Raw genomic sequence first — 141747 nt, forward strand, 5'->3', positions numbered from 1 at the left:
ATATATAGTAATATAATAAGACTAATAATAATATTGTTCTACGAATGTTATAACAAAAATATTAGTATATTAGTACAAATAGAAAGAGTAAAAAATTGAAAAACTCATCTCTACCAATTTGAGAAGAGATTACGCATGAAAGAATTCCAATGTAGAAATGTAAAAAGTTAAAGAACTCACATTCATGTTTGATGGTAGATGTATCAAAATAAAGTTGTCTGCAAACAAAAAAAAATAAAGAACTCACGTTTAATGGTGACAATATTTTTTTAGAGCCAAATCAGTACGTCCGCTATTTATATATATATATACATATCTATTTAATAAATATATATATATAATTTGATTTGCTTTTTGAAAATCAAAGATGATCTTATGTGATTTGGTTCATCGAGATCTTCTCATAAATATTTCTAATTTATGAAATAAAAAATTAAAAAATAATGATTGTTCCTATATATCTATATCTATATGTTTTAAAAAATTTTAAAAACATTCTTCTAAAAAAGTTCAAAACATCAAGAAAATAAGGACGGTCCCACAAATATATATTTATATGTTTTAAAAAATAAAAATTGAAAAATTCGTTTTATAAAAAAGCTGAAAAATCGATGATAATAACTAATTCCATGGATCTATTTATAAATTTTTTAAAATTTAAATTTTAAACTTGAAAAAATAAAAAAAAATAAAAATAAAAAAAAGAAATAATGGTTGGTCCAATAAATTTACATCTATATATACTATAAAAAATTAAGAACTTTGTTTTTGAAAGAAATAACTCAAAAATTTCATTCAGCAATCCAAACATTGTAAGGCCATATGGCAAAAAGCACCACAACTTCGCTTCATATTATACGTAGATAGATATCATAACACTAGAATTGTTATTATTGGAAGAAAATATTTTCGTACTTTCCTATGCACATTTTTCAATAGATAAGTTTAACCTTTTTCTTTTCAATAATTTTTTGCCGCAATCGGCTGCCTAATTTGGCTATCTCTTCTCTACTATTATAAAGCCCGTTTCACTTTCACATGCCCAAAATATCCATACCATACATAACTCACCCACTTCTGTTATTCCTTTTCATCACTCCCCTCTTCCCCCCTATCTATACGTGCGTGCTCTTTTTTCTTTCGAAGAATATTTTTGCTATTATTTGAGGATAATAATAATTATAGTACTACGATGTATCTCATAGATGAATTTTCTCGAGAACATTTTCGTTACAAGAAAAAGATAAATTTTCTATCAATCTAATAAACTCCATGGGTAGCACGGGCATGCCCACCAAAAAAAAGAAAAAAAGAAAAAAGAAAAAAGAAAAAAGAAAAAAAAGGATCTTTTAACACAAAACCAGAAGGATGGGCCAGAGGAATCATCGGAAGCCGAGAAGTAATGAGCCTTAGCTTTGAATATGTTAAATTAAATAATGGGCCTAATAAAACCGGACATCTTATCTTAGAGGGCTAAGGCCACTCATTAACTGGGCCTCATCTTCGCTCCCATGGTAAGTTCCACTCGTCAACGCGACGTGACATGGCGTGTCCAATAATAAGCCACAACATGGTGTAGGAAGGAACGAGCGCACCTCGTACTATACCTTATTATATAATACGCAGAGGTCAACACAATGGAATGGAGTTGGAATGGACGGCTCGGATTTTCTCATAAGAAAATATTTTCTCAGAACTGAACTGAACTTATGCCTAATACGATACGCGCCATAGCCAACTAGCCCAGCCAGGAGCTCAGCTCCTATAACTAATTTTTGCTTATTAAGAAAAAAGAAAAAAAAAAGAAAAAAGAAGAGAAAAATGTTGGCTCGGAAAGAAAGATTGGAAGAAAACGAGTTATATATATATATATATATATATATATTTTTTTTTTTTATCTCTGCTCTAGCTGGCTGCGTTTCCTCTCTTCTTTGGTTTCTGTCTCGGGATCAAGACAAGAACCGGATGTTGTTATGCGCTCCACACAACACACACACAGACTCACAGACACACACACAAACATATGAGAACCAGCACCGCTCCCCGACGTAACGTAGATATTTGATATTCTTCCTTCCTCCCTGTTGTGTTGTTTTGTGTGTCCGTCTTTTAGGGTTTGGTTCATTAGTAATGGCTTCGATTGAGTCTCTGCGGCCTGCTGTTCATCGGAAAATTTACTCGAATTCCCGCTCTAATCTCCACTACTCCCGCGGGTCGAGCTTGTTCTGGCGCCAATCCAGAGTCTTTCATCCGAATTGGAACCGGGTCGCTATGAGCAGTACCAGTTCACTCCCCGTGAGGTTGATTGGTTCTAAGGAGCCCAGCAGCTCGAGGAGGTTCAACCTCTGGGGAGGCTTCCTTCAGAATCACGGCCTCAGGGATAGCAAGATTCTTGCCAACTCTCAGGACGGCGATTCCCCGGCCAGCCCCACCCCCACCCCCACCGAGAAGAGCGAAGCTAAGTCTGGTGAGACTCAGGGCGTTAATGTGAACCAGAGCTCCCCAACTTCGGGGTCCAATAGGCGCAGGGAGAAGCAAGGCAAGCGGAGTTGGCTCTGGCCCAAAGGCGGCAAGTGGCATTGGCAGCCCATAATTCAAGCTCAGGAGATTGGTATCTTGCTATTGCAGCTGGGGATTGTTATGTTTGTCATGCGATTGCTCCGCCCTGGAATTCCCTTGCCCGGCTCCGACCCCAAAGCTCCAGTCACTTACATTAGCGTGCCGTACAGCGACTTCCTCAGTAAGATCAACAGTAATCAGGTGAAGAAAGTCGAGGTTGATGGGGTCCATATCATGTTTAAGTTAAAATCCAAGCCGGGCAAAGGGGTAAGCCAGGCGGGGAGTCCGAGCAGCCCGTTGCAGGATTCAGAGTCCTTGATGAGGAGCGTTTCCCGACTAAGAGAATCATTTACACGACCACAAGGCCAAACGACATCAAAACCCCTTACGAGAAGATGCTTGAGAACCAGGTGGAGTTTGGCTCACCAGACAAGCGATCGGGAGGATTCTTGAATTCTGCTTTGGTAATTCCTTGGCATTACAAGTTCAAATATGCGCGTTTTTTGTGTGTGAAGTAGGATTAGTGACAAGGGCAGCCATCTCAGTAATTTTCACTTTGGCGGCACCGACTTTTAGTTATTATTATGATAGTTAAGATTCAGTTTTAGCAGCAGCGTTGATCAATCAAAAACTGAGAAAGCTTCAGCAGTAATTATATACATTAGCCCCTTTTTTTCCTCTTCCTTAAAATTCTTTTATTTGCCTATGCAGATCGCTATGTTCTATGTAACCGTGCTTGCAGGGCTTTTACATCGATTCCCTGTAAGCTTCTCCCAGGTAAAAATCCGCACGATTGCTTGAATTCTTCTCAGAGTTAGTGTTTTGACATTCCGATTTACGGAAATTTTCTCGCAGCACACAGCTGGTCAGCTTAGGAATCGGAAGTCGGCAGGTGCTGGTGGGGCCAAAGCTTCTGATCACGGGGAAACAATAACATTCGCTGATGTTGCAGGTGTTGATGAAGCTAAAGAGGAGCTAGAGGAAATTGTGGTATGTTACTCATTCTTCAAAATTACATTAGGCCTCCATTGGCTCCATTAACGATCTGTTGCTTATTCTAGTGTTAAGTCATTTTTCAAAAATGCAGGAATTCCTAAGAAGCCCAGACAGGTATGTACGTCTTGGAGCCCGGCCTCCACGAGGTGTTCTTCTGGTAAGTTTATAGCAGCAAGTTATCAGTCAAGTTAAATATAAGCTGCAATGAATGCCTGTAGGTCTCTCTCTCTCTCTTTTTTTTTTTTAAGCTCAGAATAGTGGTGCTGGCGCTCTTATTAAACTTCTTAGAATACTCCAATGACAAAGAGCCCACTAGAGCTCCGGAAAGAGGTCGCAATGAGAAACCCCTCATACAAGACTTTAAAGCCAAGCAGTTACAGACTCAAAAACACATACAAAAGCCTGTAGGCCTTTTTAGGCTGTTCACTTGGACATGTTCATCTTATTTGTGGATACAATGAAGGATGAGCACATAGGTATACATTGCTTATAAAGATTATACTAAATGATTGTTATTGGTCTTTTTATCTCTCAGGTAGGTCTTCCTGGGACAGGCAAGACGCTTCTAGCTAAAGCTGTAGCAGGGGAGGCTGAAGTTCCATTCATAAGCTGTTCGGCCAGTGAGTTTGTAGAATTATATGTTGGTATGGGTGCCTCACGAGTGAGAGATCTTTTCGCAAGGGCAAAGAAGGAGGCTCCATCTATTATATTTATTGATGAGGTTTGTGTGAATGTATACTTACTAACAAAAATGTAACCTCCAGATCTCAGATCTTTTTTTCATCTCATATTTTCTACTTTGCAGATAGATGCTGTAGCAAAAGGTCGAGATGGTAAATTTCGCATAGTCAGCAATGATGAGCGAGAGCAGACCTTGAACCAACTTCTAACTGTAAGCTCCCATTAAAGTTTCCCCCTTTGCTTCTTTGGCACATCGGCTATACTTCCCCAAAGGATGATATCGTGAAACTTTATTGCAGGAGATGGATGGATTTGATAGCAGCTCCGCTGTTATTGTCCTTGGTGCTACTAATCGCTCTGACGTCCTTGATCCTGCTCTTCGCAGGCCAGGAAGATTTGATCGTATAGTTACGGTTTGTATCTTCATTATCAGCCTCTCTAAAGGTTAAAACTTTTGCTTCTGAGCAAGATTCTTTCCAGCAGAATTCTGTTGCAACAGTGACTCCTCTCTGAATATTTAGGTGGAAGCACCTGACAGGACTGGAAGAGAGGCCATCCTGAAAGTACATGTTACGAAGAAAGAACTCCCACTTGCAGAGGACGTTGAGCTAAGTGACATTGCTTCAATGACTACCGGTTTCACAGGGTATTCAACTACTAACCCTGCTCATTCTTGTCAAGTCGCTATTTACTATATGGTCCATAGCGCTGCTAATGTATTATGAATGGCTTATCGAGTATTTTTCAGGGCAGACCTTGCCAACTTGGTAAATGAAGCAGCCTTGCTGGCTGGAAGACAGAACAAACTTGTCGTCGAGAAGATTGATTTCATTCAGGCTGTAGAACGCTCAATTGCTGTAAGAATCTTCCTAGCTAGTATTGGCCCTGTTATCAGTTTTCTTTCTGCATTTCTACCTAATAGTGAGGTCTGTTGCTTGCTTATATGCATGTGAAATCTTGTACTTGGTACTGATCTTTATGCAATTTATAATTGATGTGTCTTTCGTTGCCTGGTTTCCTTGAACTCAATATATATAGATATGAACTTATATTTTCATTCTCTATGATTTTGTTCAGGGCATAGAGAAGAAAACTGCAAAACTGAAGGGAAGTGAGAGAGCTGTGGTTGCACGCCATGAAGCTGGCCATGCTGTGGTAGGTACTGCTGTTGCACATCTTCTTCCAGGACAGCCAAGAGTTGAGGTAAGAGTCGGAACGTTTGGCTGAAAAGATGTTGCCTTCTTTGTTCTCGTTGCAATGTTTGGGGGAAGGTTCAATATCAGAAGATGGTGAGAAACTTTAGGAGAGTGTAACTGTGTACACGGTATACAAGACTGACCATGTTTTGCTCCTTCATGTTTTCAGAAGTTGAGCATATTACCAAGATCAGGAGGGGCACTAGGATATACGTATATACCCCCAACAAGTGAAGATCGGTATCTTCTCTTTGTGGACGAGTTACGCGGTCGCCTAGTCACTCTTCTCGGCGGACGGGCAGCAGAAGAAGTAATTTATTCTGGTCGTGTATCAACGGGTGCCCTCGATGACATTCGAAGAGCAACTGATATGGCATACAAGGCGATAGCTGAATATGGCCTCAGTCAGACTATTGGCCCCCTGTCTTTAGCGACACTTTCTGGTGGCGGCATGGATGACTCTGGGGGCCTTCCCTGGGGAAGAGATCAGGTTTCTTGTGTTGCATTCCATGTTTCTTGTTTACCCTTTTATCTTTCTGTAGAAACTGATGCCAAGGTAAAATTTTAATAACAGGGGCATCTTGTCGATCTTGTCCAACGAGAGGTAAAAGCATTGCTGCAATCAGCCCTGGATGTGGCACTCTCTGTTATCCGTGCCAACCCTGATGTTTTGGAGGGACTTGGTGCCCAGTTAGAAGGTATAGCAGGCTGTGTTCCTAATATAACTTTAATTGCTGTGTTCAGCTCCTTCTGTTGTGTATCCCCCAAGGTTTTATGAACTTAAATGCAAAGTGATGTATGTGGTCCTTAAACAACCGAGTTTGTCTATTCCCATCACGATTCTGTCTGTTTACTTATTTTTTATGTTCTTAAAACATCAAAAGGTCCGAGTCGCTCCACTGCCGTTGCTCTGATGTTCTGACAATTTGAGTTTTCTTATCAGAAAAGGAAAAGGTGGAAGGAGAAGAGCTGCAACGATGGTTAAACTCAGTTGTTGCACCCTCGGAGCTTCAATTTTTCATCAGAGGCTCACAAGAGACCCTTCTGCCTCTGCAGACAGGTTTTAGATAACCACTACCCTTTTCATCGGAACATTCATTTTTCTTACTTTTACTGGTATATAACATGGTGGAAAGATATACAGTGGAGCTTACCCTCCCTGTTTTTTTCTCTTACTATCGTTGTAGCAATGGAGATATCCCAGTGATATTGGCAATCAAAACAGCCTGAGAGTTCTATATATTTTGAGGAGGAAGTTTTGGGCTCCAGTATGACATTGACCAGCTTGTTCTTTGATTAACGACCTACCAACATGTAACCTGGAGTGGCTCTTAAGGGATCGAAGAACGAAGTCATATTTTCTCCATGCTGGTCAGTTTCCAAAGCCTTGTTATCGTGAGATAGTGGTTTGGTACTTGCTGGTCAGTTCCCAATATACGGTGTACATTTTGGTCATTAATTGTACAACTCAAAAGTTGCAACAATTGTAATTGTTTCTCATCATGGGTACATTACTGTCTTTGAGGTTAACAGCATGCCACACAAGTACATATTGAATGCAGATGGCGTGTACATATTGTACCAGTCCATAGTTTCTACATTAATCTTACATCTTGTTTGTGTTTCTATCGCTGTCCGCTTAAATTCAAATTCATTGTGCTTACCCAAATATTCAATTTATAACAGGAATTCTAGGGCATGCGTGAAGTAATAGAAGAAACTTGTTTTGATCCTCAAAGTTTTCGGGATGTAGGATGAATTCGTTCAGAACAAGAAGGTGAAGGTAACCAAATCAACATTCAAGAATTGATAGGATAGAACTACCATTCAAATTTACATCGACAAACGTCTAAATGATAGAATAGCCTCAGATTAGAGAACAGATATCTGGAAAAAAAAAAAAAAAAAAAGAAAGAAAGAAAATTGACGAAGAAAAAATCAACTCTGGTCGCTGCAGTTACATCATACGATGTAACATGTACATTTGCCGATGCGCACATCCGTTCTTCTAGTCACGGTATGATGATGCTAATCCTTCTTGATTGCTCCCTTTCATCATCAGTTCTCATCAGATTCAGCTCCTGTATTCACCAGCAAACAGAAACTGGAGTGATCAATTCTAAAGGAATGAGAACAGTTGATGCAAACATAGAGGAACAGATCACGCAAAGGTTTTGATCTTAGAATGAAGAGCAAGAACAGTTCATGGTTTTCGTCAAACATAGAGGGGCAGATCACGCAAAAGCTTTGATCATTTTAGCGATGAAAGCTTCTGATAACGACATTATCATTTGACAATACGATCTACAGCATATACAACTGTCGTGAATGCTCAACACTTGAAGAAGAACAACTAACCTTCTTGCGCTGCTTCTTCTCCGTCTTCTTCTCCTCCTTCACCCTCTTCAAACTCTCCATCCTCCTCACTATCTCCATCGTAGTCCATCCCATACCTCGCATTCAAAAAATCCACCACCGCAGGGGTTAGCACCAACCTTTCTGCATTCAATATATCAAACAGATTCAGCGTCCTCGGTGTCAGCATCCTCAAAGTCCCGATATTCCTGCTCGAAAGCTTCACATTGTCTGCAACCTGTGTCATCAAGAACATGGATTTCTCCTTCGGGTCGATTCCCCACCTCCTCATCGCCGCTGTGAACTCCTGCGTCTTCGGGACTGGAAACTTATCGCCAAAATCCTCCACGACAGTCATGCTCTCAACAGCGCTGCTGAGTGCAGTGGAAATGGCAAGTCTCTTTTCCTTGCGGTTGATTTTGATGGACCAATCTCGGGGCTTGGGGCCGAAAATTACCCCACCGCCCGGGCGGAGAGGGGTCCGCTGGGACCCGCGGCGGGCCTTTCCGGTCTTCTTCTGTGGGTAAGGTTTCCTGCCACCGCCGCGGACCTCGCCCCGGGTCCGGGTGGAGGCGGTGCCACGGCGGGCATTCTGCTGGTCGGTGATGATGGCGCGGTGGACGACGGCGCGGGCGGTCTCCGGAGGAGCCGACTTAAGGTCGAGGCAGGTCTCTCCGACCTTCTCACCGGTGAAGGAGAGGATAGGGAGGGTGGTGAGCTCGGAGCGGATGGTGAAAGGGTAAAGAGAGGACTTGGCGGGTCTCGAGAGTGAGAGCGAGTTTACGGTCTTGTGGGAAGAGGGAACGAAGAGGGAAGAGGAGAAGAAGGAGAGTGAAGTCGGAGAGGTGAAGGAAGCCATTGAAGTGTTATCTGCTTCCTCGCAATCCGCTTTGGCCGGGCTGCAGAGCAGATGATGATGACATCATGAAAGTGCGGAGGGGAGGGGAGGGAGGCCACTCCGCTACAACCAGTGCATGAAACGACGCCGTTTCCCCAAGAAAGGCTTCTCCTCAGCTGAGCCCGTCAAGAGTATATGGGCCGAGAATAGAAAGGCCCATCCATTTCGACCAATTTCCCAGGCGCCGACGTCTTCATTTCCTAAATTTCTTGTGGACGGAGGAGACCTTCGTTCGACCTTTACCTCTCTGCAAAATCCGGTGGAAGCGGGAGAAGTGATCTGCTGAAAGCAACAAATCAAATCTAAGCAGCTTTTTAAGGGAGGGTGTGGGTCAAATGGCGGCGAGTGAGAAGCCCAACATCTACCACGAGAAGCAGAGGTTGCAGTTCTGCCTCTTACACTCCCTCAACAATCTCTTTCAGGTCCGATCTCCCCCAATCTCCTCTTCTTCTTGGTTGTTTCATCTGAAGTTTTTTGTTCGGTTAAGTGCTCGCATAGGATCATATGTAGTTCTCTTCTCATATGGGGGTTCTCTCAACTTTTCCATCAGCAAGAGGACACCTTCACTAAGGAAAGCTTGAACTTGATTGCCGAGAGACTCGTGCTTGATGATCCCACCAAGGAAGCATGGACTCCTCTATCTGTGCTATTCAAGCCTCACCACAATACACTCACGGGAAACTACGACATAAACGTCTTGATCTCTGCCTTGGAAAGCAAGGGAAAGAGTGTGGTTTGGCACGATCGCCGCTATGGGGCTTCTTCTATCGGTCTAGACCACGAGAGATTGATGGGCATTGTGCTCAATGTGCCAGTGAGGAGGTATGCAGGGCTATGGAGGACTAGGCATTGGATCACGGTCCGTAAGATTGATGGAGTCTGGTACAACCTGGACAGTGATCTCAGATCACCTCAAGCTTTTGAGAATGCAGAAGAAGCGAAGAGTTTTCTGGATCATGCAATTGGTAGTGGCGGGGAGGTCTTGCTTGTCATGAATGATATTCATGATGAGCAACGGTGAGGCTCTTCTAGTTGTAGTTTTGTTGATGCGTGCATAGTTCAAAAGCTTCTGCTATGTTGTCTCGTGTTCATTACTCGTAATTAATTGTGCATAAGCTTGCGAAATAGAATTGCAACTCTTTTTGCTGAACTCCCATTTATCATGAATGTGGGCAGATCGGATATTTGCTCCATCAGCGGGATGGGTGTGGTTTGATTTAAATTTGATGTAGTACCCGTGGAACCTCACAGTTTTCAGTTTTGGATTGGATTGGATTGGATTGGCAACATACCTTTTTTTTTTTTTTTTTTTAAACTTGGTAGTAATGACTCTTTGGCGGCTCTTCTATGTCCTACACCAACTTCGTTGTCACCTGGCTCAGCATTAGCCGATCTCCCTGTTACTGATTTCGAAACGTTGTGCTTTGGGACCTTCTGAAATGCATGTCCTTGAAACTCTTTCCTACCAAATCTTTTTGCTCTCCACTTTGTAGCTGAATGAACAGAGAGATCCAATCAACAGATTCTTAAGGTTGAGGCTCTCTCTCTTTGGAGTTAGGCCCTTTGGTAAAGAAAAGACCAAAAGGCAAAAGTTGCAAACTTGCAGTGCAGTGAGTGAGTGCTTATTGAGGTTTTCGAGTGTCGAAGCTTTTAGATTTTAATATGTTGGAATGATGCAAACCAGTGGTCTCCATAACCGAAAGGTTGATTCGAATTGGGATCCTTCTGTTGAAAGAAAAGGCTAGAGGACTATAAAGGTGGCAAGAGAAAAAACCCCGCCCCCTTTTTTTTTTTTTTTTTTCCCAAGCCACCACACCAGCCTTTTTAGCAATTTTCCCACTATTCACACCCGGCTTCCCCGCCAGTGCCTGGGCTGTGTACTTGGAATCTGAAAATTTCCTCTCCTCTCTTCATTTTACCCCCATATGAAGGGCCACTTTTCTAGTTCCGTTCTTTCATCTTGAAAATGACCATAATAAGCAGTGAAAATTGTTCTTCTAACTCAATCATGCAAAACACACCCGTGCGAGTGTCGCAATTTATAGCCATTTGGAATGCACCCATATAATTGCCACTCCCTTACAAATTAATGGGACCCTAGATATCACGTCAGTTGTCGATCGCCTGTAGTTTTTTCTTCTTCTTTTTTTTTTTTTCCTTTCAGAGGGAAATCTTGCCCCGTTTGTTTGGACATATATATTATATATGGCGAGATGTGTAAAACCTGTGTGCAAAAATGATAGGGTGAAAAGTTGCTTTTGATACAATCAATCCGGGGAAAGAAAGTCTTTCTTCTGCATTATTCATTTGCATCCCGTTATGGCGTTATATAACTCGTGTCTTTCCTCTCTTCCATCTCCATCTTCATCTCTCTCTTTCTATATCCCTTGAAAAACAGTTCTTTAGGATGTCGGCTGGAGGGAGTAACCGAGCCGAGATGAAGAAGACGGTCATCTGCTACAGGGGAAAGTCAGGAACCAAGAATACAGTTCCGAGAAACAAGTGCTGGTCGGAAAATTGCTGTTTCAGAGTACCCAAGAGAAGAAGATGGGAGCCTTCACCCGTCACCATCAGATTCCTCAAGGATCTCAGAGACAGAGCCATAAGAGCTCTGTGTATGGTGTCACTCAGAAAGAAGGCCTCGCCAAAGATCTCTTCCTTAGAAAAATCACAACCAGCACCATTTGCAGCATCTGCTGATTCACATAGAAGCGAATCAGTTGAAGCCTGCATTCAGTACATCAACTCCTCCTCCTCCTCCTCCTCCTCCTCTGCTCAGTCAGAATCAAATCCCAATCCCAATCCTAATCCCGATAAGGCAGTCTCCAAGTCCAAATAGACTTGCTTGATAGTGGATTGAACTTATTTGTGTCAGATTTACTGCTTTCTATCACTTTGATGGAATACTTGGAAGTCGACTTTCTTTCGTACGGAAAGCACTTGTTTTAAATAATAAACCACGAGTAATTGATGTTTTCAATTGCTTTGGGAGTTAAAGCAGTTTGGTGCTTCCATAAGTTGGGGTCTTATAATTGGTGATGTACCCATCAATCTCATTAAACGATGGAAATGAATGCTGCAGTTTAGAATATCTGTGCAGAATGGGAAATCGACTTATCGATCAAATGCATGCAGAAAGATCTCCCCTTGTACAGTGTATTATCATCGGTCAACTCTGAAGTGAATCCTCAACTTAGTTTAGAGGCTTTTGTGCTGTCGACGTGTTTGGAAAAGATGATGCATTTCATTAGTTAGGAGCAGGAAATTTCCTCCGACTGGCTGTATATATTCATGCACCATCGATGTTGGAATGCTGCCTCTGCACAGCATACGGAGATTAATAAAGATTATGGTTGGTTGCCCCTTCATACTGGGTCAGTATTAATGTTGTTATGTACTGTTTGCTTCATGGAGTTGTCCCCATTTTTACCAAACTATGCGTTCCCTACAAATTTTTTTTTCCCTTTCGGGGCCGATGGTTTACTTACATCATAAGCGAAGCTGGGAAGGGGGGTATTGGACCATCCTCTTGTTATAAACTTATTGTGCTCAAACAAATATTGAGTAAGTATTGCGTATTCACTTTGATAAGTAAATCTAATAATTAAAATGTTTGTAAGTGAAAAGATAGTCTCACAATTTCTGGCTGTGTTTTTCACTTACAGATGTTCTAACTGGTAGTTACTCATTTACACTAAATAAAATACTCACTGGATATTTCTTTACCCAAGAAATTAGTGAACTTTATTTTTTTTTTTTGGGTAGAGGGGGAGGCAAGGCCTTGGTGAAGTTCATTGAAAAACTTTTAAAATAATATTCGCTGAATATTTAGTTCATTGGGCAATTGTTTTTCGGCCCATGATCTTGACAGAGCCCATCCATAGGCCCATTAAAAGTTAACTGTATGCACTCAAACTTCCAAGAACTTTACTTTTATCATGCATGTAGACATACATAATCTCGTATAACTAACTATGGGTGCTGATTTCACTCATCTAAAAATTACTTGTATTTACGAAAATTATGATCTCTATGATTTGTCAATTTTTTGTTCAGGGCAACACTAGTTTCACCCTACTGCTAGTGCAGGCATTACTACACACACACGCACACACACATACATGGTGCCTTTCTAATTGACAACCTCGACATACGTATAGAGTTTCATGTTTCGTCAGCCAATAGCAAAATGAATGACACCTCTGCCACTTTAATTTCACTACAACGTGTTTTTTTTTATAGGTCAAAAAAAGAAGAAGAAGCACGATGTATATTGTGTTGTGATATCTCAATAGTTGTGGACGTACATGTATAAAGAGAATTATGCACGGTATCTATGTGCATATATATATATATATATATAAAAATCTGTGTAAAGTATATATTAGAATATTCTGTCCCACGCCTTGCTGATATTTATGTTTGATGATCGATGAAGACCACAGGGAAAGACGAGGGAATCATCAGCTTAGAAAACAAACCGGAAGCAAAGAGAAAGAGTTAAGAAGTAGATAGGGGCGTGAAAGTAAAAGAAAGATATTTGGTGGGTAATCCGAATGCTGACTTGCCTGATCGAAAAGGGCATTAAATTGTAAAGGATGGCGTCTTATAATGGTTCACATATTGTACGTACGTACAGCTAGCTGGCTCGATGACTTCCATTTTCATTAATTTCATTTCTACTAAACCTTGCATGATCTTCTGGGCAAGAGCTTCCTTGAGGGTATTGCTATCTACTGCTGTTGATTAATTATTCTTGTTTAATAATTATATATGACATTAATTTCATCAAATATCAATTCGACCCAAAATTGAGTCATTAATCCCTCCTGTTGGTTATTTATGACATATGTCCATGGCTTGGAATTTGCTTTTGTCTTGGCTTTACTCAGTGCTAATTTAAGTAAGTTTCGTCTTTTACTAACAAAGCATTGGTTAAATAATAAGTAGTTCCGACCTCATAAGGAGGATAATACAAGTTCGAATATGGAAAAACGTACTTTTATTGAGAGAAAGAATAACCTTTAATACTCGATCTTCCATAATTGCGAAACCATAATTTTTCTATGGAAAAAAAAGTAATTAAAGTTTTTAATTTTCGAAAAAAAATAATTAAAGTTTGATACGAAAATTAATTGCGCAATATAAGATTAGATATATATATATATATATATATATATAGCGTACAAATATTTAAATGCACACGCTGCCCTTTACGCGAGAATAATTAGCTGAATAAAGCATCTTTGGTATAATTAAAATATCATTATAAAACATAAGACGTCTATTTACCAAATTAATGGACCGCGACCATAATCAACCATACGGGCAGGAACTCGGGTTGATTTATCTGCACACAATTATATATTGCTAGCAAATGCGCTCTAAACTTTCAAAGATTTTGAACTTTAATAAATCGATCCTCTTTTTTATTGGCCGTTCACAGTGTAAACGGTAGATATGTATTATTTTCTTTATCAACTACGTGCATGGCTGCAGGTGGGTCAAGTTTGATCACAATATGATGTATAATTTAATTATATACGTTCATACGGGGGGGGGGGGATTTGGGGGGAGAGAGAGAGACAGTGAGAGAAGTGATATGAAATACTGTGTGCTTCATCTTCTTAATTATGGCTAGTGGCGGGGTACGTGCCCCCTGATTGATCTGAAGGAGAAGAGAGAAGAGAAGAGAAGAGAGGAGAAGAGGCGGTGAAGTTTCATTCTCTCTGTCTCTCTCTGTTTTTTTTTTTTCTTTTTTCTGTGGGAGACAAAGTCTTCTTCTTAAAGCTTCTTTTATGCGTACAGGTTAGTCCTTTTCCTTCGTCGATGATGATTCTTCTCTTTTCTTATCTTTGTCTGTTTCTTGTCTGACCTAATTCCCATAATACTCCACAAAGTCAAATGTTAGTCTCTTCTTCCATATTTCGGTCGTCGCGATCGGCCTCACTAGCTAATTTCCATGTAATATAATAATACTAATGAAAATAATATATGTGTATATATATGTATGAAAGATTAAAACCAGCTCTTAATTATTTCCCAAGATATGGAACAACTCCCTCATTTTTTCTCATTATGGGTAAACCTCTCTTAACAACTCTCTCTCTCTCTCTCTCTCTCTCTCTCTATGTTGCATGTCCAAGAATGCCACGAAAACTATAGTAGCTAGTCTGCAGCTTGAGTTTCAAGTAATATATATATATATATGGACAAACCTTCAGTTTGAAATATATATATATATATGTATCTTTTATAGGTGATATATGTTAGGTATGTGTATATATATATGTGTGTGTGTATAAATGTGTTTGTCTACGTGTAGGTGTATATCGTAGAATGTTTACAGCGTAAGTTCGTGTATCTAATGCTATGCATGCCCATAATTTATGCGCCGAATATGCAGCCTCCAAGTTAGCCAAGTTGGGATCAATTCCTCTTTAGTACTCAAAGGTAACTAAAGCAAGTATTCAACTTCTGGCTGAAAATGTGCTGGGAATTAGGTTTCTTTGCAAAAATGGCATCATGTACATACATATCAAAGAGTTTGCAATTAGAGGAACTTCACTTTCCCCTGCGAATTTAGGTTTTATTATATACACTCAGTGTGTGTGTGTATATATATATATATATATCATTCTACCATATTATATTATTATCCACAAGTTTAAGAAGAAGGGAAAAAAGGAAAAGATTAAAAGATAGCGGGCACCACAAGAATTCTCCAACCAAACTGAAATCATATGATCAGAATCCTAAAATCAAGATTAATGTGCGGGAACCATGCCTTGCACCCGACCTTGATCGATAAACACAAATAAAAAAATGCCTGGGTTTACGTTAGCTAGCTAGCTAGCTAAATATAGCCAAAGTTGCAGCTTCCTTCATTTATATTCCCCAATACTAAACATCAGTACATGGAGTTCAGTTCCTTTATTTCTTGTGGCATATAAATTCCAGTACTTCATTAACCTGGTTTTATGTACGAATATCGATATATGCGGCGTGTTCATTAAACTCACTTCATGATCATATATATATATATATATATATATAATACGTATAGTCAACCTTAATATAGGAGATTTACAAGGTGATCAGTCAGTCTTTTCATACAACTAACACAATTCTCTATTTGAAGTATTTTTTATATTCTAATTATAACATTAATTGGTAACAAAATAGAAAAAGAAATGTTATTCTTTCCCCAAAAGAAATGGATAATACTTCTCAGTTAATGGGAAAAAAAATAATATATAGATACACATGTATGCGTACCATAAGCCCCATTGACTAAAATAGTCAGACAAATATGACCTTCGTATATGGTATACCATATCATTTTTTCTCTTTGGAATATATCAAACATTCACATAATTAAAGCAATACCATGTTAATAACTCTTTTATATAATTTTTGGAAGGAAATCATAATATATGAAGTCATGAGGGCTTATCATAACATCTTAACATTTCAAAATTTTGAAGCACAATTATCGGAAAAAAAAATAGCACATGAGAATTATTTATTCTTACATGATAATGATAATATGATGTTTGTTAAAATTTGTATATATATAGACTAAAATTGATGTAATTATTCTAAGTGAAATAAAAGATACACTCACAATATTTATTTTAGAGGTCCTCCAAAGTAGAAATATTGAGTAGAGCATGTTTTTTAAATCTATATATTTTTCTTTTCTTTTTTGTGGGAGTAAGGTATATAAAAAAAGAAGCAATGTTTATGACATATAATATATATGTGTACTTGCGTGTTATGCACATGCACAATATGTATCCGATTGAATGAAAAATACACACACAAAAAAACGGATGATAAATAGTACTATCAGTTCTCAATATATTAATTTTACATTTATATGGTGCTTTATATATATATGCACGCGCACGCTTTAGTTTTACAAGAGACTAATTACAGAATCACTTTATTTAATAGCAGCAGAAAATTAAATAAGAAAAAGAGAAAGACGAGGGTTCTGAAATTAAATATGTAAGTTAATTAATGAGCAACACTCTTCTATCCTTACCTCAATTACAGGAACGTTTAATTTTCGTGCATGCAGGGAAACACTAACACCTTTTGTCTCAAATGTTTTCTCAACGATAGAAGTCGCACCAACTCCTCCTAAAACCTTCCCCAATAAATCATCATTTATGTTATATATATCTATATCTGTGTATGCGAGTATATATATGAAAGAGAGGAATGCATTGCATTGAAACTCAGCCCCAAAAGTAACTAAAACACACATATATCCCAATCCCACCTCCAACCCCGTCCAGCTCCAGCTGCTATTATCTCAATAAGAACTCTTCACTATCAAATCAAATCAAATCAGTCCGTCCAAAGCGATGGACCCCTTACTCCTCCTCTTTAGCCTATCTGCCGCTACTTGTGCATACCTCCTATGGTTCTACCTCCTAGCCCGGAATCTAACTGGACCGAAGGTCTGGCCAGTCTTCGGGAGCCTCCCTTACCTCTTCTTGAACAGGAAGAGGATGCACGACTGGATCGCCAGCAACCTCTGCTCCACCGGCGGTGCTGCCACCTACCAGACGTGCACCATCGCCTTGCCCTTCCTGGCCCGGAGGCAGGGGTTCTACACTGTTACGTGCCATCCCAAGAACATCGAGCATGTCCTGCGCACCCGCTTCGATAACTACCCCAAGGGGCCCACGTGGCAGACCGCCTTCCACGACCTACTCGGCCAAGGTATCTTCAACAGCGACGGCGACACATGGCTTATACAGCGAAAGACTGCGGCCCTCGAATTCACGACCCGGACCCTGAGACAGGCCATGGCCCGGTGGGTGAACCGGACCATCAGAACTCGCCTCTGGGTCATACTGGACAAGGCCGCTAGAGACCACACCCCAGTGGATCTCCAGGACCTGCTCCTCCGGCTCACGTTTGACAACATATGCGGGCTCACCTTCGGCAAGGACCCAGAGACGCTCTCCCCGGAAATGCCCGAGAACCCATTCGCCATAGCTTTTGACACCGCCACTGAGGCCACCCTCCAGCGGCTCATCTACCCAGGATTCTTGTGGCGGCTCAAGAAGGTACTCATGATAGGATCCGAGGACAGGCTGAAGAAGAGCCTTCAAATCGTCGAGAACTACATGAATGAGGCGATTGATGCCAGGAAGGAGAAGCCCTCCGACGACCTCCTCTCCCGGTTCCTGAAGAAGCGTGATATGGATGGGAACCTCTTCCCAATCTCCGTCCTCCAGCGGATAGCCCTCAACTTCGTCCTTGCCGGCCGTGATACGTCATCAGTCGCACTGAGCTGGTTCTTCTGGCTTGTCATGAACCATGCACGCGTGGAGGAGAAGATTCTGCGGGAACTGAAGACTGTTCTGACAGAATCACGAGGCGGTGAACCCAAAAGGTGGATGGAGGAGCCACTGACGTTTGACGAAGCTGAGAAGTTGACTTACCTCAAAGCCGCTCTAGCAGAGACCTTGAGGCTCTATCCATCAGTGCCTGAGGACTTCAAGTACGTCATAACTGATGATGTCCTTCCAGATGGCACCTTCGTTCCAGCAGGGTCCACTGTAACATACTCGATCTACTCAGTCGGGAGGATGAAGGCAATATGGGGGGAGGACTGCATGGAATTCCGGCCGGAGAGGTGGCTGACAGCAGGGGGAGACCGGTTTGAGCCTCCAAAGGATGGATACAAGTTTGTGGCATTCAATGCAGGGCCGAGGACGTGCCTGGGGAAGGACCTAGCATACCTGCAGATGAAGTCAGTGGCCTCAGCGGTGCTCCTGCGTTACCGCCTGTCGACCGTTCCCGGTCACCGGGTGGAGCAGAAGATGTCTCTCACCCTCTTCATGAAAAACGGGCTGCGAGTATACTTGCACCCCCGCACACTCGCCTAGAGCCCTGAAAAGACAACGGATACCGATTTTGCCACTCCAGTGTGGTGTGTCTCCCTGTGTCTTCAAATTCAGACTGTACACCTTTGTCAACCTTGGTTCCTCTGATCAAGCCATCCTACTTGCAGCATCCACGGGGTAATTCATCGAGCCTGAAAAGGATAAAATGGTATTTCACCAGATTTGGTTGTCCCATGTCCATATATCAATAGTAATATATACGCAATGTCCTTTGATTTGTTTCTAATTAAGTTGGCTTTGCGTTTTCCATTAGTTGTCGAAAGAGAAGTTTGTGGGAGAGGGTCCTGTTGGTTGGTTGGCTGGCTGGTTTGGCAAGGGCGGTTGTGTTTGCTATTTGTTTATTCTCCACTCTCGATGCCATTTGATATCCTCAAAACATTTGTATCAATAAAGCAGTATAACTATACATATATACATACTTGTTAAGTCGAATTCCTTGGTGGCTACATCTAGCCGAATGCCTCTTTTCTTTGAGTTGATCATACACATTTTGGACCCGAGTACATCAATTTATCTCCAGGGCCAATGGAATAGATCCTTTGAGGAATAATGCCAATTGCCATAGCTAGAGAGGTTAAGTATTCACCCACTGTACACAATAAATTTCGTATAAGACATTAAAATTGCTGCACACCCATGTATACACAATCAAGTAATTAATCGCATGATGTGGTGGTGTTCCCCCCCTTTTACTGGAATGGCATAAAATAGCCATCAATTTTCAAAGGACTGAAATAATCCTCCATCCTCCTGTATCTCCGTAAAGATGCCGTCAGATCCTTCTAGCCCATGCTCATCTCTTCAGCCTCCATTTCCAGGAATGGTACGGCATCAATAAATTCCGCGGTTCTCTGTCTTCTCTGTAGGTCATTCAGCAACGAAGCTTGTAAATCAGCTTAATCCAAAATTTTCTCCCCAGTCGAGAAAAGGTTCCAGACGACAGTTCCAACCAAGTATAGCCCGACTGACACCTTGAACACATCATCCCAAGACCCTGCAAGCAAACTCCCTGGATTAATAACCGTAAATCTAAGTGCATGAGTTTTACAGGTAGAAGGCGATGCCAAGGAATTGTTCCTCACCATGTTGCAAGATGTAGCCCGTTGCTGCAGTCCCAAACACACCGGCCAGAACACCGGCAGTATTTGACAGACCAAGCAACACTCCCTGAAACAAAAGCAATTTGTATTGAGCATCTATGAAGCCTACTAATGCATGTAATTCAAAGTCATTATAGGATATAGATCCTTACTGAATACCGAGGAGCAATATCTTGATGGTTTGAGTAAAGGCCAGATTGCGAGAATGCGTCAGTTCCCTGTTACAAACAAGTTTCATTCATATTATTACAAAATAGGTTGTAGTATATCAACTTAAAACCTTGACAATTGCATCGCATTTTGCTAGTCGAGTTGCATTGATCATCCAATGGACACCGAGATCCAAAGACAGATAACAAAGTCATGCCAGGAATATTCTTCGAGGCGATTACAAAGTGATTACCAAACTGCTAGATGCAGTAAATGGTTAAACGCTTAGTAGAAGTGGATAGTATGTCAAACAGGGGCGAGATGCACCTACATCATGATTTATTTCAGAGCAGTACATAGAAGGACAGGGTAAGAGGAATAGAGACCAGCCCAGTAGAGGAAAAATCATTGCTTGGGCAACAGATAATTCTGTTTCAGGGATATGATACTAGGAAATAGGAAGTGGACCTGACTGCATGCCATGCATAGAACAGCCATTGCGGGAGAATTAACGTGGCTCAACTGAGTGAGGAAGAAAGCTGGACCAAGGAACCCAACTGTCTGCATGATCTGCAAGGTGAATCAATAACTACCATTATATAGTACGTCAGCAGCTTCTCAGATAACCAACCAAAAGAGAAATGAAAGGAAAAGGCTGCGACTGATATGATGCTAATTTCATTCTGTAAGATCGGATTACTGTAGAAGATTGTAGCTTATCAACTGCAGGTCAATAAACAGTCGTAATTGTTTTGGTTAAAGGCACCAAACAGGATAGAACCAGAAGCAGCACAACATCAAATGGGATAAAATGCTGAATTGCTGAATTCGCAGTCGTTTACTTTCTGCTAAAACACGTGTAGCATTCTTTTTCCCTCGCATGCAGCATGTTTGGTTCCAGGTACAGTTGAGAGATTTCAGGTTGGAAGAGAAAGTACCTTGCGTACTGTTGTCACAGATAAACCTCTGCTGACAAGAGTGTCAGCGATCCACCCACCAAGGTTAGCAGAGAATGCCATCGTGAGCCAAGGCAAGACGCATAGAAGACCAGATTCAGTCAGATTGAACTTCAGGACCTGAGTGGAACAACAGCAGATGGAAAGGGAAGACATTATAATTAGTTTTATGATAAGACTGCAGAAGGAATGAAATCTAATTGAAGGAAAAATGAGTTACTTGGTTATAGTAAGTCGGCATCCAGGTGAGCAGAATAAAAGTCCCCCAGTTGTGGCAGAAGTGAGAGATTATCAAGGCCCACACAGGCTGTTTAGAGAGTATTAAACCCCAGGGAATGGTCTTCACAGGCTCCCTTGAAACACTCTTTGTTAGGATCAACTTCTTTTCCTCGGGCCGCAGATGGGGATCTTCTAGAGGTGAACTGTATGCCTATAAAACATATAATGAATAAATAAGCACAGATGAGAAAAGAATTTCAACAAGTCATTTTGAGTCTGATATCTCTGCTGGAAGAGAGATTACAGGGAAAGTAACTGCTCACCTTATTAAGCCAAATTGCAAACCATACTGTCCCTAACGAACCAAAAGAGTAGAAAACGGATGGCCACCCAAACTGGTGTATTAGAAACGGGGAAAAGGCCAAGCCCGTAACTGACCCCAAGTACATGCCACTGTAGACGAGTGCTAAGGATCGACTTCTCTCTGATACAGGTACCCATTTTGATAGTATATTATTCATGGCAGGCATAGCAACCCCCTGCAAAAGAGACAGAAAGTACTTAGAGACATATTCAAACAGATAAGCATCGGTGAAGATGGCCCGGCTTATCCTCAGGTTGAAGAACGCGGTGAAGAAAGGTACTGACCTCACCGATTCCCATGAAGACCCGAACAACTAGTAGAAAAGGCAACCCGACTTTAGCAGCGATCGGGGTGAGAACTGTAGCAACGGACCACCAGACAACCCCAAATCCCAAGACGAGCTTTCCACCCACAGTGTCAGCCCAAATGCCACCGGCAATCTGTTCCAAAGCTACTATAGGGTGAGGAGAAGAAGAGATAGCTGAAGCTGCAAGAATAAGTCGAGGCAACAGGAAAATATATGTTAAAGCAGGGCATTTTGGAGGATGAACCTGAGTGAGAAGATAGCCCCAGAAGAAAGAAGACTGGATCAGGCCAACGGTAGTCGGGTTCCAGTTGAACTCTGCAGACATGGGAAGTATGGCAATACTCATATTCACCTGTCAAGCACATTCTATATAAAGCTCACTCATAAAAGGGCGACAAAGATTCAAAATTTTCTCGGTCTTCATGTCAGAATTTGTACGCCCTCAGCTGATACACTTTTGTTGGGAAGGCAGCGATGAATTGTATTTGCCACAAACAAAAAATAAAAATGCCAGCTTTTCTCATTAAATTTGCCGGTGAGCAAATTACTTTTAACTCGTTGAAATTCCTTGCAGTAATTTACATGATTTCTTGGTTATATCCTTAGGCTATATAACTCTATAAAAATTCATGCTCACAATAATTAAAGCCTGACTTTTAATTCAGCTAAAGAGCAACTGAGTTCGAACTTACTCATAGATTTGTTCGTATAAAGAATAAGAAATGAAACCGCTTGTCATTGATATTGACCGACAACATAAAAGGAAAACAGAGCTTACTCTGTCCATGTTACATAGCAGGAAAGCGGAGAAGCACAAGACGACGATGACCCATCGTTTCGGGAACTCTTCCCACCACGCAACGCCATCCTCCTCGCCGGACACGACGACCTCGTTCAGCTCATCCTGGAACTTCACCGACTCCGTCGACACATCGCAGGGCTCCGACTTCACGCCCGGCTGTCGCGCCCTGACCAGGAAGACAAACCGATGCCCTTCGCGGTTCACGGAGAACCGGAAGTCGTGCCTGCGCTGGTTCGGGGGCCTGAGTTCAGAGACGGAGCATCTCCTCCGGTGCAAAGATTTGTCCGGTCGGGTTTTGTGCGGGTGAAGGTGATGGAAATGCGGGGAGAAGGAGTAGAGGAAAGCTTTGGCAGCGTTCATGGCGAAGGCATCAACCGGTCACCACTTCGCAGGGTTAGATATTTTTTCAGCTTATAATAACGGAAAGAGGGTCGCGGGAGGGACAGGAAGCGACATTCATGGCCACTGGTTAATGTCGCGACACGTGTCAATTTCGACCACAGGATTAGATATTTATAAATAAATAAATAAATAAATAAATTTCTTTTTTGGTTTGCACGAAAACCGTCCGACTATGCAGACCACTAATAAATTAGGCTCTTCAGATCACGGACTTTTGCATTTATAATATTCGAATTTGAGAGTTTATTTAAATAAAAGTAAAGTTGAACTGCATCAATCAACTCATATTGCGAATGACCTCCTTTTCTTCTTCTTTTTTTTTTTTTTTCTTTTTTGTTGGGGTGAGTAATAGATAGATTTAGGGGGGGTGGGGGGAAGAAGAAGGGAAGGGACTTTCCATTCCAATGGTCCTCTTCTTCGGGCCGGGGCCACTGACTTGTCTAGACCGGGAAGAAAGTAGTCCACAGTATTTTGGGCCAACATGAGATCCCAACTGAGAAAGCCCCATTCAATATTCTTTCAATTTTATGGCCCAAAAGAAATTCATTCAATTTAGGACCCATTGAGAGAACCTAATAATTGACAACGTCCCAGTCATTCATTCATTCAATTTAGGACCCCATAATATTAAGACAATCCCGATTGTTCATTCACTTCGACACCCATAGTATCAGGGGGCCTTCTTAACCCTCCTTTTGGATTGAGGGAAACGGAGGGAAATGGGAGGAGAAGAAGGAGAAAATTGAAACGAAATTTTTGTCCCTCTCATACAATTCTCCTCCTCCCCTTTTATTCGAAGACATCAAATACTCTATTCTAAGTTTTCATATCGATTTCATCAATTAAAATTTTTAACTAATAATATTCGTAAACTTTTGTTGAAAATGACTTATTACTTTATTAAATACTTATAAAGATCAAAAGATAATATATCACGCATAATGATGCGAATATAACTCTTGTGAATCTCTACTAGAATAAGCTCGAGACCTTTCTATCGCACTTTAAATTTCCATTTTTCCCATATTATTATAAATTTATTGATTATCTATCTTTAGATTGAGAATGTAATGATAAATCCAAGCAAATAACTACTATTCTCTACCTTTTCCTCCGTCATTCATTCCTCTCTTTTCCTTTTCTCCCACCTTTCCACTGGGGCGCCATCTCTTCTTTTACATTATCATTATTATTATAATAATAATAATATTTATAATCTTTTATTACTATATTTGTGCCAAATTAATTATTACTATTTTTTCAAATTTATTTTTTTTATATGTTTTATCTTCTAAAAAAAAAGATATATTCTTTTTTTTTATCATCTTTTAATGCGCTCTCAGGTAGCGCGAGTGTACTTGCTCTAATATAAAAAATGAAAGCAGTTTATATACTAAAAGAAAAGGCCATAACAAAACGATATATTTATATTAGGGTAATATGCATAAAAAGTCCCTGAAGGTTTCAAGATATAGCACTTAGCTCCATTTTGTTGGGAAAATAGACACTTAGCTTCAGTTGACCGTGCTGACCAAACAGAATTGGATGGACATTCACTTTTGCCACATTTTCTATTTTTTCTTTTCGTTTTTTACTCTGAAATTATTTAGGTTCTCACTTCTCTACCTATTCCAAAAGAGAAGGAAAAAAAAAAAAACAAACACATACACAGTAGAGAGAGAGACAATGGGAACGATCAATATCTGCTTCTTCTTTCTTCCAAACACCTTGAATGAGTAGAAATTAGGGCAGCAAGGGCCTGTAGAGTCTCATTCTCCATGATAACGAGTTTGTGGTTCGGCTCTTTTGCAGCTATGGTCGTTATAAGTTTGAAGAACAAGTGGCCTCTCCGAAGAACAGGTCTCAGTTGGGATTTCCTAGTGAGAGCTAGCCTCTTATTATCAGCTGCCGAAGTTTGATGTCTCAATAAACAAGTTTGTTTGCCCGTCCGTGCCATTCGTGTTCTCCATTCACTCAATTTAGTACCTCGACATATGGGGAACGCAGGGCCACATAAATGCTCTTGGGTGACATGTCCTGCAATTTTGAGCTCTCCAATCTCGTAACTGGGACTTGCCCAAATTGTCTCCTTTCTGAACAAATGGGGAAGGTTGACAGGTGGTGTTGTATGCTAAAAACTGTGTGTCCACAGAAAATCAAGAACAATAAGTATCAAGCAGCTTCTGCCACGACGAGTCTTTGCAGTTACAATTTTGCCTATCGTGGAGGAACACAACGGATCTGATTATAAAAACAGGTATTGCATTCGGTGTACCAGGAGGAATCCTCGAGTTAATTGCTTCTTCGGCGATTATGTCTTCGATGAACAACTCCATAATCTCGTTGCTCTGATTTTACTTGATTGAAATAACTTGTAACATCAGCTTTTTCCCTCCTTTATTGGCTCCTTATCGAACGTTCATTTGAATGCATCCATATGGAAATAAATCTAATGTAATAAAGAGCAATTTATTTCCCTCTTTTTTGTATAGAAATAAATTTGTCTACATTATTCCCTTTTTTAAGCTAATTATGATTTTCTTTATGGAAATAAAGACATTGCAATAAAGAGTAACTCATTTCCCCATTTCCATATGGAATTTAATTAGTCTACATTACTCCATTTTTAAACTAATTATTATTTCCCTAATGAATTAGTCTATATTGTTCCTTCTTATTTGGGTCGTTACATTCTCATTTGACCTTAGAGTACGAGAGGAGGATGAGAATTATGGGCGACCATAGCTGATTTACCAAGGCCGCGACATGCATTCTGTGCCAGACTCTTAATTGTCAAAGCCCAACAGGCTGCTTTGGCGGACCCGCCTGTTCCATTACATGCTCCGAGTAGCGCCTACTCTGCGTCGTGGTTGGCATTGTCATCACTATCGCGTTCTACTTTGCTATCCCGTCCAAGCCAACCATGATGGCCGCCGGACAATTTGGATCCATCCGCCTGTCAAGCTGGTCATCTTATCGTTTTGTAAATTTATTGGATTTGATAAAAATTCGTTCGGTTTTCATCTTTTTTTATTGACTTAGATTAATTGATTTACTTTGAAATAGGGACTGCAGGCTGTTCCTCAATTTGTTTGATGTTACTAGACTAATATGGTTGCAGCTCTCAACACGCTAGGGCTGGCGAAGTGGGTCCAGGCCAGTATCCTGCTCACGAGCACTACTGAGGTCTATGGTGATAACTTGCAGCCCGTCAAGCTGGCTATCATATGTTTTTCTAAGTCGATTGGATTTGATAAACTTTGTCTGGTTTTCATTTTTTTTATTGAATTAAATTAATTGATTTGCTTTAAAATAGGGACTGTGAGGTTGTTCCTCAATTTCAGAAAAATAAAATAAAATTGGTAGACAATTAATTTAGAGACAATCTTGAGGAGATGATGGTTGCGACGTTGTACTACAAGTTAGTATTGTGAGTGAAGCCCCATTCTTAATGATTTGCGACGTTGTACTACAAGTTAGTATTGTGAGTGAAGCTCTAATCTTAATGACTATGTGAGGAGTTTGCTGTATTTGAATTAAGTATATGACTGAATATGAAATATTTGGATAATGTGGATTTTGTGAATTGTCTCAATTTATTTGCAATCCGAAGATATCCCCTACACAAAGTTGCGAGGCTAAAAGAATTTTCAGTTTTTTTTTTTGATGTTTTGGATTGTAATCTTAATGGTTCAATTAATATAATTGCATGTGCATTCTTGCTAATTATTGGAGAGTACATCTCACGGACATTATCCTACTTTTATTCCCTTTCTATCTCTTCTATCAGTTTGTAATTCCTGAAGTTCTTGATATAGAATAATGTTTCAGAAAAAATCAAATATATAGATAAATTTTAATTATTAGTGCAAATATATTTGAAAAATAGACAACAAGATATAATTGGAGGACCAAATCCCAATGCATGTCTTCTCTAATTATTTAAAAACCTATCATAATAAAAGCACATATAATTTCTTAGTCTATCTTTATATCTACTATTGCGCAGGCTAAATAACTAGTTTAATTAATTAAGAACCACTAAATTATGAGAAGTTAAAAGATATTTTAGTCAATTTCAACTTTTAATTACCAACCACCCCACTTTTCTTATTCTCTTCCCCCCTTTCCTCTCCTCCCCTTCTCCATGGTTGCCTCAGTTCTCTCTCTCAGCCTTTATTTTTTTATAATTTTATAATTTAATATTAAATTAATTGAACTTTCTTCTATTAATATGCATAAAACAATCAATATATATTAAATATTATGAAAATTATACTTTGTAAAAAAATTTAAAATGCTTACGAGAAAATGGACGTTACACACAAGCATGGATGCACGTCTTGTATATATTCCAAAAAACGAAGAAGAAAATTAATTTGCTTAACTTTATGTTTCTCAAAATATAAACTATTATGATTATTACAAGATAAATTTTTTTGCTTTAAAAGTTAATTTCACCAAAAATTGTATTTGCTCAAACTAATACATTTTATAGAAAAATATTATGCCGATTTTATATTAGTTCGACCCAACTATATTTTTTGCTCTAACTAATATGTTCTTTATATAATTAATACCATTGCTCTTCCGCTCCACGAGCATTTATTATTTTATATAATTGATTCTCTTAATTAAATAACTTGCAATTGGGATAAATATCTAAAATAAAGTTGAGAAAAAAATATTGTAATTAAAGTTAAAAATAAATAATTTTAAGTTATAAAATAAAAATAAATATGAGAATAGTTAGAATTTTTATAAAATAAATAAATAACTAAAACAAAAATATCTAAAATAAATTTATTTTTTAATAACATTAAAAATAAAATAAAGTAAAATAATAAAATTGATCTTTCTATAATATAAAAATACAAATACAAATAATATAATAAAATGACTAAAAACTAAAATTAATATTGTACAAGATTGTAAAATATTTTTTAAATTATTGTGAAACAAGTATTTTAATATTGCAAAATAAATATTGTTAAAAAATATTTATTTAAAAAGATATTGAAAAATAAAATATTAGCTCCAAATATTGTCAAATAAATATTACTTATTGTAAATAAATATTTATTGTAAAATGAATATTGCTTACTGTAAATAAATAATTGTAAAGTTGAAAGTGAAAACAGAATAAATTATTCAATTGTAAATTAAAGTTGGAAATAAAATAAATTGATAAATAAAGTAGAAAAATAATTATAAATTACAAAAAGGAAAAAAAGGAGACCTGAATCTACTTCAAAGAACAAGAGGAAAGAGAATAGGGGTGTTGGCAATGGTGGCTCCCTCCGACGCTGGCGACCACCCCCTCAGACTAGGTCGCTGGTAGTGTCAGAGGCCATCAACGACCGTGTTTGGGCAGTAGTGGTCGGCGCTGGAGCCATCCTCTAGTCTCTCGCATAGACGATGGCGGTCTGTGGGAGGGGTGGCAGGCGTCGGAGCCACCCACCCCCTCCTCATCTTCTCTGAAGCTGACCACTATTGTGTGCTTTTTTTTTTTTTATTTGCTGGTCTTTCGACTAACTAGACCGGTCTATTAAACTGGTCAAACTTTTGGGACACATGGCATCTCCTCCTAAGAACATGTCATCATACTCTTGTGACGCAACTGAAAGATTAGTGGGCTTAAATGATGTTTTCATATTCAAGGAACTTGTAGATGATTGAGAAAACTAGCATACTATCATAGTACACAAGCCAACACGCTATTTACCATTGTAGAGTTTGCCAGCTAACTTCAAAATCTTTAGGTTAGGCAAAGATCTATTTGAGAATGTTATTGCTGATGTGAAAGTGTTGAAATATAATTAATGAAAGATTAAATGCTCATATAAGAATAAATTAAAGTGTTTCAGAGGTAACAATTTGAAATCGCTGAAATTAAAATTAATACCGCAGAATCAATTTTCATTAGCACCTATGAATTAGCTGGAGGAAATCATGTTTTCAATTTTAAAAATTAACCAAATCATAGTTTAAATTAATTCACTAAATGCTGCTTTTACTTAAAAATCGGGAAAAAAATGTTGGCTCTCTTTCAATGGTCCTAAAGGATATACCAGAAATGAAAAACTAGCACCAATTAACAATTGCTTGAACAAAAGATGTTATGCGTCTCCTTTCAGGCCCGATGAAAGCCATGAATATATATGTATATGTGATAATATATGTGATTGTGAGGCTCCACTTGAATTTTGTAAGTATACACACGCCTACCTGTCCCCACCATAGTACCGAAAAACAATAATAAGAGATCTCATAATTTTATATGAAGAAATGCACGCTACTTAGATTAATCGGAAAAGCAAGACATATATATATATATATATATATAACATCATTTGTTTCTGCTTGCCACAATATGATATGAATAAGAAATTACATTCTTTTTGGGTCTATTGCCATCTCTTCTATCCCGCAGTCAGTTATTGTAAAGGAGGTGATGTCACCGGCAAACTATTGTTTCTTTGTAATGTCACCCTTCAAGGAAAAAAAGAAGAAGAAGAAATTGCATACGCTTTAATTTTTTTGGGGGAAAATTAATCCTTAATTAATTAATTAATTAATTAATTATTGTTATCATACAAAATGGAAAAACAGAATATATAAATAATTAATTAAACGAATGATGTGCTCTAAAATAAAAAGGCCATAGTATGTTTATAAGCTACAGCTAATCTTCTTTTCCCTTTACAACAAATTCTTACAGTAATATTAATTTTAAAAGACAAAGAAAGGATGTCCACATAAATATATACGAATATATAAAACCATATATAAAGAGACGGAAGGAAAAAAGAAAGGCAAACAGGCGACATGATTCAATGAAATGGGAGACAGGAAGGGCTCGTAAGAGATATCTATCGGGCCGAAGGGAAGATTACCGTGGCCTGCTCTCAAGGACTCATATAATATAATATCCTCGGCAGTCGGCATGCATGCATGGGAGATCATGGGGCCCGTCCAGATTACACAAGCACAAAATATATGCGATATATATATAATATATATGAATTGTAAATTCGCTACTTAATTAATTATCGTGAGATATAGTGCCGACAAAATATACATGCATAAAAGCCATGAAGAAATAATATATCGCTAAATAATATCTATTTCTCTTTCAATTCCAGCATTAATAATATTTACTTAATCTATCCCTTAAATTTAATGATGGGGCGCTTTGATAAGTAACAGACGGCATCGCAAATTCAAGTATGAAAATCAAATTCAAGTGTCTAGATAAGACCATTCTAGAGATCGTCACGTGAGTTCCTCCCCTTGCACGACGGTGGAGATTTGTCTTCAACCAAGTGGTAAAAGTTAAAAAGGGCCTTGTTTCTGCTTGCCAACTACTTAATATAATAGTACAAACTTTTAGCAGATAAAATTGTTCGATGAAGTTATGAAATTGTAAGTATAAAACAAAGTCATGTGTTTTCTGCTCATTTGATTCCAAACCAAGCAAAAAAATCTTGTAATTGCCAAGGAAACAGCAGGCCTTGGATTCCCTTGAGAAAAGGAATATGGATAATAAAATAAAATACTGATGCATAACCCAAAAAAAAAAAATACTGATGCAAGTTAATAAAAAATATAATTATTATTACAATAACAACATTTTTCAATTCGATTAATAAACGGAATTAAGCTTGAGGAATTTGCAAGCAGTAAATGGAATGCAGTTATAGATCGGAAGTCCCAACACACACACACACACATATATATATAGATAGGAGATTCTACCACGGTTTTTTGTAAAAAAAATCGCCGTGGTTGTTTCGTTTTTAGCCATTAGATCAAATTATGATTGATTCGGACCGTATACGTATCCAAATTTTTTTTACCTGAGATTCACCACTCAATCTTTAACTTTTGATATTTTCGACTATACATCTTCTCGATGACGCCTGGTCGTTCCCACGAACGACTTGATTCTGGTTCGATATTAAATCAGACGAAATATACAGATTCAATCAAATAAATTAAAATTTAATTTAATAGAAAAAAGAAAAGAAAATGAAATTATAAATTAAACAAATTTTGATATCTTCGTACGTACCCATCCCCTATGTCAATTGACAAAATTAAATCAACCCACCCATCGCTAAAATTCAATCAACAACCATTCCGTGTAAGAGTAATCCCTGTGCGTGCTCAAATTTGCAATGTTCCCGATGCAATTAGTGGGATATTTTCTTCAATTAAAGAATTGTAAGAATTGCTTTCATTCCAATTGAATTCATGCAATATCAATTTAAGAATTGCAAGCATTATCGAGAATTACTTCCAACAACCAAGGTTTTCATGCAATTGAATATGAAGCAATCATGAAATTCCTCCGAATTCAATTCCAATTCTTGAAATTTGTGGATATCCTGATATCCAATTCCAATTCTTCCAATTCAATTTTCCATTCTGAATTACTCTGTTATTCCTTCGAAAATGATATCCAATTTTCAGTTGGGAGCAATTCTTCACCTCCAGGAAATTGTTTTTGTCGATTTACGTAAGGTTAAAAAATATCAAGAAATCTCTTGATTCTAAGCAGTTCACCTCTGCCATTAGATTTTTGGTGCTCTTGGAATTACGTGAAGGAGCCGCCATGTTCGCCGTGGATATCAAGAATTTAGAATTGGATTGCGTGTTAATTTGGATTTTTGCTATGGAGGCTGCTAAGGGATCAAGCATCTCTTGCAGTCGGTTTGTTCTATGATCCCAAAGAAAAAAAAAAGAAAAAGAAAAAAAAGAAATCAACAATTAGCATTTATGGATTGAATTGTGGATTGAATTTTAGGGATTGGTATGTTCATTTGATTTTGTCCATTGAAATAGGGGATGGAAACATATGAAAATATATATATAAAAAAAGTAATTAATTTTCTTTTCTTTTTTAATAAATTAAATTGTTATTTATTTGATTGAATTGATAGATTTCATCCGGTTTAGTATCAAATTGGATTCGAGCCATTCACAGACATGACTTTGCGTCGTCGAGAAGATGCTAATCGAAAATATTGAAAGTCAAAGATTGAGGAGTAAATGTTCAGGTAAAAAGAATTTTGGCATGTGTATGGCCTGGATCAACCCTAATCCAATCTAACAGTTAAAAAGAAGATAATTACAGTGGTTATTTTTAATGCAGCCAACCATGGTCGCATCCCCATACATATATATATGGGTAAATTGCACTAGTAGTCCAAAAAATTTTACAAATGTTTCAATATGGTACAAATTTTTTTTTTTTGCTATTTGATGGTACAAAATGTTTCAAAGTTATTTTAGTATAGTACAAACCGTCATTTCGTTATCGACGCCGTCAAGCCGTCCTTTATAAAATCTGTAAATTTTGCACCATCATGTAACTTACGTAAAACATTTTGTACTATTAAGTTACAATTTCAAAACATTTTGCACCATCATGTAACGTCCCACAAAAACTGGTTTTGCACCATCAGCGTCGATTTGATGGCGTCAATAGCGAGATGATGGTTTGTACTATACTTAAACAATTTTGAAACATTTTGTATCATCAAGTAGCAAAAAAAACTTTATGTACCATATTGAAACATTTATAAAATTTTTTGGATAACCAATGCAATTTACCATATATATATATATATATAGGGAAAAGAATCCTGTTAAGTCGAAAGATGTATTTAAAGGAGGGACTTGGCATGTGTGCAGGTGCCACGTCCCTGTCGTATCTTGATTATGAAAAATAGCCAGACTGACCCAATTCCTCAAAATTCAGAAATTTTAATTCGAATCTTCCCTTCTTTATACGCACATTATACATTTATGACATGTATCATCATCAACCCGTTTGGTAAGGCAAATAGTGGGGGAAAAAGAGAACCTGTAAAATTACGGTTTAATAACAAAAAAACAAAAACAAAATTTTACATTTTAATAATTCTAGCACGAACTTTTGTCTTAACCTAAAAATGTACAAATTTTCGATTTGATAATAATTCTACCACAACGTCAAATTTTCTGTTAATTTGGATGGAATTGAAGCCACAGAGAACGTCGACAACCCCAATCGGGTGGAGGGTGCCGGCGACCCCAATCGAGGGGAGGGGGGAGGGTGCTGGTCAGAATCGAGGCTCCCACCCCTCGAAATCGAGAGATCCCTCAAATTGGGGATTCTCCCAATTCTGGAGGATGGAGTCATGATCCCGGTCATCACCCCAGATTGTAGTCGCCGACGCTCTCTGTGATCTCGATTCCGTCTAAATCAATGAAAAAATTGACACCGTGTTAGAATTATTATGAAATTGAAAATTTATACATAAAAAGTTCGTGTTAGAATTGTTAAAATGTGAAAGTTTGTATTTTTTTATTAATCCTAAAATTAATATTAATTAAGCAATGCGCCATTCGTTTGAAAAAAGAGGGAAATTAAAACAAAGAGCCATGATATCATGACATGTGTAGAAATTTAAGAAGATTCTCAATTTGATCATCATCATTTATTTATAATATATAAAAGCCGAGAAGTGATACAAAAATATGTCACCGACTCACTTTTTCGAAACTCAGCTTATGATTGATCGTTTCGACTACTCGAAGAATTTAGTCCTTTGCTAGCTAATATCCGCTTGTTGCGCAGTAATCTTTTCAATAGATATAAAAATAATAGGTGATCAACGCATATATGTATACGAATGGATAGATAGTTTCAAGTATGCAAAAACTGCATATTCTATCGGTTGGCTACAATAAATAATATAAATTTTAAGTGAGTGTCAAAGTAGTGAAAATTAAATTGATAAACAAATACTTACTCCCCTCATATGATGCGAATAACATATATATTAAGAGATAAGTTTAATTTGTATAATTGCACACCGAGAGCTTTAGATATAGCTTAGCGGTTAAGATGTAGCACAAATTATAATAAGTTAAAGGATAATTTACAAAATGAACTCACGTCTCCTATATATAGAACATTGAATTTGAAAAAAATCAGATATATATCAAGAAGCTTTTCAATTACCAATAAAACTTATAGCTTTTTAAAATTTTAATTATATATTAATATGTAAATAAAATATGAACATAAATACCAAAAATTCATTAAATACAACCCAAACAAAATATAGGGAAGATTCATCTAATTGAAATTGAAAGGTCAATTCACTGAGAGCCGATGATCGACAAATTTAACTCATGTGGTGAGATCACATCGTGGTTCATCGGCTTTTATATATTATAATTGATTGAGAGTAAATACTAAAAATATATTCTCTGAAAAATGAAAAAAAACCTACCATTCATGGATAAATATTAAATATTTTTTTGAAAAATAAAAAAAGTTTCTCAATATATTAAATGATGCGTATAAATTGCATAAAATGTGGACCTGCATCTAATTATGACAATTAATTGTTATATAAAATAAATATTAGAGTTATTCGTGAAAAGCAAAAAAAATAAAAATTCTTAGTTGTGAATAAATCTCGACTTTTTTTAAGTTAGTTTTCTCTATAAAATAAATAATATTTTGAGATATTAATTTTTATACACCCGCATAAAGCGCTAACTTGTACCTAGTTAATTGTAATTGTATCGTACCTAGATATTCTGTTGCAAGGCTCACGATGCTCCATCAAATAATTTGCATAGATGGTGCACCCAAAAAGATAATTTGCATATATATATATATATATAATATGTATATGTAGATGTTTATGCCAATGTATGTATTGACTTCCCGTCAAACAATTAAAAGTTTGCGCTCGGGGTTAGATTATATAATGTAATATAGCTTTCTGATATATAGATCATCCTTTAGAATCATTACTGAAGGGTCGAAACAAATCAAAGTAATGTATAAAGTCCTCAGATTGACATATCAAGCAATGACGACAATGTACTTGTGATGCCGGTGATTATTTATTTATTATTTTTTTTTTGGGGAGGGGATGCGTGGGTGAATTGATGCCCGTGATTTTAGTAATAAAGAGAAGGGAATAAATAACTCCCAAGAAAAGAAAAGGTAAGATATGAAGATAATTAAGAGGAATGGAATCTATTAAAGGGGAAACTGCTATATGAATAAAGGTACGTGGAATCTTTCTGAATAGTTTTGATATTCTTAATAATTTCAAATTACGGGCGAGGAAGGAGAAAATAAAGAAATTAGAGAGAGTGTGTGATATAATGACGCACGCCCTCACTCAATAATTTAATTTATGATATATATATTTTTTTTATTATTTTTGGATTTTTTTTACTAAACAAAAATTATTTTATTTTAAATTCATGTACTTCTTCTATAACCGAAAAAAAAAATAAAGATTTTGATGGAAGAAAAGACATGAAACAACAAATTTGAGGAGAAGTTTTTGGTTAAGATATTTTTACAAAAAAATGTTAAAACTGGATTTGGTTCTAGATCAAACTAATTGCACAAATGACCTTATATCATGGTTTGAAAACCACGGGCTTATAAATGCATGGAACCCAGGACAATTCCAAAAAACTTGTGTTATCATACAGTTAGTACATTTGTCTAATTTTTTATTTTTTGGTTGTATAAGTGAGGCTCATATGCTTAATGGAAACAATTCTCTAATGCTAATATCGCGTTAAAATAGAATTATGCTAATGCTATTCCTCAATTTAGGCTGAAAATGACTGATGATCAGTAAGTCCCAATAACATAGGTGAACTGACTGATTTTTTATTTTATTTTATTTTTGGACAGGAACTGACTAAGTTGTTTCAATCAACTAGCCTTTTTTGATGGTAATGATGCATATATATGTATATATATATATATATATATATCTATATGTACCACATAGACAGAAGCACAGAAATGATGGTGGCACTGTCGGAAGATCAATTTTTTTATAAGAAAGGAAGCCATGGTCATCCACCACTGGCCATAGAATTGATAGTATGGAGAGAGAGTGGGAGAAAGCAAAAAATATATAATGATATGATATTATGTGAAGTTGCGTTACACCTACTACTCCTGCTACCCTCTCCCTCCTTTATTCTTCCATGTCCCCACACTCGGCAGCATCACCTTTCCCGGCCCAACTATCCTTTCTCTCCTTTTTCCATCCTCTCACTCTCAGCTGCTGCTGCTTCTTCTTCTTCTTCTTCTTCTTCTTCTTCTTCTTCCATCATCATCATTCACACCACACACACTCTCTCTGTCTCTCCGTGTCATTGTGCTGATCTCTGGATGAGAGTTGAACCTGATCACTAACTCATCACTGCTCTTTTCTGTTTTTTTGATCGATCGATCAGTTCATCAATCAATCCAACAATGGTCAGGACGGTGAGAGTCGGGTCATTCTTCAACAAGTTCTTCTCCCTCTTCCTCCTCCTCCTACTCGGCTGCTTCTCCTCCTCCTCCGCCGCCTCTGCCGACGGCCACCGCGAGCCGCCCAGGCCCAACAAGAAGAAGCGCAAACTCCTGGCTGCTGCCTCGTCCTCTGCTTCTGCAGTAGCAGCTATTTCTTCTCGCTTCAAAGCCACCAAAGCCCTTTCCTCCTCCTGGGCCTCCATCAAGCGTGCTTTCACCAGAATGCCCTCCAGAATCGCCGCCGCCGCCCAGACCCAGCCCAGCCCCGGCCCCACCACCCCAACCCTCACCTCCGCCCGCTCCTCTCACCGCTCCCTCGTCTCCATGGTCCAACCCGAAACTCTCAACCTGCTGGAGCCCCATTCACTCGTACTCCCGTCCCAAGAATCCAACGTCTCCTCCGATGACAATCCCTTGTTCCTCCCCCTGAGGAACGACATCTTCCCCTGCACGGCCTGCGCCGAGATCTTCCCCAAGCCCCACCTACTGGAGCAGCACCAGTCTATGAAGCACGCCGTGTCAGAGCTCACCGGGGAAGACTCGGGTCAAAACATCGTCAAGATCATCTTCAAGATGGGCTGGACCAATAAGGACCGTAGCCCGAAGATCGACCGGATCCTAAAGATCCACAACAGCCCGAAGATCCTGACCCGCTTTGAGGAGTACAGGGAGTTGGTGAAGTCCAAGGCAGCGAGGAACGGCGCTGCAGGCAGGAGGCGGGATGAGAGGTGCATCGCTGATGGCAATGAGCTCCTGCGCTTCCACTGCTCAACCTTCATGTGCGAGCTGGGACAGGACGGTAACTCCGCCACCTGCAATCAGCAGTACTGCAGCGTATGCGGGATCATCCGGTCAGGGTTCTCTCCCAAGTTGGACGGAATCTCCACGCTGTCGACGAGCTGGAGGGCTCACATGGCTATCCCGGACGAGACCCTGGAGGAGTTCAGGTTCATGAACGTGAAGCGGGCGATGCTGATCTGCCGGGTTATCGCGGGTCGGGTCGGATGCGACCCTGTGGACGAGGATGGGGCGGAAAAGGGAGGTTGTGGGTTCGATTCGGTCGTTGGCCGGGGCGGGAGTGGAGCCCTAACCCTGTTGGACGAGGAGGAGCTGCTAGTGTTCAATCCGAGGGCAGTACTCCCTTGCTTTGTGATCGTGTTTACTGTTTGAGTGTGGGCTAGCTATACGCTGCTGCTGATCGATGCATGCGAAGTTTTACTCCCCACCTTCTCAAGAAATTAGCAGTACAATTATTACATGAGTGGTTACGTACGTACAATTATCACGTGAAGAATGATATGTTTATTTGTGTGTCAAAGACAAAAAACTGCATATATTAGTCATTTTCTAGCTCTTTGTACCATACATCCTTCTTTCTTAATTATGTTTCTTGATAAGTAATTTTGAGGATTTTATTAAGGGACTGTGTCTGTTTGTATATATAATTCACGATCTCTAGGGATTTACCTTCTTTTTTTTTTTTGCTGAATGGTAAATACTCTATGGATTTACCTTACTTGTGGTCATTTTCTTATGGTTTTGCGAACCCCTTGCTTTTTGCAATAAATCAAGGTTGATAGTCTACCAAATGCCAAACGAGTGAATGGGTCACTCTGGAAATGCAGGTAGGAATATCTTGAATCATATATATATATGATAACCTTTATTAGTATGACAAATAAGCTAGCTAGCTTCTTAATTATGCTTTATAATTAGTAATGTACTCTAATATTGCTTCTCAAAAGACGAACAAGATGTATGTATAATTTATCTCTCACTGTTAATTGGCGACAATGAGAAATTCCAAGTTTCTTGTTATATATATCGAATAGAATCGAGTCAAAGGTTATGGAACCTTTGACTCCATTGAGATCGTGATATTTTCACTCCTGCAGGAATGAATAATCATTGGGTTGGACCAAGCATATATATTAATATAAGTGCGTGGACCTTTTCCTGCCTTCTATTGGATCCTTTTATATATTATTACCATCTTTCTCAGCAAGTGTGAAAGTGGTTATAATTAGCAAGGAGTGATCTCATAATCGTGCTTCCCGTTGGATATATAGTGTAGACATATGTATGTATACACACACACATTATGACTGGCTAGTGTATGACCCTGCACTATCCACGTCAGACATTATATATAGTACCCAAAAAAAAGAAAAAGAAACGGGATTGATATCATATTATTTATAAATTTAGTCCATTTTGTTATGTAAAAGTCCAGATTTTGGTTCATGCTTTTCTTTTTGTTATAAGTAGTTGCTGTTTACTTCTGATAATTGATTAAAGAGCCCATCACTCGCACATTTCAATACCACAGATTGTATCGACTTGATCATTAAATTTTGGTCATACGCTAATTGTGCATATGAATGAATAAGCTAGGTGCAGAGTTTGGAAAGATTTTTTTTGTCTTTTCTTCGGTGGAAATCATATAAATTAGAAATAAGCAAATAATAAAGGCACTTTAATCAGAGACAGTCAAATATTGGGATAAAATCTATCGGCGAAACTATAAATTACAAACGTGCCTATTTGGGAGGTGTCGGTCTATTTAACAGATTCATTAAAACTTAAAAAGCAACATATATCACGTGATGAAGGAAAATAAAGGGAAGAGATGTATCTACAAATCCCACCTAATAAACCTCGGCCTCAACTCAATAGGGAGAAAAAGTAGAGCGGACCCATATGATTTCATTTTCAATTTTTGAAGGGATGGTATGAAGTCAATTTCAATATTGTCACGCTATTTATATATGTTTATGTTTAATATATATATATATATATATATTAATGCTAGTGTTGTTATATATCTTCCAAGAGTCTTTGTTAGGCGAAGCCTTGCTATATGACATTCCATTGGGTGCTGACGATGATGGTCGGCGTGGCAATGCTACTGCCTGCGGTGCGGTTTGAACCAAAGTCATCTGTTGTCGCTTCTATGGAATGACGCATGCATGTGGCAGTAATGGAATTAGCTAGACAATAATAATATATGCAAGGTTGAACGGCATATATGTTATAGATCGATCAATGAATCGGGGTCAGTTAGCTACTGCTAGCCCGCCCAATCACATCAGCAAGTAACAATGGAAACGCCTGAGTTTGGGTCGGGCTGAAGATAAGATACTCCCCCACATCGCGAACGTGAACTGCAAGCCAATCCGCATACTTAATTTTTTAGGTCCTCCAAGGACCGAGGGCCTTCAAAGAGTCAGAGTCCCCTGGTGGGTGGGGGCGGTAAAAGAAAAGAGTATTGGGTATGGGCCTCAAGCGACGAACGGCATGTGGGCCAATAATAGCCTATCCTGGGCCTGTTAAGGAAACGGGAAGCCCACCACCTTCTTTATATTATCTATTATCTCAACTTGCAATCCAAGAAAAGAAATGCGGGGACCAATAGGCATAAAAAGTTGGAAAGATTTGATTCGAGCGGTTCAACATTTATTTCCCTTTAATAAGGTATTGAGTTCGAGTATTGTGAATGGAAAAAATCGACGCTGGGAGAAATTTACCCGACTCGGCTAAACTAAATTAATCGGAACCCAATTGAGTTTCGGGATACCAAAATTCACACCAAAAAATAGAAAGTTGGGGGAGGGGCGGGGGTGTCCCACCTAACACATAAGATAGGAGAGGATCTGATATACCTGCGGTACGCTAGTATTCAATTTAAAAGCAAAAAAGAAAGGCTCTGCCGTTGGCATTAGAATGTGGATGGGATTCCTTCTGGCCTATACTTTCTGCTGCTTCGTCATAGGCATGTGGATTTACTTACTTCAATGCATCATCAGCCGACATTAAAACGATGGAGATTATTATTAGAAGTATAAGCCAGCCAAGAGGAAGAGATGGAGATGGAGAATCATTCATTAAAATAAAATAAAATGAAATATAATAAAATAATTAAGCAAAGCAACCGAGTTCAGTTGAGTTGAGACCTCGAAGCATGAGAGCAAGAGGCGCGGCCGCTGCGATGGGATCCATTCATTCGTGCGTTCGTTGATGAATGAATGAAGCCAAGCATTTGACTTTGGGAGCGTCGGCCTGGGGAAATGTTCCCTTCCTTCCTTCCTTCCTTCCTTCTTGTCTTTCCCAGATGAAATGAAATGATATTTTAAATTTGAAGGGAAATTAATAAAAATCAATGGAATGGCCATGGGATGGGGCGGTCCTCTTCTCTCTCCCATCCCATATTCCCATCCCAACAAGTTAGATCCTTCTTTTCTTGCCCCGCCTGCCTGCCTGCCATGTGAATCTTCCGGTGCTCGTTTCGTAACAAAGTAGAGTTGAGTTAGACCCTTCCTTCCTTCCTTCCTTCCTTCTTCATTTCTTCATCAAAGTGGTATGGGCACTTTGCTTGTTTGCTTTTCCCCCCAACTTTCTCAGAGTCAGAAGACAAGACTGACTGCCTCCTTTGCGTGATCACTAAAAAGGGCCCAATCAATAATCGCAGATTCGCATCTCATCATTTATCACATCATTCTCTGATTCTTCCGTTACTGCCCTCTGTGTCAACTGTCCTGTCCCGCGCTCTTCTGCTTCGGAGCTCTTCTTTCCTGGTCCATTTTCTCCTTTATTTTATTTTTATTTTTAAGGTCAGCTCAGCTATCCATCGATCGATCAAGAATAGCTCCTTATCATTTATTTACATTTACTCGTATTCGCTAGCTAGTAGGAGTGTTAGAGCTGCCAGAGGAGGGACGACAATCTTCGATCAGAGATATTGTCCTGCTGCAGTCGAAACATTCTATTTGTGGCTTCATTAGGTAAAAGCGCCTTGTGCTCTCTTGAGTTGGGACTTCTTTTAGCTTCGTATCGGTCTCAGCAGCAGAGCTGGTCATTCCTTTCCTCTAATTTATTTATTTTTTTCCTTGAACAAATTTGATTATCTCTTGATGATATGTATAGTTTTCGTTTCACACACTAGTTGCCCTGAGAAAGTTGGGTGGCCACAGTACGTACAAGTCGTCTGCACTGTAGTCCCAATTCCTCGCTCGCTGGCACATCACCAGGGAGTTTTTTCTCTCTTTTTTTTTTTTTTTCAGCGAGCCTGTTTTAATCGATTTAACTGCATTTGCATATTGTAACACTTGAATAGATCAGCTTGCAGGAGGTTCATACTTTGTACTCACAAAGTATTCGATTAGCTCGCAGAGGTGTTGACGTTATCTTATGGTCTTGCATTGCAGCTTTCTTGCCATGTCCTCCGATTTTAAGTCGAACGGCTTAGAAGCAAAATCATCTGGAAGAGACTGTTTAGCTTACGACATGCTTGATGACATTGAGGAGCAAGGGACTGGATCATCAACGAGCAGTATGTTAGGAAATAGAGAGGGCTGGTCCCTTACTGAGAGGTACAAAATTAGAAAGAAATTCCCCCCCTTGAAACTTTCATTTTCAGTCTCATCTATATCTCCCGGGAAAATGCTAGAAGATATCATCAGAAAATTTATTTTACTTTTACTGCACATTCAGAGTAAAACCTAATTAATTTATTTATTGGAGATCGATCAGGTTTCTGAGAGGGCATCGAGCATCTGCTGGCGATAGGAACGATCTTTTAGATGCAGATGAAAAGCGCGGGCAACTACTCAGAAGAAGATATGGACCTCTGATATCTGGAATTGCTTACTGCATTTCTTCGTGCAGTATGATATTGCTAAACAAAGTTGTACTAACGAGTTACAACTTCAACGCAGGAATATCCCTGATGTTCTATCAAGTACGTATATTAGTGGTCTTTTTCGGGCTTTATTTCTCAGAATTTCCTTTGTTTGAAGTGTTTGGTGCGAGCCAGGACCATTTTGTGTGGTTTGTTCATGTGGCAGTCGAGTCAGTTTGTCTGCTGCTGATTGCTTGATGATTTACATTTACCAATTTAGTCTTTTTTGTAGCAAAGCAGTAGCAGATAATTGTTCTGATTTTCGTTTTGTGCAGAACTTAATTTGTTCGGTGGTGGTCATTTTGTTGGGCGTTTCTGGAGCTGTTTCAGTGGAGAAGCTCAATTGGAAGCTCATTAGGGTATGGATCCCCGTCAATGTAATTTTTGTCGGGATGCTTGTGTCAGGCATGTATAGGTATGTCATGGATGATCAAAGGTAGAGATAGTGATTGTAACTCCCGAGTTTAATGCTAAGGTGAAGTCCAAGTGGACTCCAACAACAAGAAGGATATTTATGCTCAGGAAAAAGAGTTCTATGTAACCAGTTCTCTTTTTATTATGCAAGTCAAAATGTTCCAAGAATGTTCTGTTCACTGATTATACCCATTTTCTTCTGCACTTCTCTCTTCAGTTTGAAATACATAAACATTGCAATGGTGACGATTTTGAAGAATGTGACAAATATAATGACAGCAATTGGAGAATTTTATATATTCCGCAAACATCAGAATCAGAAGGTGTGGATGGCCTTGTTTTTAATGGTAAACAACAATATGCCTTGCTTCTTTCTTTATGTTACAAATTGATGGATAGATAATTTACTACAATGATGTAAATAGTATATGCTCGTTGGACTATGAATACATTAATATGATAATTCATTCATTATTTATTAAAACTACCATTTTATCCATCAAACCTAAACCGTGGAAGAGAACTCCATAATTCTTTTTTTTTTTTAATAAATTTACCTGCAGTATGCTACACATATCTGGTGAGTTTGATTGGTTGCCTTTGCTTATCTGTGTAAATGCAGATAATATCTGCCGTCAGTGGAGGAATCACTGACCTGTCCTTTGATGCTACCGGTTATACATGGCAGATACTAAATTGTGTTCTAACAGCGAGCTATTCGGTATGTCAAATATAACTCGGTTGCCTCTGCTCTACATCAATACATTGTCGGTGCCATTGGTGCAGCTTTAATTTCTACTCTATTTTTAAGATTGCACTTACCAGTGTTATGCCTTATACTTGTGACAGCTCACTCTGCGACGGGTCATGGACAAAGCAAAACCATTAACAAGATCAGGATCTCTCAGTGAATTCTCAATGGTGTTGCTGAACAATTTATTGTCCCTGCCTTTTGCCATCTTCCTAATCATCCTTTTTGGTGAATGGGACTATGTAATGACCGTGTAAGGCCTCTGGACTTTGTTCATTAATTTCAGAGTCCGTGGTTCACCATAGGTAATATGTCATCAAACAATCATGACTCTAGGCATCAAGTATCAGTGCGATAATTAAATCCCCTCTCCAAAAGCTTTCATGGAATTTTGAGGAGAGTGGAAGTTTGAGGAAAGAGGAAGTTTGTTGAAGGATGTAATGGAAGGATATAATGTCGTTAAGGTCAAATGGTTCATAGAGTTGGCCTATCTGCAGAGGCGAATCTGAGCATTTCCAACTTCTAAGTCTTGTTTTGCTCCCTCTGCCAACTTCTCGTTATGTTCTTATGTCCGTTTCTCGAATTTGCAGGGATGTGGTTAAACTACCAATGTTCTGGATTTTTGCTACAGCTAGTGGATTCCTTGGCCTTGCGATTAGCTTCACCTCTATGTGGTTCTTGCATCAAACTGGCCCTACCACTTATAGGTACCGCGCAACAGTTTGATTTTTTAATCAAAGACTAATCATGGAATACTTCCTTCATAGCCGCAATGCTTTTTGATATTTCTGTTTGTTGTGGAGCTTTGTCTGCCCTCAATAGAAGTGAAGAGTAGTATATGAATGCAAATGTTTCCACTCGTTATTTGGATGAAGTAATTAATTCACCCGTATTATAGTAATATATAATACTTCCTCTACTGATGTTGGCTTCACGTTTTGCAGCCTGGTGGGTTCTCTAAACAAGATTCCCATTTCCATTGCTGGTATCATTGTTTTCAAGGTTCCCCTCAGTCTACCGAATTCCTTCAGCATCCTATTCGGTAATAGAGAAAAAAAGATACGCCTTTGCGGACAGTTTGAGCTTGTCATTGTGAGTACATTTTCTGTCATCTCGGGTTAATGATGTGCACCTCTTTCCAGGTCTGTTTGCCGGAATATTCTTTGCCATGGCCAAGATGTCTTGATTAGAATAGACGTGGGAGGGACAGCTTGTTCGGATATTTTTTATGCAAATTGATGAAGAGGCTCCCCAACAACAGACCAAAGCAAAGGCAGGACTAGCTGCGGCATGAATGCACACAAATTAGCTTCTAAAGAGCTTGGATCTCTTCGACTGGAAACATGATGCAAGGGGAAGATCTTTGAACACTAAGACAGCGATACTTTTTTCTCGGGCTTTCGCCCCGTTTCTAACCCAAGAAACAAAAAGAATAATAATAATAATAACATACAGCCTACCTCCAGATTTATTGATTTATTGAGGTGCGCATTAATTTGAACTCTTTTGGATCTTAATTCTCCTCTTCCCATCATTTCCATTAGAAGTCCAATACAGATCCCATGGATTTGCATTTTGCGAGAGATGAAATAAGAGGTATACAGTTCATACGATCATTGAATCAAAAGCATCCATCTTCTTTTGCGTGAACCAAAGCACATTATATGAATGATTAAGCGAAAAGAAATTGAGGGTACGTTTACACACACTAGCTACCACATCATACGAATGATTAAGCTTTCAACTAGGAACCTATATGATGTTACAGCCCTGAGGGTGCTGGGAAGAGGAAACCATCTCCATTGGATCCATCTCTCTTTTCCTGGCACACGACACTGAAGCTTGACTGTCGTCATTAAGATTCATTAACCCTCTGTCCTCAGAGCCATAATATCGGATGGCAGGCACCTGCGACGCTTCATGTGCTGGCATGCACGGCACGAAAAATGTGATATGTAAGAAGGAAAATTCTTTGTACGAGCCTGAAACATGGGAGTTACTGCTTGGGGGTGTTTTGAGAGAATTATCATGAAGGGCCAGAAGCGGGAGCTGGGGCAGTTCGAGAGACGGTTGATGGAAATTGCAGAAGGAAAACTTCTGCATAAGCAACAGTTCCTCATCATAAGCAGTAATTCCTTATAATTCAGGGAGCTGGATAAACTGAGAGTTGGCTCTTCGCTGGATGAGGGCTCGTTGGAGAAGGTTGAGCCGCTCGAAGTGGTGGCAGCATTGGTGGTGCTGCCTTGGATCAGCAGAGTCTTAGGCTCAGCATTGGTGGGGGATTTGGAGTGGGCGCCTGACAGTTCTTCCATCGGATATAGTCCTCAAGAACAGAAGGATGAGGACTGAGGATGTTTTGGGAGTTGATGGCTTTGTTCTTTTGCCGAGAGTTCTGTAGACTTCTTTTGGTGGCATTCCGATGATTCTTGATTGTGTTTTCAGTTCTTCCGGGGATGTATTTGGTGATCTCAGCCCATTGGTTGCCTACTTTTTCATGAGCTTCCACTAACATCCTTTCCTCTTCCTCACTCCAGCTATATTTCTGCATGCAAACCATCATCCGCATGTAAGATATATGACTACATATATAACTTTATGAAGCCATTACGGTTGACTTTAGCCATTTATATGGATTCACCAGATGATTTTATCCTAAAAACATCCAACAAAATTAATCCTTGTTGAGATATCGGTACATATAGCAGTATATACCGACAGGCATATCTAGAGCATTGCAGCATGCATCTACTTCAACTTAACAAGTCAAATACGTGTATGGATTGCTTTCATAAAAGAGTTTCATATAGATGGCCAGTTTTGAAAACTAAGAGTCGAGGTGGAGATGCATGCATGCAATGAATTAAAATGCATGTCATAAAAAAATCTGTATATTTGAGAAAGAGGGTGTAACGCATTGGCTTACGTCATTATCTGTTGTTAATTAAGAGATTGCAATTCAGCCAAAAAAAGAGTAAGAGATAGCAAATTCGATTCTCGTGGTGGATTGCCCATGTCCCTTTTTTATCTATTAGAATTTTTATTTCATGATATTAAGGTAATGAACCTCTTTTATAATAAAAAAATCTAATTATTTTCACCGACGAGGAAAAAAACTACTATATATAATATAATATGGATAGAAGATGTATTACCGTTTCTCTATTGGCATGATATATATTGAGGAATTGTTACAACACAAGACATGGCCAAAATGGTTTACTCAAAGTGTAGAGATCACATGAAAATTGACCATTCAGACGGCAAACAGAAATGTGACTACTGGGGGAGCTAATTACCATGGAATTAACCTGTCATTTGCATGTCCAAGTCCAAGGCTGCTAAAATAAGACTAAGGGAGCAAACCCCGGAGGCATTGACTATGTATACGACTTGAAAAATCATGTGAGCAACTAATTAGGAGAGATAAGAAAATTAATTTTGTTAAATATTGAGCTTGATCACCATATATAATAGTGTGGCCAATTCATATGCATTTTGCACCCATTATAATGCAAATGATTAATTGAAGTTTACGTTTAATTAGAGAACCAAGCTCTCAGCTGAAAATCTTAGGAAGCAAAGATTCATTTAAGCAAGGAATATATATATATCTGCCAGTAGATTTTTGTATGATAAATCAAAAAGAAAGACACAATAAGAGAAAATACTAGCCATAAATATATATAGTAATATACACACATATATACATGTAAATATTACCTTGATATCAGGTCGCAAATGATTGTGCCGGCACCGTTTGCCTCTTCTTCCCGCCAATTTCTCTGCAATTTGCGCCCACTTCTTTTCTCCATATTCCTTCACCAAGCTCACAAGTTTTCTGCGACGAAGAAAAGTATTAGTCAGTATAAACTTTCCCTATATATATATATATATTGTTCAATCAGAGATCATATGAATTAAGCAATATTGATAATACCTAAGGTGATGTTATGAATCGCGTAAAAGAGAGCGTTTCATTGCATCTGGCCACGTGTGCCCCATGTAGGGACACGCATATATAGATCACAAATATTTGGTCATATATAACAAGAAAATAGGGAATTCAGAGAGTGCTTTCATCATATATATATATATATACATTGTCGATGTAGATATCAAACAGAATTGCGCCTTCAACATTAGTTTTTCTTTTCCCTTTTTTTCTCCTTGTTAAATCTGTTCGAACCTCCTAATACGAAAGCAAAGGGTAACAAGAATAATCCTCCATTGTTGTGCATCTACGAGATAAGCAATATTAATCATATATTATTGGTTCTATGAGCTAGGGCTCAGCCTTTGAAGATCAAATTAAGATCTTTTAAACCAGATCGAGGATAAGACATATGAGGAGGCTAAGTTAAGAGAACTTATGCATCTTTTCATAACGGCAGAATATCAATTTTTTCTTTTTAATCGTTATTTAGATTGAATCATTTTATCAAGAAAAAGACTCGTCAAACTGTAAAGGAATAAACATGCACGCACATATATACGAGGATTTACCTGTCTTCTTCGTGGGTCCACTGTGACCCTTTATCAAAGCTTTCGAGCTGCCTCTCTTCACAGCTGATCTCTTCCCTGTAGCTCCAAGAGAGTTCCTCTTATAAATATTCCCGATTGCTAGTTCTTTCCCTAGATTAGTCTTGTCACTCGCCCCACTTGATCAAGTTCTCATCATTTTCTCCAAGTTCCAAAAAGAGCAATCCGTCAAGGAAGCTCGACTCTTCTATCAGCTGATATGGATGATCACATGAATGATGCTCGCTGCCTTCTTGATAATAAAATGGAGGGAAATTGCTGATCTCTTGTCCATTGCTGACACGGGGGCTGCCGGTTCTTCTGTGAGCTGTGGACATTTGGCTGATGATGAGTAGCATGGTTCTCATGATGACAATCAAGAACCTGTCAATTGCAGTCAATGGCTGGTTATGATGAGGTTTTCTCCGTAATTTTCCATTAAGAGAGACTCCTCCTTCCTCAACGACTCGATGATCTCCTTCCATGAAAGGAATCCTTTGGAGAAAAAATATATGTTGAAAAGAGAAAGAAGTTCCCTTAATTTTGGGAAGGAGGCTAATTAGCTAAGGTAGTGTGTGTGTGTGTGTTGCGTGTTTCCAGCTGTTAATTGGCACACAAATGCTAAGCTAAATGGAGAAATTTTGAATGATCCTACCTCATAATGATGTGGTAAGAAAAAATCAATAAAATTGCTTCAATTAAGAAGACTTACTATAATTAATCGAGTGATTAGCACTTATTATTTAGTTTATTGTAATTTAATTGGTTCTTCCTCATGTCATGTGGCGAGATAGGATTACCCAATAATCTCTCATCTAAATGAGCTCTATGCATAAATTAACGACCGTTGTAGATCTAATTGGGGGATGAAACCAACGGTGGAGGCTTTTTATTACTGGGCTGTAGCTCCTGAGCTTCCCTTCTATCTCTTATCACTGCCTCGGACACAAAACTATTAATTAAAAACCCTATTAATTATTGGATTGATTTCAATTCAACTTTATTAATTTTTTTTTCATTTTTTACTTCAAAAGAATTTTGAAGAGAAGGTACGTTGTTAAATTTGGAAATTTTCACCCAATTAATTAACTATATAAGTGTAAGCTGTGAGCCATTGACGATTATTTTTAATTAATATTATTTATCGTATTAATGTTTATATAGTATAATAATATTTTTTATATTTTTTTATATATTAATATAAACTATAAATCAATATTAATAATTGTCTTAATATTAAACGTTTCATAACAAATTTTCTTCACAAAATCCGTGCAATGCACGAGTTCAATATCCTAATATATATCTTATACTATTATTTGGATAAGAATTTGATTTTATAACTATCTCATTATTTATAAGGTTCCTTATTTGTAGCATGGCTGAAAAATAAAAATAAAATATCCTTTCATTATTAGTTTAAATATCAAATAATTTGAAATGAAATAGTAGTTAAAAGACAATATTGTTCATTTGAATTTTTTTTCCCGTCTCTTTTCTCCCACTTATCAACCTCTCTTAATTTTACTATCTCCTCTCTCAACCTTCCAATCACATTTTCTATGATATTATTTACATTCTTTTTTTTCATATTTTATCTCCAACTCTTACTTTTTATTTTTTCTTACCATTATAGTAGCAACGTGGTACAGGTGGGTAGTGTTCTAGAATACGTTACTCGAATTTTATACAAACCAAGAAGATTATGAGATAACTAGGATGGAATCCTGCGCAATGATGCGGGTCTACAAAATTTTGTTCAATGATAGTTAATTATATTTGGTAATTAACATGTCGAAAATGTCATGTCATGTGTCTTTTTTGTAAACGAAAAGAGAAAGAAGAGACAAAAATAAGAAGATAATCCAAGTTCGTGAGAGAAACCAAAGACAAGACAAAAAATACTTTTGTTGATTGTATAGAGAATTATGACATGCTAATTTTGTTATTCTTTTGGAGGATGTACCAAGAAATTAAAAGAATGCAAGAGAGAAAAGAGACGTAACAGAGTAGTACATGTTCTTGCTTAGCCAAGAAGTTATGGTTTCGATCTCCTAATAAGACTTCTTGTATCTCCTTATTGAACTTTCTATTTTCCTATTAAATCCATGTGTCTTATTTGAACTGAAAGAAAAAGGGGTACAATAAAAAAAGATCTAAAGTTTGTAGGAGAAACCATAAACATTAGAAAAGAGAAGACAAAACTTAAAAAACGAAAAAAAAGACATTTATTTATAAGGACCTATTCTAAAACCATAAAATAACAGTTTTAGATATATAAGATAATATAATTAAATAGCCCACAGCACGTACAGGCAAAGAGTGGTGTGGCATCGTGGCAGTGCCGGAGTGTACCTGGGCTGAGGGAGGCTCATTAGTTTACGGCCCAATCCACAGATGGAAGTGTTGCTGTGGACCTATACAGTTTTATGGGCTGGTGTTCAGACCAGATGATGGAAGTAGAGGGGGACAAATGAATTATCCACACTGTGACAAGATAAAAAATAAAAAATAAAAAAACAGACGGGCTTATAGGTGGCAAGGCCTAAACTTTTGGATTTCAAATGAATCCGAGGCTGTATAAATCCAATCCAATATGTGGCATTAGAGCTAAAAAAAGGTAATCATTCCGGGGTGACACGCGTACTGTGTGGGCTCATATCACGCCCGACATGAGCCTAGGCTCGAGTGCCTCGAGGAGTGCGCCTCGAGTGTGCACCCGTGGCCAAGATGGGACCTCGAGGTAAGTCGAGGGTGGCCCAGGCTGGAACCTCAGTGTGAATGTCTGTGTACTGTTGCCTCAACTCAACCGTACACTGGTTTACGATCAATGGATCTTGTTAATTCGGAACAGTGCAGTCCGCTGCTTTCGCCCAACTTCCAGCCAAGAAAGAATTCTTTCTGCTGCATTTTGTTGCTCTTCTGTGCAATGCAATTCATTTATAGTAAGTATGTCCAAGCTCTCCCTTGACACTTGACTTTGTTCAGATTTTTTAAACAATTAATAAATGCATGTTGAAAAAAATTAATAGCTTGGGTGAGACACTGATGAGACTTCCATCTCTCAATAATATAATTATTATATAAATAATGACAAAGTATATTTTTCACATACTAACTGGTCCCTTACGGTGAGAGATGAAAATTTTACAACAAAGACAATTAATTGGATAAATGCAATAACCTTCACAAAATAAATTTGTTTTTGTAGGAGAGAAATTAAATCGAGATGGCTTCATATTAATTAACACAAAAGAGAGGGGAAAAGAGAGAGAGAGAAAAAAAGAGAGATTATTGTTTTCATGTAGAACCATGTAACGTGTCACCAAATTACACGTATGAATGAACCAAGCTGCATAAAATCAAAGGACAACACCACCCAAACCACCCCCCCAACACGGCCACGCCCACGCCCGCATTGGCCCATTTCCCAGAATACTATTATGATCAGCTTCCCGTTTGTTGCCACTTCCCTTCACACCCACCAAAGGCCACTCCAGTCCCCCTACCCTTCACTTCCCTTCCCTTCCCTTCCACCAAACATACATGCATATTACATACATTCTTTTTTTTTTTTTTGGCCCGAAATTATTTTCTTATCTAAACAAGGGGGAAAAAAAGGCATTTAACATCTCTCTCTCTCTCTCTTTCTTCCTTCCTTTGGTATATCCTTGTTTACCGCATAGCATGTGTTGTATTTCTCTCTCTCTTTGTCCCTTTTTTTGGCTAGGCTACGATGAGTTCATCTGGGCGAGTGAAATGAAATTTCTCCCAAGAAATAGGGGGGGAAAAAAAAAAGAAAGAAGAAAAAGAAATGGGAGAGCTGGTAGAGTAAATTAAATGAGAAATACAATATATAATTATAAAATCAGTCAATAATTATGTTTGTTGGGCGTTATCGTTGAGGGGGAAGCACGTGTCCTGGCCGCCGGTGTTCCAGAGGAAGTGAGCGTAGTTGGCGGCGTAGAAGGAGTTGGCGGGGTCGGCGGAGATGGCCCCGAGGAAGGTCTCCTCCGCCGCCCATAGGTCGTCCTGACTTTCCAAAGGAAGCTCGCGTACTTGTTGTGGGCCTCCGCATCCGGCGGCTCCACCGCCACCGCCTTCTTGAAGTACTCCTCCGCTCTACACGAATTTACAGAATAGATCCAACAGAGTCGGCTCAGACGAATGAATAAATAATACGAAAACAAACACAATAATTTAAAATCACCAAGTACGGTAATGAGACAAACAAATAAAACCAAAATGTGAACGGGGGAAATATAATATAATTGAAGTGGGAAAAAGAAAAAGAGATATTTCTAGAGGGTGAGGGCGCGTGCACTCAAGCGCCCCAACGTATAGAAGTGAAAGGAGAGAGTATTACTATTATATAGTTCTACATCTACTACTTCCAACACCAACACTAACACCACCACCACTCATTTACCTATCAAGACATCGAAACCCGCCCAAGGCCAAATTAAGCAAGACGACGAGTAGCCATCAAACAAACAAACAAACAAACAAACGCATATTTCACTTTCCCCTGCTATACCATTCAAATGCAAATTCAACCAATCCAATCCAATCTAAAGGAGCAAGAAGAAAATGGAAAATGTCCCTCCGAAACAAAAAAAAACCAAGAAGAAGAAATTAAAAAGGAAAATAATTTTTTTTTTAAAAAAAAATTGTACCTGTGACTTGTTGAATCTATCTTTCTATCTATGTATCACCTTAATTAAGCTACAAGAATATTTGGCGGGTCCGGGACCCCCATTGTCGTTTTGGTATACATAATATACCATATCTCTTTCGAGTTCATATGCTCTCTTCTTTTTTAAATCTCCCAAAAGCTGCATGCCAATAAGACTAATCCAGTTTGTGAAATTAAATAGAAGGTGAAACACACACCATTAACAGGCAAAAAGAGAGAATATATATGAATTAGGTACTTCAACGGAAGTTTCATATATGGACATATATCTATGTATATATTTTTACCTGTCATAGTCGTGGGCGACTGCGTAGAGGAACTGAGCATAGTTAGCGAGCAGCAGGGCATTGTTAGGATCAAGGGACAAGCTGGTCTGATACAGTAGCTCCGTCCTAAAGTACTCGGCATAGAGGTCGGCCTCAATCTTTGCTGTCACAGGCGAAACGAACTTCTGCATTGTCTCGTGATCCAGGGCCTTATCCCTCAGTTCTGACTGCATCTTCGCAGCCTCTTCCACCATAGAATTCCAAAGGGACACTTCCTCCTCCTGAGCCGCTTGCCCCGATATGGACTCTCCGTCTCTCGTTGCCCCAAACGATGACAATTGAGAGGCCCCGCCGCCATCAGGCATGATAGTCTGGTAATAATCAGACTGTCGGAACTGTCCATCACCGTCCGTCCCGCTCGCCACAGGTCGGATATTTCCCCCACCGTTGTTCCCCCCTATCGGAGTTGTCTTCCCGCTAGAAGATGATGAGATCGAGTAAGTCCGTATGGAAGAGGAGTCGAACTTCTGCACCTTACTGTCTTGAACCTCAACCACCGAGGCTGTTTCTGTGGCTGCTGCATAGGGCCCAAGGGATGACGGGGAGGCCATGATAGCTGCGTTGCTGCTCATTGAGTGGACGGTGAAATTTGCGAGCAGGATCATGACATAAACCATCAGGGTCGGCGTGTGGGAGAAGATCTGCTGGAACAGCCACACGAAGGACGCGTGCATCTCCTTCTGTACGCGGACCAAAATCCCCTGCAAATCCTCGTAGAAGAGAATCTCCCTCATCTGAAGGGCGAAACTCTGTAGCTCTCTGATTATGAACACCATCGAAGAGAAGGCCTTCTTCATTGAGCAGTAGGCAGACTCCCCTGCTTCTCGGAACCCATCCTGCCACTGCATCTTCCTCTGGATGATCCTAAGAGACAGGGGCAGATCAACTGAGCTGGCCTTCCGCTCGATGCTCGGTGGCACGATCTCCTCCTGCCACAGGGGGGCCTCCGAGGTCTCTTCAGCTACTCCGTCGTTATAACCATCTGCGACGCTGCCGCTGCAAACTCTGCGGTCGGGAACCGACTCCATGTCTTCTCCCGCTGCTGCTTTCTCTCTCGTGCTCGATTCGTCACCCTCGAGCTGGAACTTAAGAGTCAGCTCCTGGATTTTCTTGAAGAACTCTTCGTCGGAGAAGCTGCTGCTGCAGGAGGTTCGTCTGACATGGGGTCTAGATTTTGGGTAGTCAGAGGATCGGGAACGCTGGAGGCCCCTAGTGGCGGAGCCGAAGAGAGGGGAGCGGTCTAGTCTCGGTAGATGGCGGAAAACGAGTGGCGGCGAGTCATGAGCAGCACTACGGGTGGGGCTGCGTCGACAGGGGGAAGCAGGGGAAGAGATAGCAGAGGCTAGAGCTTGAGAGAAGGAGGGAGATTGAGGGACCACCGGCTGCGACCAATGCAAACAGGTCGTAGCAGCCACTTTCACTCCCATGTTTTTTTTTTTTTTTTTTTAAATTTAATTATGGGAATCGGAATGGAAAAGCAGAGATTGCAAAGGTAGGTATGTATATTATACCACTGATCGAAAATCAGTTAGCCAGAAAGAAAGAAATGGGATGGATCACTGATCAGAATAATCATGGAAAAGGGTATGAAAACTTTTAAGAGTTCAAATTTCTCTTCACTTCTCTCCATCCTGTCCTCTCCAACAGGACAGGATATTTGGCTGAATATATATGAGTTCCCAGATGAAATATCAGATCAGATCAAAGAAGCAGTCTTTCTATTTCCTTTTCTCGGCCTTCCTTATCCTTCCTTCCTTCCTGGGATTCTTCGCGCTAACCTGAAAATAAAACAGAAGCTGGTATAGGAAAAACACAGCATAATTATATTAATTAATTCGGGTAAATATAATATAAGAAATTTAAACAAAACAAAAAAAGAAGAAAAGAGGAAGAGGAAGAGGAAAGGTCAACATAATGATATGTAATAAGGAGGAAAGGAGGAAAATTCAATATTCACTAGATTCAATCATCACAGCCCAGTGTTCACCAGCGGAAATCACTCTCTCAATCCCCTGCCCCACTTTCCCGGAGAACCTCGAAAAGTAGAAACTCACGCTGATCGAACGGAAGAAACACACACACAAAAGAAAGAAAAGATCGAATTTACTTTTTCTCTCAATCTCAAAAGCTTCATCACTCACTTCCCCCACGAAAATCGGATCCCGAGAACCGCACCACCCACCCTCCCTCAATTCCTTTTGGCACAAGAACCATATAATATATATACAGAGAGAGAGAGAGAGAGAGAGAGAGAGAGAGAGAGAGGGAGAAAGGGAAGCATACGCGCGCGCGCACTCTCAGTCTCACGGTCTCCGTCCTCCGCAACAGTAATATATAATTAAGGAGAGAGTTGGCTCTAATTAATTAAAGAAAGACGTAAAGCTCACATTTCTGGAATGGATGGATCAGCCAGGGAGGAAGCTCGCTGCAGTGAGAGTCCCGGGCGGGATCTTGATCGGAAGCGGAAGTTGCAACACGGCCGTGGCTTAGCATTAGCTAGCTGGCTTAGCTTTATCAAGAAGAAGAAAGAAGAAGAAGAGAGAGGCTCTGGTAACTGGAAGCCCTTGATATATTACGTGCATACAATTAAAGGCGAGACAAGCTCTCTGTCTTTAGCTCTTCGCTCCTTCTTTGCTTCATTTAAAGAGAGAGAAAAAAAATTTCTTCCAACCACTTCACTCCACAGTCCCTCCTCAAAGGGTGGGCGAGTGGGTGGTAGAAAGAAAAAAGGATTTGCACAGTTCCTACGTACATATATACGCTGCACCTTTCCGTACGCTGTACTACCCACCGGGATTCCCGGTAACCGGTCACCATGCAGATGAATATATATATATATATATATATGCACTTCTTTTTCCCCTTTCTTTTTCGGTAATGGCAAAGGTAAAACTATGTTGGAGATGTGGATCAGCTACTGTTTAATTTATCGATGTATTAGTTTGTGTCTTTAAGACTTATGTTGTCTGTCTTGTGTTGTTGATTAACTGTAATTTAGCAGTTAAGTTAGACAGGTTATATTTTGAATTTCAAATATTCTCTAGTGGAAAACAGTTATCTTCAATCAGTTATGGCTTTATATGTAAGGGTCAATGATGTAAGTTATGGGTTAAAATGTTAATGAAGTTTTCTCTTCTTAACTTTTCTTCTGTCCATCTCTCTGCTGTTCTGTATGTGCGTGAGTGCAGTTTTGCAACAACTTGCAGACAAGAGTGCATATACTGAGTGAAAGTAAGAGTTTTGTTCTGCAATACTTGCAGACATTGAAGAAATAAAAGTATCAGTGGTATCAGAGCTGTGAAGAATCTTAAGGGATCTGTGGAGCAGGAGGAGAAACGCAAGAAGGAAATCAATTGAAGATGGAGGCTGCTACTTCAGCATCGAGATTCTCCACCATAACACCACCTGTGTTTGATGGAGAGAATTACCACGTGTGGGCTGTGAAGATGCAAACATACATGGAAGGGGCTGATCTGTGGGAAGCAGTAGAAGAAGATTATCAAGTGGCTGCTCTTCCAGACAACCCCACGGTGAATCAGATAAGATATCACAAGGAAAGAGTAACGAGGAAGGCTAAGGCAAAATCATGCCTTTATGCTGCTGTAACAGCCACTCTCTTCACCAGAATAATGAAGCTTCAGTCTGCTAAGGCAATCTGGGATTACTTGAAGACCGAGTATGAAGGAGATGAGAAGATCAGAGGTATGAAAGTTCTTAATTTGATGAGAGAGTTTGAACGGTTGCAGATGAATGAAGGGGAAACGGTGAAACAGTTTGCAGATAAACTTGTGGAAATTGCAAATAAGATAATGGTGTTGGGAACTGAGTTGAGTGATCAAAGGTTGGTGCAAAAAATGATTGTCTCAGTACCAGAAAGGTATGAAGCAACCATTGCTTCATTAGAGAATACGAAGGAACTATCAGAATTGAAGTTTGCTGAGGTTCTGAGTGCTTTACAAGCACCAGAACAGAGAAGAATGATGAGAAAAGAAGAACCTGTAGAAGCAGCTTTGCAGGCAAGGTTGAAGTTTAACAGTGAAGCAAAAGGGAAGAAGGCTTATCAGCCGAGAAAGCAAGGAGAAGTATCTTCAAAAACTGGAAACACCAGTACTGGTGGCCAGGAGAGAAAGTGGCAGAAGGTTCCTTGTCAGCATTGTGGGCGAAAAAGTCATCCACATTTCAAGTGTTGGAGGAGACCAGATGTTAAATGCAGAAGGTGTCACAAGATTGGTCATATGGAGGCAATTTGCAAAGAAAAAGGTCACCAACAGCCAGGAGAAGCACACAATGCTATAACAAATGAGGTAGAGCAGTTGTTTGTGGCTTCATGCTTTACTTCAAATGTGATAAAAGATGGTTGGTTAGTAGATAGTGGGTGCACAAATCATATGACAAGTAATGCAGACTTGTTTAGTGCCCTGGATAAATCAGTAAAGTCAAAGGTGAAGATAGGAAATGGTGAATACATTGTTGTTGAGGGAAAAGGAGATGTAATGCTTGAAGGTTCTAATGGTGTGAAGCTTATTCATGAAGTGTTGTTTGTTCCTGATATTGACCAAAATTTACTAAGTGTCGGTCAACTGGTTGAAAGGGGCTATAAGGTTGTATTTGAAGAATTTGAATGTGTGATCATGGACAGTGAAGGGCAGACACTGTTTAGGATACCAATGAAGGACAAGTGCTTCTCATTTAATCCCTTAGATAAGAAGCACATGGCTATGACAAACTTGCTGAAAGAAGAAGAAGAGCTGTGGCATAGAAGACTGGGACATTTTCACAGCAAAGGAGTAAACTTTCTGCAGAAAAATGATATGGTGGATGGGTTGCCTGCAATTCAGAAAGAAGTAACAGAGTGTAAAACTTGTTTGCTTGGAAAACAAGTCCGGCTTCCTTTTAAGAGATCAAGTTGGAGAGCTGTCTCGAAGCTTCAGCTAGTCCATACAGATGTATGTGGACCTATGCCCGAGGAGTCACTAAGTGGGAGTAAGTATTTTGTGATCTTCATTGATGATTTCAGTAGAATGTGTTGGATATACTTTATGAAAGCTAAGTCAGAAGTAGCTGAGATCTTCATGAAGTTTAAGAAGCTTGTAGAGAATGAAAGTGGGTGCAAGATGAAGGCTATAAGATCCGACAATGGCAGTGAATATACATCAGGGAGGTTCAAGGAAATTTGTGAAACATCCGGTATAATGCACCAGCTCACCGTGCCTTATTCACCCCAACAAAATGGGGTTAGTGAGAGGAAGAACAGAAGCATAATGGAGATGGCCAGATGTCTACTACAAGAGAAGGAGATGCCAAAAAAATTCTGGGCTGAGGCTGCAAATACCGCAGTCTTCCTGCTAAACAGATTGCCCACTAAGTCATTGGACAAGAGAACACCAGTTGAAGCTTGGTGTGGAAGAAAACCTTCAATAGCAAATTTGAAGGTGTTTGGTTGTATATGATATTCCTACATTCCTCAGGCGAAAAGGGACAAACTTGATAAAAAGGCTGAAGCTGGTATCTTCATCGGCTACAGCTTGGAGTCAAAAGCTTACAGAATATATCAGCCTTCAAGAAATAAGGTGATTGTAAGCAGGGATGTAAGATTTATGGAGAAAGAAAAATGGAAGTGGACTGATGAAGAGAAAGGAGAAATGGAAGTCGCACAAAATTGGGAGGCAGCACCTCAGAAGACTTCATCTGAGGTGGAGGAAATTGAAGCTTTGAATGATGAAGAACTGGTAGATAACATACCAGTAAGAGGAACCAGGTCATTAAATGAAGTGTATCAGAGGTGCAATGTAGCTGTCTTTGAACCTGGAAATTTCGAGGAAGCAAAAGAAGACAGGAGATGGGTATCTGCAATGGAGGAGGAGTTAAAAATGATTAAAAAAATCAGACATGGGATCTAGTGGAAAGACCTCAAGATAGAAAGGTCATTGGAGTTAAGTGGGTGTACAGGACCAAGCTAAACTCAGATGGTTCTGTTAATAAATACAAAGCCAGGTTAGTAGTGAAGGGATATGCTCAAATTTGGGGGGTTGATTACTCTGAAACCTTTGCTCCAGTAGCAAGGTTAGACACTATCAGGTTATTACTTGCTGTTGCAGCTCAGAAAAATTGGAAGGTTTACCAACTTGATGTGAAATCTACTTTTCTCAATGGTGTGCTCGAAGAGGAAATATATGTTGAGCAACCTGAAGGGTTCATTGCTAAAGGAGAAGAAAGCAAAGTCTACAAATTAAAGAAAGCGTTATATGGCTTAAAGCAGGCCCCTCGAGCCTGGTATGGTAAGATTGATCAGTATTTGCAGAATCTGGGATTTGAGAGAAGTCTAAGTGAATTCACACTTTATGTCAAGAAGGAGAAGGAAGACATGGTAATTCTATCCTTGTATGTTGATGATTTGCTGGTCACTGGAAACAATAAAGTACAGGTAGATGGATTGAAGTTGGATATGATGAAAATGTTTGAAATGACAGATTTGGGAGAGATGACTTTCTTTCTGGGCATTGAGATTCAACAGAAAGAAAATGAAGTGTTTGTTTGCCAGAGAAAGTATCTCAAAGAGATTTTGATGAGGTTTCAAATGGAAGAGTGCAAAAGTGTAAGCACACCAATGTATCAGAAGACAAAAATGCAGAAGGATGATGGATCAGGTCCAGTTGATGAAAGAACCTACAGAAGTCTTATAGGCTGTTTGATGTACTTAACAGCAACAAGGCCTGACATAATGTTTGTTGTGATTGTACTGTCGAGGTTTCTAAGTTGTGCAAGTGAAGCACATATGGTGGCTGCTAAGAGAGTCATCAGATATCTGAAAGGGACATCTTCCTATGGTTTGAAATTCTGCAGAAGCTCTACCTTCAAGCTGCATGGTTTCTCTGATAGTGACTGGGCAGGATCATTGGATGACATGAGGAGCACCTCTGGCTATTGTTTTTCTCTTGGTTCTGCTTGTTTTTCGTGGAGCTCTAAGAAGCAGGAAGTGGTGGCTCAGTCAACAGCAGAAGCTGAATTTATTGCAGCCACAGCAGCAACAAACCAGGCAATCTGGCTGAGAAAGTTGATGACTGACTTAGGGATGGGTTCTGACCATGAAACTGAGATATTTGTTGACAACCAAGCTGCTCTTGCCATCTCTCAAAATCCGGTTTTCCATGGGAAAACAAAGCACTTCAAGTTGAAGTTTTACTATCTCAGGGAAATACAGCAAAGTGGTGAAATCAAGCTTGTTTATTGCAGGACAGAAGATCAAATGGCTGATTTATTCACCAAGTCATTTCATGTGGAAAGATTTGAGCACCTGAGAAGGATGGTTGGAGTATGTATCAGTACCTAATCCAAGGAGGAGTGTTGGAGATGTGGATCAGCTACTGTTTAATTTATCGATGTATTAGTTTGTGTCTTTAAGACTTATGTTGTCTGTCTTGTGTTGTTGATTAACTGTAATTTAGCAGTTAAGTTAGACAGGTTATATTTTGAATTTCAAATATTCTCCAGTGGAAAACAGTTATCTTCAATCAGTTATGGCTTTATATGTAAGGGTCAATGATGTAAGTTATGGGTTAAAATGTTAATGAAGTTTTCTCTTCTTAACTTTTCTTCTGTCCATCTCTCTGCTGTTCTGTATGTGCGTGAGTGCAGTTTTGCAACAACTTGCAGACAAGAGTGCATATACTGAGTGAAAGTAAGAGTTTTGTTCTGCAATACTTGCAGACATTGAAGAAATAAAAGCATCAAACTATACTAAATTTGACCGGATGGAGAGGAAGCCATGTCCATGCACCTCCACATGCACATGCACGTGTGCGTACACGTGCACTGTAAGAAAGGGAAAAGAAAGGAAAGGAAAGCAAAGGAAGGGAAGGGAAGAATTTTTCAGTCCAACGCGGCTCCTTTCCTGGCGGGGGGTTCATTTCGCTTGGGATGGATCCAATGTGCATAATAACATGTGCCACATCGGCTCACCGACCCTCCAATAATAAAATCTTTAAGGGCTTTGGGACGACGATCTTTTGTTGCTTCTTTGACACGTGTAAGAATAGGTCAAGTAATTATCTCCCATTCATTCACTCACCCAAAAAGAAAAAATAAAATTCAAAAGAAAAAAAGAACCAAAAAGAACAAACAGAAACAGATTGTCTCTCTTATTCTTCTAACTAATTCATTTTTGCTTGTTTTGAAAGAGGGAAATCTCTGGTGAAGGTAAATCATCAATAACATGTATATATGGATAATAATTGTATATATTTCTCAAAGAAAAGATAACTAAACTAAACCTACAAGTTCCGTATTTCTGTTTTTCTCGATAGGTAATTAATGAAAATGCATTAAAGATCGATTAAGATATAATACAAAAGTTTGACCACTACTCATTCGGGCAAAACTCTACAAAAACTTTTTCCCCCACCGGCGTGACAAATTAAGAAAACAAAAAACTTAATAAATCCCCAAGGTCCTAGCTAGCTATCCTGGAACTATCTGCTTTGTGGTTCACCTTAGGAATGCACAAAAGTTTCAATCGCCCTAAATCTACAGTCTGCTTGACAATTTTAGCCACTGGAAAGACTTCACGTTTGAAAATTCGACCATTTGTTTCCAATCATATCTTGTACATGGACACATTCCATGCGAGTTTTTTGTCCAAATGACATCGAGTTTTTGTTCATTTTGCCAATCAACAACTAGCTAGGTGACAGCCAGCCTACAGAGCGTACGACGTTGTTCCATGTAGTTTGAGCAACCCTGCAAGTGAAAAAAAATAGGTGATCTCTCGAGTCTCCACTGCACAACGACAAAATTCACTGTCAAAGCTGGTTCACAGTGCTTGCTTCCTAAGCCGACAATATCCTTTCGGTGTTCAGCCTATCAAAGACGGCAAGTCAGCTGATGACAGAGGCTTTTGCGGTGTACCCTGGAAACCAGATTGCCTTCTTCCATGGTACCTCTGGATTTTTCCGTCTGAGACAGTCGAAACCACTACGGATGATATAACTTTCTGTCTCGTTGGGAGCCCATATAATAGCCTTGTCTTCATTGGTCAAATCAATCCACAAAGCGAGTCGTCTGACCTTTTCAGCTCAGCCTCTGTTGCAAGGTTGGATATATATGTGTGTATATATATATATATATATATATGCATATATATGACGAAATTAATTAACAAGATTGATATCGGCGTGGGATGGGAACTACTGAACTACTAATAATCTCATCTTAATTACACGAGCAAAAATTGGCTTTTTGTGCATACTGCGGCTGGCAAAGTTCTCTCAACCGGTACTGCGTCCATGCAGTCAAAAGAAAACAAAAATCGATCTTGACAATTCAGCCTAGCCGAAAAAGGAAAGGACTCTCTCTCAAATTATCAATTGCCTACTCGGAGTCAAACTTAGGCCTCTCGTTCTCTCCCTTCCATTCGGATATGGAATGGAATAGCAATACTGGTCTGATGGAAATATTATAAGTACATGAACTAAGACACCATCCCAACTAATTAAGTTTGATATTTACAGCGAGCTAATTTTCTTGTATTTTATTTCTTTTATATTATTTATGTAACTATGTTATTTCCCAATAACTAAGAAGGTGCCTTAAAAAATATCATGTTAATAATGTCAATAATTTTCTATCAACATGAGTTGGTTCAAGCAGTTTGTTCCCCTTAAATAAGGTCTCGGGTTTGAGATTTGTGGATGGAGAAAATTTACGTTGAAAGATCTTTACTTCTTAATGGACCGACTTGACTTGGCTGGATTAGTCGAGATTCATTGGACATTTGAATACCATGGTTCACATCAAAAAATAAAGTGAATAACTTTCTTTACCAAAAAAAATGTCAATAACTTAATTATCGTTTCGCTTATCAATTATTATCGGTGGAACTCTAACATGTGTTTTTTCAGGGTACTTTCTCAGCTAGACCAGTATTCCCCATAACCGTTTAATATATGAATGTTCACTCCTAACGGGCATATATACTAATTTTACTAGAGGAAAGTCTAAGATATTCCCAACTGCCAATATGATAATTCAAGCAGTGTGACATACGTATATATATATATTGGAGTAGTTATAATTTTAGTATCGCCCATTCACATAGCGTAAACTAAATGAAATTATCAGAGGTAATTTATCTAATAATAGACATATCACTACAAGAGAGACCTCAACTAGTGACAAATAATAAGAGGCAATTATAAAATTTGCCTCTGAAATCTTGTTTGGAGACAAATGTAATATATGTCTCTAATTTGAATTTTATTTGCCTATAAAACACCTTAAATTAATACATTAAAAAAAATTCATATTTACACCACAATTATTAGCAACACATAATAATCTTTCGCCTCTAAAACAAGAATTTTTAGAAACTAATCTTTCGAACAAATTTTCTTTTATAATTTTTTTACGATAGTGAGCTTCTATATCTTTTTGAATATTATAATATAATCACAATGAATTTTCTATTTTATTTATCATATGATAGTAAAACAAAAACCCCACATATAGGAAAAGTATTATAAAAAGATGACCAATGATTTTCGACTACTTATAAAAGGGCTCCCGTAAAAGATGTGAAATATGGCAAAATTTTCAAAAATATTGTGAAATATGACTTTGTGAGAAATCCTATTTAAATCTGTATCACATTAGTCTGTATATATGCGGGCTCCAACAAGATTTTTTTGAACCATATGAAAATTAACTTCCATATCGAATCGTTTACTCATAATTCACAAATAACTTGCTAGTGACGATTATTTTCAATTTTAAATTCACTAAAATAGTAAAAAAAAATTAACATATCAAATCATCATTACATTCATGTTTATATTTTTAGTTTGTGATGGATATTTTAGCAATATTTTATTTTCCGGTAATTGAAACAAATTTATCCAATCTTTTACACGTTAAAATAGTAAGATATTTAACAGATTATTAAATCTTCATGTACATATTTTTAGTTTGTGAATTCATTGGAATAAGTAGCGGGAATATTTTTAGATGTGTATTTTATTTTCCTTAAAAATGCATATTTTTACGAGAGGATTTTTCTTACCTATAAGAGGATTTTTTTTCCTATAATTGAGAAATTGGAAACAGAAGTCTCCCCAAACATTCTGCCGCCATCAAATCCTAGAGCGGGAGAGTGAAACTGTCAAACATTCTGCCGAAATCCAAGGCCTAGAGTGGGAGAGTGAAATTGTCAAATTCCAATTCTACAGCCCAGTAATCCCCATTAAATCCGACTCAAAATGCATTCCTTCGATTCCCAGCATATAGCTTGGGGCCGTTTGCTTGCTCCTTCATCGGCCTTCCTCGTCGAGAATGGTCTACTCTATTAGCAAAGATTGATTCTTCTCAATCTTCTTGTGCGTCCGTTGGAGATTCCAACTCGATCAGGTGAATCCTCGTCAAGAATGGAACTGAGTTATTGAGTTTATTGGTTAAGTGAGGCACATCATTAGAGGACAACTCTTTTATTTAGCTTCAGTACTCATAAATTTTAGAAAACTATATATGTGTGTGTATATTTTAATGTGCATCTTCACTGGTGTGTGACTGGACTTTTTTAAGTCTTTACATAGGCATATTTTTTGGTGTCATTGACACTTGTTTCGCTTTAATCTATGTACTCCAGAATCGAACAATGGTGCCCCGTAAACGTATGCCTCTTTCTCGAATTGGAACTCAAAATCAAGACACAAATACTATGATTAGAAGCGTGCCCATTTCATTATTACATGCCGAGGGGATCAATCCCGTCCTCAATCAAAGTCTACAGACAGTACCATTAACCATGGTAAAATCAGTTTATAGATATGGAATTAAATATTATATAATTTACTTCGACTTTTTTATGAGTTGAGTTGCAAAATTAATAAAGGTGTAAGTAAAACCCAAAAGAGAACTAGAAGACCGACGATGTGCAAAGATATATGGGGTCAACCTGATCATGTAAGAAAATTCTCTTTTATTTTTTATATAATATATTACGATTTTTATAACGTAATTGCAAGATCATTTCCTCTTGCTTACAAGATATTTGTACGTTTTAGGCGGATGATAATTGTAATATTTCAAGCACTTTATCACGTCAGTCCCCTGAGTTGCAAATTCCAATTCGTGGGTCCACCTCAACCATGTAAGACAAACTTCTTGGTTTACATGACAATAAATTCTTGAGCATATATATATATATATAGAGAGAGATGGAGCATATTGATGATTCCTGCGTAACCCAAGTTGATTTTACAGCAATATGCTGGAACTAGTTTGACCCAATTGTTATTGGCTCCTCTTGTAAATACCACGTCAACAAATGGACATCAATCCACCCGGAAAACAAGAGTTCAAGAGATTGATCCTATAAATCAAGTATTTGCAAGATTTATTTCTTTACAATTTTTTAATCAAGCATCTATATAAATAACATTTATATTTCGCAATTTTTTTTGGAGGAATCATCTTTGGTGTTGCTAGGTAGCGTCACCAAACCTGCAATTTATTTTGCAAAAGGAACAATTATTAGCAAGGATCCAACCATAGAAGTTGTAGGGCTTGAGTTAGATGAAGGGTATTATGAAGTATATGTTGACGTGGCCCTAAGAAGTGAAGAAATTCTACCATGACCTTATGGAATTTACAGAACTATTGGAGATACTATTGGAGTAACTGTTGCTTGGCCAAGATCTTTTGTAAGTTAATTATCAAATCTCAACTCAAAAGATTTATGAAATTTTAGAATATGTATTTTAGTAATTTAATAAATGTTAGTTTTATTGCCCAAATTATTAGCTAGCCATGACTTTTTGGTCATCTAACTAAAGATTTTCCCTTACAATTATGAGGCTGCCAAGAAGTTGGACTCGAACGATGACTCGAAGAGATGATTTGAAGAATTACTAGCTAGGAATAAGCTCATTGATCGAGTTTTGTTTATTTATTTATTTTCTTTTAGTGGATATTGAATATGCATGAGTTTAATGTTGAATATTTGAACATCTAGGTGGCATTTACTTGAATAAAAATTATCATTTCTTGTTTTATCTATTGTGCGTTGTAATAATAATAATAATAATAATAATAATAATAATTATTATTATTATTATTATTTATTATTATTATTATTTTAAGGTGACCATTTTAATAGTCTCAATCTTTAAGCATTAGAAGCAAATATTTTGGTTGCAGACGATATATAAGTGACATATATTATTGTCACAAATAGAAAAACTATAGTAGAAAAATTGTCTCGTAAAACAGACATTAGATACAAATTTTATGCTTTTGAAAACACTAAAAAGAGGCAGTTACAATTATCTCTATTTTAAACTTACGAAACAAAAAAAGTTTGTTGCTACATCTCTTTAATGGAGGCAATTCAATTGACACTTTTAATAATAATTGGTGGTTTATAATTATTTGTTGCTAATTTGCTTCTATAGATCTAAAACGACATAGGTAAATGAGGTAATTTACTTTTTTACCTCTAATACCTTTAGAGGAAAATAAATGACTTTAGAAGCAAATCTCAATGCCTTTTAAAGGAATTTTTCTTGTAGTGTATCATACGTCTAATCAAATCCGCATCTAAATATAACTTTTAATATCTACCGGAAAAATATAACTTTTAATTTCATAATAAGTTCCCATTCTTCGACTCCTAATTAAATTACCTCCTTCTTATTCTTCATATATAAATATATAAGACGTGTTTATATATATATATATATATACACACTAAATTCTATTTTCATACTACACCCAAGTGTCACATTTATTTCTAAATTTTTTCAAACATTTTCATCATAAAATAGTCTAGTAATTTATAATTTTTCATCTCATCAAACTAATTATTAAATGTTAAAAAACTGGAGATATTTTTTTTTCTAGTTTATATAGTCAGTTCAAAGGGATTATGTGCGGAGTATGATTTATTTTTCATATTTCTCATACGTTGCATACGTTGCGCTATTCATTTCGTTGGCAACATGATGCTAGCTAAGCATGAAACAAGAAGTTGGACCCATTGGTTGTGTCCCATTTCCGCAGGTTTAATAAAGAACGATATGATCTCTGATATATATATATATTTCCCCACTACAATTAAACAATATATATGGACACTGTTTCCCATTATTCCATTCTACAATGAGATAAATTCTTTCGATTATTTAATTGGAAATATTCATATAATTTTGTTGTTATTCTATTTAGTAATATCCCTTATATATATACATATATATTATATATAAGTGGACAAAGACTTCCGGAAATAAAATATCTGCTTTGAGTCGAGTATTGGACTAACTGGTGCTGATGGAGAGGGTGAGGAACCAACGGTTCATATTGAAGAGCAAAAGCTGGGTAACATCAATTCGGGCTGCCATCCATCAACTTGCATATACATATATGCCACTGATCATTACGCCAAATTGGCAGCCAGCCAGCCCATTTTGGACCAACGGCTCGTGTTCATCGATCCAGCAAAAGAGATTTTCTCTACGATGTCTCGCCTCAATTAGTTTGATCAAGCACAAAATTAATTACATTTAATCACATTAATTGTATTATTTGTAACTTGGAATCTACAATTAAGAAGAGTAATAACAACCAAACCAAAACCGTTTCGTATCCATGTTCCTTCAATATTTTCAAACTGAGATGCCAAAGATGTTTCCAGTATTCCGATATGTACTTTAATCATATGATAGATAGATAGTTTGATTCACTAAAATGTGTTATATATAACTAATTTTTAATATCGATTTTAAAATACAACGAATATAATTACATCGTATATACACGGACTGGATCTCATTGTAGAATAATTAAACTGCTCAGTCCCAACCAAAGGCATGGCTGGGACTGAGCAATTTATCTAATTATAACGGATTCATTCTGGCAATTAATCATAAACACTTTTTGTATTTAGGATTTGATTTTACAAATGAAATGGACAGGCTTTTGGGTTTAGTCACTTGTATCCGCTGATACTCTCAGCATTACAATTCACATGTTGAATGTGATTAAGAATAATAATATAACGAGGTTCCACTTCCTATGTTGATTTTACAAATGAAATGGACAGGCTTTTTGTATTCCTATGTTACGAGTTTATTTAGTAGGTTTTTGGTCTATGCTCCGGATATCTATCTATGATAATATATAAAAACTGACAAATACCGATGATAAATCTTAATGTGAAAACTCTTAACTTATAGTTGATTGTCTTCTGAAATTCTTGGAATATTTAATATCTTGTGATAAATTCATGAATTTTTTCATTTTTTCTTTTTACAATACTTCGTGAACAGACTATCTCTTACCACCACCAAATTAGACAGACCACTCACATCTCATTATCCATTCACTGAATATATATCAATATATATATATATATATCTATCAATTTATTATATAAAAGTCGATATATATGAGACGTGATTGCGCTACATAAAGTAAATTTTAAGGTTATCAGCTCTATATGAATTGACCATTCAGTTTCATTTAAATGGACCTTTACACTATATTTTGTTTGGGTTATATTCATTGAACTTTTGATACACATCTTATTATTTGAATGCGGTAACATACAATTAAAGAAAATTTTGAAAAATTAAAAGTTTTCTTCACAATTGAAACCAATTTCTCAATATATGTAATTCTTTTCAAGTTTATTGTACTAAACTTTCTATAAATTAAAGACTTGAAAAATTCATTCACACGCATCTTTCGACTCAGCTATGGATTTTTTGACACCCTAACCTCTAAATAATATATTCCACTCTTCATATGCAAATATACATAATACAAGATTATATCTCTGTTAATATATATATATTCACATATTTTTAAGACTCGAACAAGTAGTTGCTTTTCATCATAATTTTCACTTTATTTGATTGTTATTCATCTTGTTTATTATACCGGTTGAATATATATTGTTTTTTAGATATATATTTTTCTATCTATATTGATTGTATGTCATGTGTATTAATTACTTATTCTCTACTAGAAAAAAATTGACAAAAAATTACCGTACAATGCGTCGATATTAGCGAGGTTATGGTATAGGCTAGCCCCAGTGGTGTAGGAGGTTTTTCCATTTTTCCCTATTGGCCCCGGTGTCATTCTCTTGTTGGTCCAAAGTCCTTTATTATTTTTTTCGATTATAAGAGAAAGCTCATGAACTTAGTATAATAAATTAAATTCTTTCTTTTACTAATCCACATTATGAATAGTCATTAATTAATGATGCGATTAATATCTATGATTAATTATATGCAGCTGATTGTGTCCAAAATGCTCCTAAAGATTTCCACCGCAATATTATGAAAAAGAAACCCCTAAAAGCATTGACAACTAGTCATGTAACTCTTGCAATTCTTATTTTATATTGATATTCTTTTTTTTTGAAAATATTGATATTGTTGTATTTACAAATTTTATAATAAGAAAATATATGAAATAAATAATCTTCTCGAGAATATTCAATAAGTAAATATATTATAAAAATAAACCCCGAATTCATTCAAAATATATATTATTAAAATTTTAAAAAATATTAATGAAAATTTAAAAAATAGGTATATATTAATAGAGAGAGTCTCATCACACGAAAACAATAGAATTCATTACTATTCAAATTAATATATAACTAGGAAGCAAATCCACGCTTCGCAACGGGGCAATAGATCGATGTTATAAATATTATTATTATTTTTTATTTTTCATATATGTTTTATATTTTGCATAACCATTGATTTTTTCATACTATTAGCTCTGATTAAACTGGTTCATATATGGCTTATTATTTATTAGTTTCATTACTCATTAGCTTGTATAACACACATATTTTGGCAGTTTTGACATAACGAAAAATTGGCCGGTTCACTCTAAATATGTATAATATAGGCAAATTTATTCATTTATAACTCAAACTCAAATTTTAGCATACTCATAGAACTTCCGATCCAATTATCCATGGGTTAATGTTCTGAAAACTCACATGATCCTGGAAGTGTTTTTTACTACTACAAGAGAAAACTTAAAGTTTATTCTTTGTGCACCTTTTGATTAGCTGGCAATTTTATTACAAGTACATATACTAATTTATACAAATCCAATGTTCTTGATATGATAATATTCGTGAAAATCATATATTCTCAATTTACAATAATTTTTTAGATTTTATATAAAATATCATAAGATGATCCTCATGCCCCAAATCCCACGTCGGATGTACAAAGAGAAGATCTTGGACTCACATGTAAGGACTAGTAACCTTAATAACAACTGGTAATACGATTACTATTATTATTGTTGTTGTTGTTGTTGTTATTGTTATTATTATTATTACTATTATTATATAATAATTAATTTATCAAATAAAGCTAATTAATGCTTGCAGCATAGATAATAAGAAGAAAAGAATACAAAGATAATATATAATAGCGGCTTTAGCCCGCGCGTGCACGGGCATTTACTTAATTTACATATATTGGTTGGCATGTTGATATGTAATTTATTAGTAATGAGTGTTAATTATGAGAAAAAGAAGAGAAAATGTTGTCCATGAAATGCTTGATTTCAAGGAGACTTTGGGTCGGGCTGTCGTGCATTCATTCACCAAAAAAAAAGGACTTCTGGGTTCTCCATGGACAGAGCTTCTGCCCACCTAGCCCATGGTTCTCAATGAAGTGGGCCGATATGCAAAAAAGACAAAAACAGTAAAAGCCCAAAAAATTTACATGGGCCTGGCCCATGAATTTAAATAAATATTCAGACAGACTTCTTTACCGAAAAAAAGGATCTGTCTCTCAGATTTTTCAGAATCCCCGAAGATTCCGCTCTTCTTCATCTTTCCTTCGAGGATGAGATTATCGCAGAGGGCAATCACTGAAGGTTCCACATTTCGACCTTTGGTAAGCTCGCTCGCATGCATCTCCTTCCCTTATTTCTGCTCTTTCTGAGCCACGATTTTGAATTTGGGATGACGCTCTCATCTCTCCCTGTCTCAGGTGACGTAAAAACATCTGCGCAGACGCCGAATGTCAGGAGCTTCGTAAGCGCTGCCTATGCTTCTGTCGTTTTTATTCCTTCGTGGCTATCTTCACTGCTTTGAGCTGCTGGTGTACTCTACACACAGTGTCAGATTGTGGCAGCTCTTTAGAGAAAGAAGCCGACCCTAGTAAAAGTCCTGACCTTTATAGGGATATGTACATATCTGCTAGCTACTCTTTGTGTATGTATCTGTAGCCTTTCTGTCTTTTTCTGAGATGCTGCTGCTTCTGAGGACTGAGTATATCTTCCATGCATGTCTGCAGGTGCTTCATTTCGTCGTCATCGCTTAAAGAGGAGGCTCTTCAATTAGATTATTTATTTGTTGACTTGTTGATGTGAAGTGTAAATTACAAAACAGTGGTCATGCTTCTGATGGGTAGGTGCTTGGTTTGCATTTCCTTTTTGCTACTCAAGAATGAATGAGTATAATTTTAATCTACTGGAATGTGTTCTCTATACCATTGTAAGAAGGTGGGATATATTTACCCTTTGGTTGTTGATGAGTTTAGTTGGAAGCATCATGAAATTCTCCGAAAAGAAAATTTCTATTTTGTAGGATGATGCCCTTAATCTCTATCCATTAGGTTCGCCAATTTTGTCTCTGCATTTAATATCTTTCACAGAGTGGTCATTGCTCAATTTTCTGGAATATTAGATTGTCATATGCCTTTGCGCTGTCAAAGAGGCCTCTACAATTTTTCTTGTCATTTTTCTATCGTCTTTCATGATGTATCCCGCCTTTGTGTATTTACTGCCCCAATCGTTATATTTATGTAGATAGTTTATTAATTTACATGATAATTACTGCTGTATGTTTTACTTGTGCTGATGGCACACTCGAATGCAATATCCGTGGTGGTGGAAGTCCAACCCTCTCAGGTGAAAAAGAATTGTTGGTGAACTCAGTCACAACTCAATAATAATAGGTGCTTCGACTCTCTGTTGGGAGTTTAATTTTCTGTGATAGTGGAGGTTTAATAATTATTCCTGCATGGTATTTTGCAATAAATTCAGAGTATAAATAGTAGTATTGCCTAATTTCTTCCTCAAAATGGCAATGGGCAAAATTTGCAATAGAACACCTGTATTAGAATATTTGATGATAGAAGTGCATATATATCTCATAACAATGGTATGGTAGCTGCATTATAGAGCTTAAAACATATTTTGACACTCTAGATATGCACATGACAGTTTTTGTAATATGCATTGTTGAAATTCAAATATATTGTGCGAAAGATAATGACATGTTTCATAGCAGATAAACAAATTAACATTAAGGTTTAATTATATATAGGATAGGGGGAAAAGAATTTCACATCTAGCAGTTTAAAAAACTTGTTACATAGGCTTTATAGGTTGACCTCCTGGTTCAGAAAACCTCTTCTCAAGGTCTCTATGCTACTGTTGAGAGAACATAATAGTCAGAAGAACTGGAAGAAGAACACTGTGCTTATTATACAAAAGAAAATTTGTCAATTCCTTTTGCAGTGAGGGGTGGAAAGGACAAAGAGTTATTTGCATCTAGTAATATGACCAATTTGGAGATGTTTGAATCCATTAGAAGAGCTGGGAAAAAGAAACTGTAAATTAATACGCACACATGTTAAAGGTTGGAGTTTCATTTCTCTGCAACGGTCGAAACTCCTTAACTATATCAATAAATATTTTCTATATTACTTACATATCTCTGTTAGTACAGAAAATGTTAAAGATGGAGCCGGTGCTGCCTTTGGACTCTATGGGAGCAACAAACCAACATGCAAGTTCAGTGATGACTAAAGATTCTGCGGAGAAGTAAACAATAGTATGTAAGCCAACTGCTTAAATTTTTTTCTCATATAGCATTTGTGCCGAAAATAAATAAATGAAACTATGGAAGTGAAGAACTTCCTGAAAGATGTCTCAAGTTGTTGTCCTCTTATTATTTTTGCTTCTCCTGAATTTTGTATTTGCAGGTGAAGTCTGTATTCATTTAGTTTTAGTGTATATATATATATAGAAGGGGACGAGATTCTTATCGAAGTGAAGAACTTATTGGTAAGTCTCTCTCAGCCTTTATCTCTGCTCTGTTCCGATTCCGATAGAGCTCCAAATGTGTAAATATTCTGCAGATAAAAACAACATTGTACAGTTATATAGAGATATAGCGAGAGAGCTTCTATCAAAAGAAAATGATTAAAGATGAAAAGAAATTGTATGTTGCCGGTTGCCCTATCTACGCAAGGAGAGTTGAATATCTAAATGCCTGCGGTACATGTCGATCGATCAGATGAACCTTATAATAATACATTTGAAAAATCTTAGTCAGGAGTGCTTTATAATTGCTCTCCTGTTGAATTGTGGACATGAGTTTTGTTATTAGCCGTAGAAATGGTCAAGCATGTCAACCAATGTGAAATATATAAATTAAAATTTTGACAGAAGTCTAATTAATTATATATATATATATATATACGTATATAGCGTTATATGAATATATGTATGTATATTGTATTGAGCCTTTAGTTAGTTAGCGAGTAATAATAAGAACTATATATTAACAACGATATTCCCAGAATCAATCTATTAAAGTAGCCAGAGATTACATTAATGAAGTATAGAGTGTAGAAGATGAACCAAACACCATCACCTTAATTACTTTTTGGCATCTCACTTAACGAAGTAGCAGTTTAAGAATCTCCCGAAATTAAAGTACTGCTGCTCTCATCATGGTGAACCTTTTTTCTTTTTTCCATTCCTTTTAACCCCCCAAATTGAATAGGGTTTCTCATTAGTAGTTTGTGATAATTGAAACAGTAACATGTATGACTAGTGCGCCAAGCAACCTGAGCTCACAAGTCTGGCTCGAAGGCATATACAAAGAAGAATGATGCTTGGGTTCAGTTTATATATTTACTCTTAATATATAAAAAAAAATTTGTACAGAATCCAAAACTCTTATACATAAGAGTAAATGTTCTTATGTACTTAGGTAGTAGACTGAAAATTCGGTGATCGGTTCCAAGAATTTTCCATGCAAACAAATGCTAGAAACATCCATGGAAAATTTGTTTTAGGATTCTTTTTTGGATTTTAGGCAACGCTTTTAAGCATCGAGCGAAGTCTCCTGATACTCTTCCCGACGATTTTGAGAGGATCGCCAAATTTTTGAGTATACGACCACCGATGCAAAAAAGCATCGGCAAAAGTTCACCCCTGGCAGACCCTTCGATGCTGCTAAAACCAAGACTAGGCCAACACTTGAAATTAATAATTTAAAAAGCTAGTCAAATTAAAACAAAAAACAAAAAAAAAAAAGGAAGACAACACGTTGGCAGTCGATTGTCAGTGGTAATGAGTTGAAGCCCCTATCTCTGAGCACATAGCTCAGCTACCTACCATGCTAGTAGTCGTTTCCAAGTTCGTCCAGAAACCAACTACCATTGGAATTCTTGATTTGATCCCCTCCTCTAGAGGAATCCGAGTTACCTTACTAGGGTCGTCTGTGTTGAGTTTGAAGTAGTCCTCGGACCATCTCCAATATATGTCTCTATTTCAAGTCTCCAAAATAGGTCTTACGGCTGTCGCATATATGTCACATCAAACAGAGACATACTCTCGATTCCCCACTAAACATCGTCTCAGGAGAAGGAAACTATCCAACCTAACGTGAATCTGCTCGAATGTTTGGTAACTGTCACATGTGAATAGATAATAATAATAATAATAACTCGTCCAAGAAATAGCTTTAATGTGTGGATGCCGAAAGATTAAGTCAAGGAGCAAAGATGTGGTGGGTAAAGTGGCTGATGGTAGGGGTGTGAGAAAAATCTCGAAAAAACCAAAAAAATCGAACTTATCCTAACCGAAAAGGCCAAACCCGAAAAACATAAAATCCTTTATGCCTTGTTTTTAAAGGCATGAAAAATCCATCCGAAAATAATGGAGACCGACCAAAAATCATGACGGTACCCGTATTCACCTGAAAAATATACACATCTTTATATATATTTTTACTAAAATCATCGATAGATTGTTCAATTTTTTGAGAAATTATTAAGTTGTGATGTTATTATACGAATTAATTCATTTGTGTGGAAAAAAAAGAAGAATGTCACTCTTTTTTCTTTGTCATTCTTGATCATTTTAAAAATTTCCTCAATTTGTCTTACAATGTTTTTTCACTTTCAGTCCCCAAAATATTGAAATCATGGGCGAACGGTTTTTCATACTCCTAAATGGTTTGAGGGCAATTCTTATGTTCTAAAAAATCGATCCAACTAAACAGAGACCAAAATATTTTTAAAAAAAAAAAACCACTCAAATCTACCCATTTTCACATGTACCTGATGATGGAAAATTGGAAATATCCTATTTTGGGGTTGGAAGGGCCTTTACGGTCGTGCAAACGGTCGTTGTTGCATTGCCTGTCTGTCTGTCTGTCTGTCTGTTTGCCTGTGCCTGTTCGTTCTCATTCTCAATTTCCATAGATATGTTGGGAAATTTATCTGTTCCGTCCTGTATCATTCTAAAACGAACACATTCGACTATAAGATACAACACAATTGACTGGAGTTAAGGGCTTTAGAGTACAATTTATTGTGTGTACTTTAAATTGTGTTCATTTAGGCCTTCGGACGGGACCGAATAAGCTTCCGATATGTTGCCGTTGCCGTTGCCGTTGGGTGGGCTACGGCTAGTTCTATAAAATAATAATAGTTAAGCTTTCCCCGCCATACAAAGGCATTACGTACGAGTAGCCTTATAATTAAGCTAAAAATTGTATCGCCAGAAGCTTTGATAGCGTTGCGCGCGACCCACAGATTTGGGCCGCTTAGCTGCAGCCCAGTTTCTTGTGGGCCTTAGCCGATATCTATTATCTACACATCTTCTCCTTCATCATCATCATCATCATTAGAGTTATATATGTGACGTCTGCCCTTACTTCATCATCTCTCTTTCCTTTAGGTGATGTTCATGGACAGGGTCTGGGACGACTGATATTTTCCCAAACCCTCTAAAAAGGATCGGTCTCCAAACCTGTTAAGGATTTATAGGAAAATTTTCAAACCATTCCCACTAAGTTAACGAGTTTCCACCGAGAACCTATTATTGACCCATTAATATATTCATGACTATTATAAAAGGACTTGAATTAGCCGTAACAACAAAACGTATAATTAATTACACTAGTTACAGAAATAAAAATATCATCTAAATTAACATCAATTCCTAAATTGTTTCATGACTCGAGTTTCATTAATAGCATAAAAAAATGAAGTCGATGCTCCTCAATCCAACAAAAGAAGAATAAAAATTTATCTCTAACCTAACTTTTAGTAACTAGGAACAATTCACTAAAACCTAAACTGAAGAATGAGAAGAGAAGAGTTTTGAATTACAATAGATTATTTTGTAAATCTAATAAATGACTAAGGGTATTTTAGGATTTTAATATCTTCATGAGTTTGGGACGAGTTTTTAAGGTAATAAAGTATGACTTCCGAAGTGGGAGGCAGTTGTGGGTGGGGGCCTTTTACTACTAAACAAACTATGATTAAAGTTTTTCTTTCAATCAAAGCTCTCATTATCATCATATACATGACAGCTGGAAACCCATTCACCAAAAAAAAGAGAGCTCGAAATCCCAACCCAATGGGAATCTTAATCTTATCATGAGTTTCCCAAGAGGAAGGGATCGGCCGGCGCCATAAAAACTTCCCCATCTTAAAATATCATATGATATTATATGCGATTTAGCCAGTCCATTCAATACTATATACAATACTATCGTTTTGTTGGACTTACTACTAGTCTAGCAGTTCAAGGAAGATAATTTCCCAAGATCGAACGTGATGAAGAAGTTAGAGCTCATTTTCATCCCAGCACCCGGAATCGGTCACCTGGTCTCGACCCTCGAATTCACTGTCCGTTTGCTCGATCACGACGAGCGGCTCTTCATCACTGTCCTAGCCATTAAAGCACCCTTCGCAGCTCACCTCGATTCATACGCTAACTCCATACTCTCCTCTCAGCCCCGAATCACCCTCATCGACCTGCCTCACGTAGACCCTCCTCCGCCTGAACTGCTCAAGTCCGTGGAGCACTTCATCACGGCGTACATAGAAAGCCATGTACCCCATGTTCGAGGAGTTGTCGGAGAGATCGTTTCCAGCTCCAGCCGCTCCGATTCGGTCGCGGGCGTCGTCCTCGATTTCTTCTGCGAGTCCATGATCAGTGTGGCCAAAGAGTTCGGCCTTCCGTCCTACATTTACCTGACTTCCAACGCGGGGTTCCTTGGTCTCATGCTTGAGCTCCCAAATCATCACGAACGGTCCCAGAGAGAGTTCCTGAAGAGTTCAGATCCCGAGTTGCTGCTTCCAGGGTTTGTCAACCCTGTTCCGGTGTCTGTTCTCCCCGGGGCCTTATTCGACGGAGAGCACGGAGGTTACTCAGCTTATATCAAGCTTGCTCGAGGATTCAGAGAGTGTGATGGCATCCTTGTAAACACATTCGCGGAGCTGGAGCCGTCTGATTTCAGCTCGCTGCTTCGGGTCTACAACATCGGGCCAGTGCTCAATCTCAAGGGCTTTCCCCATCCTGCTTTAGACTGGATCCAGTGGGACGACATCTGGAAGTGGCTCGACGAGCAGCCTTCATCTTCCGTGGTGTTCTTGTGCTTTGGGAGCGCGGGGACTTTCGGAGAGGCCCAGGCAAGAGAGATTGCGGTCGCACTCGAGCAGAGTGGGAAGAGCTTCTTGTGGTCCCTGCGCCTCTCCTCGGACTCGGAGAAGGGCGCCAAGAATAATAATCCTGCCGATTCGGAAACTAGGATGATCCTCCCAGAAGGGTTCCTGGAGAGGACTAGAGGGAGAGGGGTCGTGTGCGGGTGGGCCCCACAGGTGGAGGTACTTGCCCATCCGGCCATCGGAGGCTTCGTGTCTCACTGCGGTTGGAACTCGATAGTGGAGAGCCTCTGGCATGGCGTCCCGACTGCAACCTGGCCCAAGTACGCGGAGCAGCAGTTAAATGCATTTAGGATGGTTAAGGAACTGGGATTAGCAGTGGAGCTGAGATTGGATTATCGGGATAGTGCGCCGGAGATTGTGGCGGCGGACGAGATAGAGAGAGCGGTGAGATGCTTGATGGATGGTGAGAAGGAGGTGGCGAAGAAGGTGAAGGCGATGAAGGATTTAGCTAGGAAGGCCGTGATGGAAGGCGGATCTTCGTTCGCTTCAATAGGACGATTCATTGAAGACCTTAGTCACGACACATTATTAGACAAAGATTAGTTAAGCTCATGCACGCTCTGATGGCATGGCATGCATCTTTTATAAAAATGTTGGGCAATGCATGCTTATCTGAAATTTCATCTAGCTACTCCGAGTAGACAGATCATTGATATGTGGAGATCAATAAGCTAAAGATCATGCCGGTCCTCCTATTAATTTCGTATTTAATTCTCTCGTTTGCTTCTGTGTCTGGTGTTTGCATTATTTCCCTCCCCTGCTACGCTACTTTTTGGGTTCCCATCTTCCCTGATTGGGAAGATGGGGGTTCTCAAGTTTGAGAGGTGGAAGAAAGAAAGAAAGAAACCAATATAACAGAGACTTGTGAGTATATTAATCAAGACCAGCTCAGCTGACTATAACATGTCATGGCCCAAAAAGGAAAGGGATTAATTAATAGTACATTCAGATTCAGAACGATTCTCAATTGTTTCATTTCATGTACAGAATGCAATGCAATGCAATGCAATACAGCTTAAGGATTTCGATCGCAGGTGGAATAAAAAAAAAGCCCATACAATATATGCAGAGAGCCTCGGGTGCAACGGTAATAGCACCTAAGATTATATTACAAGACACATAAATAAATATATTATTTTTTGATACAATGAATTATTTTAATGATTAACTCTTTGCTTACATACTAAAAATTAAAATATCAAACATCAAAAAAATTCTTATTAGCCTGTGAAATGGAACCATATCATAGAAAAGGACTTTCTCGTATATTTGGGTCCACCGCCCGCATGGGCTTAGGCACCTTCCTGTAATAAAATAATAGAGAGAAGGCCGCCTCATTGGGACTAAAAAGCCAGGCGAGAATCTCCTCAGAAACAGGAGGTGAAGAAGAAGAAGAAGAAGAAGAGAGATTGATACTTCGTTAGAGAGTAAGCTGGAAAAGCATATATATATATATATAGATTATTAACCCGAGGCAATCGAAACGAATAGGGTGATTTTGCAGTGATCCAGCGAACTCGAGACAATTGAAACGAATGAATAGCGGCATTTCATAATCTTCTTCCACAATCAAGGGTTGGGGGAGTGAGTGAGTGAGTGAGACAGTAAGAACCAGAGTTGACCTGACCAGCACGAGTTGCTGAATGAATTGGCTCCATACAAATTCATTCCAACCGGTAATGTAAAATGTTTTGCTCACCAGCTACCATTCAACGCAACACAACGCAAGGTAACCTTCCAGTCTCTCTCACACTCTCTCTCGCGCGCACACACGCAAAGAAAAGAAAAGAATCTGGTCTCAATCCAGACCTGAGCCCCACCATTCTTCCTATCCCCGACCTCTCTGCCTCTGTTTCTTTATCCAGATCCCCACACCACACGACCGGACAGGCTCCGCTCCGGAGGGACAGTGACGATCGATGGAGGTCTCGTGGGAGACGAGCGTGACCGACTCCATCAACACCATCTACCTCCTCTTCTCAGCATACCTGGTGTTCGTAATGCAGCTCGGCTTCGCCATGCTCTGCGCTGGCTCAGTCCGCGCCAAGAATGCCATGAACATCATGCTCACTAACGTCGTTGACGCTGTCGTCGGCAGCATCTCCTACTACCTCTTCGGCTTCGCCTTCGCCTTCGGAGACTCCAACCCCTTCATCGGCACCTTTTTCTTCGCCCTCAAGGACGTCCCCAACGCCACCTACGACTACAGCTACTTCCTCTACCAGTGGGCCTTCGCCATCGCCGTCGCCGGCATCACCAGCGGCTCCATCGCTGAGCGCACCCAGTTCAGCGCTTACCTTGTCTTCTCCTTCTTCCTCACGGGCTTCGTTTACCCCATTGTGGCCCACTGGGTCTGGTCCTCCAGCGGGTGGCTCAGCCCCAGCTCCACCAGCCCCTTCCTTGGGTCGGGCGCCATTGACTTTGCCGGCAGCGGGGTGGTCCATTTAGTGGGCGGGGTTGCTGGGCTCTGGGGCTCTTTGATCGAAGGCCCGAGAGTGGGCCGGTTCGATGCCTTTGGTAAGGCCGTGCCAATGAGGGGCCACAACGCTACCCTCGTCGTGCTCGGCACGTTCCTCCTGTGGTTCGGGTGGTTCGGGTTCAACCCTGGTTCGTACGACAAGATACTCGTGCCTTACCCAAGCACTACTGACCAAGGGAACTGGACCGGCGTGGGCCGGACTGCTGTCACCACCACCCTTGCCGGGTCCACGGCTGGGATCGTGACCCTATTTGGCAGGCGCCTGCTCGTGGGCCACTGGGACGCACTCGATGTGTGCAACGGCGTCCTAGGCGGGTTCGTCGCCATAACCTCCGGCTGCTCAGTGGTGGAGCCTTGGGCTGCCATTGTGTGCGGTTTTGTCTCAGCCTGGGTCCTAATTGGGCTCAACATCGTGGCCCTGAAGCTCAGGTTTGACGACCCACTGGAGGCGACCCAGCTCCACGGGGGATGCGGCACATGGGGCCTGATCTTCACGGGCCTGTTTGCGAAGGAGGAGTTCGTGGTTCAAGCGTACAACTCTGGGGAGAGTGGTGTGTCCCGGCCCTATGGACTGTTCATGGGCGGGGGATGGGGCCTTCTTGCAGCCCAAGTGGTGGAGGTTGTGGTGATCATCGGATGGGTGAGTGCAACCATGGGTCCTCTCTTCTTTGCACTTCACAAACTCAAGATTCTGCGGATTTCTGCCGAAGAGGAAATGGCGGGTCTAGACATCTCTAGCCATGGAGGATACGCCTATATGGGGCACCCGGATGAAAGTCACCCTCGATATTACGCCGAGTACATGCAGATCCGCAGACAATAATGCGATTCATGAAGTCAAAAATATCTGATCTGGCGTCCATCCATTTATATTTAGTAAATTCATTTCCATTGTATTCAAACGAATACGAAATTCTCAAATAAGGAACATAATAATGTCAATACTCCCAAATTTTATAATGATCTATTCTTAGTAAAGTTTCCACATATATTTGACCATTGATTTATATATATATATATATATAGAGAGAGAGAGAGAGAGAGAGCATTTTCTTGTCATCCAAGAACAATTCTTCCTCAAATCTCATGATCTACCGACTAGTGTGTGTGACGTGTTCTGTTTTATGAAATGAGTATGTCCTTGAATCTTTGCGACGGGAGCCTTAGTTTAGGGGACAAAGTTATGTCCCTTACCAACTCGCACGTTCATATATAGGATTATAAAAAAGGGAAGCTGCTTTGGTGGCCAACTTCAAGTCAAAAGTTGGGCGTATACTATACATGTTTTTCCATTGAAGACGTTGAAAGAGCGTTTCAACATCTCCAGCTGACGAGTCTTAATTAAATACAAGCTACCTCTGTACATATGCGTTTCTAAGAAGTATGCACATCACCTATAATGGGAAGCACCATACGGAACTAACACGGTATCTGGAACCACGAGTGGCAATTTATCAACGTACATGAACAGCCTCTGTCGATCCTCCTCCAAAATTGTAGGCAGATCCACCACGTCTTGCTCATCTGTGCAGATCCAAAGGTCATCTGAGTTTACTCTTTTGAGACTGTCCCGGCAGAACGGGCATGACTGAGATCGACTGTGCCTGAGAGAACCCGAATTAAAATATTGTCAATGTTGAAGCCAAAAGAGTGCTACAGCATTCCCCAACACTGCAGGACAGGTTAGCATCACAACCAGCCGGCTTTTTATTGACCTTGAATTGGAAAAACCATGATAAACGTGGGAACAGAGTTTCTCTGATGAGCAGGAAAAGGGAAAGAGAAACTGACCAGTTATGGTAGCACTTCAAACACAAAGAATGGCAGCAGTTTGGCAGCACAACTCTGAGAGTGGTCTCCAAGCAAATTCCACACTCTTCTTCCCTTTCTAAGTCAAGTTGAGAAAGTCTGTCCCGAGGAATGTCTTCCCTCTTTCTGTACCGACTAGAACAAACCTTTCTCTGCTTCCGTTCTTCCAAGTCTGTAATGCCTTTTTGAAGTTGCAATAGCGAAGGAAATATGACCGCTGATCATATGAACAGAATCTGTCAGTCCCACCGACTTGGATAAACAGAACATATTAGCATCACAGCAAGGCCGCTGATATTTAAGTTGCAAAGAGGTTTCTCACCATCAAAGTCTCTGATGGTTGCTTTCCTCTCATAAACAGACATGGTGGTCTTGCCATCTGCATAGGTCTGCACCAATCCCCACACGGTTAACCACTATGAATCACCCCACTCTCAAGTTACAGGATGCACAGATTATAGTATACCGAGTACAAAATGCAGGACTACATCTATACATAAAGAACAAAGAATGAATTCAAAGCGCACCATATATATAAGAATTCTTAGCAAACCAAGTGCACCAGCAAGGTGACAATCAGTCCACTGGACCAGAAAGAGAAACAAGTGAGCAACTGGACTGAAGGACAGTCTCATCTGAAGGCACGCTCCATTGTCTCTTGGATAGTCCAATGCCCTGGCAATAGAAGAACAAGAATGACAAACCCCGTCACAATTGTAAAAAGAATTGTTGGGATCAAGATATAAATATAGAATGATCTGCTCGATAGGAAATAGGACAGAAACTTGTGCCTTCCAAGTCGATGATGAAGATATTAAGGTCCAAGAATTCCCCCTTAAAAGAAGCCATTTTTGAAAAGAAAAGTTCCAAGGGCTAACCAACGGATATAACTGCTGAATCACAGCATGCACATACATACAAAGGGATTCCAGACCAAAATGGCTTCTTTCATGAAATGGTAATAGATTTTAGAAATGCCAAGGAAATCCCTAGACACAACCTGGTGAAAACAACTCCCACGCGTACAGCCGTGCCGTTATAACTCCAAGCAATGATACATCCACCTTACCAAACCAACAGTCAGTCAGCCTTCCTTAAGAGCTCCAAAAGTCGGAAAAACAAACAAAGGCATAGCATCTAAAGTGCTTCAGCTACACCACACCAACAGAGATGCCCCGGGAAAAATCAATTGGCCAATTTTGGCTACACAAACCAAGCCGTCAGTAAAATTTTATTTTATTTTTTAGCTCAAAATCACAGATTTTGTTTTAGGGGGAAGAAATTCCTCAACAAGCACCTGGGTAATCGAGAGTCAGAGAGACGATGAGCGAGTAAGTGAGGAGCAGAAAATCACAGGAGCACGGCCACAAACACATTGGACATCAGTCATCAGTGACCGGACATAATTAATAACGCTTCAGCTAAAATTCCAGAGAGAGAGTGTATGTGTGTACATACAGAGTATTGGCATGCTGGATATTAGCTTCGAGAGCTTTGAGGGAGTCCTTGAACGCGGATTTACTCATGGCAGGCAGGCAGGCAGGCAGGCAGATTACTTTCCTTTTCCTTGGAGAAGAAGATATTCTCATACACCCAACCGAACAGAACAGAACCAGAGAAGAAACCCAAACCCTACTCCTCTAGAGAATTTCCGTTATCGACGTCGACGACGTCTCTCAGATTTTCCACAGAACGCCCCCCGCGGCCCTGCCCCTGCCCCAGCCCCAGCCCCAGTAATAATACAATCATTATCATATCATATCATATGTGTGTGAGAGAGAGAGAGAGAGAGAGAGAGAGTGCGTGTGAGAGAGACAAAGATAAAAGCAACGCAAAGCAAGAAAAGAAGAACGTCTTTTGAGATTCAGTCGCACTGACTTCTCGCTCCGTCTTATATAAATTAGGGTGATGCCAATACTATGTACGATCATTAATGATATTATTATAAAAAAAATTATTATGACATTTAATCTAATATATAATAGTTGATGGAGAAAAATTAGGTGAGATTAATCATTTTTAACTATAATAGAATAATAATAATTATTTAGTCTGTGAAAATTAAATTGAATCAATTAATGAATTTAGTAATCATTCTCTTCGAATAATGTTAGAGTTAAGATGTACTTGATAAGCAGCAAGAAAATAACACATTTTGTAATTTATAAAAAATAATTTGAAATTTATACATTACTTAACTTTCAACTGAGTAAATATGACAAAATCAATTAATGTTTCTTATTTTTTCAGTAAAATATATAGAAAAAATGTAAGTATAGATAGTATAGAGTCCGTATGTACCCATACCATAAATACTAAAAGGCATAAATAATTCGAAAATTTTATCGGAAAGAGTAGAATGGGATACGTAGTATGCGAGAAAATCAGTCGCTTGATCGAGTATACTACTAATCAATTTTACAATGAAATTTATGAAATGTAATTTGTCGTAAAACTTATAGAAAAATAAACACGCATATTAATATTATTTACGTCATCGCTAATTACACGTATATATTAATATATTATTATTTACTCCAGAATTAAGTGAAGTATTTATTATTATATTACTTTATAACTTTATTATTTACTTTATCATTAAAATTTTATTTATTTAATATGACCAAATAGTAATATGAACACATTTATTATTTTCGTTTATTTATACATCGAAAGTATAATATAATATATTATAAGTAAAATTAATTTATTTAAAATATAATAAAAATAAACAAGAATGAATCACAATAGTAAAAATACGAAATTCAAATCATGTTTTCCCAAGAATATCCCGAAAACGGCCATGTTTTATATATACAGATAGCTATGTAAAACCCAAACCCCCTTCCCCCTCCTCTCTTCTGTCGTATGCTCTTGTATGAATATCTAACAAAAATTATTAATTTAATAATAACTTGGGATTTTATTTATTAAGCAAATAAATAGATTCTAAATCAATCAAATCAAATCAAATCAAACCTCAAACCAGAAAGAGAAAACAAACGCAGGGACAAACCCCGCCCACCCGTTCTCTTCCTTCCGTCCCCTCCACTCTGCTTTGCGCACTATTTTGATTAGCGTCATATTTTCTTATATTTTCTATTCATAAAAAAGAAAAGAAAAAAAAGATGATAATTTTTTTCTTTAAAAAAAAACGTGCTGAGTAATCTTCGTAATGCTTCTTAATTAAATTGAATTAAATGTTGTGTAAAAAATTACTAGAAATGATCTCCCACCAGCAACGCCAGTCCCTTAAATTAGCGAGTAGAGTGACAAGGATCAGGTGCTTCGCTTCGCTGACAGTAGAGGGAGGAGATTACATGCAATTGTACAGCGGCGCCATCTGACGAGTTCAAATGAATGACAGTGGCAGAAACGCACTGGACGACAGGGAGACAAATGGAATTCCCGTGGAGTAAATTAATGATTTGGTCCTCCAAAAATATATGTTATATCAAATATGATCTCAAAATTTTTTTTATATAAAATTAAACCTTGAGAGATTAAGTGTACAGTAAATCCGATTTTAAGAAATTTTTTACATCGAATTGAACCTTAAAAGATTAAGTGTACATCAAATTCGACCTCGAGATTTTTTTTTCATCAAATTGAATATTGAGAGATTGAATGTACATCAAATTTAACCTTAAGAAATTTTTTACATAAAATTGAACATTGAAAAGAAAGACGTAAATCCTCCCATAAATCCACATTTTGGGTAGAGAAAGCTAATCGGCAATGAAAGAGTGGCAATCAACGCGAAAATGGAGAGGATAAGATGGACCTCGAACATAGAGGTGTGGCAGAAAAGCTCGCATGGACGCACGATACAATCAGGCAGGGCAAAGCATAGAAAGCTAGAGGCAAGGAGAGAGAGAAGGTGATGGAGAGATTACGGCGGCAGAGATTGATGAGTCTACGCCGAGAGCACCAGCGATTGAGGAAGACGCGCCAGGAGGAGGAAGTTTTTTCCGCCTCAGACAGAAAAGTGAGTGAATGATAGGAAACAATTTTTATAAGCCAGACAGAAATGGAAAAAAAAATAGAAGAAAACAATCAAACAATGTTAAATTAGATTTTTTTTCATTTATTTTTTGACAGCATTATGACGGAATGTCGGATTTGATGTATATTTAATCTTTCAAGGTTCAATTTAATGTAGAAAATTTCTTGAGGTCAGATTTGATATAACATGCATTTTTGCATTTTTAAAGAACTAAATCATTAATTTACTCAATTCCTGAGGGATGGATTAATGGATGGCCCCAATGCCCAAAATAAAATAAAATAAAATAAAACCAGCAGGCGTTGAGTGGCCTTGCGTTGCATTGCGCAGCACAGCGTCTGGTTTTGGAAACTGGTGGCCTTGGTAAATGGTATTTGGGTCGGATTGATGTATTATCCACATCCCCTATCCATTAATTAATTAGATTGATTAATTAACTACGATGATTAACAATCGACAACACTAATTAGATCATCACGAGCTGGGCCCCGGGCACCTTTTCTATCGCAACCTCCTCCATGCTCTTTCAAGTTGAAAAATAAATTTGGCTGCTGTTTTAACTTAAAAACATATAAACGACTCAAGTGAGGATATTATTGATCCCATAATATGCAACAATCATTGAATAAGTCGGTGGAGACATGATACTTGGATGCACTCGGCGATTTGAAAAGCGAAACACCCTACGGTATTTTTCTTTTTCCTTTTTTTAGAGGGAAGAAAAGAATTTCACTTCAACAGGAGATAATATGAACTGCGGAATATAACATCCATCATGATACTATATATATAATAACCATATATAGCGTTGATATAATTAATAAAATTAATAATAACAATGAATGACTTATATATATTATATAGATATAGATGTAAGAAAATATTATTATTACTGTTACTATTACTAATATATAGTGTTTATATAATTAATAAAAATAATAATAATAATAATAATGAAGCCATTTGGATAAGGTTGTAAGGAATGCGTATGTATGTATGCATGTATGTATGATAAATCCATTCCAACCAAAGTCATTCATTAGTCATTAAATATACGCAGCACCTGGGGACCACCAGCTCCTCCTCCCTTGGTTAATTAATTAATTTGAGGATGGGACTGGGAATGGGCTTATCTGTTTCTTGTTTTGTATTCGGCACGAAAACAATGACCGGGCCCCCCACCCCCACCTTTAAAAAACCCTCCACTTGTTTCTTTTGAGAAGAAAAAAAGATCTTTCCACAATGCTATGCGTTTTCCGCATTGCATTATATCTTATCCATATCTACACACGCATCCACACACCCACACACACACACATATGTGTGTGTATATGTATGTCAATATACTCGAACCACTCCCACAAGTATCATACGGATATTTTGGTGAGTTCATTATCAAATTATTTGCCCGAGAACATTGTGGATTATATAATTTTAAAGAGGAGCTCCCGTGTATGTATCATGATTAGAAAGATTAACTTTCCAATAATGTGAATTGGTTCAAGCGATTTGGCGCTTACTTCGCTTAAGTAAAGTCTCGGATTCGAGTCCTTGTGAATGTTGAATATTCACGCTGGAAAAACTTTATCCCTTAGTGGGCCAATCATGTTCGACTGGATTAGTTGGCGCTCAACTGGACTTTCGGATGCTAAGGTTCACATAAAAAAAGAAAAATAAGGGCTCGTTTACCTTTAGAAAATTGATTTTCAATTTCTCTAATTTTCATCTCCTTTTTTAAATTTATTTCTCCACATAAAAAATATGAGAGTATGCTTACTAAAGTTCAATTAGAAAATTTTCTAATATGAAAATAATTGGAGTAATCACCATAAAAAGATGATATAAAATAAATTTATAAATATAAAAGCCAATTGAAAAGGAAAGCTATTAATTAGAATATAAAAAAGGGAAATAATGGACAAATGAAAAACTAGAGAGCTAAAAAAAAGCTTATCTAATTTATATACAATTGAGACCGATTGAGAAGAAAATTTTCTTTGGAAAATTAATAAATTAAATATAAGTAAACGCATTCATTGTAGTTTTCCTATTTTTAGAAAAAATTTCTTGAAAATTGAAGAATTCTCCATAAATAAACATGCCCTAAAAGTTTCAAGTTTATCAGAAATACTTTGATTTTCTTTTTTATTTTTAGAAATTTGATTTTTTTTTTAATTTTGATCCTTTCAAATAGTGCAATAAAAGATTGTTATGGATAGGATTTCGGGCTCCGACCCGATATGGCACGTGAGGTCTAGTGACTCGGGCGAGGCCCAACGAGGTCCAATCTAGTCATTCACGATGGTCCAGTCCTCCCAATAAGGCCTATTCGTGAGGGCCTATCAAGTAATAGTTATAATAAGGAATTTCCTACAATAACAAGATACATTTTCTAATATATCGAGATATGAGAAATGAAAATATATCGAATATCTCGTTATGGTGGTAACGTAATCTATCTCTAAATCCTCTATAAATATATGCACGTTACACATTTTTAGGGTTGATCAACAATTAATTATTTTCCCCATATTCACAGCTCATATTGACTTGAGCGTCGAAAAGGGAGATCAGGCACCATCCCCGATCTCCCCTTGTGCAGGTGTTCAAGGCTAAACGTGGGCTATGGATCAAAACAAAACTTGAAAAGAAGAAAAAAAAAAATTAAAAAACTGAAAATGACCTCCTAGGAAGCACCGTGGCCACTATCTCCAGCAGCCACCCTAACATTTTGTTGTGCGTCGCGAACGATTGGGCTTCCCATTTTGGTCTCAGTGTTCGATCTCCAATGGCTATCCCCAAAATCGCACCTCAATGTCGTTATCCTCACAATTATTGTGATTTTAATCTCATTAAATCCTTCTCAAGTTGAACTCGTAATCAAAAGGTTTTCCAGCAATTAGACAACCTGAGTCCTTAATTTTGTCAAACACAAAAGAGCTGGCTGATGTGTCGATAATGAGACCGCCCATGGTAGTCCATCTCATCAAACTTAACAACAAAGGAAACAGAGACAAAAACAAAAAAGTAACACAAAGTGCATGACTAAAATAAAATTAAAAATGGGACGAAAATAGAAAAAGTGAGTAAAGGTATAATACTAAGCGTATGATTTTTCCTATAATATAGTATACTATCAAGAAATTCCTCATCATGAGGCGACTGCAACTTTGCTATAGCTTCTGATTAAAAATGCATGGATCCTTACTTGAAGATTATCCGGGTTTTGTCAAATAAATATATTGTTCCAGCCCGGCCAGCTGACTTGGATTGGATCGGTTGGATGTAGGATGGGATTTACATGGCAGGTTGTTTTAGAAGAAGAATTATTTATTATCGAAAAGGGCGCTGCTGGATTTCTTCCTTCCGAATGCACATTTTCAAGGCCCAAGAAAACCAAGGTTTGGTTAATTTGGGTTCTGTTTTGCTTCTTCGGCTACGTTTGAGTTACGACCCAAAGTCCAGCTCAACCCAAACAGAAAATGTTGACCAGTTAATCAATTTGATGTAAACCAGCCCAGCATTAGCATTTTAGAGAAATTAAAAAAAGAAAAGAATTTTAATTCCACTGCCTTTTGTTAATTTTTTTTTTGCCGTTCTCTTCCTACGCCTTTCGCTTTTTCACCGCTCTAGTCCCGCCATTTATTTTTTCCGTTATAAAGCACGCTTTCCAGCCAAAAATAATTTTCAATAATGGGATGAGAGACATTATAATCCAATTAGAACTTAGAAGTATGAAGATGAATTATTTAAAGACAATGCTTATATGTTTTTGGGGGGGGGGGGGGGGGGGGGGGGGGGGGTATACAATGCTTAGACTCCTTAGACTCCTACGAAGCGATTTGATGGAGGCCCCTTATTATATACTCCGTTTAAGATTTTTATATTTATATTATTTTGATAAAATATTTATCAAAAAGCAATTATATAATTTTTTTAATATTCGAACATTCGCTAGCACAGCCGCAACTTAATATGTCAAAGCATTAATGATCCCTTAGGCGGCGAATGGCCGATGCCAAATTTTAACCCAAAAAAAAAAAGGCATGCAGATATTAAAACACCCTATAACAACAGAAATCTCTCATAGATTTAGATGTTTCGGCATATGGATAGATATACATGATCCTTGGCTTTCAGTTTAGGTTGTCATAGATACTGGTCTGTCACCCGCGCGATGTTACAGATTGAAAAAAATTTCTTCAATTTTTAATTTGATTTTTCAATAATTTAATTAGAACATCATGACTATAATATAAGAGGCCTTAAATAGTCCATTTATTTTAAAATTTATCCGTAACAGGGATAAAGTGGTAAAAGTTTGTCCACTGAAAGTTTGTGTCGTCGTTACAGCTAAATCAATAAAGTGAGAATTAGTCTCGGTCAGCAGATAGTGTTAACCGATATAGGGATATTTCTAAAATCTTAAATAAAAAGATTCCACTTAAATTGGTGGTACATAAAAATTAGCCTTTTACCTACGTTCGTTGGTTTTAGGTGATTTCATGTTGTGATAGGAGAGAGATTTATTCCGTAGTGGACGGATCCTACTTGAACCTATATTAATTAGATTGGTTCGACGTTCACATATTAGATGGTGTTGCTAAAAAAAGAATAGTTTGTATACTTACATTAAATGATAAATAAAAAATGAAATTAAAAAATTAATGGAATTCTCGTTGAACATAAATTAATCGAATTCGTAAGACTTTCGAATATCAAGTGGCGTACCAAATAAAAGTTTATATATTTATATTAAAAAACTTAAAATTTGAAAATAAAAAAAGTTTAAAATATAATTAAAAAAAAAAGACGAGGTGGATCCTGTGAGTAGGGAAATCCACCCCATCGCTCGGTGGTGGAGATGGACCCGTAATAATTTCTTTTATATAATAATAAAAATGTAATATAATTTTTCTCCTTTTTTACTTTAAATAAATATAAAAGTTATTCCATTTCCCCAAGCCAAATTTCTTCCAAAAATGCAATTGTCCAATCACCTCCCTTCCCAACAAACGGTTCCATCGGTTATATAGGCCCTTCAATGTAATGTGCATGGCATGTAATGCTCATATCGCTCAACCAATTACAAATTCCATTGCATCACGTAATATTGGCAATTCTTACATGTGATATATATAAATATATGTATTCTTTTATATATAACTAATTACTTCCCTGCCCCAAGCCAAACTTCTTCCATGCAATGCAATTGTCCAATCACTTCCCTTCCCAACAAAAATGAAACATTTCTGACGGTTCGATCGGATACATAGGCCCTTCAATTCAATGTGCATGGCATGTAATGCTCATATTGCTCAACCAAATACAAATTTCATTGCATCACGTAATATTGGCAATTCTTACACGTGATATATATATATATATATATATATCTTTTATATATAACTAATTATATAGGTTATATCGAGATGTGGGAGCATCTACATATACTGTTTATCTCTAATTATAGAGTCTTTTCAGTATAACAGGAAGTCATGGTAATTTTCCCTATATGAGTCGTAAGGATTGTATTTCATTATGTTGTCTATCTTTAGCTACCTGATTATATATATATATAACAGTCCAATCTTATAAATACTGTAATAATCCTTGGCAAGCATCTAGCTAGCTAGTCTTCTTTTTTCGATAAGAAGCTAGCTTGTCTTCTTATTTTCATTAGCTTTCCTGGCTGGCTAAATTTTCCCCCATATATATATGTATGTATGTATGTATGTATTCAAGTTTCGATCATTTGACACTCTTACTGGTATCAACAAGAATGCTATTCTATTTGACGTAGATCCAATAAGAAATAATCAAGTGTCAAATTAACGAACAAACTTTCTAGGAACTAATCAAAATGTAACACTCCGTTTCTTCCATTAGGAAGCACGATCGAATGACCAAACGAATAAAGTAATCCTTAAATGAGAGTTTGAAAAAAATGCTGTACTGATAAACATAAAAAAAAAAAGAGAAAAAGGAAAATCGGTTTCCTTTCCCGCCAAACTTTGGGCAGCCATATGCATATCTATAGATACCAGATGAATAGATCCAAAAATTCAGTTATTTGATTACGTGGACATAATCAATAATACACTTGCATGGTGGGAAAAGGAAGAAGAAAAAGAAAAGATGAGTTGTGATTTTCCTGCTTTTGGCGGCCGGTAGGGTTTTCTGTTACCAATTTGGGTGATTCGGATTACCAGTAACTCCGTGTTTTTGTTAAAAGAAATCCAACCGTCTATCCCTCTCTCTCCACCCCCATCTGCCCATCCCTCATGCCATTTCCTTAACCGTTGAGTTACGGGGCATTGTTTCTTGTCATTTCTTTGCACTTAATTATATTTGTATCACTTGTCTTTATATTTTCATTTAAAAAAAACTAATAACTTGTAATATTAGCATATTTGCATTGATAATATATACATTTTAATAATATATTCAACATTATTTATCTATATAATGCATGTTATATTTAATTAAAAATAATCACATTATTTATTTGACTGATCTAAATAGATTTTAATGTAACATAATCGAGAATTTTATAGACTTTCCTTTACGAGTTCAAACATGCTTTCCAACACTATTTATTTTGATATTTTATTTCTAATACTATTTATTTCGTTCATTCTTTTTTTAAACTTTTCATGTACAATATTAAAATGGTAAGTAACAATAAAATGCATCTATTTATGACTAGCGTTTCGAGTGTAAATATTATATTTATATACTTATATCTACACATATTTTTCAAAAACTCAAAGTTTCAAATATTCAAATTAATTAATTTCATATTAACTGTAAATATTTAAAACTTTCAATCCTAAATTAAATTAATTTTATATTTAACTTACAATACAATATCCTCTTCAAGAAATATAATTTATATGTGATATATATCTCTACAATTATTATTGTAAATAAAATATTAATTTTCTCATTTGATATTCTATTTTAAAACTTTTTATTAAAAATTCATACTTTTTAATTTACGGAGGGTTTTTTTTCTCGGTAAATTATTTAAAAAATATATTTTTTTAAATTTTACCAAGGGAAAAATCCCTCAATAATCCCTCGGTAATTATTTTATATTATTTTAGAAGTGTATACACATACGTTAGGGCATACACGATCTATGTATTCAACACATATGTACGTCGTATGATCTTATGTGCCGCGGTTTACTAAAAGCTAGCACAGCATTTATACTCATTAATATCAGCCATCCGCACCTGAGACTCCTTAATTAATTAATTTCCATCTTCCAGTCCAGCTGCAAGCCAACTATAAACAACATTATATATATATATATAGGTCGTATCACGTGTTAGCTAGTTTCAAGTGCAGTTAGTATATGTTCAACATATACATAAGGAAATCTAATTAGATTCTGAAATGGTTCGTTATAAGCATTTATATTACAATAAGGAACTGGACACTGGTGGTAGCAATGTTGAGGATATTAATCCTACATTGAAAAAATAAATGAATATCTATGAGTTTAATTGGATTTGAGTATTACCACTTATAAGCTTGAACTTTTAAGTGGAAATGAGTCCGAGCCCGTGTAAGCCCAATAAAAATTTAATATGGTATCAAAGCACATATTACACGTGTGCGCGCCCACACGCCTATGCGCATGCACTCACACCACTCTAGGCCCAATACATTTGAGTGCAGTCAAGAGTGCGCCTTATATTAGTCCCCCTCGCCCGAGCACGGAAGATGAGCCCAGCTCGATGTAAGTTGTTGAGGGCGGGTATTTAAGGACACGTGACAACGTGCAGGTAGAAATAGACAACACGTTGTATGTGAGGGTGAGTGTTGAGAATGTTACTCCCACATTAAAAAAATGAATGAATATCCATGGGTTTATATGAGATTTAAGTAGCACCATTTACAAGCTTGAGTTTTTAAGTGAAAATGAGTACGAGCCCGTATAAGTTTAACGAAAATTTAATATATATACCTTTAATTTGCATGGTTCGGCCGACCCTAATTTGCTTGGATATCCCTAGGGAAGGCCATCCTAGGTACGTATATTATATCCTCAGCTCAGTGCTTATTAATGACCCTTTGAATGATGGAGGTTGAGCTTTGCCTAGCAAGGTCGACCTGCGTTCTGCATAGTTTTGCGAATCTGGCACCCCAAGTTCAGGGGTTCATAGTAGCATGCAATATGTCATACCCCACCATTTTACGTGCTGACACAATTAGGAATTTGATCAGAGTGGCGACATTTACAAGCTAGAAACGCATGCATGCAAGCAAGGCAAATGCACGTATACAAGATGATGTTAAAATTTACCATTACCGGACTAAGATTTTTTTTTAAAAGGAGTTATTATACATTAAGAATTGGATAATAGCTTATATTTAGTTATCAAATTTATGAATTGTAATTTGCATAATACTTCACAATGTGAAAATTATCAATTAATGATCTGACAGATCCTTTTTTTTTTTTAAAATAAATCACGATTTTCAGAATTCCATATTCTTCGGCGTGCGGAATGTGGAAGCCCGGTCGACTCTAATTAATCTAAGATTGAGCTGAGTAGGTCCACGAAAAGGTAAATTTCTCCCAACGTAGGAAGACTTGAATCCGGGTCCTTGTTTGAGGGGAACGAGTGTCAAACCGCTTGAATCAACCCAATCGAAGAATTCCACATTCTTTAAAAAAAAAAAAGGTACTTATTTATCCACCGAAAGAAGTATTTATTTATTTCTTGCTGTGTATGATTAATCGATGGAACAAGAGGTGGTTTTAAAAATGGAAATGCTAGTATTATGCAAAGATTTATATAACAGAAATCTAAAAAATCTTGCGATTGGATCCACCGAAAAAAAAAAAAGAAAATCTTGCGGTTGGATGGATACACCGAAAAAAAAAATCACGCGATTGGATTTTTATTTTAAAATTTCTAGATTGTTTTTTTTTAGGGATCATTTCAAGATTTTGGAGTGGCTTTCAAATTTTAGAAATGCATTATTTTGAACCTTGAGAAGACATGGAGATAACCTATCATGTATATGATTAGGGATATAGGGGATTATTATATTTCCAAAGTATATATACGGTGCGACTGTCCATAACTGCCGCTTGTGCGAGATTGCACATAATAATAAATACAAAAAACAAAAAAGAAGAAGAAAGAAGAAGAAGAAGAAGAAGAAGAAGAAGAAGAGAATATTGGGGATCTTAGTCGTTAGAAGTGCATGCATGATTAAAGATATACATATATTTCGTGATCGTGATATGCGTGGTGGGTTTATATAGAGAGAATACCCGTGATGGAAATTATCAAAAAGGGCCTTTTGGGGGGGAACTGGTCCATTTGATTGGCTTACTTGCTTACAACACGTGTCAGCATGCAACACTCCTCATCGGAGGAAGAGGACAAAAAGCTTCTGGTAAAAGGGTAGTCGTATCGTATATAACGAACTGAACAGCTACAAACGAGAACGGAAGACGCAGAGCGAAAGTAGCAACTGATCGAGAGGGGTTGGCCTTCCAGAAGGGGTTGATCCGTCATTTCAATTCCTCTCCCCCCTCCTTCAAAAATTTCGCGCGACGTCCGCTGCCTGCTACCGATCCTATTAGTCTGTTCTGTTCTGTTCTGTTCTGTTTTTTCCTTTTTTTTTTTTTTTTTCCTTTCCATGGTACAAATATTAATGATATCTTCTAAATCTCACGTTCACGCAGAGAGATACAGCGAGAAGGCAAGAAAGATAGATTGAGCGAGCCCCGACGCAGACACACAGATAGAGAGAGTGAGGGGCGAGGCGGCTATGGCAGCTTCGAACGGGAGTGAGTACTTCGAGTACGAGATAGAGAGCGGAGCTGAATCTCTGGCACGGCCGTCTAACGCAGAGTCCGTGGCAGAGGATGAGAATGAGCTCTGGTGGGCGGCCATTGAGCGTTTGCCATCAGCAAAGCAGCTGAACATGGCGGTGATGAGGCGGGCCACATCGGAGCGAGCTGGAGGCAATGGAGCAGCTGACACAATCGATGTCAGGAAGCTCGACCGCTCCAACAGAGAGCTTGTCGTAAAGAAAGCCCTGGCCACGACCGATCAGGATAACTACAGGCTCCTCTCTGCAATCAAAGAGCGCCTTGATCGGTAAGTAATCTCATAGCAGATGTAGAGAACTCGTACAAAACGCCTTCTATTCTCTCGATTCCGGTCTCTACTGCATATGCACTTAAAAAGGAATGAATTTGCTTACAAGTTTGACATTGATTATGAAGTTGACTATCTGTGAAACTAAGGTGTTTAACAGATCTTGAATGCCTTCTTTCTCTCTTTTAATAGTTTACGGAATTCATGCACAAAGAATTTCATAAACCAATATATATATATATATAGTTTTTTCCTTCTCTAATTGCTGTTAACTTTCATCATTGAAAGAGTGGGACTGGATGTGCCAAAGGTTGAGATCAGATTCCAGAACTTGAACATCGTCGCCAATGTTCAAACTGGTTCAAGAGCCTTGCCAACGCTGTGGAATTATACCCGTGACCAGTTCGAAGTCAGTAGTCTCTCTTCCATTCCTATCCTGTTTGCCTTTATAAAGTTAGAATCTCACATTCGCTTTCGTTCTGCTTTGGATTGCTCCAGAACATTTTGACTGGCCTGAGGATATTTCGACCTAAAAGGCACTCTTTAACGATCCTAAACAATGTCAGTGGCGTTATCAAACCCGGAAGGTAAGTTAAGAGTGGTTCGCTCACTTGCAGATTATCACAGAGCTATTACACATGCATAACTAATCGCTGCACTGCTATCTCTCAGAATATTTACTTCGTTAGAAGTAATCAGGAGTTGGAAAGCAGAAAAGAAATTGTGAAATCATTCAACCAGCAATTTCTTCTTCTAAAACAATGGAATTAATGCATGGACAGTCTCAGTGCATTTTCAAACACAAAAACTTTTTACCCACTAGAAGATTGCTGCTGACCCATTCTCTTCATTAACTAAGGAAGGGATTTGCAATATTTATAGGAGAAGGAAGTGATTCATTAAGATGATAATTTGACATTCGTTCACGTTTATCTTTGGTTTGACGTGGGTTTAATGCCTCCAGCGCTTCATGGCCATTGACAACCTTGCATCATTCATCTACACTTTTTGCTTATCTCGTTGTTGAGTATGAAAACATTGCACGTCTGTCAATTTCTGCGACTAGGCTGAAAACCTGAAAGCACTGCACTCTTTGACTGCTTTTTTGGGCATGTGCAGGATGACATTACTTCTAGGACCCCCAGGATCTGGGAAATCTACCTTGCTTTTAGCTCTGGCAGGGAAACTTGATCACGGCTTAAAGGTATGGACCTGATGAGATAATCTGCCTCTGAAATTGGATCCAGTACGATCCCTCCAGGTTCTTCAATCTGGCATGATTAGAGGGCAGAATGAGCTTCCCCATACTCATTCCTGATTGTAAGAACCTCTGGTAGGGGCCATTTGCACTACAAGCATTTCCATTCTATTCTGTTTAAGCGATGTTATGTCCTCTTAGGAGAATCCTTCAACTCATGGAACACATCTCCTTGACACTGTCTTCACTTTTCGCTAGAAAACTGGAACCATAAAATACAACGGAGTTGAGCTTAATGATTTCTGCGTCCAAAGGACTTCTGCGTACATAAGCCAGACAGACAATCACATCGGGGAACTGACAGTTCGAGAAACCTTTGATTTTGCTGCTAGATGTCAAGGTGCAAGTGAAGGCTTTGCAGGTATGTCAGCTCCAATTTTCATTGAGAAAACGGATAACTCAAGCAAGGTGCTACTTGCATTTTTCCTACAGCAATTAATGAGTTATCTCTTATCAGAACATGGCTGTCTTAAGAGGTTGACGTTCCCAGCCCCGTTCGAACTTGGGGACCCGGACTCATCGTATTTTATTAAGTTTTCACGTTCCATTTTAATTGTAATTTCAGGATACATGAAGGATTTGACCCATTTGGAGAAACAGAAAAACATCCGTCCTAGCCCGGAGATTGATGCTTTTATGAAGGTAGATTCTCAAAACTCCAACATTTGTGTTGAGTTTATTGATGTGCAGCCTGTCTGCTTCAGTCCTCGTATCCTTCATGTTGTCTCAATGGCACAGGCATCATCCGTTGGTGGTAAAAAGCACAGCATTTCAACAGATTACATCTTGAAAGTGCTTGGCCTCGACATCTGCTCGGACACGATAGTTGGTAGTGACATGATGAGAGGTGTTTCTGGAGGCCAAAGAAAAAGAGTCACCACAGGTTTCCTCCTCCCCTTACTTGTCCTTTACTAATATAGGCATAGTATATGCCCTGGCATGAGATGTGTATCACAGATGGCTGTGACATAGGCTTATCATACTAGCCTGCAACATACGCTTGCACTTATAATGGTTGGCTTTGTTGTCATACAGGTGAAATGATTGTCGGGCCCAGAAAAACTCTTTTCATGGATGAAATATCGACAGGACTAGACAGCTCTACAACATATCAAATAGTAAAGTGTGTCCGGAACTTGGTTCACTTTATGGACGCAACTGTACTGATGGCTCTGCTTCAGCCTGCACCGGAGACATTTGAACTGTTTGATGACCTGGTGCTTTTGTCAGAAGGATATATCGTATACGAAGGCCCTCGGGAAGATGTACTAGAATTTTTTGAGTCATTGGGATTTCGTTTGCCCCCGCGGAAGGGAATTGCAGATTTTCTCCAAGAGGTAACCTTATAAATTAGTAATGCCACTTTCCTTATGGAATTTATCTAACTTGCTCTACTTCTAGGTTACCTCGAGAAAAGATCAAGCTCAGTACTGGGCAGATCAGTCCAAACCATATGAATTTATACCAGTCCCAAAAATCGCAGAAGCTTTCACAAATTCCAGGTTTGGAAAGTCTGTGCACTCCGCGCTCTCCGTTCCGTATGACAGGTCCAAGAGCCATCCTACAGCTCTGTCGAAGACAAATTATGCTGTCTCAAGATGGGAGCTTTTTAAAACATGCTTTGCACGAGAACTCCTGCTTATCGGCAGGCACCGTTTTCTTTATACGTTCCGCACCTGTCAGGTATTGCTTGGTCTACCATGTTTGCATTTCTTTGTGCATCGTAATGTAATGAGCTGTGAAGTAAAAGATCTCTGTCTGAGCAAGTAAAAAAGGAAAAAGGTGAAATCAGTTTCAGATTTCTTTCTTAGTTTCTTCGACAAGAAGAGTTCAATTAATGTGGCTGTTCAACTAGAAATTCTTGAGCATGCACTTTCTGGTCATATTTTGATAGGTTCTTATACATATTTTTGTACGTGAAAGGTTGCTTTTGTTGGATTTGTAACTTGCACGATTTTTTTACGGACAAGAATCCATCCTACTGACGAGATAAATGGCAACCTGTACCTCTCTTGCCTTTTCTTTGGGCTGGTGCACATGATGTTTAATGGATTTTCTGAGCTACCTATAATGATATCTCGGCTTCCGGTGTTCTACAAGCAAAGAGACAATCTATTCCATCCTGCATGGGCATGGTCTCTTTCCAGTTGGATTCTACGGATCCCATACTCAGTGGTTGAAGCTGTTGTATGGTCCTGCGTGGTGTACTATACAGTTGGTTTTGCCCCAGCCCCTGGCAGGTAATCTAAATTACTTGATTTTGTTTTAAAATATTCTCATTTTTTCCCCTCTCATAATAATATTTTAAATTTTACAGGTTCTTCCGCTTCATGCTTCTGCTCTTTGCAGTGCACCAGATGGCCTTGGGTCTCTTCAGGATGATGGCTGCAATAGCTCGAGATATGGTCATTGCAAATACATTTGGATCGGCCGCCCTACTAATTATATTCTTATTGGGTGGATTTATCCTTCCAAAGAGTAAGCTGCACTTATTCATTAATATGTTTTGCATTTTATTTGTCGCAGCGCTAACAATGGCAAATTCCTGTGCACAAATGTAGTTTCAGACACAAAATTTAGATATATTATCAGGATATGTTTAACTATCATGTTGAGGTCTAGGACAATATGGAGATAATCTAGTGTGCCAACTATGATAGTAAGGACTAAGGATGGTTCATGTTTCAATTGACCTCGGATATCAACCTCATTAAGCCCGGCTAAATGGTGTTAGAAGGTGTAGGGTTGAAATTCTGGTTTTGTGTCCAAACAGGGAAAAACTCCTTGTTTTAATTAACATCACTACTGGTTTATCACTGTTCTTTCAGATGTTATTAAACCATGGTGGGTTTGGGGATTTTGGGTGTCCCCCCTATCATATGCACAACGTGCAGTATCAGTCAATGAATTTACTGCAACAAGGTGGACGGAGGTATGCCGTATAGAAATCATAATACCATTTCTGTACCTCTACCGGGTTGTTTATGTAGTTGGAGACATCTACTCATCGTTATGTCTCATTATTGAAACTTTTTTGGTGCTTGAACCGTCAATTTTGCAGAAATCTGCAGTGGGAATAGTGCCATCGGGTACAATGTTCTCCAGTCACACGGTTTACCTTCTGGAGATTACTGGTACTGGCTTGGAGTTGGTGTATTGATAGCCTATGCTTTGCTATTCAATAACCTGGTGACCTTAGCCTTGGCTTACCTAATCGTAAGTCTTCGGAAAGTCATTTTCTTGATTTATATGCCTGGAAAGGACTTATGCACCCAGTACCTTTTAGTAGCTTCTGAGTAATGATTTCTCCATTTCAGCTCTCAGCAAGGCTCAAACTGTGATTCCAACAGATGCAACTGAAGAAGGTTCTGCAGCTAACGTTGGTTAGTCATTCTATATAAGCCAGCTTCTCAATACTTTAGTGCAATATCAAAACTTTCTTCTGGAATTGCCAGTATATACCCACTTTCCACAACAACTTTCTAAAAGAGCTTGGTGCTCCAGGGACTCGTCCAAACTCCAGATCAAGTCCAAGATCTGGGGAGGGCAACAAACAGAAGGGAATGATTCTCCCATTTCAACCATTGACAATGACTTTCTATAATGTCAACTACTTTGTTGACATGCCACCGGTATGTTCACCAGATTCCTTCGATTTTGTGCACATTGAGTGGTCCAGGACGTATACTGACAAGAAGTTTCAGGAGATGCGTGCTCAAGGAATAACGGAAAAGAAGCTACAGCTTTTATCTGATGTTAGTGGAGTGTTCTCTCCGGGTTGTACTTACTGCATTGGTTGGTTCAAGTGGAGCGGGGAAAGACCACTCTGATGGATGTCCTCGCGGGAAGAAAAACTGGTGGATATATAGAAGGGGACATCAAGATATCTGGTTACCCAAAAGAACAACATACTTTTGCGAGAATTTCTGGATATGTTGAGCAGAATGACATACACTCCCCGCAAGTTACAGTTGAGGAGGTCTCTCTGTTTCTTCAAGTCTACGGCTTCCAAAGGAAGTCAACAGGGAGAAACGACGTGTGAGTAGATGCTCAGCTTATCAGGCTCTACGTCTAGACTACATTAAACGCATATGCTGGTTGATATTTCCATACAGAAAACATCAGGAGATTTTAATGACCTTTGCAATGCAGGAATTCGTGGAAGAGGTCATGAAAGTAGTTGAGCTGGATACCTGAGGAATTCAGATGTTATTAAACCATGGTGGGTTTGGGGATTTTGGGTGTCCCCCCTATCATATGCACAACGTGCAGTATCAGTCAATGAATTTACTGCAACAAGGTGGACGGAGGTATGCCGTATAGAAATCATAATACCATTTCTGTACCTCTACCGGTGTTCTTATGTAGTTGGAGACATCTACTCATCGTTATGTCTCATTATTGAAACTTTTTTGGTGCTTGAACCGTCAATTTTGCAGAAATCTGCAGTTGGGAATAGTGCCATCGGGTACAATGTTCTCCAGTCACACGGTTTACCTTCTGGAGATTACTGGTACTGGCTTGGAGTTGGTGTATTGATAGCCTATGCTTTGCTATTCAATAACCTGGTGACCTTAGCCTTGGCTTACCTTAATCGTAAGTCTTCGGAAAGTCATTTTCTTGATTTATATGCCTGGAAAGGACTTATGCACCCAGTACCTTTTAGTAGCTTCTGAGTAATGATTTCTCCATTTCAGCTCTCAGCAAGGCTCAAACTGTGATTCCAACAGATGCAACTGAAGAAGGTTCTGCAGCTAACGTTGGTTAGTCATTCTATATAAGCCAGCTTCTCAATACTTTAGTGCAATATCAAAACTTTCTTCTGGAATTGCCAGTATATACCCACTTTCCACAACAACTTTCTAAAAGAGCTTGGTGCTCCAGGGACTCGTCCAAACTCCAGATCAAGTCCAAGATCTGGGGAGGGCAACAAACAGAAGGGAATGATTCTCCCATTTCAACCATTGACAATGACTTTCTATAATGTCAACTACTTTGTTGACATGCCACCGGTATGTTCACCAGATTCCTTCGATTTTGTGCACATTGAGTGGTCCAGGACGTATACTGACAAGAAGTTTCAGGAGATGCGTGCTCAAGGAATAACGGAAAAGAAGCTACAGCTTTTATCTGATGTTAGTGGAGTGTTCTCTCCGGGTGTACTTACTGCATTGGTTGGTTCAAGTGGAGCGGGAAAGACCACTCTGATGGATGTCCTCGCGGGAAGAAAAACTGGTGGATATATAGAAGGGGACATCAAGATATCTGGTTACCCAAAAGAACAACATACTTTTGCGAGAATTTCTGGATATGTTGAGCAGAATGACATACACTCCCCGCAAGTTACAGTTGAGGAGTCTCTCTGGTTTTCTTCAAGTCTACGGCTTCCAAAGGAAGTCAACAGGGAGAAACGACGTGTGAGTAGATGCTCAGCTTATCAGGCTCTACGTCTAGACTACATTAAACGCATATGCTGGTTGATATTTCCATACAGAAAACATCAGGAGATTTTAATGACCTTGCAATGCAGGAATTCGTGGAAGAGGTCATGAAATTAGTTGAGCTGGATACCCTGAGGAATGCTTTGGTCGGTTTGCCTGGTAGCACGGGCTTATCAACGGAACAGAGGAAGCGTTTGACTATTGCAGTGGAGCTCGTAGCAAATCCTTCTATTATTTTCATGGATGAACCGACGTCCGGCCTTGATGCAAGAGCAGCGGCCATTGTGATGAGAACTGTTCGTAACACTGTTGATACTGGAAGAACTGTAGTTTGTACTATTCATCAACCAAGTATCGACATTTTCGAAGCTTTTGATGAGGTTAGTATGTCGTAATTGTTCCATCTGTGTAAGAACTAGCTTACCGATATATTTGGTAATTACTTGTTTCTTAAGTTCTGTTTTCTGAAGGGTGAGATTTCTTGGTCTATGTGTCAGCTGCTTCTCATGAAACGTGGGGGACGAGTAATATATGGTGGGAAGCTTGGTAAGAATTCGGAGGTCTTGATAGACTACTTTCAGGTAGCCATATCTTCTTCTTCCATAAATATCATTGTATATATGTTTATAGAGCTTTATGTCAAAACAGAGGCTCTAATTCAAGTTTTTTAAGTACTACTATCACATGGACGAAAGATCTTCGAGTTGTTGATTCTATTCTGCTAGTAGGACCTCTGAATATAAAAAACTTATAAGCTCAGATCCCATCTTGTTCAGAAGAACTTCACTCTTTGAACTTTGTCATAGATAACCCTATGATGATTATCATGGGAGCATTTATAGTACTATGCATAGATGAAACATCATCCTCATCTTTCTCTGCAGAAAATTCCCGGAGTCAGTCCGATCCCTGATGGCTATAATCCAGCAACTTGGATGCTTGAAGTGACTACGCCTGCTGCTGAAGAGAGAATAGGTGCAGATTTTGCTGATATATATAGAAAGTCACAGCAATTCAGGTGAATTGACATCATCACTACTCCATTTCTCTGTCTCCTGCTCATTTTTCAACCCGTGAATTCTTTTATTATTATATTGTTTCTTACTGCTTTCTGCTTCAGGGCGGTGGAAGTTTCAATTCAAGAGATGAGCATCCCACCTGCTGGTTCAGAGCCCTTAAGATTTGACACGGTCTACGCACAAAATGGATTCTCTCAGCTTCGGACAACCCTTTGGAAACAAAATCTTGTGTACTGGAGAAGCCCACATTACAATGCTGTGAGGATATTTTTCACCACGCTGAGTGCCTTGATCCTAGGTTCCGTCTTCTGGAACATTGGTTCAAAGAGGTAATCTTGTCATAAGCCCATGGACTTGCTGTGTTTTTCATCTCAATAAGAATATTGCATTGAAGGATGACAAACATTCTTTCCCGCGATGACCCAGATGTGTGCTTCTTACAATAAGTTGATTTGGAGAAGTATCAAAAGATTATCTCCTGCTTCTTACATTCTCAATCAATCAATTTGTTTTTTATTGGAAATTTAGGGAAAAAAAAAAGAACAATATTTTTTGAAATGCCATTAATGCTAAACAACTGAAAATACACGCATATATAACATGCTAGTCGTTTCAATTTTACTGCTACTTGCATTTGCTGACCCACCTCTATAGAGATGCCCGGAGCAACAGACGGCAACACCAACCGTTCAATTTCTTATGGAAATGCGCAATATACGCTCTGCATCATAGGAAATAAGTTCATATCTTCCAATTTTCTGTTCAACCAATGCTCCTATAGACAATGCTCCTCCTCTTAGACACAGGGAAACTTAAGTGCAGCACCTTGCAGGATGGGCAGTACATTCTGTTAGATTCTCTTTTTCTATGCTAATAACACCTCCTAGATAACGATGAATGGTATATGTCATGCAGGGAATCAACTCAAGATCTATTCGTTGTCATGGGAGCCCTTTATTCAGCATGCATGTTTCTCGGTGTCAGCAATGCATCTTCCGTGCAACCGATTGTCTCCATTGAGAGGACTGTCTTCTACAGGGAGAAAGCAGCGGGAATGTATTCTCCTATCCCCTATGCATTGGCCCAGGTAAGTTTCATCGTTTTGCAGAAAAAAAAAAGTTAAATAAATTTCTATTTAATGTGGAAAGGCAGTTGACAGTATAGAGCTCTGATCGACAGGGCCTGGTGGAGATGCCGTACGTTCTGTTGCAGACAATAGTATATGGCGTCATCACATATTTCATGATTAATTTTGAAAGGACAGCCCGTAAGAATCTAACGACCATCTCTCCAGATAGATGTTTGTCTCTTGTTTTATTTTATATGCCTGCAGCATGTTTGCATTTAATCTCAGAATTCATTGTTCGACATTGCGACTTTATTTGGATTTGTTTCGTTTTCTCAATGATTCTAGACAATTTTGTATCCTGTGAAAAATAAAAATAGACAAGTAAAGCTGTTTATCTCTAATTTATTCACCCTGGCAAAACAACATCTTATCGGTTCATGCTATCATGTTGCCCGTCTGTTAGCTTGGCTTGACAACATGTGACTGCTTTTTGGCTGTGCTCTGCACATAAAATACATGCCATGAGCAACATAGAAGGAAGAGTGAGTTGTAAGCCAAAAGCAAACGACCTGTTAATATTATCTGTTGCATTGCAGGGAAGTTCTTCCTTTACCTCGTTTTCAGTTTTCTTACCTTCTCCTACTTCACCTTCTACGGCATGATGGCTGTTGGCCTCACTCCCACGCAACACTTGGCGGCTGTCATCTCTTCTGCTTTCTACTCTCTGTGGAATCTTCTATCGGGATTTCTCATCCCCAAATCTGTAAGTGGCATATAGATGATTCTCTTCGTGCTTTCTTTCAGTTCCCCAATCTCCTCTGCTCGGACTTAAAGGATGTCTCATTTTGCCACGTTTTCCATGGCATGTTCTTCGTATTGGTAGGATCGGTTGAAGAAGTGCTCTCGTCTAGAGACAATAGCCACTTTATAGTTCTCTAATATATACTCTCTGTCGCACTAGTAGTGTGTCTTTGTACCCTTTCGAGGCTCATGCTGTAATGTATCCCGACTTTGCATATATCTGCTGTGAAAGAATTCACATTCTCAACCCTGGAAGACCTTGAAAATCTGCAGTGACAAACCTCTTGCATATGTCTCATGTGTTTTCTTTTTTTTTTATTATCTGCAGAGTATCCCGGTGTGGTGGTTATGGTTCTACTACATCTGCCCGATTGCATGGACGCTGAGGGGCATTATTACCTCTCAACTCGGGGATGTGGACACGAAGCTTGTGGGGCTGGGATTTGAGGCCAGCGTCAAGGAGTATCTAGAGTCGTATCTCGGCTATGGGCCTGGAATGATCGGAGTTTCAGTTGCTGTACTCGTGGGCTTTAATCTCTTCTTCTTCGCTGTGTTCGCAGTCTCCGTTAAGGTCCTCAACTTCCAGAGAAGATGAGCAGATGGATATTCATTCCGCAGTGATTAGGGTCAATGGGTGAAGCAGCCGGGGAAATTTTTAATTACATCCTCAATGGTCAATTTTGGACTGTTGGCAGGCATTTAAATGTGGGCTACGAGGATGACATTTATTAAGCTTCTAGCGACTCGATACACACAGTTCGATTTAGATGCTAGTTTGTTGCTCCTCTGCCGCTGCGTACGCACGCATGCACGCCCATCTCGTCGTAGACGCCCTGAAGTTAAATGCCAAATCGATCAAGGACCGGGGAGCCAAAGAACTCTGTCATGATTTGTAAAGAAACATGTCTACGGGGAGAACTCCTCCTCGCGGAAGAGAACTGCTGCGGTGTCTGTTCTTTTTCCCCCCATGCGATTTCATTTCGTAGGATTTTTATGGTTGTAGACAGACGCGAGTTGTCAAGCATGCTACCGCTTTGATATTGTTTGATGAATCCTTTTTCAAACTTTATAATCTCGTTCTAATTGAATCTAACACTTTGTTTGGGAGTTTTTAGGAGAGGGAGAAGAAAGGAAAGGAGAGGAAATGGAAATGGAGGGGAATGCATATCTTGTTTAGGAGATTTTTAGGGAAAGAGAAGAATGGAGAGGAGAGTTAATGAAACAAAAGTATATTATAAGACAATTATACCTTCATTAATTTTTAATTACATTATTTATGTATAATTTTTATTATATTAAAGGTCACTTTACAATTTATTTATTTTTTTGTATCATAATGAATTGTACGTGCATCAATTAACAAAATAATAGTGTATATGTTGCGTATGTATATATATATATATATTATAGCGTATGTGTGTATATTTATATAACAATAGTATAAAGTTAACAAAATTTATTATAAAGAGAATTGCATAGAGAAGAGAGTAGTAACAAATCAGACACGAGTTCATCCAAATTCCTCCAATGTAGATGCATAAGAGATTCTAATAATGGAGGGAAATAGGGGGAAAATGTTTCTCTCCAAATCCTTCCTTCCTTCTCCCTCCCTCGTCTTCTTCTTCAAATAAATCTGCTAAGCCAAGGGAAACATTTTCCCTACAATTCATTTCCCTCCAAATTTAACTCCCAGACACACCCTGAGTAAAAAAAAAAAAAAAAAAAAAAAAAAGAGGGTCGCAGTGCTACGAACCGTCGTGTTTCTCTAATTACTTAATATGTGAATTCCTTTGCATATCTAGTAATCGTGTCGAATTCTCATTTTATAGAGGAATTCACATGTCCATATACTAGAGATTGCAACCTGCTGGAGAATTTAAATCTAATCTCTTTAATAACAGATAGAAGATGGACTCAAAGCTAGCCGATACACTCGATCGACCACCTAATTGGCCAACAAAATGAACCTCTGTTCATTTGCTGGAAATCTTTCTCTAATCTTTTTCTTTTTGCTGGATTGAAATCTTCCTTTAATTGATAGACCAGTTGATAAACATATTAGCCGCCGTTCATCCTGCTGAACTTTGATCTCACTAAGTTTTGCTGCCTTCAGATTGCCTGGATAGACTATTCTATCTAATTCGCTGCCAATACCCGTATTCAGATTCAATTGCGACAAGAGCCTACTCCTTCTCTTCAAAGAGGGCATTATCGGCATCGAAGACCAGTCGCCTTTTTTGCTTTCGTTCCCGCTTTATACTAAGGTAATAAAAAGCTTGCTTTTCCGAGAGACAACAACTCAAAAGACAAATGCCTACGCCTATTTTAGAGCACCCGCTCCTGCGCACCAGCTGAAAAGGCCCTTTCCCCTTTGTCTAAGGTGGTGGTGAGCTTCACACATAGCTCCAAGCTTTTGCTGTAATGTAATTTACCGTATTGGAGTGCAGCGATAGAAAAATTTCTTAATTAAGGAGCAAGCAGAAGTAGATCCGACTAGCCCACACAATTCATATATTCTTTAATTATCTTTAAATTTTTTAATTAATTAATTGTTATGATGTGCAAAAATTGAAATTCCAATCTTAGCCCTTCTCCTTTTCGTCTTTCATTAGAAGTCGCGTAGTCAGTCGTATATCTCCTCTTCTCTACTCCTTCTCTTCTCTTCCACCAATCGCCCCGATGAAATTCCTCCAAATCCCTAATATCTCTCTGTTTCAGACTTCCGATTCAGCGATTATATAGCGCCTGTCCATGTCGATCTAATCTAACCTACTCTATCCCATCCCATCCCATCCCATCCCGTCCCGGTGAAAAGATCTCTGCTCCCCTCGTGATTGGACCTTACCGGCGATCAAATTATGAAGCAGAGCCAGAAAAAGCGGAAGAAGAAGCAAAAATCACAGGCCTCCAAGCCTTCTTCGGACAGCAACCATGGCGCCGCCGGTAAGCCCAACCCAATTGAAGAACCTCTCGGTCTTGGTTCTGTAGCTGATGCTTTTGGCTCGATCGCCCTCGAGGAAGCCACCAGGAGCTCGGAGTCGGAGAAGGCCGCTGCCCTTCTACGCGCCTATCTATTAGAAAACGCGGGCGATCCTTCCGCGACTTCTAGCTCGAGCGCGATTACCGGCTCGGATCTCGGAATGGCTTCGAGTTCCGATTCCTGTTCCGGCTGGAGCGAGGGGTTCTCGGAGCCTAATGGCTTCGCGTATAGCGGGAATCGCTCCAGAGGTAACAATAAGGCGAAGAGGTTGGTGGCTGCCACGGGAACGGTCTCCACAGTTTTGGGCAAGGATTATATGAAGCCCAGTCCCAAGAGAGAGGTGTTTAAGCCCAATCGGTTTTCTAATCGGGTGTTTGTCAATGAAAGTGAGGAGGCGGAGCAATTCCTGATGGGTATGCTCGGAGACGAGTGTGAGCTCAGCTTGGCCGTCGTCAGAGACTTACTCTGTAAGCAACCCCGTAGCTTCTGCTATCGAGTCAAACTGTTCCCCCCCCTTTTTTTGGCTATTTAGTCGAACAGGAATCATTTGTCCTCCTGACCCTGCAGCCATAAGATAAATACTGCTGCGCATTGAGGGACTGTAGATTGATGCGAGACAAACTCGACGTAGGCTCTCGACAGAATGGAAAAAAAAAAAAAATTGTTGTACCTGGCAAGACATGATGCCTTCGAATAGCTGATGTGTAATTTTTTGAGTTATCTCCTTCGAGAATTGGTGAAGCAAAATTGTTCTCTAGCGACGGATGCATGATCTGGGATTAATAAGCCAGAGTACATAGGAATGTATGATCATCAACTTTGAAAGACTTCACGTAATTAGAATAATCTTTTTAAAATCCATACTGAGCTAGCTACGCATCCTTAAATTTCCTGACATCAATTTTCTTCTGTTTTTCCAGGTCAGTGTGGATACAATGTGGAAAAGGTACTTCAAAATTTTGTCTCGGCATCTTTCAATAACTCGAAGTTTCTTGCATCCTAACTAGTTTAAGATTTGTAGTTCTAAGGTTCTACATGTATATTATACCCAGTTATGCGTTCCAACCTATAGGACAACAAATAATATGATGGAAAATTTCACAAAAGAACAAAAAAATAAAAATAATGTTAGATAATATAATTGCTCCAGGAGCTCTTTGAAGTGAAGGTTTCATCTCCCCTTGAAAGTAACTTTTCTATACTTTTAACACTAATATGCACATTGTCTTTATTTATTGCCTAATTAATGAGCATCTGACTCATTATGATCAAAGGTAAATGCATCTTATTGCTACATGAGGCTAATTAGCTCTTATTGGTAGACATTTTTTCTTTTGCACAATGTGCGAAATGGTCTTTGTGACTATTATGAGGATTTTTAGTCTTTATGTATGTTTTTCGAACTCTATAACCATCTTGACTTGGTGTCTGTTTTCTTTCAGGCTCTGGATGTATTAATGGATGTATCTGCTTCATCTGATGAGCGTTCAATAAACAGTACAAGCTTGACTAATAATGCAAACAGCCGGGAAGATACTACATTTGTAGTCAGCAGTGATGAAAATGTGAGTGATGCTACTTTTTTCTTCTGAATGGTTATTCCTTGGCCTCTAGTATGTTTGCCGATTTTGGCCCATCATGGTTACTGTGGACGGAATAGTAACCTTTACTATCATGTGTTGTTGTGCAAGCATGATATTGGTTGTTGGATTTCGATTGGATGTACTCATCAGTGTCTTCAAATTGCAGTTTTCATTTTGGATTTTATCTTTTGAGATTGTCTTGCATGGGCTTCTCGCTCTCATTCTAACATGCTACATGATAAAAGAGAGTGTTTGCTTCTGGAGTCCTGCTATGCAGAATTCAATTTTGTATGCTTCTTTCCCGATGGTTAAAAGAATTATTTCTATACTTGTTTTGAACTGCTTTTCTACATTGCCATATATATTAGTTTTCATATGATAATCCTTCTTTGCAGTATGCAATCAATATATACATAGTCATGACTGGTAATCACAAGTTCAGCTAGCACCTTATTCACCGGAGGTGGTTGTGATTATAATGTCTTGTTTCAGTTGGCAGACAGGGAATCTGAGTGCACCTCCTACTCATGTGAGAGTGAGTTTCAAGATAGCATGTGGTTCGTAGGCAATACCTGCCGGTATTTTTCTTACTTTTTTTGCCATCAACACTTGTTCTCTTTTCATATTCTCTTGACACTATAAAAATATGTGTGTGTGTGTGTGTGTGTGTAGATAAAAATAGACATCCATTAAGAAATGCCCTAAAGAAATCCACCCCCAAGTAAGAGAAAGTGACTTAGTGAACTCCAAAATAACATGCATATCTACCTATACACCTGTCAATGCCAAAATTTACATCTCTAAGCCATCTATCTATGAACATATGGTCGGAGGTGACATATATACTTTACATAACTAAACAATCTACAGATATTAGGTTAGATTCTTTTGTTATGTAAAGTAGCACTGGCTTCTTCTGCCTAAATTTATACTAGTTTTTATGTATTAATTCTCAAAGATATATTTTTATCCATTGTGTAATATCTTGGAAGTTTAGTGTGCTTTAATTTTATTGTTGAACCCTGTCAATGGAATAGGCTATGAATTAAGGTCGCATTTTCATAAACCCGCATAGCTTCTTGATTTCTTTTTAAATTTGTTGGTCTGTCAGTTGACAACCAATCTTTGTTAAGTTTGATGTCTCAACATTGCCACTGAACTTAAAAGGATTTTATTACAAAAAAAATTACAAAAAAGGATTTGTTTGTTGTTTTATAGTTCTTCATGAAAACCTTTATCTGAAATTGATTTTGATTTCCAGGAAAAATTTAAAGGGAATTTGTTCTTTACTTTGTGGGAATATTATAGCCAGAATAATAAATCTGTTGTCCCTTTTGGGAAGAAGAATTGTTACAGTGTACCTGATTATATATACATGTATTACTGTTAGTATTATTATTATTGTTTTTGTGTGATCGCATCTGCATGTTGGCCTTGATATTGAAACACTATGTTTTCTGATTTTTTTCATCGCGGGGTTTAAATTATACGCAGCACCAGTGGAAAATACTTCCACGGTGGTGTTGTTTGGATGGCACTTCGTCTAAAATTGACACTCATTTGATGTTTCAATTTAGTCTGGGAAGAAAACTTTCCTCTGGTTGTGTATTCAATTTAAATCCTTATATATTTTACAGGAATTATTCCGAGGCTCTTGTTGGTTCTGAAATTCATAGTGCAACTTGTAGTAGAGCCATTGAGTCAAATGTCTCGCAAGAGGTCTTGGAATCATTTTATAAGATCTATAAGAGTCCACAACATGAACCAAGAACTATGAATTGGAGAAACATAGCAAAAAAGTTGAGTTCATTCAGCAATGGGACTGATGTTGGTCATAGCATCACAGAACCTCGTGAGTACTCTAACAATACACCAGTTATGCTTTACGATTTTCCAATGCGAGAGAGTTGAAACGTCTTTTGCTTGATAATTATCTGCGTAGACAGTGTCACAATTTCGTCTTGAGCGGATTTGGTTCATTCCTTGTGATAATTTTCAACTAAACCATATGGGGCATTGAATATGTTATTCACTCTGATAGATAGTTGGCAACAACATTGTTGCCTCATCTTTAAAATATAAATGCATGATTCTTATCCCAATACAATCCATATTACGTAAAATCTCAATGGCATTATTTTTAAATTATTGATAACTAAAAAGAAAAAGAAATAAATGGAGGAAAAGACTGGGAAAAAAACCTTGATGTTTGCATCCAGTTTAAATTCATGGAAACAAGATTTTTACAGTCACATCAAATGTTAGTTTTATTATGGGAAAAAGCACAATATAGCACAGATTTTACCCGATTTTCACCTCCTAGCATGTTTTTAAAAGTAAGCACACCCTAGCCCAAATGACCATTTTTCCTTTCAGATCTAGCAGGCCGTTTATTTTACGTCAAAAGCACTAACAGTAAGTTGGATTGGTTTGATGGCGGGCCCTCCCTATTTGTGGACGAGATAATTAAAAAAAATGGGGAGCCGAGATCAGCTGAGGGGGCTCCCCTCGCCGGTCGCGACCCCGCCCGAGGTGGGGCGACTGGCGGGAGCCCTCTCCCCTGATCTCGACTTCCCCTCTGTCAAAAACAGGAACAGAGGGGGGAGACTGGCCTTCAGCGACCTCGCCCGAGGTGGGGAGACTAGCAGGGCAAGCCCCCTCCCCCGTTCTTGACTCCCCGTCTCTGTTTTCGGTCTCTGTTCGAAAACAGACGGAGGGGGAGCCGAGATTGGGGTTGGGGGGGAGGAAACCTGCAGGAAGCCCCTTCCCAATCTCAGCTCCCCTTTATTTTGTTTTTAAATTTTTGTTTTTTGTTATCTTGTTGACATGTCAAGTCCACATATGCAGGGGGGCCCACCGTCAAACCAACTTAACTTACTGTTAGTGTCTTTGACGGAAATTAACAGCGTGCTAGATCTGAAAGGAAAATGAGGGGGAGTAACCTTAAATGCTTCACATCTGAAATTGCAAGAGCAACGTGTCTCACGATTTTTCCACCAAAAAGGATAGTTGGATAGCAAGAGGGAAATTGCTCGTGCCTACTTCCTTTTAAAAATATTTGTTTGTATTGAAAATATCACCTGGCTTTTTCCCCTGTAACTAAATTGGGTCAAGTGGTGAAACTCTTGTTTTCTTTTCCCTATTTAAAATGAAAAATTTTCTCCATATGCTGGGCTAGCAAATTAAGCGGTAATTTTATTTTATTTTTCAATTGCCCAGGTTATTAAGCTTGCACAGAAGGAGGGTATTGAATGCGCCGAGGAAAACCAAGGAACTGTGGTAATGAAGCTTGGTGGGGCACGAGATTTCAGCTTTCTGGACTTTGACAGCGACAGTGATTAAATTGTGCATGTGCCACTCTTACCTAGGAGTGAGCGAGTTAGAAGGTATGTAAGATTATTTGGGATGGGCGTCGCCCTCTAGGGTACAGCTTAACTGCAGAAGCCAAGCCTGGATAAGATAAAAATTAATGACATCATGAAGAGTTTGTCGATGGCAGCTCTTTCTAAGCGGTAGATCAGATGTTAATATTTATGTGTAATGTTACCCCCTTGAATCTTAGGGTGGATGGAGTTAAAGCATGTATAAAATGTAGGACTTTGAGAACTTCTCAGTGGGTAGCGTCTTGGGGATTGCTGCATGTATGTGGTTTTACTTTTACAGGAGTTGATTTAGGGAGGATTGTAGTTAGCAACTAATTGCTAAGTTGCTACAGTGGTAATGTAAGTTAGTGATTCATCTAGTGAAGAATCTGTTGTATCCTATGTCTCGTCCAATCCAGCCCCCCCAATCTTCTTCACCCAGCAGCGCAGGATATAAAACCCAGCTCAGCTCTGGTAACGTTTTTATTTTTCAAATTTCAAATTTCTTCCCTTAGCCGCTAAGCTCTCGCTCAGTCATAACGACAGACAACCGTAAAGAGAGAGAGAGAGAGAGAGATTCGGTTCGACCTGATTAGATCCATATACGAACGCAGGAGTGAATGAAGTCAAGTCTGACTCGGTCAGTCTTATTAATTACGATGGAGAACACCTCCCTTAGTAAGCTGCGGAGAGGCAACGCCACCACCAAAGCTGCCACGACCATCACCGCTACAAATCGCTCCTTGATGGTGCTCAGTGATGACAATGCGACAAGGAGGCCTGGGAGACGCTGAGTATGACCTTCAAGCTCGCTCAGTCTCTGCTCGATCGTAACCGCACTCTGATTTCTCAGGTTAATCAGAATCATCAGTCAGAACTCCCCGACAATCTCGTTCGAGTCTAGTTAGACATCCTGTTGGTGATTATCGGTGCTTAATGTCACGTGTCCCTGCTATTTTTCTGTGTTGAAAGGACGAAGGCTGCGGGACTGCTTCTCAGTATTATCAACCTGCAGATTTACTGAGGTACCGATGTTCTATTCGCTCGCCTTCATCTCGTTGGCCTCCTGAGCAGGCATTTCTTACCAGTTTCGCACTCATAACAGATAGATTTTATCAAAGTTAAATAGATTATAGAAAGTGTTCATTTCAAGTCATGATAGATGATAGAAAGAAATTGATCTCAGGAATTTCAAGGAATATCTATTGATTAATATTTACCGAGGAATATGTGGAGACGCCTTCTCTTTTATGCAATTCCACATATTCACTTGTGCTACACGAGGTGTCGGATGAAGCTTCCATCTGTCTTCGATGTGAATTATTACTGCAGAAGCTGAGGATGCCGGAGGGACTGATGGGGTATTTATTTAGATCAGTATCTGTTGATTAAGGAAAGTACACTTGATGATGGATGGATCTGCAAACCCTCTGCCTCCATCTTTGATTAAAGTCGGTGGAACAGGTTCAAGGAAACAATGGGCAACTACTTTCCTCACCAACTTTTTATCTCTATTCCATCGCATCCACCAGGAAAAGTAAGAGCTGAGAGGTACTAGGTTACCGGACACGGTTGGATGTTGTCTTTCTATCTCATCATGCCACTCTTGAAGTTAGAAGATTAGCAAATAAAGCTTTCCTAACAAAAAATTAAAGAAACTGAAAATATTTAGTGAAAGATTGAACTGAGTTTTATTTAATCAATTTTCTCTATATTTAAGTTAGATTTTCATCCTTCAACTCTATCTCTCCTTTTCTTTTTGGCGATGATTTGGTCTTCCGTTTGCCAGTTGTTGAACGAACTGCCAGGATTTACGATTTAAGTAGATGGGAGAAACAACCCATGAATATATATATATATATATATATATATATATTTTTCATTCATTTTATCTTTCTCCAAATATCAATACCAGTTATGTTACGTACACATAATTACTTGTTCCAATGGAGCATGGTTCTTCCTACAGTTTTTGGTTCCTTTACCGTTGGTTGATGGCTGACATTAAGGCCCTTAGCCTAACATGTGAGGAAGTGAGATGGACAATCTTAGGTTTGATCTGAGAAGCCTTGATTGACCTCATAAAGAATTGTAGTTAATCTCTTCCGCTTGAAACCGAGTTCCACGGAAGCAATGCTATTCAGCTTTGTGGAGCTGTAATAGATGGTGCTTATTGCATGCTTATTTAGAGGGTCAGAATAAATGATGCAGGATCAAGGCTAGTGGAGTTTTGTCTTCTTGATCAGGGGATGTAAAAGCCGACCAGCGCAAGATAGGGATTTGGAAGGTTGCGGATCTAGTGTCTGAATCTGTCTTAGTATCTGCTTCTGTATTTCGCTTTAAACCAGTGTTTCTTAGGTAGGTTGATTGCGTCTACGGGATGCTTGATTGACTGCAAAGCTTTCTAGAATACATGTATACTATCCTGAATCTTACCTGGGATAATCAATCCTAAAGAAGCAAGGTGTTGGGAGGTGGTGGAGTTCTTGACTCTGAGATCAAGCTCTCGTATCATTCTGGATATTTGTCTAATACATCATTTTCCACAGATTTCTAAACCCGCAAAAAATTGCAAGATAATCAAATTTTATGTTGAACCGATTCTATTTCCCTCCAGCTAACCTTGGGATGCAAGACGGTGAGACATCATATATATATATATATATATATATATATATATTTTAGTTGCAGCGTTGAAATGTAGCCTGGTTGCTGGTACATTGTTTTCATTTCTAGAAGCTCAAGTCCATTCATCTGTTGAAATAGTCAGCCTCCTTCTATGAATCGAATGTTGAATGTTTCAGCACTAGGGCTGTTACTGGTTGCCTATATTAGCAATTTTATGTACTTGCTAGCTCTAGAATTTACAAGTGCAAAATGCAGTGCTCACCATCCCCCAGTTAAGTATTTCATAATCTATCTAATACCACTCAACACTCTGCAGTCTCAGGTCAAGCTTTCCGCAGATCTTTTATATGTTTTTGTTCTGGAGTCATTGTAAGCATAGTGGGAGTTAGATCAGTCCCAGAATTCGAATCTTGTGCTCAAAAGATATGTGACACGGATATATATCGTCATAGTTGATGTAGCTGCTGCTTGGTATTTCTTGGTTCATAGAGCTCGCTAATAATTGACCTCTTTTTCTAAATAAATGCAGCTATATCTTCTGGCAATCAGTTATGCTTTTATGTTGCTGAAATTAGTGATCCCCATGTAGAAGGGAATTACAGAATCCAATGCCTTGCGAAGCTGATCACAATTACCATTAATTCCTTGCTGGAATTTGTAATGCAAGGACCTAACATTTCCTTCATTGTAAATGGTAAATTCAATCCAAAACACTGACACGAGAGGCTCAGCTATCGAATGTGATTTTCTTTGCGGTGGCCGTGCATGGTTAAGATCCCTACCTTGATGTGATATAATCAATTCTGATCTTGATTTTCATATGTAGCATGTACAAGCCTGGGCCAGCTATAAGGAATAATAGGCTTCAAGTCTCCTGCCAAAGGTAAGTATCGACACGTTCATTTTGACATAGCAGCTAAACTGGTATGATACTGGGCTCAAGGCTTCGAGCAACTCGGTTGGGTCCTAGCCAAATCGGCCAGTTCAGCACCCAGCAATCCTAACTTCGGTACCAGGCAATTTACCCAGGAACCATTCGGGATTAAACTAGGTGAGTGTCAAGATTGAGAGCGACCTAGCTAGGATCTTCCAACCAGGTTTCTTTTTGAGAGAAATATATGGTATAAACATCTTATCCCGTGTCAGGATGAAGAGAAATGAAGGGAAAGGAAAAGGAGGGGGAGGGAGACTTTGTATGGACAATTTTCCCCGCCTTTTTATTTATTTATTTATGTTTGTCTTTCCTTCCATTTCCCTCAAATCAAGATAAAAGGGTTAAGATAAATATTTACCGTAGATAACACTATAAGCATGTTGTCCTTTGTGCCATTTTATTTTTTGCCACTTTTTATCTGTTTTCATCTAAAATTTGTCTTTTCTGATTTTTCATCTTTAGTGTTTTCTTATTTTACTATGTTAGATGTATCATAAATTTCTTAATCTACAAATTCTTCCTAAAATTTAACTTTATTAGTACACCGAAAACATTTATCATATTCTTTTTTTTTGTTTTTTTTCCTTCTTTAAGAATAAAAGAATAGGTGAGAATCATCCATCCCTATTAGAATCTAACCCAAGAACTCTCGTATTTTCAGGGAAGGAGAAAAGATACCGGTACGACATGTAAATATGCCATTGACCTGTCCGTCTTTATCAAAGTATCAGATTCGGATTCTCTCCATCTCTTTCAGACTATTTTTTAAACCTTTTTTTTTTCTAATTATAATGAGAGGTGTCCAGGCTAACTAATCCAATTTCAACAAAAAAGTGAATGAAATTTTAATATTGTGAGACTTTTATCTCGTTAACCAGTAATGCGAATCTTCTATTTTCTTTTCCCGGCCATGCAAAGCTTATTCATGATACATGAATGTCCTCAACCTATGCATGACAAAAATGGATAACGCTTGGATCGTTTCAACCACAAGAAATAAAAAAAGAAAAAAAGAAGGTCAATGTTGACGATCCTAATGCACTCGATCAGGCGCGATTTGTTCTTTTGATGGATTTCCACATTGACCTCTCCAATATGAATGACGAAGAAATAGTGCATCCTCTACCCGACAAGTAAATGATCCTATCCTATCCTATCCTCCTCTTTTTTCTTTTTTCCTTTTTTTAACCAAGGATTATGGGTCTCATCCAATAATTGTGAAAAACGGAGGTATTCCGTTGATGCGTGTACTATGGAAACCATATGGTTCTAATAAGTGATGCTGAAGCAAAAGGGAAAAGAACTAACCACCACACCAGACACTTAATAAAACATGTTAGTGCAGGAGCCACAAATTCCAAAATTTTATCAGTTAGCACGCGTTAAACAAACTCTTTAACAATAATGCAGACCCTGGATTTATAAGAGGGGATGATGATGTATTGAAGGCTGCAGTGGACACATCAGAGGGGAAGCTCACCGCTATCAGCAATCACGACTTTGCTTTTAGGGGTGCCACTTTGCCTGCCTTCAGCCTCGATTTTGTAGACTACATCCATCCCGGACAGCACCCTTCCGAAGACAACATGCCTTCCATCCAACCTGCATTACAAGAGTATTATTCGTCACACCAGCTGTGCTGTGCAAGCAAATCACGCCATCTTTGCATAAATCAACTTTTTCCATATTCATTTTCCTCAACTCCCATATTCATAAGCATTTTCCTCGGAAGATTCAATTGACACCAGAGAAAAAAATAAATAATAAAAACAGTAGATTAGTAGTCATTTAGTTTGTCTATGAAAGAAGATCATATAAAAAATGTTAACGGATTTTTCACTTGTTTTAGGACTCATATGGTAATTAGCAACAGATCTAAAAACACCAAATGTTCGATGTTGTGTATTTGATCTTTCCCTAAAGGTGTGGATTTGTTTAATTAGTGTATAAGCATGCTGGATGCAACATGCATCGACAACTTTTTTGTAATTAGCAAGGAATCTCTCAATGCAATGGCATTTGATTTTGAGTTCGATGCTTACTACTTCCAGTTTGTATCTGATGCATATGAACTTACCAGCTGGTTGTTACAGTTGTGATGAAAAACTGGGAGCCATTGGTGTCCGAACCAGCATTTGCCATTGACAATAGCCCTGCTTATGCAGAGGGAACAATGGGATGGGAAGGAAAGTCAGCTATTTATTCCATATGCTTGTGATGGCACTCAATTAACAGCACCAGTTCCCAATTCACAAGAAAAAGAATGGTCGTTGGTAACATTACCCGGGCCAGTATGCTTTATCTTAAAATTTTCATCAGCAAACTTCTCCCCGTAGATGGATTCGCCACCTCTGCCATCACTTAGTGTGAAATCACCCCCCGGATCATAAAGCTGGGAATTATTCTGTGAAAAATGCTTCCCTTGTAGTGAAGAGGCTTCCCACTCTTTCCCACACCTTTCTCCCCTAGAAAAAAGATTAAGCACACAAATCATGCATGTGAAGCATGTAGAAAATACATACTTTGTCTTTACAAGATATAATCACAGCAAGGATAATAAAAACCAATTTGTAAGACCATTTGATCCGTTTTGATTTATGCAACCTTTTGCTTGCCAATATGTAATATACTAACAGCCTAGCCATGTGTTTGAGGGCCTCTTCCTACGAACTTTAACATTCTATGTTGTGATTGAAAAAATTAGCCTATTTATTCCAATGATAACAGGTAGTAGATAACCCGACCCAGCCTTTGTATTCAGCGAAAAACGGGTAGTAGATAATTCTGCCGGCTATAAGGTGGTCTAGAACACGTTGATCTTATGAGCACCTTCAGTTAAATATAAATATTAAATGATCAAAGGTGACTTCCAAGCTAAGTAACAGGGAAAACTGTCTCAGAGGCATATGCCATTGATGAAAGCTTCAACAAAAAAGCAAAAGAGTTAAAACACATGTTGTCTGTAACCCAAAAAAACAAAAACGTCTCGTGAAGGAAATGAGGCTGACGGCTAAGCTTACCTGTACACAATGCACGAAAGTTCTCTGAAAAAAAAAAGAAAAAAAAAAGAGGAGGATAAGTCAGCAATGGTCCAGCTTTCAAGCTTGAATATATGTGTGCTTAATATTTTATGAATTAGGGATTATGCACCGCATACCTGCAGTCTAGGAACTGCTTTTCCAAAGAGGCCCATGACAATGCGCCCTGAACATAAAAGCATAAGCATGAGCAGGAATGTACAATCAATATCAAGACAAACATTTTTCTCATAATCTAGAAAACATGCACAAGTTTCTTTCTCATAAATCTACCCCGAGATTGGCCAATTACATGTAAAGAAGAGCACTTTCCACCTCTGCTGAGAATTTTTCTATTATGTAGTAAACTAAGAGTACTTTTAAGTTGTAACCAATCTCCAGTCTGAACTGGACTTAATATGTTTTAACTGGACCAGAAGATTGTAGAACACCAACCTTACAGTTTACATGTAATACTCAAGTCTTGACACCTGAAGTCTCTACAAGTCTTGACACCTGAAGTCTCTACAATTTAAGTTGCTCATGCAATTGCCTTCATGAAAAACTATTCAGATTATTGGATGTTGGGCCTCTCTTTCTTAGATCAAAAGAAATCAAATGGAACCAGCTGCTTATGCAAAAATTCGCTGCTCCTGTAATAGAGGTTCTGTTATTTGGCTCTGCTTGTTTTGAGCCCTTTAATTTTGGTTATTGTCTGGTGGTTAATTTATTCGGGGGAGTCAAGAGTTGGCTTGGTCTCTGTACTTTTTATATTGGGTTAGCCTATAAATACAATGCCACCAATTATAAATAATTAAAAAAAAAATGTCTAGCAAGCACGAATTAACCCAAGCAATAGACAATACAGTGTTATGTGGACAAGCCAGACTCAAGCTAAGCAGGTCAGCCTCTGAGTTATACTTACAATCTACCCCCACTTTAGCCCTTAAGGAAGACCTTGCTTAGCATTATACTAAACACATGTAATCAAAAGGCATACATACTAAAATTCGGAGAAAATTCATTAAATCCAAACCCAAGCAATAGACGATACGGTGCTATATGCACAAGCCAGACTTCAAAGTAAGCAGGTGAGAGGCTGAGTAATACCTAAAAAATTCTACCCCCGGTTTCGACCTTAGGGAAGACCTTGCATAGCACTGTTCTATATTCAAATTTTGATAAATGATCATACATCCGAAATATCCACATCCGTAACCTTTATCCATGTGCATAGAGTTGGCAATTATTTCTCATGATGAGATGCCCTGACCCCTGAGGCTCGAGAATTCACACTGTTTAACCTATTTGTCGAGGAATGAGCTCCACATAAAGATGCAAAACATACCTGCAGATTTTCCATCAATCTCCACGTCGGAGTATACTTTATGAGTCACTTCCTTGAGGTCCTTTGACTTTTTGGCCTGCGGAACATCAATCAAATATTCATTCAGCCACCCACCAGAACAATCACTTCGTTTCTTCAATCACATTTTGCATCTGACTGATCGACGTTCCTACAACTAGTACATCCTATCTCAGGTCGGATTGTTTGTTCGGTCGCCGCTAAATGCTAATTATATAATAACCTATTTAACGTAGAGATTAGCTATCGGAGAATTAGCACCTTAACTGGCAGTGAGAAGAGGATCTCGACATCAGCAGGAAGGAGGATGCGGAAGAATAGATGATAGATGTCATCTCATGATCATGATCTCTATCTACGTATACTATACAGGACGGGAGTACATCGTTTCCTCCAAGCTGACATGACAGAAATCGAGAGCACAGTGCAGCTGTCCAAGGTCGAATGAATCAATCAACAGCAGGCACAATGATAGGGGGGGGGGGAAAGAAAAGAAAAGAAAAAGGAACCACGGAACTGGAGCTGGATGGACCTAAGATGTCGACGGACGCACCTGAGTGAGAGTGAGAGATAAGCTCGCAAAGAGGACCAAGCTCAGCAGCATAATGGACCTCAGATGCACCATCTCCCTCTCTTTCAATTCACAGCTTCTTCGATCGAGTGAAGAGAAGATGGGATGGATGGTATGGTAGAGTGGGAGCAGGGATTGTGTGTGAGAAGATGCAGCGAGCGAAACTGAGTGAACCGGGGAAAACGTCACGTCCTTATATATATATATATATATATATATATATATTTTGGCCAACATGACATGCATTAATGTGACACGTTTGGTATTTTTAGTAATCGTAATTAGTATAAGTATTTTTTACTTCTACGTTCAATTTAAGTGTTTAATATTACGATTGAAGTATTTAATATTTTATATAATCTATGATAAATAGTAAAAGTACTAAATACTTTAATTAAAATATTAAATATTTAAATTAAAATACTAAGTGTATCACAATGATAATGATACGGAGTATATTAGAATTTCTCACATGTATATATATATATATATATATATATAATATAGGGAGGCAACCCAAGGCAACAACAATGCAAGGCGGGCGGTCGGAAGGAAGAAAGGAACTTGAGAAGCTAGTTTAGTTATGGGCCACAAATACAATGAATGAATTAATTACATACATACTTCGCTACGCCTTAGATATAGTGGAAATGGGCCGAAGTTCTTATCGACCCAACCCAACCCAATCTTCTCGCTCGGTAGATTCCTCCTCTCCTCTGGCATGGGTTTGGTTTGGGGATTCTAGTCATGACTAATGATCGATAAACCATACATAGGATAAGATAGGATCATAACATGTTGTTCGTGCATGTCATGTTACTCGGCAAACACTAGATACAAGACATTTGCCTTGTTTATGTTCTATCCCGTTCAATATATTATTGCATGGTTTGGTTCCATAGTGATTTCCGTTTGCTTTTGGAAGTTGGAACTTCCTCGGGGCAAAGAAAGTGACTTTGGAGTTTTGAACTCTCAGAACCTCCTCAGAATTATAGAAGGAATTTTGCCAGATATGATGTGTTTACACTCATTTTTTACACCTAATGGCCGTTACAAGTTAGTAACGGACTTGATAATTTAGTAAGCTCAATTGGTTGAATTTGGGTTCATTTTAGGCCCATGACTCAACATTTTTAAAGAGGCCCACGTGTATAGGTGATCCATGATCTAAGGCTTGAAAGGCCTACTGGAGGATCCACTGTATCACCCAACTTGAAAAGCCGTTAGCGGATCTGGAATTCAAGAAAAAAGTCGTATCGGCAGCTAGTTGGGCTAATTAGATTATTCAACTGAGAGCGTGACAACTAGCTCTCTCAAGGGAGAAGCTTCGACTCTTTCCGAAACAATAGCAAAACACGAATCTAAACACTTAAGAGGACAAGTATGTTACTCTACATGGTGGCAGGAGACATTTCCTTTACTTGCACACTAGACATGGGAACTAGCACTACCTATTTGGTCATTAGCCGAGTATGGAAACAAGTTCAATTTGTGTCAGTGCTTAGGTTGATGCGTGCGATTAAGGTAACAAAGGCATAGCCGGTACCCTAATTGTGATGCTTGGAAGTGTTTCCATGATTAACAGGTTGTCCATATGGGGATTTCTAGAAGGTTTAGCAAGTGGAATATTGTAACTAGGAAGCTTCTATGTAATTGGCTAGGGAGCATATTTACTTTCCTAGTTTAGCCGGCTACTAGTATAGCAAGATTTTATTGCTTAGTTTTGATGCCTTTCGATGTAATAAGCTTGCTCTTGCTCGGATTAGGGATCCTAGGTCTGTCCTATATAAGCAAGAGTGTGAGTAACATTTAATTCTCTCAACAATACATCAATAAAATGGCTTTACACCATGTACTTTACTTATCTTACTTTTTCGCATCTTCCAACCCTACTTCTTCTCTTTTTCTCCCAATTCGCCTCTCTCCCTTGTCGGGTCCCTTGGTTCCGTTCTTCTTCACCTACCCCTTGGAATGTCTTGTTACATTCTTTCTCTCACACTTCCTCGCCAAAGCCCTCGACTTTATTCTTTCTTTTATCGTCCGAGCAAGGATCTGGCTTTTACCCGATCTCGACTCCTGGGTTGGATTTCTTTACACTCGGTTGCCCCCAGCTGAGTCGCTTGCACCCAGTGGGATTCCGTTAGCAGTTAAGCTGCTAACCTATCATTAGAGCTGGCTAACTGGCTGCTCCTTGCACAAGCACTTTAAGGCATAAAATCGCTCGCTCGTGGGTAGAACTTTGGCGGCTTAACCCTCAAAGCCACTTCATTGTCTGAATGCCAATTTGACACCCGTGATACACGACTCGATTTTATTTATACAAAATCTAGCTACCGCTTACATCTACAGACTATCGGACCGTGGAGTTACGCTGTAAGACGGTGAGGGTAACTGGTAGTTTCGCTATAATCTTAGGAGAGCGCCTTGGCACGCCTGATACGCAAGTCTTACCACGTGTCAACAAGAGATTGACTTGTCTGTTTTTAGGCGAAACAACATTTCTAAAACTTCAACATAGGTTTTTTTTCTTTTTTTACCACCAACATAGGTTAATTAGGATGCAAAAAGATATACTTATAAACAAATATTAAAATTCACTTTGGTACTTGAACTTGCAACATTACTAGAGAGTCATCTGCGCTACGCACGATATTAAACTTAAAATAGATGACGGCTTGTGTCTTGCACGGGGAAGTTGGTGCGAATATAAAGTCAAATTATATCTTAAAACATTATTAAAATGATAATAAAATTAAAAATGCAAAGATAATAGAATAGTTTATCTTATAATTAGAATTGACATGTTTAACTTTAAAAAAATACTTCCTTTTAAAATATATAGATAATAAAAGACCATTACATTGATATATATATATATATATATACTAAAAAATAATTTACTTAATTAAATATAAACCAACTTCAAGATATAAATTATATTCCATTTAATAGCACATATAAAGATAATAGCGAATGATACTTGTTTGTGATTTCTCCTTTGAGACTCTTCTTCAGCTTAATATTTAGAAATTTCGTAACAAAACGTTCTTATATTCAATCCATTGAACTCATTGCATGTATCTTCGATCTATTGTTATGTCTCTTGACTCGAGTCTATGGCGCGTTGAATTATGGGATTATATAGGGTGACTTGATGATAGGCAGCTCCTGTTATTAACCAATTGCCTATTTGTTATGGTTCAACGTAGAAAGGTTATGCGATGTGGCGGGGACTTCAATTCCATCATTACCATGGCATCGCCTCCGCGGCTACGCCGGGCTTTTTACTGTTTGGGTCAGCCTGGAAAGTAACCCAACAGGAAGGTATTTATTAAGAACTTCCAATTATCTTACCTTATATATATCTATGCACCGAGTAGCTGGATAATTTAATTAAGTTAATTAATTAATATATCCCTACCAATTAGCTAGATATATATATTATAAATAATTACCATTCAACTCAGCGGCTTTTCACTTGGAACTAACTGTCACAAACCCAACTACCATTCCCTCCAAATAAAGAGACCCAGAGAGAGGACTGCTTGGTGGTGATGTTTCTCGCCTCCCCACAGGCTCTGCACCATCGATGGCCGATTCAGACGACCAAAGCCCTAGACCTCGACCTCGAGGCATGTAACGCATTTTTTTTATATTTTTTTTGTCCTTTGAACTGAAAATCTCAAACATGGCCAAGTTTTGTTCCCAAGACGGGTAACTTCTTCTCGGGCAAATACCACCGGTTTCCATAGAACCTCTTCTGCTCTGTGCTGGGGGAGAGAATGGAAGATGAAGCATCAAATGGCGCCGGGCAACACCCTCCTGTCCCTTCTTCCTCATTCTCAGCGCCCACTTCTTCACGGGTTGTGCAAGCAGAAGGGAGCAGTTACGTCAATGGAACCCTCCAGCACCAGCAGAGGCAATCTTCCCGCATGTCTTATCGAATAAACATTTCGATATCCGACGCCTCACCCTCTGAGATGAAAGATGATGTGTGGTCTTGCCTCGTTGTCCTCGTGACCTTCTGGTTCTTCGGTCCGTTTCTGAATCATATATTCTAAATTCCTTTTCTAGCTAACTCATGTATTATTTGCATATCAATTTGTCGAAGATATTGAGATAAAAGAACGGATATGTCGGTGCAGAGGGCATGTCTTGATTGAATGAGGTAGCTTGTCTTTTGACGGTGATTTGACAAAAAATATTGCTGGCAGTTGGTCAGAAATGAAGGAAATTCCAACTGTATTTCTTAATCATTTACGACATTCCTTAATTAGCAACTTCAGATTGTATGTTCATATGAAGCACGCCTGAATTATCCTGCAAATTTATTGTGCAAGTCATTCACCACCATGGAACAAAATTTGATCTGTTTTGCCTGTTCTTTACTCATGCTTGCTACCAGCAGCATCCATGACCTTGATTCTTGGCTTTTATGGATCCGTTAATCTACAGTTGGGGCCAAACAGCTCTAGGCTTATACAAACCAATCCGTTCTTTGTGCAATATATTAAGGTGATAACCGCCGTTCATCTCATTCTCCTTTTATTTTATTACTTCAATCTGCTCCCATTTTCAAGCAAAATCTTACAGGTGGAGGAGTTAGATGAGTCGAAAGCTGGTCCAATGCTTTACGCATTTTACGGACATCCGCCCCTCAATGTGGAAAAAAAATGGATAGAATCACACAGGGCTTTTATACCAGCCAACTTTCACAAGGTGCCGAGTTTTATCACATTTGTGGCCTAATTAATTTCCGCTGCAAATTACTGTACTTTTTCCCTGTTACTGATCAGACATTTGCATAACATTATTATACTCTGTTTGGTTTGTGAATTATATCTTTTAAATTTTAACTCTAACTTTAAGTTTATTCACTATATAACAAAAATCAACAACGTAATTATTACTTTTCCTATTTTCTTCAATTTTTTTAATCAATCAATTCAATTTTTAATACTAAATTCTCTAAATTATTCATTACTTTTTTCTCATAATTCAACAACACAATCATTACGAGTGCGTTTGGTTTCAGAGTTAAAGTAACTTTGATTGTGGAAAAGGACAAATGAGATGGTATTATAAATTTGACTCGGGAAACGTGTATTTTTTGTTGTGTACTGGGTAGAGTTAAAATTAAAATCATGATTCTAAAATCAAACTCTGAAACCAAACGGGCCCTATAAATCAATTAAAATCAAAATCCAACTCTACTTTAACTCTAAAATTATCAGATAACTCGATTTGCAGGAATGGATGTACTTCCTAAATGAAGGCTCGGAGGTGGACATCCAGTATGGCGTACAGTCTTCCTTGGCTTTGTCCCTTGTGGTTGCAAAAGGTCAGGCTGGTCGTGCTCTTTGGTTTTAAACTTTCAATTGCACTACTTCTTGTTAGAACTTTTATTTGGTCGTTTCGGTTCTACTTTTGGATATTTTGCGCTATGAAGAATTTGAAGGCAATGATATCTATCTTTTTTCTAAACCACTCTCTCCAAATTGTTTCTGATTTCTAGGTAGAGGAACACTTGTCGAATGGATAGAGGACCCATCTTATCCAAATACAACCCTGTCATGGACATCATATATGGTGAACACCTTAATTGTTCAGTCCAGAGCTTTTTCTCGTTTTCCATTTTCTTTTGCTATCAATTTTTGCCGTTCATTTGAACGGAACTTTTCTAAGCCAGTCCTATTCGCAGGTAGTGGTAGACTCCGACAGACATTTTCAAACTCTGCTGCTTATTATATTGCCGTGGGAAACTTGAACACCGAGGGGGTGGAGGTTGTAATCTATTATATTTTGTGCCAAGTGTTCAAATGAGTTTAATCGGAACTTCTTCCTTGAGTTGATCAGAAATCTGTACAAACGGCTAGAAGAGTCCAATACCGAATCACGAGAACTTATCTAGTTAATTGAAATGATGCTTTTACAGGTAGAGTTGAATATCACTGTGAAGGCTCGGCTGTATGACACCACGAAGGCATACTACAAGTGCTCCTTGGGGAACCCTTCTTGCAGTTTGAAAATCAATCTGCTGAAGAACAATGCTGCTGTTCTAACTTCTCCAGAAGAGGTATATGTATGTGTGTGTGTGTATTGGGACGAAGTGATTCCCATGAATAAATAAATCAGAAAGGAACTTGTGCATTTCCTATCTCATGTATGGAATCTTCAATTGTTTTCTCTCCTCCTCAGGGCACTGTTGATGACGATTGGTACGTCAAGCTCTCCTACGGACCCAGGTGGATCACATATTTTGTTGGATCAGGTTCTTTATGCCCCATTTCTCTGGTCGATCACGTACTTTTTTCATGTCACAATAACCTTCTGTTTCTCTGACGTCCAGTCTGCCTTTTTGTATGTCTTTGTTTTACCTTTCTTGTAGGTGCAATGACTGTCCTCATATTGTTAGCCTTCAGATTCTGCAACACGTGCCAGACCAGCAGGGAAGATGACACAGGATTCCAAACAGAGCGGATCGAAACTGAGCAGCGGACCCCGCTGATTCCAAACAAGGATGACGATCTCTCGAGCTGGGGTTCGTCTTACGATTCTGTCTCGCACGATGAGGAGGATTTGGAGGAGAAGTTCGTGGCATCTTCGATTTCATTTGAAGGAAAGACTTCAGCAGAAGGGGAAAACTGCAACAACCCACGTGGCCTCTGTGCAATCTGCTTCGACTCTCCAAGGGATTGTTTCTTCCTTCCTTGCGGACATTGCGCTGCCTGCTTCGATTGTGGATCCAGGTACATGCTTGCAGCTTCCCGTGGAAGCATTCCCTGCACAGGACTTTAATTAGTTGCTGATATATCCTTATGATACGATGTGTCAAGTTCTTGATGTATAATAATTCAATTAAAAAGGAAAAAAAATGTAGGATTGCGAAGGAAGATGGTTCCTGTCCGATATGCCAGAGGAAGATGAAGAAAGTGAAAAAGATATTCACGGTATGAAGAGTCCAATGTCGGCGAATGAAAATAATGATGCGTTGTCAAGCCGTGTTGGTTTTGTTCTTTTTGTGGATATTATATTTTTCATATGATGTTGAAGAACTTATAGTTTGGTAGGTTTTATTGGTATATAGAAGAGTGATTTTGTAATAGAAATATATATAGGAGGTTCAGTCATTACTCTTTTGGTGCTTGTTGTCTAGTTTGTCAAAAAAACGCTGCTCTGCCATCCATTGGTATTGTATGCCTCAATTGTAAAACGCTGCTCTTCCATCGATCGATCAATTGTAAAACGCTGCTCTGCTATCAAGGAGGAGGAGGAGGAGGGGGAGACTGGAAGCAGTGGAGCTGGCAAAGAAGGGAGGAGAAGCCATTCTCTTGAATTTGATTGAGGTGAATGAAATCACTGCAGCGAGCAAGTTCATGCATAGTAAGTATACTTTGATTAATTAATTCATAATAATAATAATAATAACCGGTTGGTGCACTGCAGTTTGCTTACTCTACAGCAGCAGGGGAGGGCAGGGCAGGAGAGTGCATGGTAGATGGAATGGAAGATTAGTGTCGAGTCATTTGTAGTAAACAAACGCTAACGGACGCATCCGGCAAATGCACCGCGCCTGTGATCACCAACCACTTCTTTTCTTCATTTCATTCAAGTCTCTCTCTCTCTCTCTCTATATATATATATATATATATACATATCTTGTATGTAATATGTACAAACTCAAGATTTCTGTGAATGGTTTTTGTTAATCTCATTGATATGTCGTCTCTGTACATATAGCCATCAGTTAAAAGGAATACAAGGAAAGAATGCTAAATGCTACATGTAATTAATCCTGCCACCTATCTATCCCATGATACAAGACTATGTACAAGGAAATATCTCAGAATATAGTAAGGAAACAAATCGCGAGAATCATGAGAGAATATCACGTAATCCCGTAAATGAGGATCACAAATTCCCAACTTGCGGAGGAGAAATTGAAAACAATCACGTCCCAAAGCCTTGGTGAAAATGTCAGCGAGTTGAATGATCGATGACTATCTTTTTGGATAGTAAGTGGTCTCGAATGAAGTGGCAGTCGATTTCGATATGCTTGGTTCACTCATGGAATACCAGATTAGCAGCAATATGGAGTGCTGCTTGGTTGTCACAATATAGTTGAGTAGGTCCAGACAATGTGACACCAAATGATGAAAGTAGATTGAGTAACCACATAATCTCACTAACTGTGACTGCCATTGCTTTGTACTCGTTTTCAGCAGATGAACGATATATAGTAGTCTGTTCTTGCTCTTCCACGAGATTGGACTACCTCCAAGTGTTATGAAGTAGCTCGTGACCAACCTTCGAGTCATCGGGCATCTAGCCTAATCAGAATCACAATAGGTTACTAGCTCCATAGAGTGTGGTCGAACAAAAATTCCTTGTCCTGGTGATTGTTTCAAGTATCGAAGTATACGCATGGCTGCCACCCAATGATCCTGGTGTGGATCTTGCATGAATTGGGAGAGGATGTGAACATAATATGATAACTTGGGACAGGTGAGTGTCAGGTAGATGAGGTGACCAACAAGACAGCGACATCTGCTGGGATCAGAGAATGAAAAACCTGAATTTGAAGACAATCTGTCTTGTTATTCCACAGGGAATCAAGAAGGCCGAGAATTGAGCATACCACATTCATTAAGTATGTCAAGTACATACTTTCTCTGGTTGAGGAATAATCCTTTCTCCATTCGAGAGACTTCAATTCCAAGAAAATAGTGCTCGGACCTAAATCCTTAATGCGAAAACATGTAGCCTAATATAGCTTGAGTGAATCATAGAACTCCAAGTTATTTCCAACAATAATTAAGTCGTCAACATATACTAAAACTGCAAGAAAATTTCCATTTTTCTACAGAGTGAAAAACGAATGGTCAGCACTGAATTGAGCATGTTCATAATTGCGAAGAGCAGTCGCAAATTTGGAGAACCAATTTCTAGATGCTTGTCGTAGACCATAAAGAGATTTATGTAGGCGACGTGCATATCTTGGACGCCGATGAGAAAATCCCGGTGGTATACGCATATAAACCTCCTCGGTTAAATCACAATGGAGAAATGCGTTATGAACATCTAATTGGTGCATTTCTCAGTTGTTAGCGACGGGCAAAGATAAGAGTCCCTAGACGGTGACTATCAAAAGTGACTATTCACAATTTTTACGAATTATACGAGTAAACTTGGAACGAAAGTGGAGAATTGAATAACATATCCAAACAAGTATATTCCAAATCATGAAAAACACTCTAAATACACTTCGTTCTATTCACCAGATTCTTTTTTTTTTCCCCAGCATATATAGCTAATATCCTTACCCGTCTATATCTAAATAAGAGTATGTGGCAGCAGGAAATTTTAGACATTTCCTGAAAGAAGGAAAATTGAAGGCCAGGAGACAAGCTTGTTTTATGGATAATGTTTTCTAGATATGCGTCCAGGCCTAACACCATATACAAAGAGGTAAGGAAATAAGTGGAAAAACATGATTTTTTGGTTAAGCATGAATTTGTCTCTCTATTTCTCTAGAAAAGAGGAAAAATGGAGCTTGTAGGAAAACAAAGACTTTCTTCCGGACCAAAGTTGAGAACTTCCACATTTTCTTCAACGAAACCTCTGCAACCAAATAAATCCAAAGATTATCATCAAGGGTAGTTGTACTCACTGCAGAGGGATTCTTAACCTTATTGATCGATGATACACATGCTTATATCGATCCAATACTTTACTTACATAAGTATTCCATTAAAAAGGCCAAGTGATATAAAACAGTTTGGTTTTAAAATATATAAAAAAGCTGATGGTCCAATTGTCTACCAAGTGTATACAAAATTCCATCAGGGAATTCTTTCGAAAATGTGTTCCTCCAAAACTGTTTCAACAGATACCATGTTTCCTTCATTCAATGATTGATCTATTTCGACTTCCTAGAAGACAGAAACTAAACCTAGGCAGTCACTTGCGACCTTTAACTCAAGTATTGCAATGCCCTTCCAGAGTTTTATCCCACAAAGTGCTGTCAAAAGCTGGGCAGTCTAGGATGTGCTTTCTAGTTGTTGGACCGGAGTTGGGACTTTCCAAGGACGTGCTCCCCTTCTACATCTTTGGACTTGAGATTAGTTGCTAAGGCCGCTAAAGCTTCATACACAGTACTCAACTCATCACCTAAGACTGGGAGGAGAATGCCACCTGCCTCACCGGAGCAACCTGCATGTGTTTAAGAAACAAAACAGCCCGCAGCTATGCAATGAGTTAAGTTCTTAAATAGGTAATAAATATATTATTAGAATCTAATAGTTGATACAGTAATTCAGCGATTGGATATTCATTAAAAAATGGATTAACATCCCTACCTCGCCCGGATGTCGACATGAGGAGCTCTTACGCATCCTAAATACAAACATTGATGAGGCTCTGTAAAGATATTACCACTCATTGACTTGTCTATGTCCGTTCATTGTCCACACAAGGAACTTCTCTAAAAGTATGCTTTTGAAGCTGTTGGATTGAAAAGAAAATTTTAACTGCATACAGATGCAGTGCTACCACCAATCAAGAATTCTTAAAACTTCTTAATTTTTCCAACCTCTACTACGTGAGAAACCTCGTTGTGATCTTTAACCCCACCATCTTCTTCCTCAATCATTTTACCAACATTATTACTTCTGGCCTTACCAGTTTCAGTGACATGCGCTGCTTTTGTTTAAGCATAATAAGCTTCAAAATAATTCTGATGCAAAGAAAGTAGAAGCGATTGAGAATGCTTGTAGATCTGATTTTAATAGTGTGTTTGGTTTTAGAGTTGAGTAGAGATAATTTAGACATAAAGTTAGGGCTTGATTTTTACCTTGGAACTTAGAGAAGCAAGAATTGAATTAAGAAAAGTGAGGTCATCAGAACTGAGTTAATGTGAACAAGTCGGTTGCAGTAGCTATACTAATGGCCGCCTTCCATTCTGGAAATCAAGCAGGTGATTTGGAATTAGCACCAAAGCACCACATTGATATAATATATTTTTGAATGAATAAAGCTGCATGACCTAATGTGATCCGCCCAAGGCCACTTCAACTCTATCCGAAAAGATTGGAAGATGTCATATTGAGTAAAGCAGTTGATCTGACAGAAACGTCAGCAGGATAGAAAGAAAGAATAAGAATAAAAATTTTATTAAGAACTGCCTCTCTTAGAATTGCCTAAAGCTAATGGCCATCTATCTATCTTTACCCAAGAAAAAAATACGTATAATGATTTTCAGTCTAAATGAAGTCTACTGGGCAAAGAATCGACAGAAGAGGTTATTAGAAGGTAACCCGCTTAACAAATTTTGTTTCATCAAACAATGAAAAAAATGCTGACACAAGCATATATAGTATATAATATAATGTGAAAACTACATTCTGAGGAATGAGCAAAATGGAAACTGGACTAACTAATGTCTAGAATTGATCCTAAGCTATCTTGCAGACATGACCTTTCGTTCCCTTCAATATTTCTTTTCTTCCCCATAGACATTCATGAGAGATCATACATCAAGAATAGTTGAGTTTGCATATAGTGGACTACTGAAAGTAATACAACTATGATTTCATTATTAAGTCGAATGAAAATGGCCCTACAAAATGGACGAACTGCACTTCCATGCTTTACGGGCAAAATCTCATTATAGATCCCTCTCTAGTAACGAACAGGGAGCAAGCTTAATATGTTGCAGCACGTCTGCAAATGAGGATGGTAAAGAAGATGAAAAGTACAAATGCACCAGTCAATAATGCGGACAAGTGACCATCAAGATTTCTCTCAAAAAATAACTTACATTAACGTTTAACTAAATGGGTCCAAGACTCCCGTGGGGAGAGAAGCAGGAACGACCCATACAACCTGGCGCATGTATTTCCCTGGCTCTATAATTAGAGAGGGAACAGTTCCAAATGGATTTTTTGTCCTAGAATCCAAGGATGGTAGTTAAATTACGAAGGCCAAGCTATTGAAAGTTTATCAACCAATTGCAATAATCATCGGAAGAAACAATCCACACCTCAATCTCCGATGCTTGTTTCCTCTGTATGGACAGTAAGCGATTCACTATACACTTAACTCTGTTGACATTGAACCAATACATCAAATTCTTCCCGGGAAGAATCGGGCAGTTGGTGACCCTCAATTTCATTGCTGCTCAGTATCCTATCTGCAACCAAGACCATGCACGAGGACCAAAAACCGGTTCAGCCTCAAAAAGCATCTAAGAACCAGCAAAACATTTTTAATGTGATTAAGACAATCTCTAAAGTCCATGTGTGGAATTAATTGCTACAATTTTCATCCCTGGACTGTTTGTGAGCTGGACGATGATGGCATCACCTTGCTGGGCCAAAATTTCTTCACGCAGTCCATATATTTTTAGTCGTACTTCATGTCCCATCTATTGGCGAACCCTCCCCTTTGCTATCTCGATCACACTGATGAGTACAGTGAGAACACGAATAACTTCATAACGTTGCAACAATATTTGCGGATACAAGCTCTACACTAATATCAAACGATGCCATCTCAATGATACGATCATGGGTTGTGCAGCTACAAGACATTAAACAACTATCCAAAATTATTCAGAAGGGCAACTGATGGATGAAAATATTGACTCGCTGCCCACAAACTAATTTAGAAGCAATTTTGTAAAGCAAAACCAAGGAGACAAACAAGAAAGGCAAGGCATTCAGTTCCAATGTTTGAAACGAATGATAAATTTGACTTACTCTTGGTGGAAGGACAACTTTGATTCGCTGAGAAGATAATTGATCATTCTCGTATTATATTGGATAACTCTCTTTTGGGCTCGGGTTGATTGAGACAAGAAGGTCAGCCCCTCAACAACCTTGGCACCCAGGTATCTCCTAACGCATTGGACAAGACAAGATAGGGAATTGGTGAAAACGGGAGAGGGATTGGAAAGGAGTGTGCCAGTACAGAAGGCAGAGGCTGGTATCTGTTGAAGGGACTCAGCCGCGGCACTATAGTCCTAGCAGATTGAGCGGGGCTGGAGTCGCCAGCAGGGGCATCAAGAATAGGGTGGCGATGGCAGTAGGCAGAGACTGGAGTGGCCGGGATAAAGATTTTTTTTTTTTAAATGGAAAATTACCACGTATTAGATCACACTCGCATCGGTAAATGTGAAATCAATTGTAAATCCTCCCTTTGGTCCAGCGAATCAGCGATTTCTCGGGCATGCATTGATTTTGCTTTAGTAAGCAAAGTCGAACATAATAGCCGTTTGTACAAGGCATTTGAACGAGCACCTTAGAGATGCAGAGCGCATCACCGGCTGGAAGGAGAGGAAAGGGAAAGAGGATGTTCCATGTCTGCAGGTCCATATTAAAGGGATGATTCGGAAACAGAAGGGAAGATGCGAGGAGGGGGTTTGGCGAAAAGGCATGAACAGTTGAAAGGAATTGCGGCCATTTAGAAGTCAGGCAACTCGACAACGTGGCGCTTCTGGTTGAGCAACAAAGGGGCCGGCAGGGAGAGGTCGGTGGTGAGGGCGTCTGCGGGGAGGCAATAAGGGCGATAGTGAGGACTGCAGGTGGAGTTTCTAGCGGGCGCAAAAGGCGAAAGCAGTCAGTGGAGGGGGCGCGGGAAAGGAACGTTTGTTGAAGGGAAGGCAGGGGCAAAATGGGGTTTTTGAAAACATCATACTCATCCGTTCCCTTTTAATGGTAGAGTGAAATGGTATAATTGGCGTCTTTTTTTTTTTGGTGAAATAATTGGTGTCATTTTTACTTGTGAAAACACACAAAAAAAAAGTGAAAACGCACCAAATGAGGTTCACATTATATATATATATATATATAGAGAGAGAGAGAGAGAGAGAATAGATTAAAGCTTACTATAAATGCATATACTTTCTTGATATATGTCTTATATAAATTGTAACCAATGCAAAACTTTTGGAAATAATTGATATATATATATATATATGCACATTTGTCTTCTCTTCATTTCTCTTCTGATCTCTTTCTCTCACAAATTGATTTATCTCTCATAAGTTTTTCTAAGTCCAATTTAATTAAGATTTCTCATATCACTGTCCAAACCCGGCCCACTTATACTTGCCGTCGCATCGCGTGCAATTATGAGTACCTATGTATATATATATGTACATGTTTGTGTGTATATATATCTGCCGACGGAAACAAATTACGAGCGTTCTGTCCTCGCCTCTGTCCCTTGTTCTATATATGCACGCTTTTCTTATTCTTATATATCTTATAATTCTTATATATATATATATATATATATATATAACTGATTAAGCCACGAGCTGCTGCAATGTGTTAATAATAAACGCTCTTTGAATAGGATTAGCCCTCTTCTTGTTTTTTTTCTTTTCTTGCTCAGCGTATGGGATTATCCCTCAAGAATGTCCATGCACACTCGAGCTCTTTCTACGGCCTACATTGAGAAAACGGAAGAGAGAGAGAGAGAGTGACACTATTTAATTTGTTCATAGTAATAATATATATATATATATATATATATATATGCCAGGCTATTTTGATCTTGGGCTAAAAGAAAACACTAGAAACATGCGCTAACTAACTAATGTTGGTTTAAGCGATTCAGCACTTATTTCCTTTAAGTGAGGTCTCGGCTTCAAGTCCCGTGAATAATGGAGAAAATTATTGAGTAAAAGAGTTTTACCCATTAATAACCGACCCCGTTCAAATTGAATTAGTCGAAATCCGTAGGGTTTTCCGATATTAGTGTACATAACGAAAACATGCTCGTACATCCTTTTGGAGAATAGAATATTGTCTTCTTTTTATTTTTTTCCAGTGAATTAGGAGGATGGTTATTTCACTTTGTTAATAATCTCAAATATAATATTTAAAAGAGCCGTAAGGTTACTTAATTTGGATTAACTAAATATACACCACTTCACAAGGGAAAGGAACACTCCAGTTTGTTCATACACAAAACCGCGCAACCCCCCTCCCCTTCTGTATGCACGGCAAGGACAATGTCAAAAGTGATGATTAAAGCGGATACAATAATTCATGAAAATATAACGTAAATACAATAATATGTAAACAAAAAAAAAGGTGCGACATTAATTCTCACCAGTAATAATGATGATGATGATGATGATAACAACGAGGAAGATTGAATAGTGAATACAATTGGCATAAAGCAACATTGGGGGGTGGGGGGTGGGAAGAAGAAGCAAAGCTACAGGATTTATTGGAGAGACGCATTGTCAATGAGAACTCAGGGTAATAAACAGTTCACATGAATGGTTTTCGATTTTTTTTGTTTTTGAGTGGCTTTGAGGGCTGTCGTATCTCTTCAATTATATTATATTATATAAAATATGCATATATATTATTACTATTTTAGCAAAATATATAACAATGAAGAGAATAAAATAAAGAGGGAAATGTAAGGAGGCTTTGCCCACACTAGACTTCTTTTTGAAAATAATTCCCATAATAGACTTCCTCAAAAATTATTTCTCAAAATAGATTTATGGCAGTTTTTTATTATCTTTCTAGTCCCTATAACTTTTTAATTTGTTTATTTTGAATCCATTTTAAAAAAGCCTAATTTAATTTATCATGAATGAATTATTTACAAACTTGCTTTAAACATATCTTAAAATAAATTTTGCGTAAATCAATCTATAAGATTTATGGATGAAACTACAAAATACATGTTAGAATTTTATTAAAGCTTTGTTGAATTAAAAGTATAGGAAGTTAGATAGTTCGAATGTCTTTATGTAGAATAAAAAGAATTATGGGAATATATATTTCTTTTTTTTGGATTTAAGGAAATATATATTACTAGTTGATAGGAAGTATGATTATAGTAAATCTAAGAGAGATGCTCCGGAATGAAAATTCTTCCCATTAAAAAGAGTCATAACAATGTACAAGATTATCATAATTAAGATGTATAATCTCCACATAATCGTCATACATAGTGAAACAAATATACCAAATTTACAATAAATATGTTATAGGGCATGCATGTACTAACTAAAACTATTCCCTATTGTTTTATTCCGATAGTTTTAAATTATTTCTAAAATATTGAATTCTCTACGTAAAATTCTCGATAGTATTTTAAATAATTTATAACTAGAATTTCTCCAATATTCCTATTTATCAAATAGATTTTCTAGCTCGCATACTCGGATTAACATAACTCTTAAAAGTTTCAAGAAAAATCTTTAGCAGTTTCTTTTATAAAATTTAAATTTAAATTGATGAGAAAAATCTATTAAAAATAATTTATTTGAGAAATAATTATCAAAAATATTATTTGAGAAAGGGTCATAATAATAAAACAGATTTTTTTAAAGGGATTTAGATGAAACAAATCAAACGTTGTAGGATTAGAAGAATAATCAAAAGAATAGTATAAATCTATTTTAGGAAATAGATTTTGGAGAAGTCTATAGTGAAAAATAGTTTCAAGAAGAAGTTTAGTTTTTTTTGCTCGAAAATAAAAAATGATAATTGTAGGATGAGATGATGGATATGGGAATATATATATATAAACACATAGCTGGCGGAGAATAATGCAGGAAGCATGGAGTTGGCTCCTGGTCATTTTCACAGTGAGGTGGGTGCGTTACGCTTATAATATGTATAATAATAAAATTAAAAAGATAAAAACTTGAATTGAAGGATCGGAGAAGACAATAATTCATTAATATCAATTATATTTTAAAAAAATTAAAAAAGTAATAAATAAATGAATGACTTGGTGGGGGAGCAATCACAAGCTATTGTTTTGTTGCGATCTCCAGACGAAACGTTGCTTTCTCACCAGTGAAAGGGAAAGAAAATCCCAGAATTCAATTAGAGTGGGGCCCACACACACACAGAGACAGAATCAACTGAGACCAGACACACAAACACGCACACAGCTCTCCTCCCAGCTTTCCTTTCCTCCGCGGAGGTAAGAAGAAGATTAAGAAGTAGAGAGATAAATCATGATGGAGAGGATGGAAAGAAAGAGCAGTGCAATTCAACAGATTGGATCATCATCGATAAGGGTGCACACGTAACTGCACTATCCATCCCATCCATTACCAGACCAGAGATATTGCATGCATACATACATACATACATATATATATATATATATATAGAAAAAATCATTTTTAGTCCTCAACTTTTAGTGACATTTTTGTTTTCTTCGTAAGCGAATTTTTTTTTGTCGAACTTCGTCCTAAACGTTACGGTTTTTTGTTGGATTGGTCCGGCCGTTACCTTTTGCATCCAAATTCAACAGTTTTCAATAAAATTTAGCATTTAAATTTTTTTTTTAAAAAAAAGCGAAAATTGAGGGTGGGGAAGCCTGATAGCAAGAATCGGGAAGTTGGGCAAGGAGAGGAGAGGGGGCACCCCTCACCCCCTCCCCCAACTCTCAATCTCGGGCCCTCACCATTGAAGCGGTTGGCTCTGGACTCAACCCGCTTGCTTAAGTCTCTCCGTTGTCCAATTTCCAGCGCCTCTCTAGTCTCCTATTGGCTTCCTTTGCACCAGAAGCAGTGAGATGTCTAAAATGAGAAGGTAAATCAGGACAGTTTTTCGTAGAGGTTGCTGGAATCGAAAAGGAAAAATTTGGAGATTTGAGTTAGTTTTTACAATCATTCGAGGACCCTATGGTCGTAAAAGGAGGTTTGTTGCATTGTCTGCAGCCATGGATCTGTCAAAGGGGAGAATTCTGAGATTGAAGTTGATCGAAATGAGGTTCAAAAATCTGTTCTTGACGACGTAGAAGAAAAAGGGAACGTGCCCCCTGCTCTGTCGTCCTCTGTTGCTGCTTTTGTTCCTTCTCTTCCCATTTTCTCCCCCTTGCAAACGGTAACTAAATGGGAATGGGAACATCTCTTGCAGAAGGGGGGAAAAAAAATATTCTGAGACTGAGAATTGGGGGAGGGGGTGGTGGGCGCCGGCAGGCCCCCTCCGCCCCCTCTACCTCTACTTGCCCAGCTTCCCGATTCTTGCTATCATTTTTTTTCAATTTTCAACTTTTACTTTTTTTTAAATTTTCAAATATTAATTTTTATCGAAAACTGTTAGATTTTGATAGAAAAGGTCACGGTAGGATCAATACGAACAAAAAAACATAACGTTTAGAATGAAGTTTAACAAAAAAAAAAAGGTTTAGGACGAAAACCAAATACCGATCAAAGATTGAGGACTAAAAATGGCTTTTTCCATATATATTATATATAGATTGCAGCCATCGTCCTCTCTCTTTTTTTTTTTTTGATAGACGTCCCAACATTCAATTAGCAGCAGGACACAGTATCATCAACCACATATATATATATATATATGTATATATTATATGTCAAGCCATGATAATATACAACTTCTATTTTATAATTAACGTAAATTGATTTAAACGGTTCGGCGCTTGTTCCGCTTAAATAAGGTCTCAGAATTTAAATAATTGTGAATGTTAGAAAATTCACGCTATGAGAATTTTATCCCTTAGTGAGCCGACTCAACTCGACTGGATTGGTGGGAACCCAATTGAACTTTCAGATATGAAGGTTCACGCCGACAAAAATTGTATGTAGTATGCCATGGGCACATTACATTACATTTAGCATTAATTATAGAAGAGAGAGAGAAAGAATTGAGTTCATTTGTTTGCTACATAAATGAATTTAAGTACTACACAAATAATTCAGCAAAAATAGAAGTACTACACAATTAAATTGAAGTTTTACGCAAATAAATTAAGAGCACGATACTGTGTCATACTCCTATAGAGGATAAAATAAAATATCCTACTTAAGGTCAAATGACTTCAACTTAGAATTTTCGTTTTTTAGCTAATACCGGTGAAGAGATGTATTTGAGAATATTGGGGGCAGAGAGGGAATGAAAATATATATATATATATATATATATATTTCCCATTGATTGCCGATAAGCAATAACTAGTATCCTTGTTTGCGTGTTGCGCGAGACATTTACATCTATATTTTGGTTACTTTTTGGGAAATACATTTTATAAATACAATGGAATGATCACTTCTTTATTTTATATTAATTCATATTTTGTAAATACACAAAGAGAACATTATGTGATTGACTATAGCAAAACGAGGAATAAACGAATTAAAATCAAAACTAGCATCATGTTTTAATTGATGATTATTAATGATCTCATGCACGTTATCAACCACCAAATGATCTAAGAGCAAATTCATGGACCGTGGAATGGTACCAAATCCAACCCCAGTCAATATCAATACTCATTCAGAAAATCGAAGTGCAAAGAAGTAGGGGTGAGGTGGAATTGGAACCGATTGGAACCTATCCTAACAGGTGAATTCTTGGTAGTATTTATTAGAAATAAGGTAGGATCGAAGTAGTAAAATTAGGAATCGGTGGAATTGGATTACGGTTCCTACACACATAGTACCTAGAACTGGAATTGAAGTCAGAACCGATTCCTCAATATATATAGGTACTTTTTTATAAGTAAAAATTCCTATTTCCTTTTGTTTGCTCCCCAACTCCTTTCATCACTGTTACGCACCCGTAGGTCCTGCCTCTTCCCAGCTCTCATCGTCAAAACTCCAAAATTCTCTCCGAACAGCAGCTTCCTGATTCTACCCACAAAACTCGGGTATATGCTCTCCCCACTTCAACGCGAGCCTTAGCCATTTCTGTTATGCACATCTGCCTGCAATTGTTGCCCTTCCACCAGACCACTACGTGTGGCTGCTACTCCATTGAGAGGCGCTCTCTCCATTCTTTGTTACTCCCACTCCATCTTGAGTGGTGGCTCCGTGAGCAAATGCTGCTCTCGGGAGGCTGCTGCTCCCC

The 141747-nt window shown here is 38.4% G+C and overlaps 15 protein-coding genes, 3 long non-coding RNA genes and 2 pseudogenes across 40 annotated transcripts; 14 read left to right on the plus strand and 6 right to left on the minus strand.

The window, feature by feature from the left end:
* The first annotated feature begins 1905 nt into the window (after positions 1-1905).
* On the plus strand, positions 1906-7058 carry LOC116210129 (ATP-dependent zinc metalloprotease FTSH 9, chloroplastic-like). The gene is given in 15 exon segments (XM_031543942.1): positions 1906-2887; positions 2890-3023; positions 3271-3336; positions 3415-3549; positions 3647-3712; positions 4091-4276; positions 4361-4447; positions 4536-4649; positions 4758-4882; positions 4985-5093; positions 5314-5439; positions 5602-5922; positions 6007-6130; positions 6376-6492; positions 6620-7058. Coding segments are annotated over 15 exon segments (2487 nt in total). The 5' UTR covers positions 1906-2130; the 3' UTR covers positions 6640-7058.
* A 152-nt stretch (positions 7059-7210) lies between these two features.
* On the minus strand, positions 7211-8712 carry LOC116210130 (50S ribosomal protein L4, chloroplastic). The gene is made up of 2 exons (XM_031543944.1): positions 7791-8712; positions 7211-7513 (listed from the first exon to the last, which is right to left on the minus strand). The coding sequence occupies exons 1-2, from the start codon at positions 8644-8646 to the stop codon at positions 7491-7493; spliced, it is 879 nt and encodes a 292-aa protein (XP_031399804.1). The 5' UTR covers positions 8647-8712; the 3' UTR covers positions 7211-7490.
* A 30-nt stretch (positions 8713-8742) lies between these two features.
* LOC116210131 (josephin-like protein) lies at positions 8743-9974 on the plus strand. The gene is made up of 2 exons (XM_031543945.1): positions 8743-9107; positions 9236-9974. Exons 1-2 carry the CDS (start codon positions 9021-9023, stop codon positions 9704-9706), a joined length of 558 nt encoding a protein of 185 aa, XP_031399805.1. The 5' UTR covers positions 8743-9020; the 3' UTR covers positions 9707-9974.
* A 1118-nt stretch (positions 9975-11092) lies between these two features.
* Positions 11093-11524, plus strand: LOC116212327 (josephin-like protein). Its single transcript, XM_031546878.1, has one exon. The coding sequence runs from the start codon at positions 11093-11095 to the stop codon at positions 11522-11524; it is 432 nt and encodes a 143-aa protein (XP_031402738.1).
* Positions 11525-16914: 5390 nt separating this feature from the next.
* LOC116211139 (cytochrome P450 86A1) lies at positions 16915-19026 on the plus strand. Its single transcript, XM_031545374.1, has one exon. The coding sequence runs from the start codon at positions 17061-17063 to the stop codon at positions 18594-18596; it is 1536 nt and encodes a 511-aa protein (XP_031401234.1). The 5' UTR covers positions 16915-17060; the 3' UTR covers positions 18597-19026.
* Positions 19027-19123: 97 nt separating this feature from the next.
* On the minus strand, positions 19124-22915 carry LOC116211138 (sodium-dependent phosphate transport protein 1, chloroplastic). Its single transcript, XM_031545373.1, has 10 exons — positions 22489-22915; positions 21955-22062; positions 21688-21843; positions 21363-21578; positions 21041-21250; positions 20803-20940; positions 20333-20434; positions 19867-19932; positions 19697-19781; positions 19124-19608 (listed from the first exon to the last, which is right to left on the minus strand). The coding sequence occupies exons 1-10, from the start codon at positions 22870-22872 to the stop codon at positions 19511-19513; spliced, it is 1563 nt and encodes a 520-aa protein (XP_031401233.1). The 5' UTR covers positions 22873-22915; the 3' UTR covers positions 19124-19510.
* Positions 22916-35837: 12922 nt separating this feature from the next.
* On the plus strand, positions 35838-37727 carry LOC116212044. Its single transcript, XM_031546628.1, has one exon. It carries the CDS (start codon positions 36215-36217, stop codon positions 37421-37423), a length of 1209 nt encoding a protein of 402 aa, XP_031402488.1. The 5' UTR covers positions 35838-36214; the 3' UTR covers positions 37424-37727.
* Positions 37728-40258: 2531 nt separating this feature from the next.
* LOC116210337 (GDP-mannose transporter GONST2-like) lies at positions 40259-44598 on the plus strand. Of its 4 annotated transcripts, none has more exons than XM_031544202.1 (10): positions 40259-40553; positions 41458-41622; positions 41783-41990; positions 42206-42345; positions 42562-42691; positions 42967-43065; positions 43194-43348; positions 43686-43802; positions 44040-44137; positions 44238-44598. In XM_031544202.1, exons 2-10 carry the CDS (start codon positions 41468-41470, stop codon positions 44279-44281), a joined length of 1146 nt encoding a protein of 381 aa, XP_031400062.1. In that variant the 5' UTR covers positions 40259-40553; positions 41458-41467; the 3' UTR covers positions 44282-44598. The 4 variants fall into 4 exon arrangements, with proteins under 4 accessions (XP_031400062.1, XP_031400061.1, XP_031400060.1 ...); XM_031544201.1 differs by lacking the exon at positions 40259-40553 and adding an exon at positions 40561-41034; XM_031544200.1 differs by lacking the exon at positions 40259-40553 and having other exon boundaries at positions 40561-41622.
* Positions 44599-50886: 6288 nt separating this feature from the next.
* Positions 50887-55349, minus strand: LOC116211178 (annotated as a pseudogene).
* A 15091-nt stretch (positions 55350-70440) lies between these two features.
* LOC116212512 lies at positions 70441-72873 on the plus strand. Of its 5 annotated transcripts, none has more exons than XR_004157860.1 (5): positions 70441-70559; positions 70656-70879; positions 70962-71624; positions 72401-72505; positions 72657-72873. It is a non-coding gene; the product is annotated as an uncharacterized LOC116212512 (long non-coding RNA). The 5 variants fall into 5 exon arrangements; XR_004157862.1 differs by having other exon boundaries at positions 70962-71074; positions 72401-72509; XR_004157861.1 differs by having other exon boundaries at positions 70962-71074.
* A 3426-nt stretch (positions 72874-76299) lies between these two features.
* On the plus strand, positions 76300-78156 carry LOC116210262 (UDP-glycosyltransferase 71K1-like). Its single transcript, XM_031544109.1, has one exon. The coding sequence runs from the start codon at positions 76536-76538 to the stop codon at positions 77970-77972; it is 1437 nt and encodes a 478-aa protein (XP_031399969.1). The 5' UTR covers positions 76300-76535; the 3' UTR covers positions 77973-78156.
* Positions 78157-78940: 784 nt separating this feature from the next.
* On the plus strand, positions 78941-80871 carry LOC116210263 (ammonium transporter 1 member 3-like). Its single transcript, XM_031544110.1, has one exon. It carries the CDS (start codon positions 79349-79351, stop codon positions 80729-80731), a length of 1383 nt encoding a protein of 460 aa, XP_031399970.1. The 5' UTR covers positions 78941-79348; the 3' UTR covers positions 80732-80871.
* Positions 80872-81075: 204 nt separating this feature from the next.
* Positions 81076-83522, minus strand: LOC116210264 (E3 ubiquitin-protein ligase AIRP2-like). Of its 2 annotated transcripts, XM_031544112.1 has the most exons (6): positions 83176-83522; positions 82718-82781; positions 82245-82392; positions 82040-82106; positions 81700-81934; positions 81076-81512 (listed from the first exon to the last, which is right to left on the minus strand). In XM_031544112.1, exons 1-6 carry the CDS (start codon positions 83186-83188, stop codon positions 81299-81301), a joined length of 741 nt encoding a protein of 246 aa, XP_031399972.1. In that variant the 5' UTR covers positions 83189-83522; the 3' UTR covers positions 81076-81298. The 2 variants fall into 2 exon arrangements, with proteins under 2 accessions (XP_031399972.1, XP_031399971.1); XM_031544111.1 differs by lacking the exon at positions 82718-82781 and having other exon boundaries at positions 83176-83506.
* Positions 83523-95042: 11520 nt separating this feature from the next.
* LOC116209981 (ABC transporter G family member 31) lies at positions 95043-106712 on the plus strand. The gene is made up of 25 exons (XM_031543756.1): positions 95043-95335; positions 95439-95856; positions 96145-96265; positions 96355-96443; positions 96976-97060; positions 97313-97475; positions 97680-97756; positions 97853-97997; positions 98150-98451; positions 98516-98797; positions 99038-99354; positions 99432-99592; positions 99943-100046; positions 101554-101710; positions 101812-101877; positions 101999-102126; positions 102199-102531; positions 102645-102935; positions 103053-103136; positions 103440-103573; positions 103676-103903; positions 104490-104661; positions 104754-104841; positions 105240-105406; positions 105773-106712. Exons 2-25 carry the CDS (start codon positions 95525-95527, stop codon positions 106037-106039), a joined length of 4293 nt encoding a protein of 1430 aa, XP_031399616.1. The 5' UTR covers positions 95043-95335; positions 95439-95524; the 3' UTR covers positions 106040-106712.
* On the plus strand, positions 100427-100844 carry LOC116209982. Its single transcript, XR_004157393.1, has 3 exons — positions 100427-100497; positions 100619-100746; positions 100819-100844. It is a non-coding gene; the product is annotated as an uncharacterized LOC116209982 (long non-coding RNA).
* Positions 106713-108069: 1357 nt separating the features above from the next.
* LOC116212328 (SMR domain-containing protein At5g58720) lies at positions 108070-113771 on the plus strand. Its single transcript, XM_031546879.1, has 6 exons — positions 108070-108891; positions 109345-109370; positions 109867-109989; positions 110500-110585; positions 111645-111915; positions 113227-113771. Exons 1-6 carry the CDS (start codon positions 108303-108305, stop codon positions 113347-113349), a joined length of 1218 nt encoding a protein of 405 aa, XP_031402739.1. The 5' UTR covers positions 108070-108302; the 3' UTR covers positions 113350-113771.
* Positions 113772-118182: 4411 nt separating this feature from the next.
* Positions 118183-122051, minus strand: LOC116210410 (annotated as a pseudogene).
* A 3387-nt stretch (positions 122052-125438) lies between these two features.
* LOC116211959 (E3 ubiquitin-protein ligase APD2-like) lies at positions 125439-129599 on the plus strand. Its single transcript, XM_031546510.1, has 10 exons — positions 125439-125920; positions 126294-126400; positions 126479-126604; positions 127136-127226; positions 127401-127474; positions 127571-127669; positions 127821-127961; positions 128084-128156; positions 128274-128634; positions 128766-129599. Exons 1-10 carry the CDS (start codon positions 125668-125670, stop codon positions 128839-128841), a joined length of 1401 nt encoding a protein of 466 aa, XP_031402370.1. The 5' UTR covers positions 125439-125667; the 3' UTR covers positions 128842-129599.
* A 2050-nt stretch (positions 129600-131649) lies between these two features.
* On the minus strand, positions 131650-135567 carry LOC116212426. 15 transcript variants are annotated; one of them, XR_004157848.1, is made up of 5 exons: positions 134644-135567; positions 134249-134346; positions 133926-134075; positions 132738-132845; positions 131650-132097 (listed from the first exon to the last, which is right to left on the minus strand). XR_004157848.1 is itself a non-coding variant. In XM_031547038.1 (2 exons), the coding sequence occupies exons 1-2, from the start codon at positions 135256-135258 to the stop codon at positions 131940-131942; spliced, it is 336 nt and encodes a 111-aa protein (XP_031402898.1). In that variant the 5' UTR covers positions 135259-135567; the 3' UTR covers positions 131650-131939. The 15 variants fall into 15 exon arrangements, 1 of the variants encoding a protein (XP_031402898.1); XR_004157847.1 differs by having other exon boundaries at positions 131650-132304; XR_004157843.1 differs by adding an exon at positions 133704-133832 and having other exon boundaries at positions 131650-132845.
* Positions 135568-139328: 3761 nt separating this feature from the next.
* Positions 139329-140061, plus strand: LOC116211827. Its single transcript, XR_004157756.1, has 2 exons — positions 139329-139467; positions 139596-140061. It is a non-coding gene; the product is annotated as an uncharacterized LOC116211827 (long non-coding RNA).
* Positions 140062-141747: the final 1686 nt, after the last annotated feature.

This window comes from Punica granatum, chromosome 6, assembly GCF_007655135.1.
Source record: "Punica granatum isolate Tunisia-2019 chromosome 6, ASM765513v2, whole genome shotgun sequence".
Taxonomy (NCBI): Eukaryota; Viridiplantae; Streptophyta; class Magnoliopsida; order Myrtales; family Lythraceae; genus Punica; species Punica granatum.

Bases quoted from the DNA above. Each gene is read 5' to 3' on its own strand.
- LOC116210130 (XM_031543944.1), bottom strand. From the start codon at position 8,646: ATGGCTTCCTTCACCTCTCCGACTTCACTCTCCTTCTTCTCCTCTTCC. The intron at 7,514-7,790 runs GTTAGTTGTTCT...TGGTGAATACAG, and splicing joins AGAAGAAGCAGCGCAAGAAG to GAGCTGAATCTGATGAGAAC.
- LOC116210131 (XM_031543945.1), top strand. From the start codon at position 9,021: ATGGCGGCGAGTGAGAAGCCCAACATCTACCACGAGAAGCAGAGGTTG. The intron at 9,108-9,235 runs GTCCGATCTCCC...CTTTTCCATCAG, and splicing joins CCCTCAACAATCTCTTTCAG to CAAGAGGACACCTTCACTAA.
- LOC116212327 (XM_031546878.1), top strand. From the start codon at position 11,093: ATGTCGGCTGGAGGGAGTAACCGAGCCGAGATGAAGAAGACGGTCATC.
- LOC116211139 (XM_031545374.1), top strand. From the start codon at position 17,061: ATGGACCCCTTACTCCTCCTCTTTAGCCTATCTGCCGCTACTTGTGCA.
- LOC116211138 (XM_031545373.1), bottom strand. From the start codon at position 22,872: ATGAACGCTGCCAAAGCTTTCCTCTACTCCTTCTCCCCGCATTTCCAT. The intron at 19,933-20,332 runs GTCCACTTCCTA...TGTTTGTAACAG, and splicing joins TATGCATGGCATGCAGTCAG to GGAACTGACGCATTCTCGCA. The intron at 19,609-19,696 runs GTGAGGAACAAT...GTTTGCTTGCAG, and splicing joins GGGCTACATCTTGCAACATG to GGTCTTGGGATGATGTGTTC.
- LOC116212044 (XM_031546628.1), top strand. From the start codon at position 36,215: ATGGTCAGGACGGTGAGAGTCGGGTCATTCTTCAACAAGTTCTTCTCC.
- LOC116210337 (XM_031544200.1), top strand. From the start codon at position 41,441: ATGGTCTTGCATTGCAGCTTTCTTGCCATGTCCTCCGATTTTAAGTCG. The intron at 41,991-42,205 runs GTACGTATATTA...CGTTTTGTGCAG, and splicing joins TATCCCTGATGTTCTATCAA to AACTTAATTTGTTCGGTGGT. The intron at 44,138-44,237 runs GTAATAGAGAAA...ACCTCTTTCCAG, and splicing joins TTCCTTCAGCATCCTATTCG to GTCTGTTTGCCGGAATATTC.
- LOC116210262 (XM_031544109.1), top strand. From the start codon at position 76,536: ATGAAGAAGTTAGAGCTCATTTTCATCCCAGCACCCGGAATCGGTCAC.
- LOC116210263 (XM_031544110.1), top strand. From the start codon at position 79,349: ATGGAGGTCTCGTGGGAGACGAGCGTGACCGACTCCATCAACACCATC.
- LOC116210264 (XM_031544111.1), bottom strand. From the start codon at position 83,306: ATGAGAATATCTTCTTCTCCAAGGAAAAGGAAAGTAATCTGCCTGCCT. The intron at 82,107-82,244 runs GTGCGCTTTGAA...GGATTGGTGCAG, and splicing joins TAAGAATTCTTATATATATG to ACCTATGCAGATGGCAAGAC. The intron at 81,513-81,699 runs GTCAGTTTCTCT...GGGTTCTCTCAG, and splicing joins TTGAAGTGCTACCATAACTG to GCACAGTCGATCTCAGTCAT.
- LOC116209981 (XM_031543756.1), top strand. From the start codon at position 95,525: ATGGCAGCTTCGAACGGGAGTGAGTACTTCGAGTACGAGATAGAGAGC. The intron at 97,998-98,149 runs GTTTCCTCCTCC...GTTGTCATACAG, and splicing joins AAGAAAAAGAGTCACCACAG to GTGAAATGATTGTCGGGCCC. The intron at 102,532-102,644 runs GTGAGTAGATGC...CTTGCAATGCAG, and splicing joins TCAACAGGGAGAAACGACGT to GAATTCGTGGAAGAGGTCAT.
- LOC116212328 (XM_031546879.1), top strand. From the start codon at position 108,303: ATGAAGCAGAGCCAGAAAAAGCGGAAGAAGAAGCAAAAATCACAGGCC. The intron at 109,990-110,499 runs GTGAGTGATGCT...GTCTTGTTTCAG, and splicing joins TAGTCAGCAGTGATGAAAAT to TTGGCAGACAGGGAATCTGA. The intron at 110,586-111,644 runs GTATTTTTCTTA...TATATTTTACAG, and splicing joins TTCGTAGGCAATACCTGCCG to GAATTATTCCGAGGCTCTTG.
- LOC116211959 (XM_031546510.1), top strand. From the start codon at position 125,668: ATGGAAGATGAAGCATCAAATGGCGCCGGGCAACACCCTCCTGTCCCT. The intron at 126,401-126,478 runs GTGATAACCGCC...AAAATCTTACAG, and splicing joins TCTTTGTGCAATATATTAAG to GTGGAGGAGTTAGATGAGTC. The intron at 126,605-127,135 runs GTGCCGAGTTTT...CTCGATTTGCAG, and splicing joins TACCAGCCAACTTTCACAAG to GAATGGATGTACTTCCTAAA.
- LOC116212426 (XM_031547038.1), bottom strand. From the start codon at position 135,258: ATGGACCTGCAGACATGGAACATCCTCTTTCCCTTTCCTCTCCTTCCA. The intron at 132,098-135,080 runs GGAGGATTTACA...AAACACATGCAG, and splicing joins GCTGATTCGCTGGACCAAAG to GTTGCTCCGGTGAGGCAGGT.